Consider the following 144,179-nt stretch of genomic DNA (forward strand, 5'->3'; position numbering starts at 1 on the left):
TTTTTTTCCCTCTGTTCCCTAAACCGTTTGTGTTAGGAGACATTGTATGTGATGATCAGAGACTGAAAAAAGTATAAAAACTGTAACTCATCTTTTAACTCAAACAAGTCCAAGTCTATTGCTTTTTGAAAGCAAAAACAATAAATTTTTGATTCTGCAACCTGTACAATCAGAAAAATGAGAAGTTATACCCCATTTGATTCAAATGTGTGAATTGTCAAGATTATTGTACTGTCATGTTTAATAAAAAAAGATTATTAAAATCATTTGGGGCTTATTTTTCACAACAAGCTTTGAACAGCGTCTGTTCAAATGATATTTTTCATATTTTATTAAATTATCTTATTACTAAACTCTTCATATATTCTGGATTCAATTCCTTTGCCATATATATGATTAAAAATATTTTCTCTCATTTTTTGGCTTGCTTTTTCATTCCTTAAGAATAATTTTCAAAGAATAGAAATTTGTTTTACTTTATGATGTCTAAATTATTGAGTGTTTTTCTTCTTCATGGTAGTGATAATTGCATTCTGCATATTTTTTTTTTACTTTTTAAAATCTTTAAGATTTTCCTAGATAACAAATATTCACAATAATCTTCAAGTTTTATAGGTTTACATTTATTTTCATATCTAGCATCTATTGAGTTAATTTTTGCATATATATGAGTAAAATTGAGGACTAGATTTATTTATTTCCATAAAAGTATCCAGTTGTTTTAGCAATATTTTTTTAAAAAATGATCTTTACCCCATTAATTTACCTTGATACCTTTCCCAAAATTTGATTGACCATATGAGTTATATTTATGGACTATTTTTCTCTATTGATCTGTCTATATTTAATGTAAAATAGTATATACCATTATGAGTGACATTTATCCTAGGAATACCACATTGGCTTAAATCTAGAAAAATAATTTATCTTATATATAATTTTAATGGAGGACAAAAAGCACATGATCTTTTCAATAGATACAGAAAAATTATTTGACAAAGCACTTCACTGTTTCATGATAAAAGCCACTCATTAAACTAGGAATAGAAGAAAATTTCTCAACATCATATGAGAAGCCACAAAAAAGCCATGGCTGCTTCATATTTAATGTTAGAAAATAATGTTGTTTTTTGGTCTGACATCAGGAACAAAACAAGGATGTTGACATCTCTATTTCTATCCACCCCATATTAGAGTTTCTAATCAGGAAAGGAAGGCAAGGAAATGAAATAAAAAGTACCCAGAATTGAAATGGAGAATTAAAATCATCTCTTTGCTTATATTATATATTAAAAAGTTCCAAAGGTCTTAAACAAAATTATTAGGACCAATTTGAATTGTCAGCAAGTTTATAGAGTATAAGACTGATATGCAAAAAATCAACTGAATTTCTTTTTAAGTGTTCCATTTATGATAGCATCAAAAATAATAAAATACTTATGAGTAAATTTAACAAGTTTGTATCTTATACCATGAAAAGTACAAAAAAATTGTTGAATGAAAATTAAGATTGACATATATGAAAAGATGCCTTCTGTTCATGGATTATAAGTCTTAATGTAGTTAGGAGGCAATACTTTCCAATATTCCCAATACATCAGCTAGACTTTCCTTCTTCAATGGAGGAAAGAGAACAAATCTTTATAAATTTGAGTTAGGCACTCTTATTAGATATTATGTCAAAATAAAAAATGATAGGGGCTGGGGCTGGGGCTCAATGGCAGAGCACTTGCCAGCACATATGACGCACTAGGTTCAATCCTTAGCACCACATACAAAAATAAGCAAATAAAATAAAGACATGCAGTCCATCTACAACTACAAAACTTTAAAAAGAATAGGCAATTTACATAGACAATAAGTAGATTATATGTTTCCTAGGCTTTGGAAACAGGGAGTGAGGAAGAAATGAATAGTAACTACTAATGGGTATAAAGTTTGATTTTAGTTAACAAAAATGGTCTCAAATTAGTTGTAGTTATGATTGAAGATGTGAGTACATACTAAAACTCATTGAATTGTACAATTCAAATGTGTTCATTGAATGTGTTTGAACGGTATTTCCATAAAATTAATATGAAAATAAAATAAATTTAACATCTGCACAAGAAAATTATATGTTAATGGAAAAGAAAAATGATTTGATATTGTACTTTAAGTGGAGAGTTTATTGAGCATATTGGTTATAATGTCATTAAGATATAAATTATACTATAGACAAGTACAGAAGCTTAATTGTAAGTATAAAACAATGTAAATTCTATAACACTTGAAATTATAAAATTACAGATATACAAGAATATAAAGTGGAAGGGGCAGAGATAAAAAGGGAAGGAGGAGCAAAGGAACAAGATGTGTATTTTCCCATTAATGGAATAATAAATAATAATCTAAGAAGAATATTTAAGGGTATCATTGAGGTTTATTTTAGAGAGGAGATAAAATATGGATATAATGATGCTTGAAGGTTTGAAAAGGGAAGACAGAAGGAAGAAGAGGTGAGAAATACAGTATCACTGCAAAAGGAGTCATATCACCACTTTAGAGCATAAGTTCAAGATAACAAGTAGCATTAAAACCATATGTTTCAGAGACATGCATAGCAACAATAGAAAAGTCAAGAAGAGAAACAGCTAAAATTTAGTTAATGTTTGGTAAAAGATGGAGAATATATAATAAAATGGTAAAATAGGTTGTTTATTAAATTATATTTTTTTTTCTTGGAGCAGGAATTGAAACCTGGGGACTTAACTACTGAACCACATCCCCAGCCTTTTATTTTGAAACAGGGTCTCACTAAGTTGTTTAGGGTTTGCTAAGTTGCTGAGGCTAGCTTTGAAGTTGTGGTTCTCCTGCCACAACCTCCTGAACTCCTGGGATTACAGGTGTGCACCACCTTCCTTGCCCAGCACCAAGCTTTTAATACAGTTTTTAAAATTTTGCAACAAAAGGAACATAGTGGTACAAATTTGTAAAGACATTACAAAAATTTTCTGCAGTCCATCACTTGCTATTTCGTTCAAAATAGCACTAAAGGAACTAAGGAAGTTGCTTTATTGAATTCAAAAGGGGAAGGAGAGGAAATAAATATATTTTCTACATATTTAATTCCAAATGTGTATATCTTCCTGTTCATAAAGAATGAATAAATTCTTTATATGGAATGTAATTGGAATTATGTAGAATGTAATTATATGGGAAGTCTTACAATTGTACCACCCAACTACTTTTCTTATAAAAGGGAAAATGTACATTTACCATAAGATTACTGGTTAATAAAAATTAAACAAAAATTACCAAAATGTCCTTCAAAAAGAAAAGAGCTAAACAATTCATTTTATATCTATGCCTTTAAATATTAAAAAAATCTCTAATAATGCTATTTCCAGTTTTTTTTTTTTTAGTAAGGGTACTGGGACCAAACCCAGAGATGCACATATGCTAGGCAAGCTGTCTACTATTTTGACTTGTATTTCTTTTCTTTTCATTTTATATGAAATTTTATTTTATTTTATTTTTTAAATATACATGACAATAGAATGTATTTTGACTTTTAATTCATACCTGGAGTATAACTTTCCATTCATATGGTTGTATATGAAATGGAACTACACTGGTCATGTATTCATATATGAATACAGGAAAGTTATGTCTGATTCATTCTGCTGTCTTTCTTGTCCCCAACTGCCCTTAACCCCCAATCCCCCCTGTCCAATAAGGTGAACCTCCCCCATCTATCTATTGTGAGTTATTATTTGCATATCAGAGAGCATTTAGCCTTTGATTTTGGGGATTGACTTTATTTCACTTAGCATGATAGTCTCCAGTTCCATCCATTTACCTGCAAATACCATAATTTCATTCTTCTTTATTGCTGAGTAATATTCTATTGTGTATATCTACCACATTTTCTTATCCATTCATCTATTGAAGGGCACCTAGGTTTGTTCCATAGCTTAGCTATTGTGAATTGAGCTGCTATGAACAGTAATGTGGCTATATCACTATAGTATGATGATTATATTCTTTGTTTATAAGGAGAGAAGAGTGAGATAGCTGGGTCAAATGGTGATTCCATTCCAAGTTTTCTGAGGAATCTTCATAATACTTTCCAGAGTGGTTCCACCAATTTGCAGTCCCACCAGTAACACAGGTGTGTACCTTTTCCCCCACACACTCTCACCACCATTTTTTGTTACTTGTATTTTTTAAATTGCCATTCCAACTGGAGTGAGATGAAATCTCAGTGTAGTTTTAATTTGCATTTCTCTAGCCCCTAGAGATGTTTAGCATTTGTTTATATATTTGTTGATCACTCATATTTCTTCTTATGGGAAGTATCTATTCAGTTTCCTTGCTTATTTCCTGATTGGGCTACTTGGTTTTGTGGTGTTAAGTTTTTTGTGTTCTTTATATATCCTGCAGATTAACGCACTCTCTGAAAGACATTTAAGATAGATTCGCTGAAACTGGAAGGTTTAGACAATTTAGAAAAACATAAGCTTCTAGCTGGTGTGAACAGACAACAGTCAGAAAGCTGCCCCTAACCTCAACTCTGAAATTAGATATTCCTAATACCATCACAATCATCACCACCAACAAAAAAATATTTACAAACAGAGCCATTATCCTATAGGAAGAGATGTGAAATCTCTGAAAGAAATGATGATATGATGTTTCTGACAATAAAGAAAATTGAAATTAAAGTGAGAGTTATAAGAAAATGCTTAATTTGTTGTACCTGATTTTAAGGAATAAGATGTATATTTGGTAACTAAGATAAACAGATATCATAGCCATCTTTAGTAACCTGCCAAGGATTCTCGAACCTCTTAGAAATTGCTCTGCATTTACATATCTACCCCCAAATTAAGGAATAACTGAAGTACTGAATTATAGCTGAGCACAATATGTCATATTATTTGACACAGTCCTGTAAGGATAAACAACATGGCTCCAGTATTAACTGAGATAAACTTTGAAACAAAATATTAAATAACATGACAGATGTAAATAATAACCACAAGCATTTTGAACATTGTCGACAATTTAACCATTCAGGCATCACAATTTATAGGACCATTCTATTCACTTTTCACTGGATTACCCCAACTATAGTGAATGCTTACTCTTTGCAAGTTAAAGCACTATCATTATTGATAGTGTTCACTTTCTCTACTCATTGAGGCTTATTCAAAAACCTTTTCCTTAATGAATTCCAGACTGTTGTTGATCTTCACTTCTCTTGAGGTCAATCTCACTATTCATATAACATCACTTTCTTCACTTTGGGCATCCAATGAACCCTTTCACATATACACTATGAGGACTTCATATTTTTCTTCACTAGAAGATTAAACATTCTAAAGCATTATTCTTCTTGGTTAGGGCTGCCCTACTGCCACATAAAAATTCAGATTTTTAAAAATTATTTTATTATCCTGTGGGTTTATTGTTTACAAAATTTAGCAACATTGGAGCTCTTTTTCCTGAATGCAGAACAATGATGAACACAGAGTAAACTTCTAAAATTCATTTCATATTTTTGCTAGCTCTGTCTGTGGTAATACTTTATAACTTTTCTATGTGTAAGATTCACTTTATTATTTGTATCCAGATTTTGAGCAATTAGGGCAAAGTATAAAAGTAACTCTCATAATTTTGGTTGTTCTTAAAAGTCAGATTCTGGAATACTTTTCTTGAGCATTAAGAAACTTGCTGACAAATCTGCCTGGTTAGGTGTTCTATTCCCATTATCTATGAGAGAGTTGTTTACTCCACTAATGAGCTCAGAGAGCCAGCAGATGTCTAGAACCAATTTGGCAACTTCTAAGCTTTATATCTATATTCCAAGAATCCATTATCTGAAAATAATTTTAAAAAACTTAAATTTAAGAATTCGGCCAATGTTTCATCCATAGGAAACCTAAAATTGGAAGATTATATTAGTATATAGCATTTCTTCCTAAAAACTAGCTGAAAGGTTTGGCCAAGCACTCTCTGAAATATTTACATAGCATCTTCAACATCTTTGTCAAAAATCTACATTTTTCCAACATTATTAGACTTAGAATTTGAAGTATATCACCTGTGCCTCAGCTGTCTCTGCCCAGAGGTGGGAGAGGCTTAGAAAGGCTTTCAGCTCATGGTTCCATAGACTTTATCATAATCAGGCTTTCCACAGAAGGCATGGCTTAACAAGCTATGGCCAGTTGATGACACTGAACCTTAATTTTCTACTACTGACACAAACATATCTTAATCCAGTATTTGTTTCAGTTCTTGGGAAGGTTTTAAGCTAGTTTCTAGTGGAAATTCTCTTTCACAACTCCTTTTGATACAACCTGATAAAGAAAGACTTCACATGAGAAAAAAAATACATGTTAAACCCAAGTTCCAATTATATTATCCAATATCCCTTAATCACAAGAATCATGTTTATTTCTCCTAAAAGTCAATGAAGAAAAGTATTTCCATAGGGAAATTTTATGCTTTCTTGTATTGTATGGCATGTAAGATGTTACTGCTACCACTTTAATATCTACTTTCAAATCACAGGTAATAGTCAACAATGTAAAAAATGGTATTTTAATAAAAAATATTATTAAAATACTGGGTCTACTGAAACTGGCACTTGTCATAAACTCACATGAAACAATCATCAATGGAAAACTGCCCTTTAAGAGACATTTTTCTTCCTTGTATTGTGCCAGAATCTTTATACATGTACTAATTTAGGGCAACATAAAACTGCTGACTTGACTATATTATCCGAATTAAACAGACATACCTTTTCTAAATCGTAACTTAATTATATGATTTTGTTACCATTCATGCGATGACATGAAAATATTTATTTGAAGATTGATTCTATAGTCCTTAATTCTATAAAAATGTATTGAAGGCTTATATAATGCCCCCATACACTCTGCAGAGCCTAATATTAAAAAAAAAAAGAAAAGTCACTTTCCCCTAAGAAATTTTAATTAGACAAATGGACATATAGATTTAAAAATATATAAATGTACAATAAATGCTCAAGTTGGATTTTCATGCATTGTGGTATGATCCTGGTGCTATGAGAATACAGAGAAGCCTTACTTTAAATATTGTAACCAAATAGAGTTCCAATTATATTATCCAATATCCCTTAATCACAAGAATCATGTTTATTTCTCCTAAAAGACAATGAAGAAAAGTATTTCCATAGGGAAATTTTATGCTTTCTTGTATTGTATTATGAGAACTAGTTAGCCTAAAGTAATTTGCCTTCTTGTTCTGACTTTAATTCATTTCCTTATGTAACTCATACTATGAACCTGATATGCTTTTATATCCTCTCCAAATTAACTTCTGATGTTTACCTTGTAATTGCCTTGTTTTATACATGTTTTTGAATTGTATAATTTTAAACCATCAGGGGATAGAAAAATAATCTGTTTTAATCACCCAATGTTAGGGGGAAAGTAATTTAGGACTCAAGATTGTAAGTGACCTGACCAAAATTACATATACAGTTACTTGAAGAATTTAGATTAGAAACCAATGCACCTGAATTCCAGTAATTTGCTTTATTTCTATCATCTTTGAAAAAGACGTCAAATTAGGAAAAGAGGAATGGAGGAATGAAAAGAAGACAAACAAAGGAAGAATTTAAAAAGAAGAAATAAAGGAAATTAGAAAAGGTTTTTAAGATTCCCTTTTTCAAAAATTTAGGGTACATAATATTTTATATTTATTTTAAGTTGTAGTTGGATACAATGTATTTATTTATTTATTTATTTATTTATTTATTTATTTATTCTTATGTGGTGTTAAGGATAGAATTCAGGGCCTCACACATGCTGAGCCAGAAACCCAGCCCTAGGGTACATAATTTTAAACAATGAAACTGTAGAGACCTCACCTTAAAGTGACAATACTATTCTCTTGGAATTATTTTCTGTGGTTCATAAACATATCCTCAAATGGGGTGAAAATATTCAAAATGTAGTAGAATGTATATATTTCTTCAGGGTCATTGATCATAGGTGTGTTTTAAGTTGTAAGGATCAACAAGTCTATTTGTCCAGACATTTGAAAATCATTCTTCCTATGTTTCATAAAATAGATTAGTATTTTAAGAGGTAGGTACTAACATAATAGCTAGTGATCTGCTAATATCTAGTTCAATATGAGTTCTTAATTTATGACAAGAAATAATTTATAATAAATGTAATTTTTTTTCTTCTTAAAATATTCATAAAGTTAAAGACATATGTTTGTGTGTTTGTGCCTGTGATGTCTAAAGTTAGGAAAGCAGCAGGATCTGTTTACAGCTGACTAGTTTTAAACCTTCTATGTATGTTATATTTGACCAAAAAGACTATTTCATATTTTTATCAGTTTGTTAGCATTTTGAAGAAGAAAGTCGCATGTTTTATATACCAAACAATAGTCATTAAGAATTTTTCCAGAGCTGGGGCTGTAGCGCAGTGGCAGAGCACCTGCCTAGCATGTGTGAGGCACTGGGTTCAATCCTTAGCACCACATAAAAATAAATAAATAAAGTAAAGAAGGCATTCTGTCCATCTACAATCTCCAAAAACTATTAAAGGGGGGAGGAAGAATTGTTCTAAGCCCGGAGTGGTGGTGCGTGCCTGTAATCCCAGTAACTCAGAGGGGCTGAGGCAGGAACATCACAAATTCAAGGCCAACCTCAGCAATTTAACCAGGCCCTAAGCAACTTAAGGATAGCCTGTTTTGAAATAAAAATAAATAAATAAATAAAAAGGGCTGGGGACATAGCTCAGTGGTAAAGTCCCCTGGGTTCAATCTCTGGTATCAGGAAGGAAGGAAGGAAGGAAGGAAAGAAGGAAGGAAGGAAGGAAGGAAGGAAGGAAGGAAGGAAGGAAGGAAGGAAGGAAGGAAAAAGGGAGGGAGGAAGGGAGGAAGGAAGGAAGGAAAGAATTGTTCCAGTTTTTCTATTTCTATCACCAAAAAAAAGGCAAAAAACAAATGTGTTCCACTTTGTTAAAAACAAGAGTTTATTATTACTTGTTTCCACTGAGTTGACTGGGCTCTAGGAGGCAATTTGCTCTCAGGGATTCTCATGTGGCTAGGAACTGAATCATCTCACATCATCTGACTGAACAAATACCATTGGTCACTCATGTAGCTAACAGTGCTGTTAGTTTTGAGCTCAGCTGGAGCTGTTGACCAATGCAAGTACAATAACCTTTCGATATGGCTTGGCCCCCTTCCTTCCTTCCTTCCTTCCTTCCTTTCTTTTAATTGTATATGGGCTCAATGCCTTTATTTGTTTTTATGTGGTGTTAGGATCAAATCCGGTGCCTCACACTTGTGAGGCAACTGCTCCACCACTGAGCCACAATTCCAGCCCTGGCTTGGCTTTCTTGATGACCATGTTTTAAGAGGCAGAATCCTAACATTCTAGTAGAAACTGAAAAGCTACTTTGATTGATGTACCCAGATTATCACTTTCACTACCTTCTATTAGTTCAAAAAAGTACCAAGGTCAGCTGATTTTTAGCAATCTTTGGATACTATGTACCAGAAGATGTCATATACATAGATGAAAATTCATTCCACAATAACATGGATATGGGCTCCAAGGGATACATCAAACCAAAATATTCTTCAATAAGTAATATAGGTCTATTCAAGTGTGTAAATAAAATTACAATTATGGTGCATCTCTATTCAAAAGTTTCTCTCTATGGAACCCAGAAAATATGAGTTTACACTTAATATTGAGAAGATTAAATTGTTATGTGTTTTTTACTTTGAAGAATTTCAATTTTGCTTTTTTTTTTGTACAGTGGAAATGAAACAGTTTTCTTTGTTAGTACATTTTTCTTAACTACCTTGTCATTTTCATTCTTGATCAGTTATTTCCCAATAAAACAAGATTGTCAAGGTAATTATTAGTGGACATAAAATCTTTATTGGAGATATGTAAATCACGCTAACAACTCTTTTGCATATATGAGAGTTAGAGTCTGTAAACAAGTCAGGATGGCGCCTGGCATTTTGCCAGAGGGAGTTGTTTGTGAAGTAACGCCAGCGAGCCATTAAGTGTGGAGATTCCTTTTTGGTTGACTGCTGTATCTAGTTTATGTTAATTAAGATAAGCTGTGTGGAATGTATATATACCCCTCCTGTTCTACAATAAATGGCTCCTACTCCGGCTATATCAATGTACACAAGTTGTTCGTCACCCCCCGGTTATTTTGCTGCAGTCAGACTGCGGCATATGACTATTTTTTTTTTACCATATTAACTTTATTTGAATTCCTTCTCTACTATAGAGCTAAAAAAAAAACATGATGAAAAATTGGGTTATTGTAGCCCAGAGAATTTTTCTTCCATTACTCTTTTAAGAACAACTCCATTATAAGGCACATTATAATTACATTCCCAGCAAGCAGTAATACCCTCAGTTGTTTCTACATTTTATCTATATTTTCTTTGCCTAGTTATCTTGAAGATCTGATGTCCATATTAATGATTTTATCTTCAACCATTGGTGAATAAAATCAAAATATCTTGTGGTAGAAATTATTTTGGTCCAAGAGTCTTATCAGTTATTAAGAAAAGCAAAAGTCTCTCTATAGGAAAATGTTTTTTCATAAGCAATCTATTAAAGCTATCCTGCAGGAATATTTTCAGTGTGTATAGTGTGTCACACTTCTACAGGTATTCTTATTTGTGAATGCTAATAACTTCCCCTCCTGCCAATTATCAACAATTTATCTACCCTTAACATGCAAATTAATACTGCAATTACAATTTGTTTATGGAAATATTCAGATAATATTTTATTTTATTAGTATAATATTAATACATATTTTGTTGTTTACTGTTGAATTTAAAGCATTATCAGAAATGTCAAATGACTCACTTCAGCAGTCAGGAAATTTCATTTTGTAAACCACTTGAGTGAATCCCCAGAAGGTGATAACTTTTTGATTGGTTTGGATAGCCTTCTAATGCTTCTGTTACTGTCAGGTTACCACCTGAGGAATATTGGCCTAGTTTTTCAACAGGGCAATGGCAAATTCTGATTCTGTCAAACCTATGATTCTGAACAGTAGTACCTAAGTCAAATAGCCTCAATTGTTATTTCATAGACTAATCAAAGCCCTTTCAGTATTTCCTAAATGAATCTTGAATGCATATAAACCAGTTACCATCTTGAATAAGTTACTGTTGTCCTACAAGGAATTATTTAACTTAGAAAGATACGGAGAGTGTTTTGTTGTCAGCTTTTTAACATAAAACTTGACAAGAACAATTTTAGAGGAGGAAAAGTTTATTTGGCACTCTTGGCTTCAGAGGTCTCAGTTGTAGATGGCCAATTCCATTGCTGTGGGCTGGAGGTGAGGAAGAACATGGTGGAAGGATGTAGAAGAGGAAAGCAGCTCAGAACACTGCACTAGAAAGCAAAGGTGGGTGGGGGAGCACACACCTGCCCAGCACTCTGTTCAACAAAGACAAAACATATACCCCAGAGGCATGACCCTAGGGATCTACCTGTGCCAGTTACACCTTACCTGCCTTTGGTTACCACTATCAGAGGATTAACACATTAGTTAGGTTAAGACTCTTATAAACTGTAACATTTAACTAAACTTTCTTGCATTGTCTCAGACATGAGCTTTTGAGGGACACCTCATATCTAAACTATAATAGAGAGGTAAGGATTTCAACAGCAAACCAGAAGGAATGATAATAGAAATTTCATTTTTGAAGAAGAAAATTTAACAACTTGGAACAAAAATATTTTGACAAATACGGTGTTCAATAGTTAATACCAGTCCTAACTCTGGGTATTCCTTTGTCTGGAATTTAAGTTCAACCCAGGATGCAAGATTTATTTCCCTCCTATTAAAAAAAAGGAACAAAAGTGTGTAATTTAACAGTAGTACAAGAGTCAGGCCACTAGCTCCACAGAAATGTGGATGGTTTTCTGGAAGACTGATATATAGAGCAAAGCAAAGTAAGCCACATATGATTAGATTGGAAAACTCATGATACCTGGGATGTTATCCAAACAAGAAGTCTATTTTTATTTCCTCATGTCCTTTTTTATTTAAGTGATATAGGGAATCTCCCTCAACATTGGGTATAAATTTTGGCACACCCAAAAACATTCTGTTTCAGACAAGTGATAGTCATCTAAACTAATCACCACAGACTCAATTTTTAAGAAAGATTCATCAAAATACTAATTAAACACTAATTCATTCAAAGTAATGATTTCCTAAAAAAAAATCCTCTCCTCTTTCAATTTTACTTTCTTGTTTAACCCTGAAGGAAGCTACCTGCTTTAATAAGTTAGCTATGTAGTTGATTTCTACTGTCTTCATATTCAAGACTTTGAAATTTAGCAGTGGTTTGGTCTTCCTAAAGAGGGAAGAAATTCAAAAGAGAGGATATTTTTTTTAGTTGTCAATGGACCTTCATTTAATTTATTTATTTGTGTATTTATATGTAGTACTGAGGATTAAACCTAGTGTCTCACACATGCGAGGCAATCACTCTATCACTGAGCTTCAACCCCAGCCCAAGAGAGGAATACTTTTAACTGCACTGGTAGTTTCTCTAATTCTGGTTCTGGCAGAAAATTAATAACAACATTTTTCTTTCTCATAAGCTGCTATTATAAATTTTTGAGATTTTCGTGTCTGGCAATGTTTCTCATATAGTTAGTTCCCTCGAACTGTGAAAATGCCTCTTTATTCCAAACGGACCATTGTAATTAAATTTACATACCTTACTAACTGGTGTGCACTTTCCCATTTTTCACTGCTGTGGTTCCTCTGCTCTGTGAGACTGAACTCAAGATGACCTGATGAAATATTCTCTTTAATATGTCTCACTCATTCCTTGCCCAACAAATTGAGGTTCAGACTTCTCCTACTGCCCATATCCCTATCTTATGTTCATAGACTATATATCTTATTCAGGCATGATAGGTTATATTTTCCAGATGGACACAAAAGGAACTTCCACCTCACTTGGTCTTCTTAATGTATACTATTCTTCTTCTCATTGAGATATAGGGCCTATGTTCCCTCAGGAAACCTGGCCAAGGGTTGAAATTTGATTGACAATTGCACTGAAGTCCAGCCAGCCTCAGCTACCAGACATGTGCCAGAAAAACCTGGAATCATCCACAGTCTTTGAGTTTTGTGAGCTGAGGCTTTGGTCATTGAAAAAGAGACAATACCTGTTTCTTGTTGCACTTGGTATGAATTCTTACCCTACTGAGTCCAAGAGTATAATAAAATGATTGTTTTATGCTGCTACATTATACACAATTTTCAAACCCACAAGAATAAGTAATGATAGCTATTATTATACAGAAAACATTTGTTGTTAGCCAAAAGTGAAATTCAATATAAATAGTATGAGGAAATGCTGAGGTATTTAATACCTTTGTGATTTGTGGAAGTTTATTCTCCAAGTCTCACATTTTCAAGGGTATATCATTGCCATTGCTATCATTCTGTTGTATGCCATTGATGAAATACTGTTGTCTAAAATGGTATGGCTCCTATTGCTTTCATTTCATCATAAAATTAACCTAACTTTTTTTAAAGGCAAAAACAAACACAATTTAATTATTCCATTAATTATATCTGAAAAGAGGTATGCTGTACAAAGGAAATATTTTTAAATGGGGTAAAAGAAATAAATTAGCCTAAATTACTTTGCATTTTTGCCTAGCATTTACAAGTCAGGGAATCATCCTTCATTTCCTTAGAGCTGTACAATGAAACTCTTTAAGAAAAAAGTATTCACTTTTTCCCCATCAGATAATATAAACTTAAAAAAGTAACATTTCAAAATTCTGTATTGATGCTAATTTACATATGTTGATTATATTGAACAGTTTTCTGAAATCTCGAGACCTATCAAAAGCATATTTGACTTATGTTATTTTCCATCATTGTGCTCAGGTAGCAATATCTTTCTTTATGATTTTTATATCCTTTTACTTAATTCAGAACATAGAAAACCTATATACAAGTAAACCAAAAAGTTAAGGACTTTGTAGAGAAGTTGAAATGCCATGTAAGTTTAAATGCATAATATAGTTTCAACCACATCAGAATGCATATTTTTTGGGATGGGGGTAGTTCAGATGTCTGAAGTGTACTCCACTGAAACAAAAACAGTAATCATGTTAAACTAGTACAATAGTTATTTTTCTTTTCGACTTATTACATAATCTTTGGTATTGTTATTATCTTTTAAAATTTAAAGAAATAACTGAAAGACAGACATATGTTCCAAATTTTCAACAAAAAAAATGTGAACCTAGGGGGCTGGGGTTCTGGCTCAGTGGTAGAGTACTTACTTGCCTGGGATGATGCATGAGGCACTGGGTTCGATCCTCAGCACCACATAAAAATAAATAAATAAAATAAAGATATTGTGTCCATCTACATATACAAATATATTAAAAAAATGTGAACCTACTCAAACATCCTTCAGATTTTTGGTGTAAACACATTATTCTCATAATGACAGGAGAGAACAACACTTCTAAGTTCTTCATTCTAGAGTTTTTAGTTTTTAAAAGCCTCTCAGCCACACATAGGACATTTGTGAGAAAATCTTCACATTCCTGCATAGAAGGTCAGCATTTCAATGTAATCCAATTGTTCTCTCTGGCTGAGTGGCTGGGGCAAATTTTCATTGAGGATTTCAGTATCTTGTTTTTGGTACTGCCTTAAGTAGACCAAACATGGATGTCTTAGTTCTTGCCTAGTTGTTTAACACACGACAAACTCATATATGACTTTGGAAATAATCATTCTCTCAGTAAGGGAGTTGATGCTGGATCTAAATAAATACAATAATAAATGGTAAATATGTTTTTATGACTCTCATAACATCACTAATTTGCATAAGGTTCAGCATTATTTTATCTAACTTTATAAAAGTAAAAGTTACATTCTAAACTATATCATGACTTGCCAAATTTATTATGCTTCGATTTCAGAATAAGTAAGAATAAATTGATGCTTTTTAAAGTTAGCGTGCTGAATGGTCTGAGTTGATCTTATGGAAAAAAATTAAGGCTGATTTCTAGAGTTCTGATTTGAAAATAGACAAAATGACTTCCATAGTGATATTGCTTCAAAATCTTCATCAGCATACTTAACTAATGGTTTCAGTAGGCTTCTCAAAAATGTAATTTGTTACATATATAATTAGATAGGTGAGCCATTATTAGCCACTAACAAGTTAGCATGAACCATAATTCAAATCATTAGAAAGTCTTATCTTAACTACCTTCAAAATGCATTGTAAATTCATCTACTTCTTCATTTCTCTCCCCATTCTACATAGAATCATTTTTTAATTATTATTGGACACAATACCTTTATTTTATTTATTTTTATGTGGTACTGAGAATTGAACTTAGTGCCTCACATGTGCTAGGTGAGCACTTTACCACTGAGCCACAACCCCATCCCAGAATTATTATTATTTTACTCCAGAATGAGGGCCCAAACCTCCTTATCTTCTGATTATCCCCTTGCTTACATTACAAGAAGAAGAGAGAACTCTCTAAAATTTAAGAATCATTGCTCCGCCTTTTATTGGCATGTAACCTGTATCTCCGTCTTCATCATTTGTAAAATGGGTATAATAAGAGTACCTACCTCACAGGCCTATGAATATTAAATGAGCTAACCTGTGTAATGGACTTAGAACAGTATGAGTTGTGATTAAGTACTTCATACATGTTAACTCTAAGATGTAAGTTATATGTGAGCAAGCCTTTGTTTGCTTCATTCATCAAGTACTCAATGCTTTAATAAAGGGCTCCAGATGAAACATAAAACATAATAGCTGAGTAGGATTGAGCTAGAACTTTGGGAGAAAACTTCTCCTTAAGAGAATTATTTTATAAAAAAAAAACCGAATATCCTGCAAAAGTCACCTAAGTGTAGACACTGAGAAAGAAAAATGAGTTCATTTGGGAACTTGCTCATAAATGGGAAAGGGATTAATTGAAAGTACTTGATGATATGAGTTTAATTTTATTTAACTAGATAAATTATATAGATAAATATACAGATACATACAAACTATATAAGCACACACTTACAAAAATTTGGGTGAACATTCAGGCACACAGCAATGACAAGCAGAACCTCTGGGATGCAACTGGGTGGGTTAACATCCCTGTCTTACCACCTAATGCCTGGGTAACTTTAGGGCGGTTCTGGGTTTCAATTTTATAGTCTAGAAAATGAGAATAATAGTAACTATTTCAGAGGGGTTTTTTTCTTGGAGCATCAATTGAATTCATATTGGTAATTAGTATTTATAATGAGTATCTGAAATTAATATTTGTACTTGGTACACTGTCTGTCACATAGTAAGTCTATGTAATTGTTTCCTAAGTAATATACAAATTAATACTTTTTAATCATGTTTCAAGATTTTTTTAGGAGATGAAGCCAAATTAGATTTAGTTTTCTTTTTTAATTTGATGTTTATGACAAATGAAGGATACCATCAAATGACAAACTTCAGGACAACATAAATGAAATAGTGGTAAATGGTTTCTCTGGTTTTCGAATCACTTTCATATTTTAAAATATATGTGGATATTTTAAAGTGTTCCTGACAATGTGTGTCATGTTTTTGTTTTTGTTTTTTTGTACTGGGGACTGAACTATTCAACAACTGAGCCACATCCCCAATCCTATTTTGATTTTATTTAGAGACAGGGTTCACTGAGTTGCTTTTTACCTAGATTGCTGAGGCTGGCTTTGAACTCTCAATCCTTCTGTCTCAGCCTTCAGAGCCTCTGGGATTACAGGCATGTACCACTACCCCTGGCTCTGACAATAATTATGATGTAAACCTAAAAGTCAAAAGGGGAAAAAGTAAACCAAAACCAATAACAAAGTGAAACAATAAACAAAGGCAAGGTCTAGCTTCTGAATGGAAAATCTTGCTGCCTCTTTGACAAATCTCAAGGGAGGTCATTAATTTTGGAAAATATAATACCATTATTTTGTTCCTCCCATCTCTGCAATTTGTTGGGACTTGGATCAACATACTAGACATAATTTGAAGTGCAGGGGAATTGTGTCTCATGAACCATTTAAAAATTCTAAAGTAGCCTTCAAAAATAGGCATATTAGTAACTAATGTATTCATAATTGACATAATTCTTAAAGACATTGAGCTTCTTTCAGAGTGACATCTTTTCACGTGTTCTGACCAACTCACAGCAATATGCAAAAAACACATCATTTCAAGCAAGCTTTGAAGACCATGTAAACACACATAGTAACAATTATTATTGGAAGTGAACAAAAGCTTTGTTTTATGATAAATATAACTGTGTGAAACTTGACTGTGCATGACAGAATTTCTACATTGAGAATTAGCTATTTTTAGAGAAAGTCATACCATATCCAATCTTAATCTTGCTTGATTTTCAAATCCCTCTATTATGTTTCCCCATTATCAACATGGAGATATTGAAGAGCAGTGATGTAAAATCCAATGTAGTGGCAAAACGTAGCCATGTAATTTTAAATTTATTAAAAATATCTAAAACCAAATGTTTAGTTTTTTTTTTCTTTCTGATATGTAGTGAGTACTTTTTAAAAAATATATATTTATTTATTTTAATTAGGTATATATGACAGGAGAATGTCTTTTGATTTATTGTATACAATTGCAGCACAATTTTTCATTTCTATGGTTATACATGATATAACGTCACACCATATGTGCAGTCATACCTGTACTTAGGGTAATGATGTCCACCTCATTCCACCATCTTTCCTGACCCCCTATACCCTCCCTATCTTCCCTCCTCTTTGCCCAGTCAAAGTTCCTCCATTTTTCCCCATGCTTCCACCCTCCCGGTTTGGGATCAGCATCCACTTATTAGAACATTCGGCCTTTGGTTTTTTGGAGTTTGGCTTACTTGGCTTAGCATGATATTCTCCAACTCCATTCATTTACCTGCAAATCCCATAATTTTGTTCTCTTTTAATGATGACTAATATTCCATTGTGTCTATACCACAGTTTCTTTATCCATTCATCTATTTATGGGCATCTAGGTTGCTTCCACAGTTTAGCTATTGTGAATTGAGCTGCTAAGAACATTGAGGTGGCTGTATTACTATAGATGTTAAGTCCCAAAAGTTCAGTTTTCAGACACATTAGATCCAGTCAAACACTCAAAAATTCATGAAGCTAGTGGGTACTCTATTCCACATCAGAGATACATATTATCTCTAACATTGCAAAGAGTGCTATTTGGCAGTGTTAACATATTGCATTTGTTTAAGATACATAGTACAGAACTTCAATATTTTGTTTGAAAATTATACATATTCTCAAAGAGCAAGGAATTTTCCCCATTGGACAAAACATTCAAAAATAATCGTGACTATATATCATATTACTTATATAGTTCAAGCCATGATATAAAATAATTCATGATCAAATGAATATAGACATCATTAGATATAAATTAATACCAGTGGAAGTCAGTCTAGTGTTTTTTCCATTGATTTGGAAATCATATTTTCAACTAAAACCATACAACTTAATTACAAATACTATGGACTTCATTATACTGCTAATACTATGGATCATGAATAAAATTTAACAGTGAAATACTACAGAAGTCTCACAGGAACTCACAGTGGACTTCAGTTCCCTGAATAGCCAGAACCATTTTCATAAAAACTCAGCTTAGTCCTAACATGTATATAATATAAATTATTCATATGTAGCAATTTATAAAGTTATATTGACTCAAATGATAGAAATAAAAGTATTTAATGATCTTTCACAAACAAAACTAGGGCAATTAGGTACTCTTGCTATTGAAATATGCAAGTATTAAATTTCCATTATGGAAAAAATAATAGTGATGGTAAATTTGACCAAAAGTTAAACATAAATATGAAATATTTTATTATTTTTGAAATAATTTTTGTGGATGTAGAAGAAACCTTCACTGTTCTTTGAAGACATTTCAAGGTCCTTGGGAAAATTGAATATGTGTATTAAAGTTAGGCAATAAAACGAAGAATTGTATGCTTATTGTCAGATGATTGATATAAGTGAGTCCTATAAAATTTATAGTTATCTAATGACTATAAGATAATATTGACAAATATTTGTATTTGAATGAAAACCCTTTAATAGCAATAGGAAAATAAATACTATGATTAAAATTATATCCGTATTTTGGGCATATTAAAATTTTATTGTGTTATTATAACTCAGTTGAAATAAAGTCTTTTTAATTTTTTTTATGTTTACACAACAAAAATTTCACAAACTCAAAAATGTAAGCATGGTACCTTACTGCAAAGTAAATAAATATAATAAGAAACATTTTTATTAAAGAACTTTATTACCCACCACCAAGTCCAGTATATGAGAGATATTAAGATTCACTTTTCATCCATCTCAGTTTGATTATAGCAAAAGAACATGTTTTGCATTATTGGTATCAAAGTAGCTGAAATCCGTAGTTGATAATTGTTATTCAAATTTAACATTTTAGCATTTGGCATATGCCAGTGTTATTTGTCTAAAATTTGCTTTTCCTTTTTCTTGAAGTAGGTTGTAAAGTATCTTAAAGTATGAACAATACAGGACAGCATATTGGTATATTTTTATTACATTTCTATTTTGAATAGCTGAATATAAATTAATAGTATTATTCCTGTGATATTTATTATGAAGGAAACAATCAGACATTTCATTACACAGATTTTTTTTTAAAGTAGTTTTTCTTCTTTCAGTAGCTGTTATCTATTTGATATTTAGAATATGCTCTTTAATGATATCTATTATTATTCAATTAAAACAAAGTTGTTTTGACATAGCTGATTATTCTGGGGCATGAAAGATAAGCTGAATGTCATGTTACTTATAAAATTGAAATTAATGTAAATATATTATTTTTAAAACTTCTCTGCATAATTTAGATAAATTACTGTTGTGAATATTCTGATAGTCCTGACTATTAAATCAATTTCATTAAAAACACTAGTTGAGTATAGTTGAATTATCTGACCATTGTACATAAGACTTAATATTGTATTTAATGTTGATAAAAGTTCATTGACAAGCTGTCAAGTATGAACTAATCTATAACAAGAGTATGTTTAAATCAAATAAAAGGAGTAACAGTAGGGATCCATGCCTTAGAAGTTGAGGGTATGATTCTCTTCCTTTAAGTAGATATTTGAGACCACACAAAGTGATTTATATAGGCATAATCCATATGTCTGTATTCAGCAATGTAATATAAACTTCTGAGAGATAGGAACCAAATACAAATAATCTTTGTACATTCCCCAAAGTTCTGGGCACAAATAAATGCAAATGAAACTCGTGTTTGGTAAATGGTGAAGTACAAAAGTAGTAGAGACAATGTTTTCAATGAATTACGGACATACACATGTGTAATACATAAATGTGATATGTATATGATTTTGTATTTTTCTTTGACTATAATGTGCCACACAAGATTTGAATACAGTTATTGCAGTAGCAACTGTACAGTTAAGAAATATAAAATTAGGATAAAATAAAAATATAATATGATAGGGGATAGCAAGTAACAATTTGCAGGAACATTTCAAATCGTATTTAATGTAAAGCTCATAGATATTGTTCATCTAAATATAAAATAATCAATAGACTGGACCACATACAATATATTAAAATTTAATTTTGTGATTTTCTACTTTTAAAGGTGGCCCCATCAAATATATTTTTAAAGAGTAAGATAAAGCAAATCAACAAAAAATACCTCACAATTAAATGTTCTATGTTCAAAGACATTAATTTTTTGTATATTTATCTTTCATCTTTAAATGCAGAATAAGTATTAAGCTTTACATACAGAAAAATTATTTCAAGGTTATTTAAGACTGAGGTCTCCAGAGGAGTTAGTCATCTTAATTCTCTTATTATTTTCAGATATCCACAACAATAAATCCTCATAAACATAAGACTCATTCTCATTTCCTATGTTTAATGTAAGATTCTTACTTGTTTCTGAAATTTATATTACTTTACTTCATTTTATCTTTGCTATTTTGTTAGTATTTTGAGTTCAGGCATTTCTCTTAAATTTTATAACACTATCCTTGCAGTGGGGGCAGATCTTATTTTCAGTAATTACACAAAGCCATGTCCAATTTATGGACATGACCAATACATTAAGTGGATATTTATTCTCAATGTCTCCATGTACTAATTCCTAGCTCATTGAGAATAGTACTTTTCATCTGTTTAAATATCAGTTCAAATCCACAGAGCAGAAAAATACATACATGTTATTTAATTATATGACTAGAAAATATACAAGTATGCATTTTACAAATATATGTTCCAAAAATAAATATTTCATGCAGTAATGACTTTTCATAGGCTGACAAGTAAAATGAAATTTTGTTGAAGGAAAATTAGACTGACCTATTCTGGTGTGTTTATTTAAAGGGGGTTAATTATTAAAAACTTGAATTCATGTTGAAGATAAAAGTTTCCAATTTCAGATACCAGTGAGCATATGTTGTAACTGAACTTTGGAGCAAGAATTGGGATGAAAGTATGTGTCATCAACCCATATCCTCAAAGATATATTCATCTGCATTCCCAGGTACTGCAGAGGCCTCTGGCTATTGGCCTGTTTGGTGAACTGTACTTAATGGATATAATTGAAAATCTTTATTCTTATTCCTATTTTATTTTAAAAATTTCATGTGTGGAAGTCATATTTTTTGATCATAGGAGAGATGAGATAATATGGCCTTAGTATCCTTCAATTTTCATTCTTTAGGTTTCACAAGCTTTCTGAACATCTATTTGTTTCTTTTCATTTAAAAAAATTCAGAGAGAAGATAAATGGAAAATATCTGAAAACACATATGTTTTATATCTGATATTTGAATTTTTGTTTACAATAACAGCAATTTGATCAAAACAGAGAAACCCACAAAAATACAGTTACCTCATATAGACAAAGTCACCAATAACATACATTGGAAGAAAGATGGCCTCCTTCAACAATGGTGCTGAGAAAACTGGAAAACCATATGTAGTAGAATGAAATAGGACCCTATCTCTCATCCTGCACAAAACTCAACTTGAAGTGTATCAAGGAAATAGGTATTAGACCAGAAACCCTGCACATACTAGAATAAAAGGTAGGCTCAACACTCCAACATTTTGGCTCAGGAATGGACTTCCTTAATAAGACCACTAAAGTACAAGAATAAAATCAATAATAAATGGAATGGCGTAAAAAAAGCTTCTTCACAGCAAAGGAAACAAAAGCATGAAGAGAGAATCTACAGAATGTGAGAAAAATTCATGCTACCTCACCTCAGAGGGTTAATTTCCAGAATATATAAAGAACTCAAAAAGCTTAACATGAAAAAATAAACAAATAACACAATAAATGGGCAAAGGAATTGAACAGATACTTCACAGAAGAAAAAATACAAATGGTCAACAAATATACAAAATTAACACTCATAAGTCATTTGCATTTCTATACTCCAATGATGAATCAGCTATAAGACAAATTAGGAAAACCATCCCATTCACAATAGCCTCAAAAAAAAAAAATACCAAGCTTGGAAATCAATCTAACAGACCTGTACAATGAAATTTATAGAACACTGAAGAAAGAAATTAAGGAAGACCTTAGAAGATGGAAAGTCCTCCCATGTTTTTAGATAGGCAGAATTAATATTGTCAAAATGGCCATTCTACCAAAGCACTATACAGATTCAAAGCAATTCCCATCAAAATTCCAATGTTTTTCATGGTTTTCATGGAAATAGAATAAAGCACTCATGAAATTCATCTGGAAAAACAAGAGGCCCAGGATAGCCAAAGCAATCCTAAGTGAGAAAACCAAAGCAGGAGGCATCACCATATCAGACCCAAAATTATAAAATAGAAATGTTGTAACAGAAACAGCATGGTACTGGCACCGAAACAGACGAGAATACCATTTATAAACCCTCAACTATCATTCTTATTAGAAAAAACTAGATGGATCATTACATTGCCTTGTGAAAATGTCCCTAATTATACCAACATCCACTCTGACAAAATAACTGTATATGGGAAGCTGCAAAGTCCGAAAAGCATCAACAAATTGTACTTGTTGATCCAAGATGAATGTACATTATGCATAATGGTTGGACATAGCAAATTTGTACTATTAAGGCTATGTTTTAAATGACAATCAGCTTGGGCTGAATAAATTAGGAAATGGACATTACATCCTTAGGGAATATTTGAAATTTAAGTACTAAAAATATTTTTAAACTCTTGAATATTTAAAATTCTTTATTGATATATAAATATCAGTGCAACCAAGAATGTAATTTTATTATACATTTAAAGTTAAAATGTCATTGTATGGTCATTATGATTAGTATCCTAAAAGATTAAACATCATTTTTATGCAGATTCAGCAAGGACCATCTAAATGTTGGTTGTTCTGGGTTTGAAATGAGATTATATCTAAAATAGTTTGCTTGCACAAAAAATTATACAGTGTTCATTAAAGATCTGTGTTTCAAACCAGAAATATCTTAAAAGAATATAATAGAAACTATATATGAGTATTCAGTGAGGAATTTTATGCTTCTATATATTTAATAGTTATATTCATATGATATTATAAAAGTCAACTTAAAGTAATGAGTGAATAACTTCTCAGGAAAAATTTTAATTGCATAAAATTTCTATTGTTTAGTTTGAAGTCTAAAAGCTTTTCCCCTCATTCCTACAACCAGAAAATGGATATTAAGAGTTAGAATTTTATTTTACTCTTGCAGTTTTGGTAATTTTGTGGATATCTGGATCTGAAAAAAGTAAGCATTAAATGTAAATACTTATAACTTATTTATTATGTTAATTTACTTATGATATAGCAGTGGGGTAATTATGTGTTCGTTAGGTGACTATACTATACAGTGATAATTGTGTTTTGTGGTACATGAATACTGCAAAGCGACACAAATTCTTAGTAAGTAGGGCATAGCATCTAGAATAAGGAAAATCATTTGCTTTTTATATTAAAAATACCCATGATTTTTTAAAAAATAGCATATAAAAATTTACCTACTTTGTTTATTATACTTTAAGCAAGAACATAAAGAGAAATATTTTGAACTAGGAAATAAAAAGGTACTGTGTTAATATGCATTCCAAGTAAGAATGATCTTAGAATAACTAAAATGATTGTGTCTACATTTGAGTTGAACTATGTCTTAATGGCACTTTAATTTTTACTTTTAAAGTGAGACTTTTTAAAATAGTGATATGATAATTTAATATTGGTAAAGGTAATTGAAATTAAATGTTTGGCAAATTTAACTATAGCGTTCAATAAATACATTATTTTAAGAATTAATATCTCACATAATTGAAGTAGATTTTTAAATATAATGCAGTGGCTAAGTAGCAATAAACATACTAAAAATCAAAGAAAAATAAAGATAGAAAAAAGCTAAATCAGGACACTATTTTTAAAATGACCCTGGAGATGCATACTGAATAAAATAGTCTGCTCTAGGTCCTTTGATCTCTGCAAGTATAGAAGTGTATGTTGATAACAAACTTTATTAAAACACCATTTTATCCAATATTGAAAATTTTTTGCTTTCACTGTCTCTTTCTTGGGTTAAAGTATACTTAAATAATATTTGTCTTGGGGCTGAGGCTGTGGCTCAGTGGTAGAGCGCTTGCCTGGCATGTGTGAGGCACTGAGTTCAATTCTCAAAACTGCATATAAATAAATAAAATAAAAGTCTATCAATAGCTAAAAAATATTTTAAAAAATATTGTGAATGCATGTGAAAATATTCAGTAGATTCTATAAAGTGTGATGACAAATAACTGAGCCAACTGTTATAGTCCATTGCACAGTATCATAAGAGAATTGTATTAATTTCTTAAATAAAATGAAAATCTTTGTATTAATCTACTTATTAGTCATTGGTATAGTGCCTTAACAAAAACAAAGATTTAAGAATCTAGAATACTTTATTGAGAGAAATTCACTATTATGTTGACCCTTTTATATGCTTACTTTAATGAAGGAACAGTTGGTTAGAGCTTCTAATTTTTATCTAAAATCCAGAAAACCTTGGGAATTATATATGATGGTGTAGCATATTGCTTAACATGACTTGGCTTCAAAACAAGTAAAATCTAACATACTCAGTTTTATGACTATTTTTATAATACTATATGAAACAGGTACATGTAGTATAATACTTTATGGTCTTATAGTTTTGTACTATAATGACTTTAATTTAAAACAGAGAAAATGTGGTTCACACAGTTTATTAAAATAACACTTTGTTAGTATTTTTTAGTAAAAATACTAACATATAATAACCTTTATAATCTTTATGAGTTTATTACAAGGAATCTACTTATGGATGCATTGCCTTTTAGATTTTTCAAGAATCCCATTAACTGGAAATATGGAATTAAATTTTAAGGATTTATTTTAAAATATTAGAATTCCAAAGTTTTAGTAGCATTATTAAGACTAAATTCTTTTTTATGAAATGCTACAAAGTCTTAAATCAAATAAAATTTTTAACATACTTCAGTTATAAGGTTCTCAAATACTTCTTCATTGCAGTATATAAACAACCTTTGAGTTTTTTATTTGTTCATTTTACCTTTTGTTGCTCGGCTATAAATACTTCAGCTTAATCTCTATAATTTCTATACTTTGTTAGAATTTCCAGACTGATTCAACAATAATTATATACTCATTCAATTTTAAAATAAAACGTGTTGGCACTACATTTCTCCACTGTGCTGGACACAAGGAGACTACAGCCCCTAAGTTCTCAGCTTTAAAGGTTGAGCTAATGCAGCTATTTATATTTCAGTGAATAGTTACAACTTTAGTTTATATATTAACATGTATGTATTTTTCTGCTCTGTGGATTTGAACTGATATTTAAACAGATGAAAAGTACTATTCTCAATGAGCTAGGAATTAGTACATGGAGACATTGAGAATAAATATCCACTTAATGTATTGGTCATGTCCATAAATTGGACATGGCTTTGTGTAATTACTGAAAATAAGATCTGCCCCCACTGCAAGGATAGTGTTATAAAATTTAAGAGAAATGCCTGAACTCAAAATACTAACAAAATAGCAAAGATAAAATGAAGTAAAGTAATATAAATTTCAGAAACAAGTAAGAATCTTACATTAAACATAGGAAATGAGAATGAGTCTTATGTTTATGAGGATTTATTGTTGTGGATATCTGAAAATAATAAGAGAATTAAGATGACTAACTCCTCTGGAGACCTCAGTCTTAAATAACCTTGAAATAATTTTTCTGTATGTAAAGCTTAATACTTATTCTGCATTTAAAGATGAAAGATAAATATACAAAAAATTAATGTCTTTGAACATAGAACATTTAATTGTGAGGTATTTTTTGTTGATTTGCTTTATCTTACTCTTTAAAAATATATTTGATGGGGCCACCTTTAAAAGTAGAAAATCACAAAATTAAATTTTAATATATTGTATGTGGTCCAGTCTATTGATTATTTTATATTTAGATGAACAATATCTATGAGCTTTACATTAAATACGATTTGAAATGTTCCTGCAAATTGTTACTTGCTATCCCCTATCATATTATATTTTTATTTTATCCTAATTTTATATTTCTTAACTGTATGAAATTTTGTTTTTACCAGTGTTTCAGAACTTTTAAATTACTGGCTTTATTTAATATTTGTCTTTATAAATTATTTAAATTACTCTTTGATAGGTTGGCTATGTTATATTTCAGAAATGTGCCTTTAATAGCACATGGAAGTAGAAATTGCTGCCAAAACTTGGTATTTTTAAACAGAAAAACTAATAGCAGATTACCCATGATTAGCTGTTGACATTTAGATTTGTACATTTAGAATGTCAAAAAGTAGTGAGAACTATCAATCTTGTTTCAAAATTATAATATTATTCCTCTTTTCAAATCCAACCTTTTATGACCTTTCCCATTTCTCCTAAAAACAAGGATAAGTTTTTCTGAAACAACTGAAATAATCATACATTTTTTGATAAACCTGATATAACTTAAATAGTTACCTGAAAAAAATTATAGATCTGCTGATACAACTAATGGATTACTGATCACTCTGCCTGAATGTGTTTGCAGGCAGGCTGATTGGGCTTATTCTGGTCCACCTGGGTATAAATATTAGGTTCATTTTTATTACAACACCTTAGTATAGGCATTATTTCTAAATTATGGAACTAAATAGTTATATTATAAAATTGGATTGATATTTTTTTCCTTTAATCATTACCTAATTCCTGGAATATGGTTATTTATTGCTCTGTCATAAAATTATTATTTCATTTCTCCAGTGTAGCATAAATCACAAATGTTTAAAGTATTTTATCATAGTACATTATTTACTTAGCCTGTCAGAATCTGACTTATAACTAGATTTTACTGAATTGAAGATATTTTCAGAGTTTTTTAATTTTAAAATTTTTTTGTAGTTGAAGATGAACAGCATGCCTTTATTTATTTTTATGTGGTGCTAAGGATTGAACCCAGTGCCTCACATATGATAGGCAAGAACTCTGATACTGAGCTACAGCCCCAGCCCCTATTTTCAGAGTTTTGATACTTTAAATCCTTATTATTTTTATATATGCCCTATCCCATTCCCCAAAAGAACTGCCAGCTTAGTTAGAAGGTCTCTTGACGTGATACTGGAATCCAGGGGACCTAAATGGTACCTCTAAAACTAAGGAAAACAAACCCCCACTTTCCCCTTAAAACATTTTTCAGTCTTGTATTTATTGTCCTAGTCTGAGATTACCCTATTTTTACAGCTGCTCTCAGCTTCTGATCGAAAACATGAACGTGTTCGAGTCCAGTGCAAACGTAGAAAATATTTGATATGATTTGCTCTTTTTATATTTGTTGGTTCATAAATTTTAATGATTATTTTTCTTTTATTGTGTTAAATTATTTATATACTAGTTACAAATTTCACATTCATTCCAAACAGTCTTTCAATTATTTTATTATTGCTTGGATCTCAAGTTTCTTTACTCAGCGTTTTTTTCTCATGTGATACTTGCCCCCGAAGTCTCATGCACACATTGATCAATAGGTAACTGGCAGGCAAAACTCCCATTTACAATCACTGTAAAAGTAGTTTGTGTACTAATAATAAGCTCCTTGGCAAGAGGGCAGTTGCAGAATTACAACTAATGTAACTTGTACTTTTATTATTTATTTATTTATTTTGGTACAGGTGATTGAATCTAGGGTGGTCTCACCTCTGAGCTACAACACTATTTATTTATTTATTTTTATTTTGAAACACAGTCACATTAAGTTTTTGAGGGCCTTGCTAAATTCCTGAACCTGGCGTCAAACTTGTGAATCCTCTTGCCTCAGCTTCCCAGGTTGCTGGAATTATAAGTGTGTGTCATTACACTGGCTTGGAAGTTATTCTTAAGTGGGGTTTCTTACCTTCCAATTTATGTCTAAAGCAACACAAATCCACTTACCTAATATTCAGATGAACAACAATGGCTGACTCCTCCTTTGTGGAGAGTGGTGATTTGAATCATGGTCTTTCTGACTCTCATGGCTGTGTTTGCTCAGGGAATTACCTGTGCAAAAAAATGCAGATCAAGATGGCCCTCTTGCTATGGTGATGCTGACCTAAGGAAATTCTGTGCAAAGGGTCAGAGTAATTAGTTGGTTCCTTGAGTTCAGGCACCAACTCCCAGGGATAGAGGACTCTGAGCATAACAAGATGACCCTAATGTCTTACCAATCCTGCATCCTTCAGATTGCCCACTTTGCTAAAACTTTCCCACAAATAACCTTTTGATAACAAAATCTATACAATAAACATTCTGAGGTACCTTGTGGTCAGTCAAACTCCATCAGTTTGGCTACCCACCTGGCCAAACTCTATGTATGTATGTTTGTCTTTTCTTCACCCTCATCGCCCTTCATCCAGTATCTCCTTAATTAACTGCCATGGCTGAGAAATGAACAGGCCAGTGGCATTGACTAGTCATAGGTGAGAGAGAGCAGAGGGAATGGCAGGCCAAGGAGTATTTGCCACACCAAATGAGGCTAGCACAGAACCAGGTGCATGTGCCTTTACTACAGGAGAGTACTGATTTTCAACACCTGCAGTCTTGCCTTTTATACTCTTCTAATGTTCTCCATCTTTGAGTGGAAATATCTAGAACATAGTTGAAACAGGTTTGAGAATTTGGGAAAAAAATTCAGAACGAAGAGGTATCTTCCCATCTCAAGTACACACAGAAGTAACGTCTTCTCCCTGTCATCTTGTTCTTTGCAACATTCTGATTTAAAGACTGAAATCCTTTTTAACTGTTAAACAGTACCATACATAGGAAAAGGGAACATATTTGAAGTAAATTTTGTGTTTGGAGTTATGGAATGTTTTAAAAAATGTAAACAATGTTTTAAAATAGATTACATATTGTTAGACTCCACTAGTACTGTATGTCTGCATATATGGACACAGACATACACACACACACAATCCCAAACACTGTGTAAAGTTAAATTCTTTTCTCACTGGAATGCAGTGCTTCACATAATCCTAAGTATCTCATTTTATTGCTACCATGAAAAGAACTATAAAGAATGTGCACAATTTTGCTTTTTAAAATGTAATTGGGGTCATATTACATTAAAGTTTGGCAAATATAAATTGCTTGATGCTATAAATATTAGGGAATAATCAGTTCTAATTTAAGTACAAAATAAATGGATGTCATGGTCTATGGGTTTATGGAAGGTGTATCTCTGAAAAACATGAACATGTTTTATAGTCATTAGCCTCTCCCAATAAATGGACATTTAAAAATGTACCTCCTGATAATGGAGGATTTGACATACTAGAAAAAATAAAAGACAAAATCTTTTGAATTGTGTATTTAAATTTAATTCTAGAACTTTTTTTTTAATTCACCCAAGTTAGCTAAGTACAATAAGTGACTGTACTTACTTTACTAATGGAATTTATATGGATGTTAAGTTACTTGGTAAAGCTAATTGGACAAATTAGTGATCACAAAATAAAAAAGAAAGGTATTTTTAAGAAAGTTAGATCTGTGCACTTTCTAAATAGAGCAAAGAATTTCAAACAACTTCTAGGATTTTAAAATGCAATGATACTAAATTTAAGTACTATTATTCTTATTATGTGTTTAAAATATTTAAAAACATAGAACTTACATTCCACTTAAACAATGGTAATCTGTTTAAAAGAAATAAAAACATGTCAAAAATATTTATAAAGAATTTCATTTCTTGGATTATGTATTCATTGAACATTTTTTTAAATCAGAAATTAATAGTTATCGCTTTAAGTAATATTTACCCTTTAAATCTCATTTTTATATTTATATATACTTTTTGTGGTTATAAGGCCATTTATTATGTGTCTTTTCTTCTCTGCTTATTGTCTGCTTGTTAAAATTTGTCCCATAATATTAAATCTAGTAGGCATTTTATATGTTGTCTTGATTAATGAACAATAATAAAACATACATACTTAATGAGAAGCCACACAATTTGAATTAGTCCCTGGCCCCAGTCTATATGACCCTTTTGATTTTCCTTTTGGTTTTTGTTTCCTTTTGATTTTCCCCCAATTTGAATATAACTTAACAACCAACAAGTCTTATGTTATGGTTTCCATGTGAGGTGTTCCCCAAAAGCTCATGTGTGAGAAAATGCAGGAAGGTTTAGAGGGAATATTGTTAGCTTGTGAGCACCTTAAACTAATTAGTGAATTGATCCCAGATGGGATTAACTGAGTGTTAACTGGAGACAGGTGGGTTGTGGCTGGAGCAGGTAGGGTGTGACTCTGGGGTATATATTTGTATCTGGTGCCTGTCATCTTTCTCTGTGCTTTCTGCTCCTCTTGCTTCTCTCTGCCACCCTCTTACTGCATGATGTTCTGCCTCACCTTGAGCCCTGAGGAATGGAGCCAGCCTTCTCTAGATGGAGACTTCTGAAACTGTGAGCCCCTGGATAAACTTTTTCTCCTCTAAAATTGTTCTAGTTGGGTTCTTTCAGTCACAACAGCAAAAAAAAGCTGACTAAAACAACTTAGTTTCTATAAAGATTGCTGTAAAACTGCAATCTTCAGTTAGATAGTAAACTTCAGTTAGATAGTCTTGAGGCCCATTCCAAAGGATTGGATATAAATGTGTCTGAGATAGTATTTAGGATTCTTCATTTTTAACAGGTATCCTACATGATTTAGATGCGGATGGTTTGAGAAAGTCTGGCTTGAATATCCCATTTCTGACCATTCAGTGTTTTTGTTTTTATGTGTTTTTTTTGTTGTTGTTGTTTAACAAGCAATGTGCCATGAAGCTAGCTAACATAAGAAAACAATTACTTATATGATACTGGATAATCCTCAGAACTGAAGTGAATCCTAGAGAACCAGCTCTGGAAAGGGTAGTCAACACCTTGGATTGAGGAATCAGGAATTAGTCACCCATATCATTGGCTGAATTATATTTAGCCAATTTCTTCTTGTTCTTGTATTTCTCATCTCAAAATCTTAGTCCTGAAAGAGAAAACCTAATTTTCCTTGATAGGGTCATGCCCCGAGCATCATGGAAAGAGTAGGAATCCTTGACTAACAATCTTATCATGATTGGTCACTATGTTGAATGAGGAATTCCTTAAAAATGCTGTCACCAGTAGAATATGACAAATGGAATGAATAATGGATGGTCAAAACCCAGCATCTATCTTATCAATTATCATGTAATATGATCATTAAAATAATTTCTTTTGGAATTTTAAAACTTCTTTTAAAAATTCAAGAAGTAGACCATATGACTTTGTCTACCTAAGAACCTATAGAATTTCTTGGTTCAGCCATGAGAGTTAGGCATAATTTTGCTTTTATACTCAATAGAATATTAGCAATATAGGTTGTATATAATAATAGAATCATGAAGCCAATTTCCCAAAATGAAAAATGAATTTGCATTTCCCCATGTGCAATGTGAGGAACTTTTATCAAGTTAAAACTCTTCCTTTGTAGTATAGAAGATAGAGGGCCACATAGGTGATCTGGACTTCTAATCATTTATACAAAATATTACTTTTAGCAAAAGACTTAAGGGAGTCAAAAATTTCAGTACATTCAAAATATGGTTCAATAATCTGGTTACTGGTATTTGCCTGGTTAATAAGAGGAAATTTGTGCCACAGAATATTCTGCCCAGTATTGATTCAGGTTCCATACACAATTATTATGCTTTTAAAAATAAATTGATTCCTAACTATATAGCAGAATCAATATGCTTCTAAATCTTATATTTTTAAAATCTCCAGTAACTGACATTTTAAGAAACTTGGGTTTTAATATTGCCAATGTTTTATCTAAAAATAAAAACAATGTAAAGAGAAGATTACTTCTCTATGGGCCACTTTCCCAGAAATAGCTGCCTACATTAAGAAGTGTAAACAGTATGTTTCTGAGTGCTTACTCACTGCTGGGCACCATTCTAAGTACTTCAGTCTAAGTCCTTATGTAACCCTTACAACAACATTTAAAGTAGGTTTTTTTTTATTATCATATGCATGTTATAGGTGAGGATATCAGGATGCAAAATAAATAACCTGAACCAAGGTTAACGTTTACTAATCATAGTCTTATGGGTTCAATGTGTACCTCCAAAATCAGTATGTTGGAAGTCATAACTCTTAAGAGTTCAAAATATGATCCTATTTAGAATAGGAGTATTGCAGTGTAATTAGGAAAAAAAGTCTTACTGAAGTATAGTAGACACCTAATAAAAAAAAGAGAAATTTGGATAAGATATGCACTCCAAGAGGATGTCATGTAAAGATGAAGGTATGTATTGGGATTAAGCAGCTCCAAGCCAAGGACACCACAGATGGCCAGTTACCTACCTGAAGAAGGAAAGAGACACAAAGCAGGTTCAGAGTCTTCAGAACGAACCAAATCCATCAACACCTGATCTCAACCTTCAAGCCTATAGTACTTTGAAATGATAGATTTTTGTCATTCTAGACCACTCAGTTTGTGGTATGTCTCAAGGCAACCATAGGAATATAAAACACAGAGGAAGGATTGGATAAGATATTATGACTCCAAAGCTTGCATTCTTATTGAATAACTTTTCTGTCTAAATGTAAGAGAATTGGGTAAACACATGATCTCCTAGGATGAATAAGAGATTTAGTTTAAGAAAGATGATGTGAGAGGAAAGTGGGGTAGGAAGAGAGAGATAATGGGAGGGGAGGGGAGGGGAGAGGGGATTGGAAAGGCAGCAGAATAAAATAGACACTAGTATGGCAGTATGTATAAATGTGGCTGTATAACCAATGTGATCCTGCAATCTGTACACATGGGTAAAATAAGAATTCATACCCCATTTGAATCAAATGTATGATATAAGATATGTCAAGATCATTGTAATGTTTTGAGCAACCAATAAAAAAAAGAAAAAAAAAGCTAAACCAGACTGAGATTCTCCCCCTGCCCCCAGCGTTTGTGAAATGGCTTTTTATAAGGGTATTATATGAGTAATGGGCCTCGACTATAGGTTGAGTATCCTTATCTGAAATGCTTGGGACCAAAGTATTCTAAATTCTGTGTGTTTTTATGGATTTTGGAATATTTGCTTATGCATAATGAGATATTTTGGGAATAGGATTCAAGTCTAAAGCTAAAAAACTCCATTTGTTTCATATTTATCTTATGCACATAGCCAAAAGGTAATTTGTAAAGTACTTTTAGAATGCCTGCACTTTTTTTTTAATTCTGACCCATTGCGTAAAGGTCATGTGTGGCATTTTCCACTTGTGACATCATGTCAATGTTCAGAAAGTTTCACATTTTGAATTTTCAGATTAGGAATGCTTGACCTATTTTATTCTAAGATTCAGGAACTGACTTACAACAAAAACAAACTATGACTAAATATGGTTAGAAAAAATAATGATCTGAGAATTTATCAGTTATAAATTTGTATAACTTAATATGAGTTTATTTGAACATCAGAAAATAGCTATTTCCCTTACATCTCTGGAGGAAGAGAGAATATCCTGAGGAAGGTCTCTGTTCATTTTTGGTAGATGGCCATTTGCATATCCTTAAGTTTGCAGAGGACATAAATTTTGCATCATTCTAGACTTTGAATACTAAAGCATTAAATAGGAAAAAATGTGCAAGTGAAGCAGTGTTTTCCTTACACAGAGACCATACTGGAGAAGCATTTTGCAAGGCCTTCTGCCCATAGCTCTTTTTTAGATAAAACAGATTGTTGTGGAATAAAGAGGAAGTCATGGATAACCTAAGTATTTTTGTTCAAGAATAAATGAAAGCCAAAGTGAGAAAGGGGAATTAGAAGAAAGAATTACTTAACAATTGTAGTGACACCTCAACTATGCATATTGGAAATGCTAATGAAGAGCTGGAGATCTCTGAAATGCCAATGATGGCTAAAAATCTTGATTTCTAGATTTAAAATGATTTTTTTTCTTTCTAGCTCTATAAGTGACTAAAAATGAGTTAATGATATTTCCCTTCAGATTCAAAAAAAGTAGTAGAGATTTATACAATAGCTTACTGTTAAAAGTTTGGTCAGAAAAATACTTAATTTGTATTTCCCTTCTTTTTTTTCTTTAAACCCTTGTTCAGAGCTGCATAATCAAACAAGCCTAGGACTGAATCCCATTTCTGTGTCTCATGAAGAATGCGGTTCTTGGAAATTGGCTTTATATTTTGGCCTTGCCATAATTATCTATAAGATAGCAAAAAGAAAAAGAAAAGAAAAGAAAAGAAAAACACTATTTACTTTTGTTTTGGGGGTTTATAGATGGAATATGTGTACACGTATCTGACTACAGAATAACAAGCAAAGTCATATAATATCCAACCTTAATCAAATTATTAGTTTTAAACAATTAGTGCATTATTTCATTTAGTCTTCACAACTGAACTCAGAAATAGGTCATATTTATTTCCTTTCTACAGCTGAAAAATCTAAGACATAGACAGTTTGAGTAATTTGCTCAAGTTCACAATCTGGTAAGTTACTCATATATTTGGAATAAATGATAGATCCTACCTTTGAAATTTCCAAACTCCACCAACACTTTAAGTATGTTATCTTTGGTCTATATTAGGAATGCATATGTGAGTAAACTTAATTGTAGCCCTCCATGAATTCCTATTACTATCTAACAGGAGACAAATTGAGTTGGTAGAGACAAGTGTTATAAGCATGGTGATAAAGTATGCACAAGTTACCAGAAGGTTCAAAGGAAGGGGTAGCCATATTTACTAATAGGCATCATGAGAATCTATGGGAAGTGATGCTTGAGATGAGACTTGAAACTTGAGTAGCTATATATTAGGTGACTAGAGGGTACTAATCTAGAGGGAGTATCAACAGATGGGCTTGGGGAAAACATACATGACAGTAATTGTGGAGGGTGACTGGTAAGTAATTGAGAATACTGAGAGGCTCACAGGTGAAGCAGAAGATGCTGAAAGAACCTTAGACAGGTCAAGACATAAAGAACCTTGTGTGCTATGCTACCTGTTCTATCCTGAGAAGCCAGGGGTTCTCAATACTGACTGTGCTTCAAGATAATTTAGGCATGTTTGAAAATTTACCTATATTGGGGTCTAACCCAGGTCTACCTTTCTAAATATGATTTGTAATGGATTTTGAACACCATTATTCTTATTATTAATATATAGCTATAAGCATGTAGTAGCCCCTTGGTTGATCTTAGTAATTTACTTTTGTTGTTAGTCACTTCAGAACTATTCCTAGTTATTTCAGTCAGTGATGTGAAGGGAAAGTTTTGAAATATAGTTTTACTAGGTTACAGAAGAATTCCAAAAATATCAAAGTGGTATACTGATTTATTTATTGATGATTTAATGATAAATAGTTACCATATGCAATGTTTGTTGAGCAGCATTTTTATGTACTCCTCTCCCACCCCACCATGTTGGCCTTAATGTAAGGTGCTCTGATTGCATTTTTCTTTTTGGTGAACTTGAAGCTGAAAATCTAGCTAATTTTCATTTCTCAACTTCTAATATAAGATGACCACATTACCTGTTTTTGTTTTTTGGTGATGCTTGATGTAGTCTTAAGTCTTTTATTAGCGCTTCACAGGCAGAAAAGAATGAAATTAATCTAAAAATATTATCTGAAACTAAGTAACCAGACTTCAAAGTATTTTATTTTGAGGTTAATCAAAGAAAAAAAAATAGTTCGCGAAGACAAACTGGAAATCAGAGTTTATTGATACATGGCATAACCCGATGTTGCCCTTATTAAGACCTAATGGCAAACTACTCTTTCAATTATTACAGCATTATCTCTTTGCAGAAATATACTTATATATTATTTCTAAGATTTGTTCTATTTCCTATAGTAAAAAATTATAAATATTACCAGAAATATACTTATATATTATTTCTAAGATGTGTTCTATTTCCTATAGTAAAAAATTATGTCAAATGAGAAATGTTTATATTTGTACTAGAAAAGTAATCAAAATGTTTTGTTCAATTTTAAAATGTTAAATATAATTTTATCTAATGTAATTAAATATTATGTGGATTTTTAAAGTTGACTTTTTTGAATTCTACTGTCATGGAAAGATGAAAATGACTGATTTTGACTTATTTTTTTAAGTAAAGAATTGCTTTCCTTGGATTGTTATTGACTGATGGATTGCTTTGGGCAATTTTGTCTATAAAACGGAATTTAAATGTAGATGAGTAGCCAGAGGTCATTAGCAGAACACTTTGACATTCCATTGAATCAAATAAGACCAAAAAATATTAAGTGACTTGTAAATAGTCACTTAGCTTTTCTTGGCATAATGAATACTAGAATCTCTACAAGAATACTGAATTTCATGAATTCATGTACATGAATTATCAGGTATCACATAAGATAGAAAATAAAATTTCAGTGAAATTAATTCATTTTGCCAAAAACTACTAAGTGGCTTTGGGTAGCTTACTTATTGGCTTTTAATTTGAGTTCCCTAAGAAATGTGATGGGATAAAGCTTGTGATGTCATTTCTGATTGAAGATACCAAATGATTTTGAGAAGGAAAATTATACAAAAAATATTGCCAGAAATTCTATTAATTTCCACAAAGGAGAAATAAGTTCTAGTGATTGTATCTCATGGTATTTGTATAAAATCATCTCATGTTTTTTATGATAAAGGTTAATTATGTAGAAACAAACTCTAAAGTGTAACCTAAAGACTATATTAACATAAAACTTTGTTAGTGTTTGAGTTATGCATGACTTGACAAACAACTTTCATCTCTGATTTTTTTTTTTCATATACAGGATTATCAAGTATTCCCTTCTCTCATTCCCTCAATTGACCAAAAGTTTGTTTTCTCAGACATGGTACTGGTGCATAGATAAATATCCAGCAAAATCATAGCTCATTAATATTCAACCTAAATTTTGTTAATTCATTGAAATCAAGGAAAACATATGAAGAGGCTTTAAGAAGCAATAACCTTTATCCCAGGCAGGCACTGGACAGGCTAATTAGGCTGGTCTTTTTGTGGCCTTGGGCAAATATCTTAATTTCTTCCAACCATAGTTACCACCTTTGTGAAGGACTAATAATCCTTGGAGGTTCTGTTTTACAGAGTTGCAGCAATGGAAAGTTGTTTGTCAAAATGTTTTGAAAATTATGAAGTACTACACAATTGTTGTATTTCATTTAGTTTCACAGCAGTGCTAGAACATCTTCACACATTGCCGATCAAGTCATTTAATCATTCACTCCACATTTACTGAACAAACATTAATTGAATTCCAGAAACTGTGACTCATGTTAGCATTAAACAAGAGCTATCCTGCCTCCCTCTTGAGTAAAAAAAGGAGAAAATACAATTGGGAGGCAGAAGGGCAGGCAGGCCAACTGAGTGCAGTGGTCACTGAGGTTGTACTTGACCAGGCGCACTTTAGTTCTGCTTCTAACAATGTGCCTCATTCTGTGCTGCCCATAGTCTGGACCTTACCACCACGTTTAAACTTGGCACAAAGGGAAATGGTAGCCTGCAGTTTTGCATAGATTCCTGCCCTCCTTTTTACCTAAGGGGTAGATACCATTATGATGTTCCTTTGTATAAATTAGGAAAAGGCAGAGGCACAGAGCGATTAAGAAACTTATGCCAGAGGCTGGGGATGTGGCTCAAGCAGTATCACGCTCGCCTGTCATGCGTGCGGCCTGGGTTCGAGCCTCAGCACCACATACAAACAAAGATGTTGTATCCGCCGAAAACTAAAAAATAAATATTGAAAGATTCTCTCTCTCTCTCTCTCTCTCTCTCTCTCTTAAAAAAAAAAAAAACAAAACTTATGCCAGACAACCTAGGACAAAAGCATAAAAAGAAGGCACTGTGTGAGGGCCTCTAACCTGGACAATAAGATGGGGAGTCCAAGAATTGATTGATTCTAAGGTTAGGAGATAGAAGTGACTTTTCATAGCTGCTGTCATACAACTGAAAGAAGTGTGCCCTGCATACTCAAGTTATGTCCTAACAGATGGAAATGGCTTCTCTAAGAGAAAAACTTAAATTCAAAGAGCATAGAATAGAGAAATATATACACTAGTTATTATAATTCAGTATGGTAATGACTCTGTAGTAAGAATAAGCACAGGATTTCCTGGAGGAAGAGGAAGTGTGGTGTGACTTTTTCTGCCTGGAGGAGTCCATGGAGGCTTTTTCACAGGAGCTGATGCTGCACAGGGTCTTGAATAACATTGTTTCTGATGAAGGAGAGTCAGCAGGGAAAGGCTTTCCCAAAGGATGGAAAAACTGCTCAAAGAAAAGAGAGAAGGAGCTTGGCATGTTACTGAGAATGGACAGTGTCACTGGGCTGGTGGTGCCCAATTGGAACAGACTGATGGAGTGCTCATTTTGTCTCCACTGAAATTGGTTTGCATCCCTATGGCTTCCCATTTAAAGGGAAAAGGTTTTGAGTAAATTTGTGTGTGTGTGTGGGGGGGTGTTGATTTAAAGACTGTAAATTGGAAATTTAAAATATTTGATTTGTTCACTTAATATTTAATATCCCCCAGAGACCCAGGGGTTTTAGAAGAATTTTAGCTGAGAACTATTGTTAAACTGTTAGATTTTGCTGGGTGCAGTGGCATACACCTGTAATTCCAGCATTTCAGGAGGCTAAGGCCTAAAGATTGCAGCAATGTCAGTCTCAGTAACTTGGTAACACCCTCAGCAAAAGTGCTGGTGATGTAGCCCAGTGGTAAAGTGACCTTAAGTTCTATCCCCGATAACCCTCTAAACCCCTAAAATGATCAGATTTTAAGAAATAAAGTATAAAGTGAAATGAGTATCTTAGAATGCTTTCTCTGAAAAATAGAATTGTGCTTTGGAGAATAGATTCGGAGGTTAAAAAATATCAGTTAAAAAATAATTGTGATAGACGAAGAATGAGGAAACAAAGATTTCTGAAATACCAGTAGTACACTCCTCTAGTCATGATTCCTAGCTGCTCTGGAGGCTGAGGTGGGGGGAGGATTGCTTGAACCCCAGCAGAGTAGGAACTCACCACCTCCTGTCAAAAAAAAAAAAAAAAGAAAAAGAAAAAAATTACAAAGATTTCTAATAAATCTTGTCAGCATAATTAAAAATTGGTTGTTCAGCTCTTGGCTTTAATTGTTGGGTGGCTTTTTGGAAGCACTTCCTATGCATTTGTTAGCAAAGCAGAAAATATATTGACAGATTTTAGAGGGGAGGATGTGAATGAAATATTCCAGGTTTTTTTTCCAAGTGATTATTCTGGCCCCAGAATGAACAGTGATTGCAGGTGGTGACAGGAATTGATAATGGAAGACCATTTGGGACACTGTTGCCATTTTTCATGGAAGAAATTGCAGTGAATATAAAAGTGACAAGTGAGTATTGAAAGAATGAACTCAAGACATTTTTTCACCAACTCTTAAAAAGTGTTCAATTCAGAGTAATAATTGGGAAGTAGCTCAGAGCTCATGGGCTAGGGTTAATCTCATGTCTGGGTCCAACCACCTAGCTAAAACTAAAGTTGTACTATCTGTGTATTTTGTGAGGAGCAAGAATAATTTCCTTTATTTGCCTTTCCAGAAAATCGGATTATTTGCCTTTGTGAGAGTAATACACACTCATCTGTTGGAGGTGAATGGGGATATCTTTTCTATCTCCGATTTGTTTGTTTAGAATTCTTTGCCCTTAACTCTTAATTTCTGTGAGGTCAGAGGAGCATCCACAGAGTTGCTATTGTTTTCATCTTTATTAGCTCAGCAAGTGTATCAGTGATCCAGACCACTCACTGTCATAGGGTGTTTAAAACACCTTTGCTATTGTGAACCTTGGACCCATCTTGGTAAGCAAGAGGGACAGCAACAAAGTTTTAAAGATCTGAGTGAAAATGAGAATAGAACAGAGTAGGAGCATGAATTGTTGGCTACCTGTATGTAGGAAGGCAGTGTGAATTCTCTAACTTACATGTGGCTTATGGGTGAAGGTAAAATACTAAAGGAGGCAGGAAAAGTACAAATTTAAAGCAAAGATGAAGCTCAACTTTGGTTAGGGGGAAAGAGTTATAAGGTAGAACAGAAATTTGAATGTGATAAAGTGGAGTCATTAGAGTGAATATTTAGGGGAGATAGATGGAGAAGAACTTCTCTTGGCCTCACTTCGGCAATCAAAATTCATCTATGTTTCAAAGTTTCAAGGAAACTGAGAGCTTTAAAAGTAAAAGCAAAAATTGTGGCAGTGATTAATAACATTTATTCAGTGTTTTTAGCCTCTTGATTTTCAAACACATGGAAGGATTGAATTTCCTAGCTGCTTTTGTGGTTGGATAATGCCATGTGACTTGCCTGGCCAATGAGTTTAGATCAGAAGCAATGTGTATGTTGCATTGAATGCCATTGTAACACTCTAGAGCCTCAGTTTCTGTCTTCCTTGGTAACCAGCAGTGATCAAATTGGTGGGTTCTTATTCAGCTATGGTTTCTGAGTAAATACCTCTCAGCCACAGAAGAGAGTCATTTGAGGGAAAATCAACATATATAGTTTTAAGCTCATTGGACTGGTTTTCTTTTTTTCTACAACATACCTTGCCTGTTTGTTATACCAAAAGTACATATTTGCACACCGTTTTGGTCTTTCTAATAATTCTAAGGAACAGATAGTATCATGGTGTACTAATCTACATTTCTTTATGAGAGCCGTTTAGTACCAGATGCTGTCAGCACTGCTTCTGTTCTTACCACCACTGCTGAAATTAATTCTGTCTGTGCTTCTTATCATCACTCACTCCAGATTAAAATTCCTGGACTGGAACATTCTAGTGAATACTCTTATATCATGTGCCTGTATTAACAACTATGAAGAAGGGAGCAGAGGAAGTATCTGGCCTCCTTAAGATTCTCTGATGAGGGTCACCCTCCCCACTATCCTGCAATTTCTTCCTCAAAGGAAGATAAGATTCTGGCAGGGACACTACTGCAAGCCTGAGGTCTTGGGCATGAAAAATTTCATCTCTAAAAAATCTCTTTTTAGTTGAAAAATTTACATATTATAAGGTACAATATGATGTTTCAATACATTTATACATTGTGAAATGATCAATCTAGGATTATTAGCATATTTATTACCTCAGATATTTATCATTTCCTTGTCTGGGGAGCATTTTAAATCCTCTGAGCTATTTTAAAATATATAGTGCATTATGTTTTACAAGAGTCATCATTCTAATAGAACACCAGAATTATTCTTCCTATCTAAGCATGAATTTGAACCTGTTGATCAATGTCTCTCCTTTTGCCATCAGCCTCACCCCTAATCCCAGCTTCTGTATCACATTTCTACTCTTAATTCTACAAGTTTGACTTTTTTAGATCCCACATATATGGGAGATCAGGCAGGATTTGTCATTCTCTGCCTGGCTTATTTCACATAATATCCTCTAGTTCATCGATATTGCTACAAAAGACAGAACTTCCTGTTTCTGTAAGGCTGAATAATATTACATTGTGTACTTATATCACATTTTCCAAATCCATTCATTCATTGATGAACACTTAGGTGCTTTCCCTGTTTTGGCCTTTTTGAATAATGCTGTAAAGGACATGGGAGTGCAGACATCCCTCCAACAAACCGATTTAATTTCCTGTGTGTGTATACCCAGTAGTGGTATCATAGGAAATCTGAATCAAAAGATCTTAATCAAAGCATGACAGAAGCAGGAGTGCTATTGGTCCCATGCAGAAAAATGGGGAACTTTACCCCAGACCTCAGGATAAATTAATAGGACTACACTTTTGAGAACCAAGATTGTGTCTGCTAAAACAAAATTAGGTGCTAGCTGTCCTTTTGTAATCAGTGTGGGAGGACAAGGGTTGGAGCTGTCTTTTATGTAATGACAAAAAATAGAAATAAAAAGTGATGCTGCTTTCCAGATGATTGTCTGACAATTTAGATTCCCACAAAGTGTGGCTTCCCTCCCTAACCTCTAATTGTTTCGTTAGCACTACATTTTAAATTCTGCTCTTATAAATAGGTTAAGATTATATTTAGATTAAAATGCACCCTAAATTTAAACTTTTTGCTAACACTCTCCAAATACTTAATTATATACAGTGATATGTATTATGACCTTTTAGAATTTATTATACCAGAACTGATTTTAACTTTTCCCTCTTGAAAGTCTTTATTATTTAAGACTTGAAAGACTTTATTCCACTTTCAATATAAAGAGAAAGAATTCCAAAGAAAATAATACCAGAAACTTTGCTCTGTTCAGGTTTGGAATATTACAGTTCAGACATCTTTATTTAATATCTTGGTTTTGAAGGTGTTTTGTTTTGCATAAGTTGGGTGTTTACTCTTGGTGTATATTTTAAAATATCTGTATCAGCTTTCCTTTGAGCTGCAGTTTTCAACATACTGTCTTTACAATTTATTGCCAGCAGGAAATTTAAAGAAATATTCCATTATATCACCAATGTAAAAACAAAAGCACTAGGATCAGAGTGGATTTCATTTTAAGCTTCTCTTGAGCGTCTAGTTGAGAATTTCCTTTGTACAAATTGACACATGTCATCCATTGTTTTTAGCTTGTCACAGCAAATCTCTGAGATCACCTGGGGTATTAGTGAAACCAAGCCCTGGTCAGGAGAGGGAGCCCTGGTGGGCTATGCCTGAGGCTTGGTGGGCATGAGGCATGGTAAGCCCACTGCAGAGGCAAATCAGGGCACCAATCTGTCACACTGTGATGACCAGTCCTGGTCAGGTGTATATGCCTGCTCCACCCCTTCTCTCTGCAGTATGCACCCTCCATACACTGTCGCCCATGTCCTGCATGGATGACAGAATCAGGGTCAGTCTGTGTGAATTGGGCTGGCAATGAAAAGACCACACAAACACAAAATACCTTTTTCCAGGGTCAGGGATGGCACTGAGATCTTAGGGATCAGCTCCAAGCTGGGCAGCACTGGAAAGAGCAACAGTGAGCACACCCCAAACACCCCTATTTATTGGGGAGAAGACATTTGATAGAATATTCCACCCAAATAAGGCAAGGGGTAGGATTTCAAAGGGTGGAGTCTTGCTTGATGATGTTTTGTGGATATCTTGGCAAGACACACCCATCTCAGGTGCTGTGTGGGGTCACAGGCAGAGGGAGAGGAAAGGCACTTTTGCATCACATAACCCAGTTGGCTTGCAACACCAGACCAGTCCCCTCATATGCTCAAATGCGCACAGCTCACACAGAGCCCATGGATGGCTCACAACAACAGACTTTAACCTCTTGTTTCTCTACCAAGAGCAAGAAAATGAAAGGGGAACAGATCTGAATGGAAGTTCAGACTCAAGAGCTAACCAATAGCATTCGTATTTTTTTCAAACCCTGATTAGCATAAATTTGGATCAATAGTGTTGACCCAAGTGCTGTATAATCTCCTAGACTAGCACACACTAAGGCAACCCCTATTGGGTCCCCTCTTGCCTCTGCAAGAGTTCTGTTTCTATTCTTTACACTCAAATAAATCCTCCTCCTCTCACTGTTGCCCTCCATTGTGTGCTTAATTTGATTCTTCTGATTTGTGAAACAGGAACCTGTAAAGAATGAGGGTGTGAACAGATGGAGGACATTGCAACACAGGAGGGTACAGCCCACTACAGAGCTCCAAGACTACACTCAGTAGTCCTGGAGAAGTTAGGATTTGTTGGCTTCAGCCTTAAGAGCTGACCCTGCTGTGATAACACTAAAGGGCTTTCTGAGCTGCAGAGGCCTGAAGCTTGCCCAGGTCCCACACACAAGCAAAAGCTGAGAATGGAGTTTTTCTCAAATTTGGGTTTTATTACTTCTCTTTTATACTTGCTAATGGAATTTTAATATAGAGAAGTTTATTGAATGGAATATTCTTTTTAAAAAATATATATATTTTTTAGTTGTAGGTAGACACAATATATTTATTTCATTTTTATGTGGTGCTGAGAATCGAACCCAGTGCCTCACACATGCTAGGCAAGCACGCTACCACTGAACCTTAACCCTAGCCAAGGATGGAATATTCTTGATAAAGCTGTATCCATTATTTTACCTATTAACCAGTGGGTCTTATTTTGACTTCGCAAGAATAAGGACTTGATGTCTGGTTTTCAGTTAGAAATGAACAAAATTGAAAGTATTTGGGGACTTGATAGTAGAGAAAGTATGTGAAGACTTAAGAATATCTACCTGATATTTGTTATTTGGAGCATGTTTATTTTAATGACACTCTTAAATTATAAATGAGAAATATATAAGGGACTCTTTACAAAAGTCAGATATACTTGGGAAGAAAAGGGTATCTGTCTATTTTGTAAGGTAATTCTGCCAGTAAGGGAATGTTAGGGGGAAAAAAAGTATGGCAGTAATTCAGTGAGACAGTAGCTTGCAGAACCCATGAACTCCTTTTCATAGCACGGAAACCCAGCCCTAAGTGTTCAGCATAAAGAGACTGTTGGAATCTAATGATTGGTACAATCTCTGCAACCAATAGGCAGCCCAAAATGGGAAGATTCAAAGGCTCACTAATTAGAATTATGAATATACACTGGATTAGCCTTCATGTATCGGACACTTTGCAAAAAAAATTATTTTTAAGATGATAATACTTAATAGTAATAATAAATTTTTAAAAATTACATTTCTCTTACCTGAACTTTCCACTGTATTCTAAAGAAACCCATACTGCTTAAAAATATGCTTTTTTTGAATACACTTATATGTACATAAAATATGCAAAGTGTGTTGAAACCATACCATTCTTTCTTACTGCCCCATGTACAGAGATAGTTCTCCTGCTGTCTGGAGAGCAGGAGTAGCCCTAACTTGATAGAAAAGTGTCAGGGGGTCAACTTTAAAACTACCACAAAAGGCAGCAACTCACCAGTAGTTCTGCTATTAGTTTCATCTGGTATAGTCATTCTAATCTCTAGGCTCTCTGATTTTTTCCCCTCCTAATACCCAGTACTGGTGATTTCTTTAAACTGTGTGCCTCAGTCCTCAACTTCTATCCATAAACATGATCTCCAGTCACTGACCCCATTCAAGTTATTGTCCACTTCAATTTCCAGGTGTTGTAGACTGCTTGATACACTTTTACTTAAACTTACTCTGTCTGACACCATAACTAGATGCAAAAATGTGGGTTAGGCAGTATTCTTTTGCCCTTCCAACTTATTTGAAGGGCAAATGAGACTAGCCTCTGGATATATGCTAATCATTCTCTGACATTCATTGTGTTTACCTCTCAAAGACAAAGGTCTTACTTCACCTGTTGTATTTTATAGAGATATCAAATATGATGGAGCATTTAAGAATTTATATAAATAGAGCTTACCTAGGTATAATCAAAATGCATCTAGAAGATAACTAGATTATTTGGAAAATAATTTTCACCTAATGAAAAAAATATTTTGATTCTTTATCTACTGATTCTGAATAATCCTAAAGGATCTTCATATAAATCCTGTATTATTTCTGTGCTAAAAACTAATTTTCTATTACTAGCTTATTTACTTTTTTAAGATTAAGTGCTTGGACTATTCAACTTAGGATTAGTGAGTTCAGAGTCATGGCATGATTTTTATCAGAAAGTGGTAAAATTCTGATAAACTGTAAGAGTGCCAGATCATTTGGTGAGGATTAAATAAAAGCAGTTTCTGTAATCGGTTGTGGCATACACATAATGATAACTCCAACAGAATTTGATACATGAAAGAGCAATAGACAAATAATATAGGATGGTACTTGCAAAGAAGAAAAAGAAAGCCCAAGAGATCAAGATAAGTAATGAGAGAGAAAATACCAGCTGAAATAAGTCACCTAAGTTGATCCTAACAGGCAATTATAGTCCAAGAAAAACTGGTCCCCAATCTAGCCATAGGAGACTAAATGATTAAATTAAATATATATAATAGATTAATGAAGACCAAGTTTGAAAATGTGTAGATAAAAGAAAATATACTGTACATTCTGTGATATGTGTTTGTATGTGTGTGTGTGTGTGTATATATATATTTGTCACTTCATTACTGTCTTTCCAGCATAAAAATTAGCACGAAGACAAGACAAATATTTTTAAATTAATGAGTGAATTTTTTTAATGAGGAAAAATTGACTTTAAGAAAGTAGCTTTTAGGATAAAACAGGAAAATTAATTTTCAGATTTTAATGAATTACCTCTCGTTAGATAATGTAATTAAGTGGCAGCATATGAAAAATGTAAGTTGCATTTCTCCAAATATAATCAGTCTTTAAGAATTCAAGGTGGGGGCTTAAGGGAGACTTATTAATTTGGTTAGCAGTTGTGTTCGGGTAGGTCGCATGCTGTGCCCAATTAACTTCCATATAGTGTGGCTTATGTGCTATAATACAAAGACTCTCCAGCTAGAATGCAATAAAGTGCCGCAGTCTCTGGCTGGGCACAAATCACGAGTCTCCACACAGCTTGTAGATTCAAACAGCAATTCTTTATTCCCGAACTCACACCGGCCGTCTACAAACACGCTCTGGGGGAATCCACGTTCTCTGCCCAAATCCACTCTCTCCCCAAATCCACTCTCTGCCCAAATCCACTCTCTGCCCAAATCCACTCTCTGCCCAAATCCACTCCGCATGGGCTTCTGTCTCCCAAAATATACTGTCTGACCCTAAGAACTCAAGAGGAACTCAGCAGCAGGATACGCCCTATTCTAAAGGGGGAACACCCTAATCTCCTATTATGCTAAACTGCCCTATTCTAAAGGGGGAACACCCTAATCTCCTATTATGCTAAACCGCCCTGGTCCTTGAGCAAGGTCACCTTTCAGAAGTCCTTCCACTGGACAGCATGGGAGTAAGCTGGCAAGGAGATTGTCATACCTACTTGGCTGATGGCTCCCAGCAATAAAGTCCTTACATCTGTAGCTTTGTTAGTGCCTCTCCACTAATGTTGGTCCAAATATCTTGTTGATTGCTCTCAATAGTTTATTAAAAGTATTTTTGCTTTATTTTGATTTTTTAAGCACCTAATATATGTTTGTTTTCACATCATCAAAATTATTTCACCTCTATCCAAGAAATGCTATCACATAAATTAGTGAAAATTTTGGAAGCTAGAGAGGAAAAAGGAAAAGAAAAGTGGGGGAATCTCAATAACATCAATGGGAAATCAGTAGAAGAGAGGAAAGGGACCAAAGGGAGGGAGGACAAGAAGGAAAGGGGAAGTACTTTGAAATGATATTGGCCAAATCATATTGTTGTCTTGTGTGCATGTATGAATATATAACCACAAATCTCGCCATTGTGTATCATTATGTAATTATGTGCATTACACAATTACAATGCACCAATAAAATATGCAAAAAAAGAATTGTAATGCATTATACTGCTGTCATGTATTTTAAAAAAAGTCAATAAAAGATTTTTTTAAAAGTATTTTTGGTATGTTTGTTCTGCTTTCTTTAACTTCCTGACAGCCATTAGTGAATTCTAATGATGAATTTTTAATCTTTACCTGAAGTGAGAGCTAACATATTAATTATGTCAACACTTGGTCAGGTTTTCTTTGATTTGAGTTCCTAGAAGAGAAGAAGCTAGCAGATTTCTCTGTCTTTAAAAGCTCAGAGATTAAGAAATATATCCTGCAAACACTGCATTCTGTAGTGTCTGTTGCCCTGATTCAGGAGGCTCTCTGTTGCTCTGATTCTAAGATGTATCATGAAATCCAGGAGTGGTTAGCTAACTCATCATAAGTAGTGGTGATGTATTAGAAGTTTATGGATGTAATACCAAGAAAGACTGTATAAGTAGCTGGTCACCCAAAAGCTCATCCAACATCTTTGATTGCAAGGCAGTTATTTTTACCTTACCATACCTGTAACTGAAAATGGAAAAAAATAATCTTAATGACCATTCTTACACTATATCTAGATTACTCCTGGATCTCCTGTTTGGTTGTTTGGCTTGTGGTTATGGGGTGTCAGGGGAAGTATATTGGGTTTTATGTCTCATCTGTATTGTAAGAGTCTTTATTCCTTTTTCTGGTGCAGCTCTTATAGAGTGGATAACATTTCTGGTGCCTGCTCATTAGAGAATAGTAACTGGGATTTCTCAAAAGCCTGGTTTCTCCTCCATTTTTGTTTCAAATCTCAACCAGTAGAAGGAAGGCCTAATTATTTTTGCCTCAGCTATTAATTTTGTATAAGAAAATGGTATTTAATGTTTTATAAGTTAAAAAATATCCCAAACAGGTCTATTAATGAATAAAAAAACATATCTTGTTTGTGGTAAAATGTTTTGCAAAAATGCTCAGAAATCAAACCCCAAATAGTCAGTAATTTGTCATATTTACTGATATTCTTGTCCTTGCAGCAGAAGGGAGGAAATTATAAAATAATTTTGAACATTTATCAAAATATTGATTGCCACATTCATTTTTTCCTTCCATGAAAATTAAATGATATAAAGGAAACTCTAAGAAATCCCCACAAACATGGCACATTTTAAATTTATTTTCATTATTGTTAATACAAAACAGAGTAATACTACTCAGAAGAAGAAAGAAACACTTGTAGGTCTGATTGAACATTCTGTACTTAAATATCAGTATGAATTTATAATCAGTGAGGTTAGGAAATATTTTCAATAAAAGATTTTTGGAATTCTAGGATTACAATCTTTAAGAAAAGCATTATTAGTAAGCTATTTTTGCTAAATATATTAGGGGATAAATTATATGAAAAAAAAATTATTTCTGTATTTTTGGATATTAGGGAATAGTATGAGCGTACTGAAGCCAAACTTTTAATTTTTTCCTAAAAGATATGTAATAGTTATTGCAAATCATTTACAAATTGATTTGATTAGTTAAGGGCTAAGTAGATAAAATAGTTACTGCTCATTCATTTGTTACATATTATGGATTTATTGATTGCTTATTTAGATTGTCATTTACTAAAAGCTAATGTTAACAAGATGGAAAGTTTGGGAGAGTTGTTTTATGTGCTGACAGTGTATGTTTTAGTCAGATTTTTTGCTGCTGTGACCAAAAGACCTCTAAAGATCAATTTTAGGAGAAAAAAATTTATTCTGGGGCCTTATGGTTTCAGAGGTCAGTCCGCATATAGCTTGCTTTATTTCCTGGGGCTCGAGGTGAAGCAGAACTTCATGGCAGCAGAGTGTGGTAGAGTAAAGTGGTTCAGGACTTGACCAGGAAGCAGAGAGCAGGCTCTGATCAAGAAGGACAAATTATACACCCCAAAGGCATTCCATAGGGACCCATCTCCTATAGCCACATCCTATTTACCTACAGTTATCACCAAATTAATCCCTATCAGGGGATTAATGAACTTATTAATTTAAAGCTCTCATGACACAATCATTTCACCTCTGAACTTTCTAACACTGTTTCATGCATGAGCTTTTGAGGGACATCTCAATCTAACCCATATCAGTTGACATAGAAAATAATATTCATTAGGAGTACTGTTAACTGTAAGAAATGTATTTATTCATCCCACATGGGCTTAAAATGAAAATGAATACCTTTCATGCCATATTTTCATGTTACATTTGCTTATACATGGATACAAATTAAATATATATGTATTTAATTAAATTTGTGTTACAGGTCAGGCTTTATTTAGTTTTTAATATGCTTCATCCCCATAATAAAATTATACTGATGTGTACTAAAATTCTAAACAAGTGATTGTAATCATAGAGTAAGTTATTTTTATTATTTTTTTAGAAATTTGTTTAAATCCAAATTTTCTGAGCAAACTCAAGAAAATTAAAGATCTGATAAAAATTTCTGAAAACAATAGTGAGTACATCAGTTGTTATAAAAACACTTAAGCCTCCATATTTTAAATTTGAAAATTTGATTGATACACTTTGCCAGGCAATGTAATACTAAATGATTTTTTTAAAAAAAATGTTCAAGAGTTCCCTGATGTAGGGCAAATTGGCCATGAAGTTCTAAAAAATATGTATTTCATGCCAGTCTGGATTGTATTCACTCCCCTTATTCTTAAATTTCCTGAATTACTTTGTTTTTATTTCTTATAAAAAATTTTAAGGGTAGTAATCTAGCTTAACCACATGAAAATACTGAGATTCAGATATTTTAAGTGAAACAAATTTAATTTTGCCTTTTGGTCTACACAACACACAGTAACTGCTTTTTCCAGAACAATTTGGGGGAAAAATGGAAATTTCCTAGGGGAAAATATGGGCTTATCAAAAGTTAGAGCTGTCTTTTTCAGCAGCCTTCAAAGCCAAAGTAAATAAGACAAGAAGTTTAGCTTCCCAGCAGGCTTTAATTCAGAAGTTGCTGACCGAATACAAATGTCCATAGCCCTATGTCATAAGATTTGTTCATTACCTTGGTCCAGTTGAGAATATTAGGTGTGAAATATTATAAAATTCAAAGGTAATAGTTTAAAAAAGTGCCAGCTTAAATATTTTATTGTTCATAGGAAATGTGAATGACTCTGGCTCGATATTTATTCATTCTACACTGTGGGAGATTAGGCAGTATAATGGAACTCCTTATAAAATCAACTTAATTTAAAATCAAGTTTTATGATGTTTTATTTCTAAAATTATAAATAATATTAAGGTAATTATTTTGTTGGTTTTATGTCAGGAGAAGATCCATATAAAATCATGTAAACTTTCAAGTCTTGCTGTGTTAATTTTTTATAGCTTCTTATTAGAATCCTTCAGGCAGGAAACCAAGAGAGTGCAGGAATCCCTTTGAAGTCTCCTGTCTGAGAAATCACTTTCTCCTTTCATTCGTCTTGAACTGTAGACTGTTCTATTTCCTTTACTATTACACTTTTCTATTCTCTTGTTATTCATAAGCTCAGAGAGGCATCAAGCATAGTTTTTAGGTTCTTGAGCTTTAAAGTTACTGTTAGATTCAGAGGCTTCTGCCTTTTCTTAGCTGTGTTTCCAGAGTTTCTTCACCTCCTCGGAACTTCAGTTTCTTTGTGTGTGTGTGTGTGTGTGTGTGTGTGTGTGTGTATGCATGTATGTATGTTTTGTATTCACTCATGGTGGGTATCATACCCAGGGACTTTTTGGCACTAAGTTATGTCCTCCAACCTTTTAATCTTTTTGTTTTGAGACAGGGTCTTGCTAAGTGGATCAGGCTATCCTGGAATTTGTGATTCTCTTGCCACATCTATCTGGGCAGCTTTACAGGAGTCTGCCGCCAAGTCTGGCAAGATTTTGTTTTCTTAACTAGTAAAATGAAGGTAGTAATAGGACTTCTTAGTTTTAATAAGGTTGAAATAAATAGCAAATGAGTTAATATGCACAAAATATGTTTAGCAATGTGATTGACATGCGGAGATCATTCAAATTGTCAGCTAAAATTGTTTTATTACTAGTTTTAAAAATGAGACTTGAGTTTAGCTAAAATTCCTAGGCCAGGAATGTAGAGATGATGATACCTGCAAATCTCAACATACTAGTGGTACTTACTAGACTGTTTCCTGTGTGGCTTGTAGTTAAAGTTTTCTTAAAAACCTATTTGTCCAGCATTAGAGATGTCCAGTGTCAGAATTTCAGTTTTGTTGGGGCGGGGTGTTGTTTTAGATTAGGGAACAGAAAGGAGGAGACTTAAAGGGTAATCATAGTTCACTGCATTTTGGGTAGCATAAGGATTATGATGGAGTCTATGATATAAGTATCATGGGATGGAACAGCAGAGGCAGAAGCAGGCTTGTTGTGCCTGGGAGTCAGATACACATTGCATGCCATAGATATGGAACAGTAAGAATGGAACTGTCCTGGATCTCTTTAGAAGGAATACTGCCTTAAAACCTCACTTGGCTTCCTAGTCTTATGATGTGATCTAGGAGCTGAGGAAGAACTTGAACTGGAAGAAGCAGTATTTCTTTCAGGATCAAATTTTTTTTACAGCAGGAAAATTTCCTTAAAATGGTCACTGAGGAGAGACTCCCCTTTGACTATCTTCCAGTCTTAGCAGAAAACCCAGATCAAGACCCAACCAGTCTTACAAAACCACACCCCTTGACTACTTATTCCATTGGCTTAATTTTGGTGAGTTGAAAATCATAGCCAGCTAGTGAGAGATTATGAGGAGAATCTAAACACATACTCCTTCAACACTGCAGGTTCCCATACCTTTGGCAAAAATCAGATTGATTGAGGAGAAAACTAATAGCAGAATTGTATGAGTTTTGAATTTTAGTCATTTTCTTGAACTTAAAATGTCCTATTTCTAAAATTTATAATATTATGAGCAAAAAGGCATGGCGAATAAATGCTACTGCCTTAAGATTACATTGGGTTGCAGGGTAAAACTGACTTACAGATATTTCTTGAAGGAATAGTAGCAGATAAATAAAATCAAATAAAATATACCTAAAAAGATGAACATACAAAATATAAGTAAAATAATATTGAAGTATAGCTCTTCCAATAAAAAGAATCACCACTTAATATAATCCAATATTCTTCGAAATCTATATGACACAGTTGTAGGAGATAAATGTCTTGCTGTCCTGCCCTGTATAAGCCCAAATATGTTGAAAAACATGGAATGTTCTGGAAGCTAGGAATATAGAATTTTTACAGCACAGTGGTAAAAGCACTATACCTAGGAATTTTAATCTGCTACTAAAATTACCTATAGTAATTTTAGTAAGACTATAGTAAGACTCTTGATATAGTAAGACTCTTGATATATCAGGGTTTCTTAATCCTTATTAGTATGATGTTATCTTCTGTTTTTTTCAAAAAGTGATAGTATGAATCAGAATTGGTATATAATGACGAATAAACATAGCATGTGAATTCTCATGGTGAACAAGAAACAGAAATTGACAGATATGTTAAATGTTGATAGGAAGGAGAGTTTACTGTGACCTTTCATCAGTTGGGGGAATTTTTATGCCAAGGTTATCATCATTTCTTATTTGGATTTTTATAATAACCTTTTCATAGAGCTTTGCACAAGAACCTAGAAAAATGTTGATGAGCAAGATGACTAAAGTTCCTAAAATTCTTAGTCTCACCATTGAGGTAAATGATCAAGTCGTTAACCTTGTTCACGCATTTTTGTCAGGAAATGTGTCTTGGCCTAAGGAGACCCTTTAAATGTGCTACTTCTGCACCATTAGACATAGGATATCAGGAGAATCATGTAAACTGAGACTGAGGATGAGTAAGTTAGTCATAAAGAGAAGAGTATGTTGGCTTGAAGGAAGGCCCAAAGAGTTTAATATTTTTGAGAAATAGAAGTTTTGAAAAATATGTTCAATAAGTTCTGGAGTGCTTCAAGGAATTTATTAATGGTAAGGGAAAATAAAAGACTTGGGAGTTGAATGTCAAAATATTGTAGGAACAAAGCATAATATTGGTCACTTGAGACTTGCTCCTAATATATGTTGAAATTTAAGCAATACTGAAGAAAAATACTATATTCAAGAATGTTATAAGAAAACCTCAAAGAATAAATGTGTATTTGTAAGCTGTATCTTTAATTGATCAGATGTTTTAATTAATGATCGACCCTGCATATAGTGTATGATATTTTAAAATTGGTCTGGAGCACCTGATCTATTAAATTTCTAGATAAGAAAAACTGTTAAGAAAAAATTTTGGTTTAACATGAGTTCAGTACTATATAAGAAGGGTATACATTGAAGTTTAATTTTCTGGACAAGATGAATTTGAAATTGTCTCCTTAAATTACTGTTTCACAAGTTTAAGTCAGTTTACTAAATGTTCTCAGTTGCATTTCCATGATTTTGATAGCTCCCTTGATTACTTAATTTTTGAAATATCTTGCTCACTCCCCCAAAATAACTTGCTAATGCAAAGTGTTTTGCTTTCTATCAATTTGTTGCCCTTTATTCAAAATTTATTTGAGTTCCCTGGGCAGTAAATCTTGGGTTTACAGAGTATTTGCTGAACAGATAATTGACCATGGTGTTAATGATAAGGCAGATATCATTGTTGTTGTTTCTCACATTGGAGTTTCTTGCCTAGGATTGGGGAATTAAAATTATTTAGTATTTGGGTTTCTTAGTTATTTTATGAGTTCCTTCAAGTTAGCATAAACTTTTTAAAGGTAATAGTACCCAGTTCTTTGTAAATAAGTTGACTGGATAGAGAATATAGTGGATAATAGCTGGTAACCCTACAGTCAGAGTATGCTACATCTTGCTGATTATTGTGATTTGTACTCCCTTTCTCAGAAAGGATTCCCAAGAAATAATGTAAAATCTTGGCTCCCTAGAGCCTCCTGTGCTTCTCCATGTTCTCAGCTTCTTCCAGGCAACAGAGGTTATGTCATCAAAGTTGGTAACTGCATCTTACAGCAATAAGAAGTGTGGAGATTTATTAAAATTTATTTTCTGATGTTTCAGTATACCTAGTGTCTAATAAATTACCTTTACCAAAAGTTTGAATTTATATGAAAACTATATTGGAACTCTGTTAAAGATATCATTCTGCCCACTTCCAGATGAAAGTGTCAATTCGGTAGGATCCCTATATTTAACTTCAAAGAAGTTGTAGCCACTTCTATAGCTCTTTTTAAATGACTTTAGATGTCATTTCATGTCTCTTTTCTTAGACAGTGTGTTATGGCCACTAAAGTTGGAAAAAAGCTATTTTTTTATGTCGGGTGCATCACAAGACTTAGTTTATTATGGATAGATGGTTCCCACTGTTCTTAGCTTTTTTTTTCCTGAAGTACACTTGAGTGTATACTTTCATGTTTGCATTTACATATAAACTAATATAGTATATATTCCTTTGTTCCCACTGATTTATTTTGATCAAATTATTTACATGTCTGGATCATGTTTTCTTTTCGATAGTTTTTTTTTTTTCCTTTCCCATATGATCAGGACTTCAAGATTACTATTGTGACTTTGTCAGTGCTCTAAATTTTTATTGGCACAATCTGACATAAAAGTACAAAGTATTTTTATTATTTATTGCTTGTGAACCAATAAATTTATAATTATAGTCTTAGCTACTCCTTCTCCAATGTACTCTTTTCAATACTCTTTTTCAGCTACTGAAAGTATACCATGTTTTCACTTACTCCAAGTTAGCCATTTTTAATCACATTTGAGCTATTTATTAACTGCAGATTTTTTATATGTAGTTATTTATAATTTATCAAACATTTATTTTCCTTTTATAATTTCATTCAAGTATTTGTATTTTTAAAAAAGCCTTTCATTTTTTTCTGAAAATGTTTATTTCACTTTTAAGATAATTTTTTCCTACATACGGAATCCAAGTTTGACTTGAATTTCAACTTTCTGTTTTCCCTAGCACTTCAAAGGTATTCCATTATTTCCTCCCCTTCATTGTTTCTGATGAGAAATCAGAAGTAATTTGTATCATTGTTTCCCTTATATTTATGTATGTATGTATGTATGTATTTATTTTTAAGATTTTTTTTATTTCTTACATGACAATAGTGGAATGCATTACGATCATAATTATCGATTCACAGCACAATTTTTTACAAAGCCTTTCATTTTTAAGAGCAGTTTTAGGTTCACAGAAAATTGAGAGGCTGTTATTTCATTTTTAAACCCTCAACAATGGGGAAATATATAGAAGTGAAAATTGAGTTCTGGCCTTCAAGGAATTCAGTCTATAGGAGAATATTTACACTAAGAAATGCATATATCATGGCAAAGTAAGAACATTCTCTTAGTCAAGTACTATATACAGGTTTCAGTGGATCATAGAAAGGAGGACATCTTCATCTTTTGGGGGTAAATTAGGGAAGGTTCTATATGAAGTCACATTTAAGCTAAGCCATAAATAGTGACTAGGATTCTATTTGTGGAATCAGTAAAGCAAGAGTATTCCAAACATAAAGGAATAGAATGAATGGAATGGTGGAACTGGAACGTGAGAAGGCAAGGTATGTTTGAGGATTAACAGCCTATAAAAGTAATATATAATGGGAATGATGTACTATAAAAAGAAGAATTGAAACAGGTAGATGGGACCAAGACAAGAATAGTCTTGAGTGCCATGCCAAGAAATTCCTATATCAATAAGAATCCATATCCATGGATTCATATACTAACAAATTTAAAATATTTGGGGAAAAAAGCTATTGTTTTTAATGGACACATGCAGACTTTTAATCAGTTTCCCCCTAACAATACAGTAATATAACAACTACTTTCAGAGCATCTACATTTCATTAGGTATTATAAGAAAAATCTAGAAATGATTTAAAATGTAGGAAGCATGTGTATAGGTTATATGCACATTCTACACCATTTTATGTAAGGGACTTGAATATCTTCAGATTTTAGTATCCATGGGGGGTCCTGAAACCAGTCTCCCGTAGATACCAAAGGTTGCATATCTTAAGGCAAAAGTTTCTTATGCATGTTCTCTTGAATATTTTAGTATGAAATGTTAATATATATTTAGTGCTAAAGAGATTTTAGTGTCAAAAAGGTGAGGGGAATACTGAGTTAAAAATAATTAAGCCGAAAATTAGGCAATAAAAGATAGGCTACGACACTCTAACATGTCTTATAAATGGTGTTTGAAATGCCAGAGTTACAGCAGTTGGTAGCAAGATATATTTGAAAAACAATTTAAGTGAAAATAAAACAAAACAAAATCTTCTTGATGTTGCTTTATTACTATTTAAAGTTGAGAGTTTTAACATGGGTAGATAAAATTCTTTATTCCATAAAAGAGATCAAGAGGAATTTTCAAAATAAAACAGGGTCATTCCTTTATAGTAATTTAGTATTCTCCAAGAAATCTCTGATCTATAATTTGGTCTCCTGAATGGACTTACCTGCAGGGAAGAAGATTCCCTGGGGAGATAAATCATCAGTGAATAAATTATCTTTCTCATTTATGTTAGTCTCCTGCATGCTTAATTAGCAAGGATCAGTCTCCAAAGGTATGATCACACCTTTATGGGGAGATAAAAATTGAAATCTTTTACCATGAGAGTCTAGGACAGATATAGATCCTGGTGACTTCACCAAAAGTGTTTTTCAACATTATATATTTCTTCCCATAATCCATTGTCCTATGTAATCAGTAAATTAAGAAAACTAATCAACGTCTTCTGAATGTAGGCATCTGCTTTCTTATGCTTAATTATACTTGAGAAACCCATGTTGAATAAAATATTCTCCATTTTCTAAATGTTAAAATTCCATTATCATTTCTATTGCATTTATTTTATTGCACAGGATCCTGGTAATAAACAATTTGACAATAGTATTTACTGACTTGCCTTCCCTACAGGGTAATGATGATAATAATGTGGGTTTTTTAATTTTATTTTTTATTCCAACAATAAAGCTTCCATCTGTCATTCTTTTCTGTATACTAAAGTAATACAGCTCCTGGCATGGGTCACATTTGTAAATGTTTCATTTATGAACCATTCCTCCTCCTGACTCCTCTGCAGTACAGAAACATGCCAATAAAGAAGCGCTGTCTTATAGTTCATGTGTCTCTCAATTTGGAATTACATTTGCTCTGACATTTCCTCAATAGTTTTCAGTAGGAAGTTGTCCTACATAATTCTTATGACTTTATTTATCAAATAATTGTGCTAAAAGCTTTTTAATGTGTAAATGATATGACAGCTGATTGTCTTAATATTTTATTTAAGTGTTCACATTTTTCCTGCCCATTTCTCTTGTTATAGACCATTCTGTTGTACCAACAATATTACTTACCAAACAATTCAATTTAGTGTTCCAGAAGATAATACTCATCCTTTAGGTAGTCAAGGATATTGAAATTATGGTAAAAGGGTTGGAAAATTATGTTTTTCTTCAAATTATTCTTTGATAGCATCTCCTCAGAAAGTATATTATTTTATGAATAAATTATCAAGTTTCATGGCCTGATAAACACATCTTGAAGCAGTTGGCTGAGAAATTTGAGCATTCAGAAACAGTTTAGTTAGTTCATTTAGAGAAGCATCTTCAATATTGGCAGCTTAACTCCACTTTTTTTTTTAATTGTCTAGTGGATTTTGTGGATAGTAATTCTAAAATCAACTGAAAAGCCCAGAATTAGAAAATTTAAGATAAAACAGGATTATGCTCAGATCTCTGTTGAAGACTCCTGGAATGGATCAATTAAAAGAGACAGGGAGAAGACAGTCATGATACATGATAAAAACTTAATTGTCACTCTTACTTTTATATACTATTATTTGACCCTAGTAGGTTTCTAACAAGATCACAGTATTAATAGCCAGGATATAGTGGGTGCTAAGACTTGGGGAATTACATCTTTTAGAGCAGAACAATTCTTTAGTGAATAAGAATTATGACTTGGCAGGGTTGGGGTTGTGGCTCAGTGGTAGAGTGCTTACCTAATAACATGAGGCCCTAGGTTCCAACCTCAGCACTACTTAAAAAATAAGTAAGATAGTTGTTGTGTCAACCTAAAACTAAAATATTAAACACAAAAAATTATGACTTGGACAAGATTACACAAGCACATACTAATGAAGCCATGTATGCAACCCAGGATATACATAGAAGATATAATGCAGCATGTAATTTCTTGGGACATGATCGAAGTTGAAATTTTAAGAATTATCTTTGTGCATATTTTTATGAAACTGCTTAGATGGTGTGATTTTAGGAATGCCATGAAGAGTCCCAAGTCACTATTACCCAAAAGATGCTATAAGCAATTCATATTAAGTTGGATAATTAAATAACTAATGCACAAAGAATCAGGAGAAATGAATATTAGTAAGTATCTTCATGTGCTACTTTAGTTATTCTCTTCTTCATATGAGAGATGCTTTTAGTGGGACAGCTCATAAGAGAAGGAAAAATTTAAATACTGTGCACCGTGGGAAATGGGGATAGATGCACAGGGTTTGGATTGAAAGTGAGCAGCCTGAGAGCACTTCATGCTAAAATACTTGTATCATTTGAAGCACAGAAGAGGATTCCACACATTATGGAATATGTGGATCTTCTCACAGCCCTTCAATGCTTAGACGAATGTCTATTTTCACTTTATTTTTTCTAGAGACTGCTTTACCCATTAACAATATCTCAAATAGTTGGTATATAAATAGCCCTTGATCATCTCCAACACAAACTAAGCACAATGGCCATTTAAATTTCAAGTACTTGACTTTGTTTGTCCTTCACATTTTCATTAGTTAAAATTTATTTATTTTTTTATTCAAGATGAGGTTCTTGCCCAGACTCTCTTCTCTTAGCTGCATTCATTAATTCAAGCATTTTATTACTCTTTATCTCTCACATACTCATACTTTGTTGGCAGAATTAAACTAATATAATTGTGGTATCTTAATTTGATCATAATTTCAATGAACAAAATTTTGTCCTTTAGAAGTTGCTTAATAAGTATTTATTTCAAAAATATGACAATACAGTTTAAGATTTTTACCTGGTAATTTATCATTTTTGTTGACTAAAGTTTGGATTATTACATTATTTACTTGTGTTAATGTTTAATTTTTAAAACTCATTCTGAGCTGGACGTGGTGGAGCATACCTATAATCCCAGCAGTTCTGGAGATTGAGACAGGAAGATTGCAAGTTCAAGGCCAATGTCAGCAATTTACTGAGGCCTATCTCAAAAAACAAAAACAGAACTAGGATTGTAGTTCAGTGGTATAGTGCCCCTGGGTTCAACCCCCAGTCCAAAAAAAAAATCCCATTTTATGTCAAGTACTCTCTCCAGGCAAATTTAATAGATACTTCTTGTACTTGGGATTGTTTTGGAGAGTATTTTACTGCTAGAGAATTATTATTTCTCATCTTGTTGACTCCTACGATGAATTTCTACAATCTTTTCAACCTTGTCACTTCCATAAAAACTGGGATAAGTGTTTCAATTACTGACAGTTTGATGGTGATGTTGATGTGATATTGGATGTCTGCCCTTTTACAATATCAATTTAATTCTACACAGTATACTAAATAGACTTTCCTTGTCTGTACTTCTAAATAAGGCCATTTTAATTGTTTTTGCTATTTATGTGTTTGAATCAAGTATGCTATAGGCTGTAACACAAAATTCCAATAGTAGAAGTGATATACGTTCAGCTAATACTCCTGAAGGTAAATATTATATTTTATAAACTATATCCTACCTTGACTAATAGAGTTGTAAATACTACAGACTCAATAAATATTGGTGGGAATAATATAAAAACACAATAGATAAAATCAAGTAACATTTCTGTGTCCCTATATACTCTACTGAACAAAGTTAAAATTTTTTTTTAAAGAGAGAGTGAGAGAGGAGAGAGAGAGAGAGAGAGAGAGAGGAGAGAATTTTTTTAAAAAATATTTATTTCTTTTAGTTCTCGGTGGACACAACATCTTTGTTGGTATGTGGTGCTGAGAATCGAACCCGGGCCGCACGCATGCCAGGCGAGCGCGCTACCACTTGAGCCACATCCCCAGCCCAGTTAAAATTTATTTTCATGAATTTCACATATATGTAATGAAGTGTAAAACAAGGCAGGGAGAATATTCCTTCCATTTTCAGTGAGAGAAAAAAATCTTGTGTAATTCTTAAGTTACATTTTTCCCTTTTCAATATGAAACCACTATTTCCTTTTGAGATAAAAGTTTCAGTAGCTTTTTTAGACCTTTCTTTTTTTCTATAGAAAAGGTTTTGCATTGAGATGGCCATTATGTTATAGCTAGAACTTTGAATTAAGCAGTTATAATATCTTTTGCCAGAGGTATAAAAACAATTTTTCAAACCTTAAGTTTCATAATATTCTTCAAAAAAATGGCAACTGTCCAAAGCCCATGAAAGACAAGTGGGAAATGTAAGAAAGGATAGAACTAGAAAGGCAAAAAAGCATCTTTGATGCTGTGGAAGCGATGGGGAGCAGGTTCAATGGTCTGGGCTAACTGAAACACTTCTGGAAAATCTAAGAGTAAAGATAGTAGTCTTTTCTACCAATTTAAACTCTGTAATAATTTAAACAAATGCAAATAACTTAGGTTCTAAAGTAAAGAATTAATTTACTTATAGGCTAAAGTGCTGAAGATGTCAGAAGGAAGAACTATATACTGGTATTAATTAGGAACATGGCAAATTTCCTATCCTGTCATTTTCTAACCATAGAGACAACTGAATTGTCTGATGGAGAGCACAGCTTCTGACGTGTTGCTCGGGCACCCAGGAGTGAACCTGTAGCTGAGTGGTCTTGTGCTAGATCATATCCCACTTCTTTGGCCTCTATGGTAAGTGCTGGTAATGACAGGTTTTAGGAATGATAATGATTATAAAGAGGAAGCTAATAAAACTTCTGTTAAGTAGGATGATGATCTACAGGTGCCTTGACAGAGTGAAATAGGAAGGTGTCAAAATGAGAGTGAACTTCACTAGTTATTTGGATTAGGTTTTCAGTGGCACTTCTGATACAGTGTTCCTTGTCTTATAAATAATAGAAAACTGGTTCACTTTATTTTCAAAGTAAGTTCTATAAGTACAGCATTATAGAGGTGGGTTTTTTTTTGCCTTTTCTATTTAATTTTATAGTTAAAACTTTTTTCATCAGAACTAAAAAGGAATGTTTATTTTATAGAAGGCACACAGACCTGCTTTCTGTTAAAGATATCCTTTTCTAGTGGGGTAGAAAGATGAGGATATGAGTTTAGAGTTGAGCTAGACTTGGTATTTTCTCCTCTGATTTCAAAGAGTTATTTAACCTTCCCATGTATTTACTCATTACCTTCCAAGTAGGATTTTCAAATGCTCAAAACTTAGAGTAGATAAAATTGTTGACATCACCCATATTAAAAATAAGACAAGCAACAGCGGAATTAACAACAACAACAATAAGACAAAGTGATCTTGGTACAACTAATAATCAAATATTGATTTCAGGTTGTAGATAAAATTAATTATTTTCAAAAAGAGGTTATACCTTTTGGGATATGTTGTCCTAAAATAATGTCAGTACACACAGGGACCTACCAGGGGCTAAACACAGTTAACCAACATGTATTTAAAACAATAGGCATTAGATTTTTGTGGAATTAAATACTGGTTCCAAATAGATATGAGGGTATATAGCATAGTATATAGAACTGGAATATAAAAACATTGGTTTTTCACCAAGAACAAATATGTAGTTTTGTCAAAGCTGGGTGTGTCGGTTTAATCTATTAGGTTCCACATTTTCAGTTCTGGGACTAAAATTGACCCCAATCCATTAAAATGTGTTGGAAATGATAATGTAGATTTTATTATGATTTATTGTCATTAATGAATTAATAATATCAATGAAAATTACCAGTAATCATTCACCTATTTTCTCAAAAGGATAGAACTCTAGAAACATAAGCATTTATTTCAGAGTTTCCATATGCAGTATATTCCTTGCTCAATTTAAATATCTTGGTGTTCCATAAATGGGACATAATGAGTTAAAGCATCCAAACTTTATAATATTCAAATAGACTACTTCTAAATATATAAAGGTACATTTCTGTTTATAAATCTGTAACCTGAAGTATTCTTTGATTATATCTGGTCCTCATATCAGGAATATTTCTCTTGTTGATTTGCTGTGATTTTAGAGTTAAGGGAGATGGTAGATTGTGTTACACAGAGTAGGTCTTAGACCCTTCCTAAACCTTTACTGCTGGGTTGTTACTGTGTGACTTTATAAACGTAACTTTCCCTTTCTGCATTGATTGGTTCTACCAAAAAAAAAAAATCTTGTTTTTTTTTGTTTTGTTTTGTATGGAATATGTTAAAATTCTCCTAACATGTATTTATGATCATCTAAACTTTTAAGAATTATGACAGATTTCAGTATTGACAAAATTCACTTACTGTTATGTGAATTTGTTGAATTTTCACTATAAAATTATTCTAAAAAAATAATTTCTTAGTGGTTAATTTACGTCCTATTTAATTTTTCAAAATGGTATATAAATAAAATTATCCTTTTTATTATTTTGTTTGAATAAAGCTGATCTATTATGTACTATAAATCAATACACTATTTTAAAACTAATATTCCTCACTACAATGGATAGACTTGATAAATTGTTTAAAAGCTAAAATTTAGTATTGAGTTTTTGAATCTTAATTATTTCAGATTTACTCTAGTACTTCCAAAGTTATATCTATTTTTTAAAATTTTCTTTTAGAATATAGTGAAATTTTCTTATAATAATGAGTGAAGGAAATGCTAATAAGGTATAAGATATTTTTAGAGAAATGGAATTTGCTGAAATGTTTTGTTCTTAAAGTTAATAGGAGAATTGGTATAGTTTTGCAAATATATGCATTATTTTGCTTATTAAGAAAATACATACTTTCAAAATAGTATGTTAATATCCTCAGCCTAATATTTACTTTTTGGCTTATCTAATTTCTCATTCATTACAATATAAATAAATAATTATAATTTCAATTGTACCCTTTAATAGATAATGTGTTGGTACTTCTGTTTAAAACATTACCATTAAATTTAAAATGAAAAAGTATTTAGTTTTTTAACTGATGTTAATGTCAGTATAATTTCTTTTTTCTTTGCTAGGTTTACAGTAATTTTGTACTCTGGTAGGGACTAGATAACTTTTGTTTAAAGCCAGTAGGAGGAGCTCTCACCTTGCTGGGTTCATTGTAATTAGTGTGGCTGGAAATTCTAGATTTGTGGGGGTTTTGTATATGAAAGAAATGATAAAATTAAGACATTCACCACATATAATGAAAAGAAAATTTTGAATCTTTAGGTTCATTTAATATCAATGCATTGTCCTTGATTTGTCTGCAACACAAATTTTAATTTTTTTTATACTCTGGAATTTTTAAAATACATGATTGCAAGGTAATGATATAAAGCAATTAGATCAATTTCCTGGAAGCTACTAAGGAACAAAACATACTAGCTAAGCAGCTACATTTTTTATAGCTGTACATATGTATTTTCCTTTGTTTTAAATGAATATACTCTGGAGTATACAATTACAGATATAAAAATCAAAGCAGTTTAAATGTTTTAGAAAGAATAATTATTATGTTGACTAAAAAACTTATTGGCCATAATATCTATGTATAATATAAAAGAAAATCTCTTTATTGAAAATAAATTTCAATATATTGCAGGGATTTTTGAACAGTTTCTCCAGTAAGCCGTATATTTGAATGTCTTCATTTGTGGGTAGTCTGTGAATTTTCTGTACAAAGCTTTGAGAAATCTAGGATCAAATATAGGAAGAGGTATGATCTGCAGGAGAAATAGTGTTGCTTCCTTGTATATACAGAAATGAAAAGAAAAACCTATTAATGGAGTTTTGTATTTCAACTTAATATGGTAAGAAAAAAAATACTGTGAAAAATATTTAGAATCAGTCTTCTTGACTAGAATCCTCTATCACTTTGTGTTATTTTAAGAAAAATTATATATCCTTCATGAGCTTTAGTCTTCTCATGTAAGTTGAGTATTTAAAGAAAAAAAAGCATTTGGTTAATATCCAAACTACATAAGGAACTCCTATAATTGAGAAACAAAAAATATCTATTAATCCAGTTAAAAAATGGGCAAAATGCTTGATTGGGCATTTCTGGAGAGAAGACATGCAAATAGCCAACAGGTATCTGAAAAAGGTGCTCAGTATCACTAATTATCAGGGATATGCAAGTCAAAACCACTGAGATTGGCATACACCTGAGAAGGGCTTTTATCAAAAGACCAAATTATAATAAGTACTAGTGAGGATGTGAATAAGAAATTACCTTTATTCATTGTTGGTGGGACTGTAAATTGATAAACCATTATGGCAAATAGTATGGAGAGTCCTCAAAAAATTAAAAATAGAGCCATCACAGTATATGTCACTCCATGTCTGTGTACATATTTAGAAGAATCAAATTCAGAACTTAGAAGAGTTATATGTATGCTATATTCATTGCAGCATTATTCACCATAGTAAGACCTGAAAACAACTTTAGTCTCTTACCTGTGGATAATGGGTAAAATAAAAAATGGTGTATGCATACAATAAATAGAATAATATTGTAGAAAAGAAGGCAGTTGTGCTACATTGGACAACATGGATGGGCATGGAGGACATTATGTTAAATGAAATAAGCCATTCATCAAAGGACAAATACTATATAAGTTCATTTAGATGAATATCTTGAATAGATTCATTGAAACAGTAGAAGGTTGGCAAGGCCCGAGAGGAGGAGGAAATGGAAAGATGCTGTCCAATGACTATAAAGAGTGTTATGCAAATGAGCTCTAGGTATCTCGTCTAGCATAGTACCTATAATGCTGTCTGTATACTTAACGTGATATCTCCCCTATTAAATTTTTTAAGTATTTTTTAAACAATCTCTCTCTCACACACACACACACACGCAAACAACAACAACAACAACAACAACAACAACAAACCCAAAACACCAAACAACCCAAAATGAAACCAGAGAAACAAACACAAATTGACCAGAGGAAATATTTGGAAGTGGTGAGGTGGTGAATGTTTGTCCTATACCTCAATAAAGCTATTTCAAAACAAAGAATAAGGATCATAAACTAAAAATATTGGAAGTACTCTATAGACAGCAATCATTTAAATAGAAATTTAGATCTTTGTCAAGATAGGGAAAATTATTATTCTTTATATACTTTACATTATCAAAAATAATTTACATCATCAAGGGTAATTTACATCATCAATGATTATTAAACTTTTGTAAAAATGTTTATAAAATTTTTAGCTAAACATAATAACACCCAAAATATTCTTATTAAGGGACTACTATGAAATTATTAGAGGATAGATGAATGAGGATCGTGGAGACATGAGGTTAAGAGATTAGTTATATGGAATGAGGCCACTCTGCTGACTCCCCACATGTTTTCTTTTCCAAAAAGCCATCTTCCTGCAGCCCTGCCTGGCCTGAGTGGACAGGGCATGTCGCAACTTTCAACAAACTGAGGCAGGGAGCGAGGGTCTGGCAGTCAGTGTAGGTAATGAATAAGGAGGTTGAGAAGATGAGGGTTGGTTATCAAAGCAAAGACAATGCGTTGCTAACAGCTAACACCACTGGGATGGCACTTTACAGCATAAGGAGTTGCTGCTCCTTCCTACCCTTAGGCACATATATGGAGAAGAATGAGAAAGTAGTTCATTCTGGGGTCTATAAAAGAGCAAGATGTACCCACTCCAGCTCTGGGTCCCCTTCTCTTCAGAGAAGAATCCTGCCTCTGTGTCTTTTAAAGTAAACATGCTTTCTACACTTGCCTTGGTGTTTCTCGGGTATTTAATCTTCAACACCAGTGGGACAAGGACCAATCCTGATCTACAAGACTGGTATCAAAATGTTTTAATGCATGTATATATTATGTAATGTTTAAATCAGGTTAAACCCATCAGTCCCCTTAAACATATATATTTATTCTGAAAACTTTCAAAATCCTGTCTTCTAGCTTTTTAAATGCATAGTAAGTTATTAAATCATCTGCAGTTTCTGTCCTGTGGAATAGCATACCAGAAACTCTTGCTTCCAAGTGTAACCTAAGTACCTGTTTTCTTGACCAGCTTTTTCTTGTTCTCCTTCCCCTGCCCCCAAACACTGTCTCTGGCCTGTGGTAACTACCAATTCATGCTTAACTTCTGTAAGGTCAACTTTTAGATTCCACACACGGTTGAGAAAATGTGGTATTTGTTTCTGTTCCCAGCTTAATTTACTTTACACAATAATTTCCAGTTCTATCCATGTTGTTGAAAATGACAGGACTTCATTTTTTACAGCTAAATAGTACTCCACTGTGTCTGTGCCACATTTTCTTTATTTATTCACAGTTGATCAGTTGTTTTCGTATCTTGACTATTGTGAATACTGCTGCAATGTACATAGGAATGCAGCTATCTTTTTTTTCCAAACTATTTTTAGTTGTAGATGGGCACAATACCTTTATTTTGTTTATTTATTTATATATTTTTTAATGTAGTGCTTTGGATTGAACTAAGTGCCTCAGACATGCTAGGCAAGTGCTCTACCTCTGAGCCACAACCCCAGCCCCAGCTGTTTCTTAGTGTACTGATTTCATAAAGATCTGTTTAAATGGGAATAAAAAAAAAACTTTTAGAACACTTTGGAGATTACTTGAAGGATACGCTATGTCCTTATTTGGTGACTGTGTATTGTCATTTTTCCCACCTGTTAGGGAAATAATGAGCTATTTCAAAAGTATGAAATAAGATGAAACTTCTCAGTACTTTGAAGTAAACATGGATATTACATCTCTATTCTTTTGAATAGTGGATTATTTAGGATTCTTTAGAGGAACAGAACCAACAGAATATATATGTGTGTGATTACAAAAATGGGATGTATTTCATTGGCTTACAGGATCAGAAGCTTAATAGTCCCACAATGGCCTTCTGCAAGCTGGAGACCCAGAGAAACCTGTAGCTCCTCAGTCCAGGCAGCTGGAGCTTCAGAAGAGGCATCAAAGATGCAGCTTCAGTTCCGTACCAAAGGCCTGAAACTTCCTAGGGAGTCTGCTTGGGAAAGTGAAGGAGCAGGAGTCTGAGTTTCTCTGGGAATCACACTAGCAATTGGAACATCTGCTCAAGAATAATAGCCTTTGCATCTGTTTGGCTTCCTCCTCCTCTTTTTTTTTTCCATCCAGTCCCCAACCTATTAGAAGTTGCTGCCCACCTTAGGCTGAGTCTCCCCTTCAGCTTGACTCTGTCATGCCCATAATTCCCGGAAACAAACTCATGTACACGCCAAGAAACTAATTTTAGGCATCTCTTAATCCAATCAAGTTGACAATCTGGATTATCCACCAGAGTACATACCAAAAACAAAAAGAACGTTCATTCAGTAACAAGATAATCGCATTGCTATTACTGTTTATTATAGTGCTGTGGTTATCCTTTTGTCTAATATGTGAGATTATTTTTCTTGCATTGAATGAATCCATATTCGTTCACAGATGTGTCATTGTGTTGTGTGTGTGTGTGTGTGTGTGCATGTGTGTGTGTTTCATCCTTACTGTGCTTTCCATTCTGTTACTTCCAGGTTTATTAGAATTGTGTGGTAATATGGAGTAAATTAAACTACAAAAAAAAGACTTTTTCAAAGCTCTAACTCTTTATGTCTCCTTTTATTTCTTTCTGTGATGTTAGCAGCCATGGAAAACCATTACCTAAATATATTTATTAATTATTACTAGCAAATGGTGTTGCCTAATTCAGTCATTCCTTCTTAATTTATTAACTGGAATATTTCAATAAGAGAAATGTCCTTCATTAACTGTTTTGTTGTGTAGAAGTAGTTCATGGAGAAAAGGATAATAACATATTTTACTCTTTTCAGTTTACTTAACCAGTTTTAAAAATGTTTTTCTGACATCCAGCAAAAGTTAACACTAGGTATATAGTCAATTTGAATGCATGGATTTAAGCATATGTGAAGTGTTTCAGTCTCTTATGGTCATTAACCTTGTATATGCTCAAATTATTTATTTTTCATCAGTGGAAGCGTATGAAAGTTGATTGCTAAATCATTTTGTTTTATTTTCATGTTGATATTTTCCCTATTTTCTGGGATGTGGGCTCTGAAATACCACCAGTGAAGTTGGCAGACCAAAAAAGAAAAAAATAAGTGAATCTGATCAAGTCACTAGATATAGATATATCTACCAATCTAAAGAAAATGGAGGAAATGAGAGAGTTGTTCAGTGGTATTTCATGATCAATTAATAAAACCTGGAATGTGGGACAAAACAACCTTTTTTCCCCTAGGAATTTGATTTAAAGTAGTGAAAAAAATAATTATTTAGTCATTAAGGGAAATACATAATAAAACAACAAAGATACTTTATAGCACCTCTGTCAGAACATCTTTAAAAGGAATTGGCTAATACCAGGGCCTGATAGGTGAAGAAAATGTAAAACCATACATTCTGCTATGGGGTATGTAAAATTTTGTGGCCATTTTGGATCCAATTTGACAGTTGTTGTTTTTTTTTTTGATAAGTATTCTCTGTATAACTCAGTAATATATCTCCTAGTTACTTCCCATGTAATAATGAAATAGGTATTTTAAAACTTTATACATGAAAATTCATAGTGGCTTCATATACAATTTTCCCAATTAGAAACAGTCCATATGTTCATCAAAGGGGAATTACATACACTGCAATCATTGTCAGAGTAAAAAGGAATTAATACATGAAGCCACATATATGGATCTCAAAAGCAGAGTGCAAGAAACAGGCTCAAAAGGCAACATGCTATATGATTTGAAATTCTGGAAAAGAAAAAATTATAGGGACAGCAATCAGACTAGTAATTTCCAGAGGATAGTATGGGAAAGAGATTCACTATAAAGAAAGGGTCACAAGAAGTTTGGGAAATATTTTATAATATATATAATAATTGAAATATTTTATAGCCTGATTGTAGCCATGGTTAAATGAATGTGGGGGCTTGCACAATTCATAGAAATGTGCATTTTAGAAAGGGTGTATTTTATAACAAGTAAAACCAATAAGTAACTGGAAAATATAATGGGAGATTTAATAGAGGAATGCCAGCTCATTGTAATATATAGCATTTATTTGGAGTTTGATTTCCTGTTGTTTTGAGACAACAAAGCATATTAAACATTGACTTAATATTTGACATTAAGGAATTATTGTCTATTAATTAAGATATAGTTAATATAAAAGTATTTTAGAAAATAAATCTGAAATTTTTACAGATGCAATGATATAATTACTAGAATTAGTTTCAGAGAAATCTTTCAGTGGAAGACAAGGTAAACACACATAGATAAAACAAGATTGACCATACAATTGGTAAATAATAAAGTCAGGTGAATATTATATGAGAGATCATTGAGCTATTATCTCTTTTGAAATAAGTTTGGAAAATTCTACAATAAAAATTAAAAAATTATAACTTAGTTTTACAAAAGAAAATGTTTAGTACCGGTATTCTGCAATGAATAAATGTTATCACAGAAACTTAATGATAGTTTCATATTCTAAAGTTTATTAGTAAAATGTACCATATAATGCTACTCAAGTGAAGCTATGGAATCCTTACAAAGACACTAAAGAGTAGATGCCAAACGTCATAATCACATTGGCATTGTAATTTTTTTTTGAGCTCAATAAAACCCACCTTCTTTGAAAGATTAACTGAAATTAATGATGAGATATGAAAGCATTGTTTCTCAGTGTAACCCATGGCCTACATACTTCTGTGGGGCCTGGGAATTAATAGATGAAAATATAGGTCTGATTATATCTATATTTCTCTCTATATATATATTCTTTCTTTCTGGAAATACTGGAAACATCACAAAATCTCTAATCAGGCAGTCTCCAGCCCCTTCCAACATTGTTTCCAATCTCCTACTTCAAAATAATTTCCATTATTAGTCTCCAGAAAATGAACAACTCTTTTTAGTCATGTCTCAGTTACTTTATAGATGGTTTTCTAAAATAAAAAAAAAAAAATTTCACTACATGTGATTGAAGACCTTTGTCTGGCCTAGCTCAAGCTTTATGTCCTTTGTGAAGCCTTCCTGAGCTGCTTTCTCAACCTTAGTTCAACTTAATTGCAAGAGTGCTATTTTAGAATTTTAACAGAATATGCGCTTACTATTTGTTTACATGTCTGCCTTGTTTTAAACCAGATGGAGTTACTTTTTGTTACAAAAAAGGCACATAATTTTTGTTTTTGCATCCTTTATTAATTATTATATATCTAGTTATAATGATATAGTCTACTTTAAAGATAGCAGTTCATACTTTGCTGATAACACTTAAGGATATTTAATAACATAAAAACAGAAGTTTGTTGGCATTAATATAATTTTTTTAAAAGTATAAATAGACAATAAAGTGGAGATACACAGAGGTGGTTTTATCATTCAATATCTGCTTTAAAAGGCTTCTAAATAGTTTTTAATTACATTTAGGTTTTACAATGCTGAAATAAGTATGTATATTATTTTAAAATTATCACTATTTCATTTATCAAATCATTGATATTATTATATGCTAATATTTAATATGTAAAAACAAGTAATAAAATTATTTGGGCTAATGTGATAAATAATAAGGGTAGGTGATATTGATTTAAATAATTTAACATTTTTACAGAAGTTGAGAAATTCATCCAAGTTTTATTTATTTAATTCCAGTTGTGTTGCTAGATACGACAACTGTGCTGGGAGAACTAGGATGGAAGACATATCCATTAAATGGGGTAAGTTTAAATGTCTTTTAAAAATTATCATCCTTGTTAAGGTCTCTTGTAAGAGTTGAAGGAACAGTAGACTTTTGGTTCTATTTAATATGAATTTTGGCTTATCACTTAAATCCTATAGAAAAGATTAAAATATCATTAAACTGGTGATTGAAGGGGGTGATTCTAAATTAATGATTTAGAAGCCTTGCTCCTAAATTACATCTTATCCCTTAATGCTGTGTTTTATACATTGTAACACTAGAATTCTCCCATGTTTTCTTCAGAAATAAATTTCCATGTGTAGTTTCAGACACTTTTCTGTATGTTACATTTGTTAATCTTGTGTTTGTGCATAAACAAGCTCCAGAGTATCACAAATTTGGTTTTGAATAGAAAATATGTCTACTAATAAAGTATATGTTTGAACTTGACAAGATGATGTACTGTGTTCTTAGCTGGAAATAGTTGATTTTGAAGGTTTATTGGGATGTTTGATTTACAAAATACAGTTTTTCATGTACTGACATTTTTGCTATGGTTGTAGTTGACTTTTCATTTTGGCCGGTTTTGCATTTTCAAATTGCAGTGAATTTCTACATCTTTTGTTGATATTAGGCTAATATAAAAGAGTGGTTTGTGAAGTTTTTACTTGATATTTTTCTATTTAATTAAACTATTCAATAATAGGAACAAATGTTTCAACTATGCTTGAGTTAATCTTTTTTCATAGAAACTGTATTTTCGCATTCATGATATTCTTTGTTCATAAGTTTTTCATTGCTTCTACCACTAAATCTGAAATTTAAATTTGAAAGGAAAAGTTGATATTTTTGGGAGGGATGTTTACATATTGCTGTTGAAATTTGACATTTTATTTCATTAAAACATATATTTTCAACTCATAAAGCTTAGCATTAACACTTTATCATCCTATTTCTTATAGATTTATGTTCTGTATTTTTTCAATTTTCATTTTATTTCAATAAAATGCTCATCAGTCCATTTCTGAGAAATATATCTGTAGAAGTAAAATTATGCTTTTATCATCATACTCTTCCATGAAAATTAATAAACTTCAGTTTTGGGTTAAATAAACTTTGAGTTAATAACATCAGTTAATTAGGTATTAAGTGGACCATGTTTATCATTAAGTAATGAAAAAAATGAATGAACATTTCTTTTAGAATATCATTCCAAGGTGTGTGTATGCTTATATACATATAATCATAAGAGATATACATCTATCTATCATATAGATATTCACAATGTATAAATATATACATAGATGTAATTTCTACAGTATACAAAACGACTTATAAACACTTCCAAACATTAAGTAGTGTAAAGCCCTTTTTTCCATTTTCTGAAACAAATGAGAAAAGGCAATTAGAGACTTTATTCTTGGCCTCATGTAGTCAAAGCCAGGTATCACATGAGGAACAGACTATATGAATTTGTTCTAGTGTCTATGTACAGCTTGATCATGCTTCATTTTTGAGGAAACTGGTAATGCAGAGACTTAGAGAATCACAAATGAAGTTGCTGCTGTCGGTCTTGTGATGAATTTTCTCTGGATATTATGAAGTAGATTTGGGAGTTATGGAAGAGAGAGGGCAGGATTGTCAGGAAAGGAGCCACTTAGCTCATGGTTTTCTATTTTCCAGATACTGCCCTCAGCGTATTTTGTTTTCACAATGGCCTTTTGATGTGTGTCCTATATTTATTTTCTTGTCAGAGAATTCTAGTTTTAAAAAAGAGTGAGGAATAGAAAACACTAACAAATTTTGTAATACTAATAGACAAATGGTGAATGGTGGAATATAAAACTAAGATATTTCTGACTCTAAACTTGTGTCTTTCTGGTGAGTCTGCTAAGAAAGAGGCATGAAATCTTCATGAAAGACCTTTAACAAATGTGCAGTCTTTACCTAATTGATTCATATTTCTTTTCTTTGATACACTTACACAGACACAAACACACACACACACAATATTTACAGTTGGGACACTACTTAACTATTACCAAGAGGAAAGAGAGAAAGAATAGGGGGATGAGAAGAGTAAAATCGAAAATGAATAGATAGAAAAGATAAATAGAATGAAGTAGGAAAGTATTTGATGGTTATGTTTTATTGGACATTTGCCACATGCTAGACTTCACCTCAAAACACTTTACTCAGATCAGTCCTGTACATCAAATATAATTCATTCTCATTGGTACATGTGGAAATTGAGGACTCAGGTGCATTAAATAACATTCACAAGGTCACAAGGCTAGGAGGTAGTTCAGCAAAAGTCCTAAACCAAATATATCCTAATATTGACACTTATGGATGGTCATTTCACAGCTAGTTACTTTTTATTTCTTCTAAGATTCTAACAGGTAAAGATAAAGGTCCATGACCAATATATTTAGACTGTGGAGGGAAAAATAACATGTGGATTCAAACTTTAAAAAGTAAATAACTAAACCACGTTAAAATGTTATTATTAGTATGGGCTATAATACTTTTAGGTTATCTCCCAAATAATAACCTATATTTACTAATTGAGAGCAGTAGGACTATTTGAATATAAAAGCTCCTGGATATATTTCACAATATATGTGGATGAAACTATATAAATTTTAAGGTAAGATCAAGGGAATTCAAGGGAAAAAGTAAAATGGATAGAAAACAGTGTTAAAGAAAATGTACAATTTAAATTATCTTCTAATAAGGAGGATAGATTACTGGTAAGTATCAAACTTAATGTTATTTATAGGCTAAAATAAATCAAATATATGAAATATGTCAAGAGCTATGTAATGTTTTGAACAACTAATAATAAATAAAAAAAAATAAAACTGCTGGTCCAAAAAGATGGACCCAGGCACAAATAACTCAAAAAAAAAAAAAAAAAAAAAAAAGAACTAATAAGTAAGAAGGAAGAACTTTGAAAAAAGACTATTAAAAATGCCAAGAATGAAAATAATCTAGACATCAATGTAGCTTAAATGACTTATAAGATCTGTGGGAACCATTTATTACTATAAAACATTTAAACAATGACATCAGAGTAGTGACCAGTAGGAACAGAGCTGCCTATGAGACCAGAGGCTTGGTGAGCAACAAAAGATTATCCTTAGGTTTCAAAACCTGATCTGTGCTGAGTTTTGAATCTTCTTTGTACAGGCAGATCATTATCTCCCATTATATTTCTTTTAAAATGGGAATATTTATGCTATGCCTATTCCACAATTGTATTTTGAGGGCAGATAACTTGTTTTCTGATTTCAGAGGCTCACAGGCGGATAGGAATTAAGTATAACCAGTCTTTTATCCATACCTAATTCAAATTATTTAGGTGATATGGTTTGTGAATTTTTGAGTTGATCATATCCAAGCATGGAAATATTTCTTAATATATTAGGTTTTTTGAATTATTTCATCAGAGTTTTGTAGGTATTCTAATGTAAATCTTGATTTTTGTGTTTAATGAATGGTATTTGGTTGGCAATGGACTTTTGTATATTAACTTTGAATCCATCAACCTTGTACTAATTGCTTATAAGTTCCATAAGCCAGCTGTTTTGAGAATTGTTTCAGATCACCATTTTACTTTTGTCTTCCCAATCTGTATATCTTTTTTTGAAGGAATACATATTTTATTAAGAAAGTATGGGTAAATTAAAATTTTCATATTTTTAGTGGAAAATATTTGCTGAAAATAAAAGTGAGGTCATTTGAGCCAATGTAATTTCACAATTGCTAAATAGCACCATCCTGCTAAGATAAAATGATGGAGGTCTAGTGAACCATTGATTGGGAAAATGACTTTAATTTCCTATTGTTGAGTTAGTTAGGATTTATAGTATCATGTTAAAAAGGGCAATGACAGGGAATATCCTGGCTTTTTCCGTGATCTTAGTAGCAATGCTAACCCTAACTCTTTTACCCTAATCCATTATTAAATTATCTGTAGGTTTGTTTTAGATTTGCTTTAATCTGGGATATTTCCACTGTAGTCTTAGTATGCAGAGATTTTTTTAAAAGTCATAAATGGGTATTAACATCTTGTGAAGTGCATTTTTTCATGTGAGTCTTCTTTTTTAAATCTTTTGGTATGATAGATTATATTAAAATTGACTTTTTTAATGTTGAACTAGTTTCACATAACTGGCAATAATCCTACTTGGTCATGATGAGTAATTTCTTTTATGCAATGTTAGATTTTATTTTTGAGGATATTTGTATCTATGTTCATGAGAAGTGTTGGCCTATAGTTTTGTCTTCTCATTATGTCTTTGTCCAGCTTTGGGATTAGATTAATGCCGGTCTCATAGAATGAATTAGAAGGTATTACACCTGATTCTGTGTCTGTAAGAGATTGTAGAATCTTTAACTGTTTTGTAGAAATCATGCATGTACCCATTTGACTTGGTGCTTTCTGTTTTGCAATGCTACTATTTTTAGTCATTGAATCAATTTCTTTAATGTATATAAACTTACTCAGTTTTCCTATTTCTTTTTGTGTGATGTTTGGTGGATTGTGTCTTCAGGGAAGTGTTCCATTTTATTTATGTTGTCTAAAATGTGTTCATAGAGCTATTCATGATGCCCCTATTTATCCTTTTAATGTCCAGTGGATCAATAGTGATGTTCCTTCAATACTTGCTGAGATTAATAATTTGTACTCTTTCTTTTTTTCCTTATTTAGCTTTGCTAACAGTTATTGATTTTATTGAACTTTTCAAAAGACCAGCCAAAAGTTTCTTATTTATTTCTTCTATTCATTACTTCCTTTGTTATTTTATTTTCTTGTATTTGAAGATTATTTCTTCTACTTACTTGAATTATATTTCTAGTTTTCTAAGCTAGAAACTCAGATTATTGACTTTAGGTATTTTTACTTGTCTAATATTTGCATCCAACGCTATATATGCATTCAGCACTATAAGCACTGCTTTTGCTGCATCTTTCTTATTTTGATAATTCTATTTTAATTCTCATTTAGTTCCATACACTTTCAAATTTATTTTGAGATTTCTTCTTTGAATCATATGTTATTTGAAAGGCAGGAGGATTGAAAGCCAGCCTCAGCAAAAGTGTGGCATTAAGCAACTCAGTGAGATAGTAGGGGTTAGTAGGGGTTAGGAAAGGTGGCAGAATACAACAGTCATTAATATGGTATTATGTAAAAATGTGGATGTGTAACCGATGTGATTCTGCAACTTGTATTTGGGGTAAAAATGGGAGTTCATAACCCACTTGAATCAAATGTATGAAGGATGATGTGTCATGAGCTTTGTAATGTTGTGAACAACCAATGGAAAAAAATAAAAATAAAATTCAGATGTAAAAATAAAAATATATATATATATATATGAAATAGGGCTGGGGATGTGGCTTGGTGGTTGAGTGCCCCTGAGTTCAATTCCTGGTACCAAAACAAAAAAAATTTCCAAATATTTTGAGATTTCCCAGCTATCCTTCTGTTATTGATTTCTAGATAAATCCATTGTGGTTCGACAGTAGAAATGTATGATTTCTATTCTTTTTAAATTTTTAAAAAAATATTTTTTAGTTATACATTGACACAATATCTTTATTTTGTTTATTTATTTTTATGTGGTGCTGAGGATCAAACCCAGTGCCTCACACATGTGAGGCAATCACTCTGCCACTGAGCCACAACCCCAGCCCTCTTTCTTAAGTTTTTAAAGTATGTTTTATATCCAAGAATGTGGTATAGTTTGGTAAATTTTACATGTTAGCTTGAGAAGAATTCTGCTGTTGTCAGAAATGGTATATAGATGTCAATCCTATCCATTTGATTAATGGTATTGATGAGATCAATCATGTCTTACTGATTATCTTCCTGTTAGGTCTACCTATTTCTGACATAGAGATGCTGCAAACTCCAAATACAGTAGTGAAGTTTATCTATTTCTCCTTGTATCTGTATCAGTTTTTATGTCACCCTGACACTATGATATTAGGCATATATACAGTTAGAATTAATATGGCTCTTGAGTATAGACTACCTTATCATTATGTAATACCAATATTTACCCTTGATAGCTCTCTGTGTTCTGAAGTCTGGTCTATCATAAAAATATGGCCATTCCTGCTTTCTTAGGTTAGTGTTATCATAGTATAATTTTTTCACTCATTGACTTTTTTTATTTATATATGACAGCAGAATGCATTACAATTCTTATTACACATACCGAGCACAATTTTTCGTATCTCTGGTTGTATACAAAGTATATTTATACCAATTTTTGTCTTCATACATGTATTTGGATAACAATGATCATCACATTCCACCATCATTTATAATCCCATGCCCCCTCCCTTCCCCTCCAACTCCTCTGACCTATGTAAATGTGTTTATATTTCAGGTGGTTTCTGGTAGGCGGCATATAGTTTATCCTATTTTTTTGACACACTTAGATAATTTATATTTAATTCATGCATTTAGACCATTGACATTGAATTGTTAATTGATATAGTTGGATTAATATATAGCTTATTTATTATTATTTTCTATTTGGTGCCCTTGTTCTTCTTTCCTATATTTGTCTTCCACTCTTTTTCTGCCTTTTGGGTTTAGTTGAGCATTTGATATGTCTCCATTTTCTTGTTTTATTTTTTATTATCATATCAGTTATACTTCCTTTTATACTTTTTAAAGTAGTTGTCCTAGAGTTTTCAATATACATTTACAACTAATCTACATCTACTTTCAAATAACACTATACCACTTTATGGATAGGGTGGATCCCTTATAATGAAAAAATAATCCTAATTTTTCCCTTTTGCCTCTTGATTTATTGCTGTCATTCATGTTATTAATATATCAGCATAATATGATATATATGGCTATGTATATATATGTACATATATATACCTATTTGAGGACTTCACAACTATTATTGTTTTGAAAAGCTATTATCAGATCAATTAAAAATTTAAAAAATGTTTATCTTCACTTATTCCCTATTCAATACTTTTTAATGTGAATCAAAATTTCTAACCTATATAATTTTGCTTCTCTCTGAAGAACTCTTTTAACGTTTTTTGTAAGATAACCTTACTGGAAATAAATTCTCTCAATTTTGGTTTAATTGAGAAAATATTTCCTCTTCACTTTTAAAGGATAATTTTATAGCAGGGTCAAGATGGCAAAGTAAGTCTGTATTTCGCAGTTTCTCCGTGGTTCAATACTAAATCAGCTAAAATACCACTACTCAGCAAGGTGGGAGACTGAGGGAACTCACTGTTCATTAATTCAATATTGCTCAGTCTAAGTTAGAAAGCCCCAGAAATTTTGTTTCTTCAAACAGAGGAAAAGAAATAGTAGATTGGCACCAAACTATGACAGTACCAGGAACTAAAGAGGGGCGGGATAATTTTTTAAAAAAATAATAAATAAATAAGACAGAGAAACACAGCAGAAAAAATAGGCACAGAAACAGCCATAGAAGAGAAAGGCAGTTTGAACCTGGCTGGTTTAACTGATTCAGAGTGAGCTGGTGTTCCAATTGTGAGTGGAGGTTTAAGGCAGGGAATTATCTTATGGATGTCACATCTGAGCTTCCTGCTGCATGAAACCTGGAAATCAGAGCAAATGTAGCCTTACTGTTCTAGTTGACATTCACAGTGTGGTACAGGGTGGCCCTGGAAAAACATCATTGAAACAAGTTCAGAGAAATTGTATTTGGGAGGATTTGGATCGAAGATATGGAGGGAAGTACAATGGACTTTCTCATTGAGTTTGGTGTTGTGCATGACGAGCTGAAGAGAGTTGGCAAACCAAAGAGGCTAACATGATTAAGATGCAGGCATTGGGCCATAGAAGGTCACAACTTGAAGAACAGAACCTGCCATGCTCTCTCTCTCCTAGGGGATAGTGGTTAATTATATGAGTAGAATTCTTGAAAGGTGCCTCAGATCCAATGGTGTGCTAGTGTTTAACATGGACTAGGTCCTGGGGGTATGTTGATATAGTCTCTCTGAAACTCCACCTAAGTTCCAATCAGAGCTAGATGCTTAGCTGCCAAATCTTCCCATATAGAACTCTGCATCAGCCCCACCCTGGGAGTGCATCCATCTAAACTATCCAGAGTAAATTCCAATATTTCCCATTCCATGCTACCTTGTACTGGTGAGCAGGGACATTGAGGGTCACTTCAACCAGCTTTGATCTCAGGACACTCCAGAGGGCAACTTTGGAAACAATGAAAAAAACAAAGAAAATGTTAAAAACACCCAGACCTTGTACTCTCTAATGACTGCATCAGCCCAAGAAGAAATGAAAAGAAGTATAGACTAGCAGAAGTAGCAAATATCTATTCTTGTCCATAGATTCAACCACCCAGATAGAAACAACTCTCATTTTTCATTAAGAATTTGTTGTTGCTGTATTTGCTGATGGGTTTAACGCGCGGGCGCGCGCGCGCGCGTGTGTGTTTAGCACAATGAGATACTCAAAGTACTGAGATAAAAAAATTGTCAACTAAGAATTCTGAAACTAGCAAAATACTCTTCAAAGGTGAAAAAAATTAAAACACTCCCAGATATATCAAAACTCAGTTTTTTGCTCTACAGACCTAGAAGAAATGCTCAGAGAGTCTTTCTGACCGAAGTGAAAGGACACTAGAATCTAAAATAAGAAATTAACAACCCCAGTAAATGTAATTGTACAGATATACATAAAAATGATTATGAATAAACTTCAGGTTTGTCATTTCCTTTTTTCCTATATGATTTAAAAAAACAGTTGCATTAAACAATAAGATAACTGTGTTGTTGGGCACACAATGAATAACAACATAATTTGTGACAATAGCCGCAAAAGGACTACATATGATCAAAGTTCCAATATATTATTGAAGTTATGCTATCTTAATTTGAACTAGATTCATGTAAATTATGATAGTATTATTAAGAAAATGACTAGAAACATATAGTAAAAGAAGAAGGAAATCAAAATGACACACCAGAAATTTCCTACTTTATACAAAAGAAGCCAATAGTAAAGGAACTGAGGAGCACAAAAAAGACAAGACATACAGAAACAAAAAGTAGCAAACTGATGGAAGTCAATCACTCTTTATCAGCAATTATATTAAATATAGATAGATTAAATTCTCCTAGAAAAAAATTAGTAATTGGAGGAATGAATCTTTTATGATTCTGCAATCTTTGTAATGTTTTGAATAACCAATAAAAAATAAATAAAAAAATAAAATGACCAAAAAAAAATAAAAATAAAATGATCCCTTTGTATGTGATCTATAAGACACAGATAGGTTGATGTGAAAGGATGGAAAGAGACGTTTTATATAAATAGTAACAAAAAGAGAGCTGGAGTGGACATATTGATATCAAACCAAATAAAACTTAAGACAAAAACAGATGAAAGAGGTAGTACAGGATATTATAAAATAATAAAAGGATGACACTATCAATAAGAAGACACAAATATAAATGATGTGTACCTTACAACTGAATCCTAATAGCTCTTTTTATTATTGGTCTATTTATTTTTGACAAGTGTTCCAGGGGAAATTTTTTGGAAAAAAATAAATGTCTTTGCAGAAAATGACACTGGAAAATTAAATGCAAAAGAACAAAACTAAACTTTTGCCTCATGTCACCTACAAAAGTTCACTACAATTTGCTCAAACGCATGAATGTTTTAGAGCTGAAACTGAAAATCTTAGAAGAAGCCCAGTAAATCATTTGATTTTGAATTGGACAATATTCTTGACTATGACTCTAAAAGCTCAAAGAAGAGAAGAAAAATTTGGTTTCAACAAAAATTAAACTGTATGTTGTTAAAAATAACAAAGTGAAAAGACAGTTACAGTGTCAAGAATGGTAAATATTTGCAAATCATATATATATATATATATATATATATATATATATATATATATATATATAATTAGACTTATATTTAGAATATAAAAGTAATTTTACAAATCAATAGTAAATAAAAGGTAACCACAGTTTTTTTAAATGTTCAAAGTCTCTTGGAATAGATATTTTTCCAAGAAACATGCAACTCAGTGGCCAATAAATAGATAAAAAGTTGTTCAACATTGTAATTGCCAGGAAAATTCCATTCAAAACCACAGTAAAATTTTCTTTCATATGTGGTTGATAGGCTATAATTTTAAAACATCAGATAATAACAAGTGTTGATAAAGATATGAGAGATTAAAGCACTCATATGCTGCTGATGAAATTGCAAAAATGGAGCAGCCATTTTGGAAAACATTTTGGCAATTTCTCAAATGTTAAATATAGAGTTAACATATGAACCAATAGTTTTTCTATTAGCTATATACCCAAAAGAAATGTAAAGAAAATGTAAATGAATATTTACTATGATAACTTTATTCATAGTAGCAAAAAAGCAGAAGCAATCAAAATGTCCATCACTGATAAATGGATAAACAAATAAGAAATGGAACACAATTACCTATGAAAAGAAATGAAGTAATGATATATGGTGTTTACAGATTGACCTCCAAAACATACTAAGTGTAATAAAGCAGTTCTCAAAAACCACATATTGTATTATTCCATTTAATAGAAAATATGATTTGTATAATGTCTTAGCCTATTTTATGTTCTATAACAAAATACCTGAGGATGGGTAATTCATAAAAAAAGAGAAGTTCATTTAGCTTACATTTTAGAGACTGGAAGTCCAAGATCAAGCATCCACATTTGGCAAGGACCTCGTGCTGTGTTAATACATGATGAATAGCATTGCATGAGTACAACATGTATAAAAGAGAAATAAAGACAGTACTCTGAGAGAGCAAAACATATTTCATAATGACTAGTTCTCACAGTAACCAATTCAGTTCTGCCAAAGCAGAAAAGCATTAATCCATTCTTGACCCAGTTACCTTCTAATTGCCCATACATTCTAAAGGTCCAACCTCCCAACACTGACACATTCAAGACCATTTCTCCCAAGACCTTTTTTTTTTGGAAAACAATCATATTTAAATTATACAATATAATTTATTGAAATTACATGAATTGTATAATTTATATTAAATGGTAGTCAAATCTACAGAGATGAAAAGTAGATTAGCCAATCCTAAAAAAACAAATGCCAAATGTTTTCTCTGATATAAAGGTGCTGATTCATACTGGGGTTTGGAGGGGGATCATCGTGGAAGGATTAGATGAACTCTAGATAAAGCAAAGAGGTGGGATGGGAAGAGAAGAGGCATGGGGTAAAAAAATGGTGGCGATAGATATCATTACCCTAAGTACAGGTATGAAGATACAAATGGTGTGAATATACTCCGTGTACAACCAAAGCTATGAAAAATTGTGCTCTATATGTGTAATATGAATTGCAATGCATTCTGATGTCATATGTAACAAATTAGAATAATAAAAAAAGATTTTAAAAGTAGATTAGATTAGTGATTGCCTGGAAATGGGAATTTAGAGGAAAATGAAAACTGAATGATAAGGGATGTAAATTTTCTTGTGGCAATGAAAATGCTTTCAATTTGATTTTTTTTCATGGTTGTGTGACTGTGAGTATACTAAAAAACACTGAAATATATAACTTTAAAAATACGTGAATTGTATAGTATGTGAATTACATGTAAATAAAGTAGTTATTTTTTTAAAAAGTATATTGTGCGCATGGTGCTGTCTTTCTATGGAGAACCATGGAATAGCATTAAGTTCAAAGATGGGGCTAACCTTGTTTTTCTTTGATATATTTAGTTTAAGATGCTTTTGAGATACCCAGGAAGAAACCTCAGGTAGACAGTTGGAAACAATGATTTGTAATTCATGACTGGATATTAAAATTTGGAAATCAAAATTGTATATGGTTAGGTCAAACAAAATGTTCATATAAAAAAGTAAAAAATCACTAGGACTGAATCAGGAAAAAAAAATCCAACATTTAGTGAACTGAAGTGCATGAGGGTGAGAGATAAATGAGAAGAAATAATTAGATAGATCAACAGATGATAGTGTCTTAGGAGATGAGAGACAAACATTGCTGAATATTTGAGAGATGATGAACAATGCTGCATTGCAAAGAAGTCAACTAAGAAGTTTGACAAGTGTCCCATTAGGTTTAGTGGCATGGGGGCCATTAACGTTTGTAGAATTGTGTGCATATAAGGATAAGGAAAGCAGTTCACCCACAAATAGGCTGTATACTGAGTAATGGAAAAACTCTCAATGGGAGGCTTTCTAAAGAAGATTGGTTGTAATACAGACAAAGCTTAGTGCATAATACATGCTCCAGATTAAAAAGCATCTGAAATAAATCAGTGAACTATCCGTTTTCTTTCTTGTTGTACTGGTGAATGAACTCAGGGGTGCTTTACCACTAGGCCACATTCTAGGCCTTTTTATTTATTTATTTTTTGAGACAGGGTTTCACTAAGTTATTTAGGGCCTCATTAAGTTGCTGAGGCTGGCCAAGAACTTGCAATCCTCCTGCCTCAGCTTCCTGAGTAGTTGGAACAACAGGTGTGCACCACCATACCTGGCCTTCTATTCATTTTCTAATTACAAAACCCAATAATCCATCTTTTGCAAAAACACCACAAACTCTAGAAATTATAGTAAAGAAGAAATAAACTTTCCAAAAAGGCACAAATACATTTCCTCAGCCAAAAGTGGTAGATTCTGGTTTATCAGACAATTTGGCCTTCCCTGGATTTTCTCTTCCCTCCAAAGCAGTAAAACAGGCAAAATGTCAGGCTTCCCTTATTTAAGCCTTAGACAGATGGCCTATGATGATTCCAAACCATGATTTATTACATACACATATTAATTTACCTCTTCATCTGTCATTCATCTATTGAAAATAAAGAAGCATACACTATACTCTGAAGCATCAAAGTTACCTGGTTTGAATATGAGATATCTCCTGAAAGCTCATAGGTGAGAATTCGGGAATGGTCAGAGATGAAATGATTAGATTATGCTGCTGTGACCAAATCAGTGGATTAAGACATTTGATGGATTAAGGATTTGAAAGAACTACTTACTGGGTGGTAACTATAGTAGATATGGTGTGGTTGGAGGAAATAGGTCATTGGAGGGGTATGCCTTTAGGATTTGTATTTTGTCCCTGACAGCTCCCCCTGCACCCTTCTCTCTCCTCTCTCTCTCTCTGATTCCTGGCTGCCATGATTAAACAGCAAAATTCTCCACCACACACATCCACCATGATGTTCTACCTCAACTTAGGCCCACAGCCATGGAGTCGGCTGACCATGGACTGAACCTCTCATACTGTGAGCTCAAAATAAATTTTTGCTCCTCTAATCAGTTCTTTTCAGGTATTTTGGTCATAGAAATGAAAAGCTAACTAACACTAATCCTTAAATAAAAAATTTTATTCTCCTGTCTTCTCTTCTCACCACCAGAAATCGTTCTTTCACGTTTTGTGATGGAATGGCTAATACTTTTTAAACTTTTCCTCACTTCCAAGAAGTTCTATAAAAAAATATAAGATCTCAACTTTAATAATATTCCAGCTCCAAGAGGAACTTTTCATCTTAAAAATAAATCAGTGATATAAATTTTAAAAGATGAGACATTAAAAGTGAAATTTTAGTCATTATTTCAATGGTCTATATTCACTTATTCATCCAACAAATATAAATTACCTATTGTACTTTAAAACTAGTTGATACTGATTTTAAAAAATGAATTAGCTATACAAACCCTGACCTCGTGCTACTTATATATGTCAATGTGGGTGTGCCTGAGTGCCTAAAGGTACAATCTTGAATTGCATAAGAATGAATATTTCCACTTGCCAAGTAATTTTGGAACCCATTAAAATTTAGGAAATAAAAAAAATTATTTAAAATTTTGCTAATGTTTTTACCATTTTAAAACACACATTTAGATCATAGTAAATATTTGTGATAAGGAAGTCACTGAGAGAAAAATCTGATTTGTGGAAGGTAGAAAATTAATCAGAAGGACATTGCTGAGAACGGCAAAGAGAACAGAAGAAATGTGGCTTGAAAGTGGGAGACCAGTGGTCAAGGAGCCACAATTTTGGAAATGAACACAACCAGGTGCTAGTTAATACTCTTCATTTACTTGCAGAATATCAGAATGAATCCTTGGATATCATTATACCTTTTGTAATATTTGTTTTAATTTGCAAACATTTTCTTGGGGAATCAGCATAGTGTATGAAATTCTAACACCACTTTTGTATTACTTTGAAAATCAAGAGTGGTAGATTTGAGCTCCTAAACTTAAAAACCTTCAAGGAATTGGTATTAGACTACAAAAACTCTAAGGTTTGTGGTTCTGGAGAGAATGCATTCCACCTAAACCATTCAGTCATAAAACATCACTACAGGATATCCATGACTAATCGAGAGCCTCCTGTCTTCTGAGGAACTGTGATCAGGACTAATATACTGGTCTTCTCTTAGTCCTCTTTCAGAGCCTGCATACTATTCCTGGCTCATCCTACAAGTACCCAAAAGTTTGCTCCTCATTGGTAATGTGCTCCTAAGCGGCAATGCCTTTGCTCTCTTCTCTAGTAAACCCTCAGACCTTTAATACAATGATGTAATCCAGCTATTAATGCTAAAACCCATGAAATTAGGAATTACCTAAGACTCATGATTTTTCCAGAAGCTTTTACATTAAAATGTAACATCTCTGACTCTCGGAGGAATTTCCTTAATAAAACAGTTCTACTGAAGGCCCATAAGTATCTGCTACCTTGCCTTTGGTAAGTTTGGCCAGGCTAATTATTACAAAACTGAATGTCTTTACAGTACACATTTTATGAACAGAATTATGCATAAAACTCCATAGAACCAGAGAATTTATTATAATAATTTGAACTTAAGCAAAAATGCCTGAGGACAAACTTATGAATGCTGGTCTGCTGGATATTTCATCACTGAACTAAAGTGCTTTGGCCGTCACATATAGGAAGAGCTAAATCAAGAACTGCAACAGTGTTAATTGTCCTAGAGACACAACAATTTTCTCTAGCCTTCGAAGACATCCTTCACTACATGGGGTTACACAAGGAGTTCAAATAAGTCCAAACATGTCATCTTTACCTGGTAAGTTATTCATGGAAAAGTGAGCAAATACAGAATGACAGGAGATATTTGGATCACTGGGTGCCATTGAAATAAATATCTGTCAGTCATTGGCAATGGCTTTTAAAAACAAGCTGCATTTTACATCATTCAGTATAATAAAGATCACATCACAGCCAACATATTATCAAAGCTCAAAAACAAATAAATGTACAGCACACTTGCCAAAGGCCTTTTCTCAGGTTTTATTATTGCTGACAATAGAGCCAGTGTTGTGAGAAGCATGTTAGTTGGCCAATTCACACATGGCACGCTTTGTTCTCTGCCTGAACCTGCTCCTGCATGAATTCAGAACTAATGCTGTTTATTTTTGTTGTTATTATTAAACACAATTTGGCACAAATGAACAAATTCTGAACTCACTTACTTTCTGAAATGCTTATGAAATTACTCCAAGATAGTAAGAAAAAAAATTTCAAAATTTCTGTGCAAAGATTAAAACACCTAAGTGACGTGCCACTGACCTTGACAGTTTTTATTGTAGAGAAAGATGCTGCATTCTCAAGAGACACAGGTCTTGCCTAGACACAGGTACACAAGGAGTATGAGACACTGAAGGTCAAGAAGTGCTTGTGATAGATCCAAATCCTCAGCAAATATTGTTCAAGCAACCATTGTGGCCAGTACTCTGTGCTCAGCTCTCCAAGTACATACACATATATACAAGTGGGCTACATCAAAGATAGATGAGACAAATTTAAACATTGTGGAAATGGAGGACAAATGGAGTTGGATCCGTTTTTCTTAGGGACTTATTCAACCTGTGACACCAGTTTGTCATTTTGGATATGTCTCTTTGCTTTGTGCCTCTATTCCTCATATTTAGTATCCTTTTAACCAAGTTTGGCAGTATCCTCTAAATTAAATTGAACAACGTATTGAGTATCCCCTGTGAAAGAGGATTCACTCAACCATGTACAGAGATCCATTACTAGTTTTCCAACCAATCCAGTTTTCTTTTCTTCTTCTACTAATGTTCAATATTTATAAGGAGCATCCAAGTGTTTAATGGTGATTCAGGTTATGGTGATTTTACCCAAGCACATGCCATATAGTGGATAGCTTTATGAATATATCAAAAATTTAAATCCTCTTTTTTAATATATCCAGATTTTAAAACCTCTCCAAGTTAATGAGATAAATGATCTATCTCTCTGTTGCTACATATCTCATAGCTTCATGCCTCATAGCTAATTCTTCACTGGAAAAGTACTATGATTATTCCATTTAAAGTTGAGGAACTACTGCTATCAAGTGACAATCAAGGTTTGGCTAAAACACACAGTAAACTGCACAAGAAATGGCAAGAGGGTCTGAATTTGTAAAGGCACATTTCCAACCCTTCTGCTGCACTCCAGGCTTGGTCCATGTAGTACAGGGAGCCACAACATGATCAAGATATATGATCCAGTTTTATATTTTAGCTGCTCCCAACTTCTTAGGAAGGTAGCTTGAAAGACTCATTGTAAATATGCATTTCTAATACTTCTGACTGAAACTGAGGGCCAGTAATGCACGATATGCCAGAATCTAGAAGAAATTTCCAATAAGGAAAAGATAGATGGTGCAAAAGGGTCTCTCTGTGATAAACCAGGAGAATCTGGCTGACAGAAAGCAGGCTGTCAGCTCTTTGGCTCAGAAAATGTAAGAGAGGCACTGAGATCATCACTATGCTGTGGGTTGGAAATCTGGGGTTGAGAGAAGGAGTGAAGCCTCTAAAGTACTGAAATTCCTTCACTTCCACCAGTATTTCTCCTTCTCAATGTAGTCAAGACTACAACTTAAAACAAGCAACTGAGGGCAGAGGAAGCGGGTTTGTGGTGGTGACACATTGCATTTGGGGAGGGATAGTCTCTAATAGTAAAATACTGCAAAGATAAAGACAGAAAGAGCCCTAAAAACAGTGTGTTCTACTTTGGACTTTACTGAAAAAGTTTTCCTGCCTCTTGTCCACATTTCAGTTGGCTTAGATTTGAAAGGGAATTCCTATGGCAAGGGATTACAGGATGGGGTTAGTAATACAAAAAGCAAGGCAGGAGCGAGGATGGTAGAACAAAAGTGATTGGCTTTGTTATTTTGCCATGAACCAACCAACTGCATTTGCCATTATAGATCACTTAATCTTCTATTTATCTGCCCTCGTTTGTCTTTGTCTCATTCCCCTTCATTCAAACATACACAGTAAATACAATATGGTTTTGTTCTCTAAATTCTGAAATCAATTTTTTTTAAGTTGGTGGCCTAAGCAAGAATCTTCATGCAAATGTCATATGGAACATGTATACCTCTAAAGGTCCTTTTCAGATTCAGGTAAGGTTTCACTCAAAAAGTAGGTATGATGAACCAGCCCTGTTCACACATTTGTATATTTGTTTTCCTCCTCAGTTGAAAGAAATGTCACTAAAATTTTATTTTTTTTTTCAACGTGAGTGAGATGAGATTGTTTCAAATCATCAGGCAATGTTTAAAATATGATTTTAAGACAAATAAAATATTTAAACCATAAGGCTGGAATGTAAAACAATACCACCAAGATAAAAGAAAATGCTTGTTTATACAGAAAACAAACTTGATATTTTCAAAGAGAAAAAGACAACAGCTTTCAAAAGGATTTTAATATCCTTCCAAAGGCCATGTTAAAAAAAAAAAAGTGTGTGTTTTACCCTTTCTTATACTCCATATCCAAGCACTAGACTCCTGGAGGTCATATGCAATCTGATTGAGTGGAATCAAAGAAACGGAAAGGGTCACCTACAGAGTCAACAGAAAGTTTCTGTGATAAGTGGGCCACTGACCAGAGAAGTTTTAGAAGTGCTGCCCAGTTTTTGATCTTTTCTAGGTGGTTAATTTGAAATTTAAAGTCTATGAGCCTCATTAAAATCCACATGTTTCAAGGGTCTCTGTAGCAGGATTCACTGACACAAAATCTGCCCAAGATCAAGGACTCATCCCCTTTAATTGAGTAGTAATGAGGCTGCTTTGGGCATGGGTATTCCATGTTCAGAAAACACAATGGTGAGTTAGTTGAGCTCACAGCAAGTTTAAGTATTTTGGTAATCATGTAAAGGTATACCAGAGGTAAGAGATGGAAAAGATGACAGGAATTCTCAAATTTTAATTTTTCAAATATTATAGAGAATGGCATGCATGCATTTATTCACTACAATAAATAATTTACTGAGCATCAACTCTGCTAAGACTAAGTTGGCATATGAGTAAAATTCCTGTCCTTTGCACATTTATGTACTTATATACAAACAGTAACAAGTAAGTTACTATGAAACAAAGAGAAATAGCAGGTCTCCCTGCTTGCTCTGATGCCAAAACAGAACTTGAAGTATATTTTGCAATACTCGATACTAAACTAAAGCATGAATGTCAGATCACAACTTTGCAGGAGGAAAAACACTCAAAAGTCATTCCTAACGGTGAAGGAGTGGTGTCATGAGCATAGAGAGTGGGGAATGTGTTCTTAATACTTACTCTAACTATTTACATGTATTTCTCCTAAATATATAGACTTTACAGCAGACCCAGCAACAATAATGAGCTTCAGGAAGCAAGTGAGTTTGCAAATGGTGCAGGACCTTTTGCATGTCTCACCACATGGAGGGCATTTTCTTTACAATTCACACTGGCTTAAGCTTAAAAGTCTACTGTGTTTTTAAAATGTTCAAGACAGTCAGTGAAGGTGTTGGACTGAATTCCAAGTCTAATATTCCCCTGCTTTGTGAGCTTCTAACGTTCCACGACTTTTGTGATCTTTATTCCTGGTTTCCATTCTCCAAGTAGGCAAGACGGGTTTTTATTTGCATTCATCTGGACAATGTGTGTGCTTTAAAATTTCCATACCTCTACGACTGCTTGTGAACTGTGAAGCGAAGCGTCTGGAAGCTCTAGCAGTACCTGAACTTACAGAAGAGTCGTGCTTCTCGTTGGAAATGAAGAAAAGCTTCCAATAAAGATCAGAGGGTAAATGGGATGATTTTGAAACTTAACAGGTCTTCTTATTACAAATTCCTTGGGAAAGAGAAGGGCCTGGGGAAGTGGAGAAATGGGGGGAAGGGCAGAAATATGCCAAGGAGGAGGAGGGAAAAAAATCGAACCTATTCAAATTCTACAAAATCAGAATATAAAGATCAAAACTAGCCATCACTGGCCTTGCTCAAATTCCATTCTGAGACTTACTCATCAATATTCAGCATTTTTTTGCGATTATTTTACAGACATGATGTCATTGTTTCAGTGTTTTACTAATCACCAATGACACAATTGCCAGAGAGTAAAGTTATAATGTCGTGATGTCATGAGAGGAAAATGTTGACTGTCAAATTGTGGTGTTGGCGGGAAGGGATGAGGTTCAGATTAAGGTCAAGGCATTTGGCTTGAATTGTTTTGGTGAAACAAATCTAGACTTTTTTTGGGGGGGAGTTCTATACCCTAGAACCATATTTAAGAGGTCGTCATTTTATTATTTTAAAAACACATAAAGTTTAAGCTTCTGACATGGGAATCTTAGGGAAAGTGAATAAAACTCCAGACATTCCAACAAAAACCACCTTCTTCTTTTTGACCACTCCAGGCTCAGACATTCCTTGAGTTTCTTACCACAAAGCAGACCAGGCTGGCAAATGAGCCAGCGGGCTCTCCATCCTCCTGTGCAGTGTCCTACAACAGCTGCTCCCACAGGCACACTTCCCCAGGGGTGATGGATGTGCCCTCTGCCCAGGGAAGACCCAGGCAGATGCAGATGTTTCTCCATGAAGAGGTGATATGCATTTGTGATCTGAGGCTCAAAGTGCAGCTGCCAGTGGCAGTGTGATAAATGGAGGCCAAGCCTGTGAACATTCTTGGCCTTGCCATAGAAGACCTGGGGTGTGTAAGCCCCAAGCTCTTGATATGGACCCTTGCTTAATTGTTCTTTTTCTCTTCTCTTCCTTCATCCAAAACCCCAGTTCTCCTTTCAACTTATCATCTACTCACCTTATTTCATCTTCTGCCATAGCTGATCTAATTATGAGCCTGATCAAGGACAGATGTTTACTCCCCCCATAGGGAGGCAATTCAGTCTCTACTCTTCTGTAGCTTTCCAAATGGGACTTCTTTAAATTAATTTATATTTGGAAAGGTAGGGGAACTAACACAAAATCATAGACCCAGAAGAAAAATAGATACCCTGAACTCTTGCATGAAAAGAAATAACACCGACTCATTGAGAAGTCTTTCTTCCAGTGTTTCTTAATCCCAGCACTGCAGACCATAAGCGGATTTCATTAAATTGTACATTCTGTGAATTCATCAGCAGAAAAGGTCAGAATAATTAAGAATATTACAGATTGAAGGAGGTAAGTGACTGGGAACTCGGTTGTTCTGAATGCTGAATATCTCCTTTACTCAAAGAAATTCTCTGAAATCAGGCAAACTCCAAATCTAAAGAGACTTATGCCTCAGGAAATCCCTCCCCTGAGATGTGTGTAATTTTAACAGCAGGTACATGGTGCTATGTCTGGTGGGACGTATACCTGAAAACAGAATTGTTTAAAACTCCCTCATACCACCAACTAGATCCACTGTGAAGAGTTATAAAAGTACACAGTGAAAAGTCTCTGATAATTAACTAAAAAGAATAGATTGGAACAATACTATACATTCCTCAAACTTCACACAGCTAACAGGAACATGCTTTAGATAATCATGGCATTTTTAAGCAAATTAGTTTAAAAGAGGTCAAGATATGACTTTATTTGTTTAAAAATATAATTTAATTTGCTTAAAAATTAAAAATAGGATTCTGAATATAATGAGGCAAAAGGAAAATTTTAATTAAAGGAACAATCTAGATATAATAAAGTCATTTTTACAAAAACATAAATTTCACATTCCAAAAGAATGGGAAAATAATTTGAATTATTAGTGTTAGTTTAGGGCAAAACTTATTTTATTATTTAGAAGCACTGAAGTAGAATGCTTATAGAATTTGTAAAAAAAAAAAAAAAAAGAAAAAAGAAAGAAAGAAAGAAAAAGAAAAAAATAGGATATATGAGTACAAAGTTAACCATTTGACTGAAGTGGGGGCTGTGGGCTTCATTTTGCCTCTCTTTTTTCTATGACCCAAGGTGGTTCTTATAGAATCGAGATTTTTGTGTCTCTAGTACTTTCTTACAGATGAATTCTAAATTTACTTTCTGTGTAGAGATTTTCTTAGTTGTTTTAGTCTATAACATGCATGTTTCTACAGAGATGTGTCATAATCTTTAACAGGAATGTCCTATTGTAAGGCAAGGGGGACATAATTTCTAATACAAAATATAAATGGTATCAATAGTCTCATTAATCAGAATAAATAATATGGGATATTTAAAAAGTCAAACTTAATGTAAAAATGTATGATTTTTAAAAATGTACCAAATTTAAAGAAAAGCAGGATCCTCTGGGCCTATCCTGAGAAATGAACATTATTGTATCAGGCACCTGGATGGCGCTATTGCACAAGATAGTGAATATAAATAATGATAATATAATTTATATTTCAAAAAGTTGCAGGAAAGGAAAGTGCAGGTTTTCATCATAAGAAATAGTAAACATTTGAGGAGGTAGGTATGCTTACCCTGATTTGAACATTGCACAATCTGTACATGTATCAAAACATCACTTGGAATCCCACAAATAGGTATGATCTTTATGCTTTTATGCTCAAAGATAAAACTTTGAGAAGGACTCATCTAATGCAGAATAACTTGCTTAATTTATCTGTGTTTGTGCTTGTGCTTGTGTGTGTCTTAGCACTCTCCACTTCTAGATTAGGTACTCTAATGATATCATATGTTTTAGAAAGGGATGGCTGGAGAAAGTTATCGTAATATTGACAGATGCCTTTGTATTTACGATCATATGCTGTCACTTTTATAATAGTATCTCAGGAGACATTTTTGCTCATTAGATATTCAAAGTTTACATGTAGATAGTGACATGACTTGTTTCCTTGAAATGAAATAATTGTTCTTATGAGAGAAAGAGGGAGACAGAGAGAACCCACACCTCAGCCTCTTGCATTCATTGACCACTTGTTAATTCAGAATATTCTTGCTTAATTGTCAGTAGGCTAGGACATTATCAAACTATTATCATGAAGCATAATGCAATGCTTTTGCATTCTACACAAATGATTATGATCTAAGAAATTAGAAGGAGTGAAGAAGGGAAGGAAGGAAGAATTTTTTAAAAAGCATTAAAATACATTTTAAAAGAAGAAAAAATTCGCAAACTTCTCTTTATTTATTAGGTAGTCCTGGGGATTGAATCCAGGGGATGCTATACCAGTAAGATACACTCCTAGTCTTTTTTATTTTTTATTTTGAGATAGGATCTTGAACTTGGTATCTTCCTGCCTCAGCCTCCCAAGTCGCTCTTTCAGGTATCTTGGATTATAGGTATGTGCCAGCATGCTGGGCTATAAATTTTATTGACATTATTTCCTAATGTCCTTTTAATACCCAATAAGAAAGGTTTACATAAAAAACAACCCAATAAAAATAACTTATCCAAGACATGTGAGTTTCCAATCAATCTATATCCTGAGATAATATAGGGCTTGTACCAAATAAGAATTGCAGTTAAGGAAAATTTGGCTCTGTTTTTACTGCTTCATTAATAACTCTAGTTATTAAATAGTCTTGACCTTCATGGAACCCGAGTGTCATTCATATTGCTCTAAGAGAAATGAACTTGGAAATAAATTTCTTTCATCAAAATTTCCATTTCAAGTTCAGGTCATCTAGAAAATATTAATGCAAAGAGTTCACAAGCTCAGCAATGGTTTTGAAAATTCTCACTTTATGATAATGTTACAAAAATCAAAGGCTTTGACTAACCAATAGCTAACTTTCAAATATTTTAATTTCACAAATGTTTAAAGCTCAGAAACACAAAGTTATAAGCAAGGCAGATTGTTCCAGTAACTGAAGGATACAAAGAAATGGCCCAAGTGGGGTAAACCAAAAGCAAAGTCATTCGAAAACACACATTAGTTGGTTTGCTTATATCAGACACCCAAGATCCTCTGCTCTTTCCTTCTGCCTCCCAGGCCTATGTTATATCCCTAGCTTTGTGAGCAGCCTGTGGAATGAGCTCTGAAAACTTTGTTCAGACAAAGAATCATTTTTCAATTACCATGTACATTTGAAACACGTGCAGCAAATGCCAGCTTGTTAAGCAGAGATGGGGAGGAGAGGGCATGGCTGCACTTAGAGACCGGGGAAGGGATTGAAGAAGAACGGAATCTCATACATGGGCTTCTTGTCCAAGAATCACATTAGGTTGAGATGGTAGATGGAAAATGTCTTTGCTGGTAAGTCCAACATGCCTCTTAACAGGTGAAAGTTAATGCCACCTGTGGCTATATGTTTTTCTCTGATGCATAACTCTGGGTGATTTTATGAAGACACAGACATTGAAATGGGTGTGCATACAAATTCCAGTGATTGTTATGAAAGGTCACCATCCAAACCAGAGTCTCTTTCATCAGCAGTTCTGTATGATGATGGAGACAACCTAAGATGGAGTGGGGAATTTTGAAATTATAGTCATAGAATTCTAATTATACTATTTATTAAATGTCTATTTTTGGACACGTTTTTTTTTCAGCTCCATGAATATTTTCTCCCTCATTAAAAGAAAATAATTCTTGTAAGATTTTGCCTAAGCCTAAAACTGGGTTGATAATGTAAAATTACATAGCTCATGTCTTTCTTCGCTGTGAGGTGCCCTCACTGGTTTGAATGATTTAAAGTTCCTTAGAAAAGACTGGGTCTTCAATTTGTTTCATCTGCAGAGTGAAAATAGAATCATTACTAGAGGAATGGGAGCACTGGAATGACGTCTTTAAGAAAACAAGAGACAGCTAACAAGTAAGGACAGGGTTTCTACTGCTACTCAACATGTTTTACTTCAGGATATGCAAAGATACTAAATTCAAAAGAAACCTGGTTTTTTCACTTGTAGTATTAGGGATTTTATTTTAAACATGTTATCATTGCTGACAGGTCTGTGATGAAATAAGAATATTACTTATGTACCACATTTATTGATACATGTCACAGATTTCTGAAAATAGATACCCAGAAACTTAAAATTTCTTTCCTATTTTTCACTGTATATAAGACTATAATCTGCAACCAAGAATATGAATTTATAACATATAATATTCACATGAAAACATTCTATCAAAGAACTTTATGTAAAAAGAGGAAACTGGAAATCTATTCTGTCTTTAGTGTTGACAAAATAAATTTATCTTGTATGAAATAATATTGTGCATGAATTACAAACTATAAAATTTTCTGTGCCAATAATATCTGATCTTTGTACAAAAAAGTTCAATAGGCAATATAAGCACAGTAATTTTAAATATGTAAAACAAGCCTGTGAAGAAATGCACCAAATTATTCAAATTATTCTCCTTGAGTGGTTAAACTATGCAGAACATTTATGTTTCTCATGATTATAAAAATTATAAGTGGAGAAACTTAAATTTTAGAAGAAAAATAAGAAACACAGTGATTGTTTTGGGGTGTAGCTCAGTGGTAGAGCACTTAACGGGCATGTTCAAGGTCCTAGGTTCCATTATTCTCAGCACTCCCCACTACCAAAATAAAACAGTCTGTAGAAATTTCAAGTTTCAAAAACTATATCCAATTATAACAAAAATAAAATCATTTCATATAAGACTAGTGAAAGCCAGAAAAATTAAAATATTGTCCTTATTTTATATTTCTTATTAACAAACAGGTTATCAAGGCATGTGGTGTTATCTGACCACCAATTTCATCTGAGTTTTGATTCATGTTAAATTATGAAAATATGACAGTAGTACTATCAAGGAACACAATTTGACAAAAAAAACATTGCTTTTAAAAATCTGTCTTTTACTACAGATCCACGAATCAAGAAACATCACAGTTGTGAAACAGACAGGAGATTTGAGGAGCTGAACAGAGTGGGTGTTTTGTAGGCAAAAAAATTCTGAGAAAAGTAGACATGTGGAACAAAGAGCACACTGGTTGTTTCAAAGTTGCTTTCCTAATAGGGAAAAAACAGCAGGCTTCTTTATGCGGGCTTAGTCAGATTGCACGCCTTCTGATTGATTGATGTGAATCTCCTGGGTTTTTGTTTGTTTGTTTTTTATTTACTCTTCATTGTCCCATTTTACAGTTCCATTTGATTATGTGGCATCTTCCACTAGTGACTCCATTCTCTGTTAGTCTAGTCCATTGGGCCTAGTGTAGGAGCTGTCTAAAACTATGGCCTCCCATAAAATTCGTATAACCACAGTACCTAAGTCACTCTAATGAAAGCAAACTCCTAATGGAGCATTAGCAGCTATTCAGACTTATCCCCATAATAAGTTCCAGCTGAGTCTGGAGAGTCCCAGTCCTCTATATATCCATTATAAACTTTGTTTGGAATTGATGCTATCTGTATCATTTAGACCAAAAAAAAAAAAAAAACTGACTTTGGAAAAAGAATCATGTCATCTTCTCTGGATTTGAATCCCAGAGAGGATAAGATGGGTACCAGGAGTACAGCCATCAGGAACTAAGAGGATCAGGAACTAAGAGGATACTCGTAACTGCCTATGGAATCTCTACCTCAAGGAGAAAGAAGTCTAGCTACCTGAAATCTCCAACCTTAGTTCTCTTATATTCTCTCTCAGTCTATCTCTCTTCCTTATAGACTCCTTTAATCCTCCTCTTAGGGATCTCACTACATCATATTTTATAGATCAAGAATGGCTTTAAAGTAGGCACACAGCATTCTTCCAACTTACTTTGCATTAAGTCCCTGACATTTGGCATTTTTTACGACAGATATCCTAAGTTTATGTTACACATATAGAGTTAGTTTAAAGATCTGGAATGGATTTGCTAACATCCAAATTTATGTGTTGATACTTATTTTTAGTAGCTGTTAAATCTACCCTATAGTTTTAATTTAATTTACCTCTCTATGCCTTTTTCTTCATAAAGATACATCAGGTTCTGGGAGACAAGGTCCTAAGGGCAGGAGCTAGGTTTTACACTTTTCTTGTTCCCCTATGTTTAACTTGATCTCAGCAAGTTAGAAGCAGTCATTCGGTCTTACATCAAACCCCTATTGCACACCTCCTAGGTGATGTTCCAAGTGCTCTGGACCATGAGGAACAAGACAGAATTTGAGATTTTCCAGAACTTGAATTTTTATGAGAGGAGACTGATTTTTAAAAGACAAAGAGGCAGGGAATATACTCAATATTTCTTGGCGCTATACTGAGATGTGAGTAGGGCGATGTAAGAGTGAGTATGACTGTGTGGCTGGCCACCCAAGATTAGAAAGAACTCTTGGAAGAGTTTAGGTAAATATGACGAAATAGCGATGGATAGCAGGGTCCTCCCACATATGGATCATTGTGAAGCCCATGTCAGGCAGATGGGAGAGTTAGTGCAAAGTCCCAAAGATGAGAAAGGGCTCAGAGTAGTTGAAAAGCAGAAGTAAAAAACCATTGTGCCTAGAGCTTATTGGGGGAAAAGTAAACTGCTATGAGATGAGACCAGAGACATAGGCACAATAGAGCCCAAGCAGTGTTTTGTAAAGATGTATTTTGAGTCTCTTAAAATTCCTTTTTTCTAATATTAACTAACTTTTGAACTTTGGAAAATAGAGATACTATCCACAAGATTTGATTTCCCCATCTTGAAATTAGTAATATCTATCTCACAAAATCTGCAGGTTAAATAACACAAAATATATGTGTGAATGTCACAAAGTTCCTTACACTTGCTAGAAGTTCACTTGTTCAATTGGAATTTTGTACGATAATGAGGTATTTCTCAACACCTGTAAAGTAAGTAGAATAGCATGACCTTAATATAAAAAAAGAAAAAAAATGCATTCAAAGATGAACTACATAGCTTTGAAAGATGGAGCGTAATGATAAAAATAGAGTAAGAGGTAGACCTATTGGACTTGGGAACGTTAGAAAATGGGTGAGCAAATTGCTTTCCTCTGTTTAAGAGCTACAAACAACAAAAAATAAAATAAACCAAAAGAATATTTGTATACAGAAGGTAGAAAAGAAAAGGTATTAATTTCTTTTTAATTGTCCCCTCAACAGAATGGCCCAGAAAGTACAAGTCTTTGTAATCATGAAATATTTGTTAATATAGTCATCTGTGAAAACTCTGATTTGGAGGAACAAAGGAGTTCTCACACAAATTATGAACACAAGTATAAATTAGTTACTTTCAAATTTTAGTTCTTCTCTTTTATACTAGAGAGGAAATATTCTTAAGGCAAGCATCAGTGACTGGTTGGATTTCCACCAACATTTTTCTGGCTTACCATGATTGCCTTTGTTAGTAAAGAAAATTCCGCAGCAAGACAGAGATCAATGAACATCCAGGACCAGCCCATCCTAGTAAACCCCTCAAAGCTATGGATCCCAGGCTGCTGCAAACCTCAGATTCTTAACATCATGTTAAGATGTTGCATCATCTTACTGTGAATCTTTTGACTTGAACATAAAAGGTTTTTATGGTACTGCATTGGTAGAGACAGGTGTGTAGTAACCCCCAAAGCCCCAGCAACTTGAGTATTAGAAGACACAGAAGGGCAGTCTCTTTAGCCTCCTATAGAGTTAGTAAAGAACCTCACTATGTGAAATAATGTCCAGGAAAATTCCAGCAAAGAAGATGAGAAAACTATCCCAATGAAATATTATATTTATTATATTATATTATATAGAAATCAGAGCATCCTCAGCCTTAGTGATTATTTCTTGTCTGTAGACCTCATCTTCTCATTTGGAAAATGAAGAGAGAGGCTGTATCTTCACTGAGATTTCTTCCACCCTGTACCCTCTGTTTTTACAAAATGAGGCAGACACACATAAAGAGGTTCTTTTGATATTTGTGACCTATAATGCTTTTTGTTTTCGCTTGTTTCAAACTTCAGAGAAACAAAAGGACATCCACAATATGTTTTAAGGCTTCTGAATAAGGTTATGCTACAAACATTATCATTGTTATGGTCAAAAGGAAGATTTTACTGAGAAAATTTGATTTGATTCTACTGATCCCAAAACTTTGTCTTTAAACTTTTTTTTTTTTAGTACTAGGAATTGAACCCAGAGCTATTCAACCACTGAGCTACATCCCAAGCCCATTTTATTTATTTGTTTATTTATTTTTAAGATGATCTCACTAAGTTGCTTAGGGCCTCACTAAGTTGCAGAGGCTGACATTGAATTTGTGATCTCCTCCTATGCCTCAACCTCCTGAGTCAGTGGGATTACAGGTGTGCCTCACTGCACCTGGTACCTTAGCTAACTAATGTCTGAAATTGTGGCAGGATAAAATTTTTGTTTATTTTGGTAGCTGTTGACTTAATGTTTAATGCATTTACAATGCATTCGATTTTTCAAGTTGCTCTTCTATTAAAAATATTAAGATTCTTTTGTAATTCTAATTATAAAAAGCTATGTTATAAAATTCATAATTTAATATCATATAAGTACTTTATTTTACACATTTGAAGTGAACTTATTGGATATATGAGAAACATAAGAAATATTTCAAGACACCACATATTTTACATATATTTAGACAGTAAGAGAAAATGAAGCATATTTCATTCAACTCATCCAGTGGAGGTTATCAGAATGAGAAGCCTGGTGGATATTAATTTACACTTCTTCTGTTTTTATGCATACAAAAATGCATAAAAATGTAGAACATATTCTACAAATATGTTCATGTTGTCATATAACTTTTTTTGTACTTAAACATTTGTCATGAAAAGATTGCCTTTATCCATGGCCCTTTTAAATAGCCACAGAGTAATACATCATATGGATATACAACAATGATTGAATTTATTCAATGGATTAGTTAAATTTTTCCAATTGTTCTGATGAACAAGATTGACTGGACACCTGTGGATATACCATTGCATACATGAGTTAGTACTTCTGTATAATTATCGTCAAGAACTGAAATTTCTGAATAAGAAGATTGGTCAATTTTTATTTTATTTAACTTATTTAAATAACTCTTCAAAGGAGTCACACTAATTACAGTGCTACCCACACAGTGTTTTTCCCTGTTTCTCCATACACTTAACAAGCTGGAGCATTACAGTCATTCTATTGACTTGTTTGTTTTGAAAATGTGATTAAAAACTAAAATTCCATTGTTTTAATTGACTATTGTCTAATTAAAATGGACACCTTTATATACCTTATTCATTTTGTATTTATCTTTTATAAATTTCTATTAGTTGCTTCTACATATTGTACCTCCCTTTTTCTATTGAGTTGTCTTTCTCATTGGTAGTTGCTATTTTGTATTAGGAATATGAATCATGTCTATTTCTGTGTTGTCAATATTGTTTCCAGAGTGTCCTTATGTTTTAACATTATTTGGGGTATTTTATCCTAACCATATGTTCTTATATTTGATGTAGATAAATCTGTCTTCTCCTTGAAATCTCTCCTTCTGAAGACTATCCATAGGCCAGGCTCATAAACATATTTTCCTGTGTTTTCTTCTGTCATATTCCCAATTCCATCTGCAGAACATTTAAATCCAAGATGCAGAAAACTTAGCAGTTTAACTTCTGGATTCTATTTTAACAACAATGCCTCTGTATACACCTTCAGTATCCTCAAACTGACACCTGCAAAGTCCTGGAAGCTTGAAGTGTTTCCCAGCCACCTGGTTCCCTTTTTGGAGCCCAAGCATATCTTTCAGGATCTGCTCAGAGCATTCAGGCCTCCTTTCCCAGGGTGCTATTGACCCATCTTCATGTTGTCTGAGGACAGACCAAGGGAATTGGCTGGAGAACCTGGCAGTAAGGATTGATAAATGCTGGCATACAATTCTCAAACCAATATAATGTAATGTGGATCTTTTTCCACCTCCCAATGTGGAATCTCTTTCCACATCCAAAGATTGTTACCACTCTGTCATTAATAACAGTCTCCCTCTCTCTGCTTAATAATACATAAAAGAGGAGAGGTGATTTCAGAGATAAATTATACAGTAAAGATGGAATAAGTGACCTCATGTAGATGGGGCAGGAGTATCATTATTCAGAAGTGTTTACAAAGAGAAAGCGTAGTTCCATTCTCAATGTATCTATAGTTGCATCTACCTTCAGAAGTAATAGAACCACAATTGTGATTTTTAACTGGATAGGAGTTGACTTGTTCAACAGCATGTGTTTTCTGGTGAATTTTCTCTCTAATGAGTCGTAGATGCCACAAAATGATATGAATAACATGCTGTATTATTTTTCTCTCATTTATATATTTCTTGTCCCCTTGGTAATTTTTCAGCACCATACACTATTGTTAGCAAGCTCTTCGAGTTTCAGTGTCTCAATTCAGGTTTTAGATCATTTAAAGTTCCACTAGATCTGCTGCAGCTGTCAAAGGAAATGCCCTAGTTGCTATTCTGGGGCAATCTTTGGTGTTTCTCTTCAATCCTTATTATCTGTAAAATCTCTAAATAAGTTCTATAAATGTAACTTTCAGCTGCTTTTACCAAGAATGACTTGGATTAGAAGGTTTTAAGGTAATCAATTTTTATTTAAAACTAACTCATATTACAACTCATGGGATGCAACCATAATTTCATCTGTTTTAAAAAAGGAAGCTCAACATTTTGCTAAATGTTATAATATATCATAAAGTTCAGCAGGTAGAATGCTTAGGTTTCTTCTTTCATATATGCATTGCATACATATGCACTTGTACACACATATATAGGTAAAAGATATATTATATACCTTTTTGCATTTATACTCCCAAATCTGATAGACTCACATATATTTCTATTAAATAGATTCTAACTTAGAGTAGTCAAAAAGACTATTACATTCCTTTTACTTCTCACTTCTCTAGTTCCTATTAGAACATTATGTTTTCAACCTTTTAACTTGGAAGAAATACAGGGGTTGTCAAAAAAAGACATTTTATTTTAGTTGATTATAATAAATAATGTTTTGAAAGAGTAACAATAATTTTAATAATGTTTAATATGTGTCAGGCATTGAACTAATCATTAGTCCATTCATTTTTATTTCATAATAACTCTGTGTTCTAGACACTATTTACCCTATGCTGCAATGAGGAAACAAGCAGGATTCTAAGACTTCAAGGAAGAGCAAGACAGGGAAGAGTTCTATGATATGTACAGAGACCCTAATCACAGCTACCTACACAAAAGAGGCATAAGATTCTCAGTAACCGAAAATAGTTATATGTTTAGGGAAATATAGAAAGTAGATGGCTAGAGAAATATGACAATGAGCTAGAAACAGAAATCTAGGCAGGCTAATAACAGCACATCTCTATGTGGAACCCAGCAGGCACTCCGAGGACAGCAACAGATAACACGTGATATATGAAATCTAGGGCTAGCATCAGCTTGTAGTGTTGAAGTTCATGGCCATGGGCCCAATTCTTGTTTGGAGACATGGAAAACACTGTGGTGTGCTAGGTAAATAATAAGAAAAGGGACTCAGCTGGTGGGAGCAGGTGGGTGCAGAAGAGGTTGATATAAGGAAGATAAGCTAGGGACCCAGTTCCCACAGTAATAATAACAACACAAGGGTTTACTTGCGCAAGCATTCATAAAACATTTTTGGCATGAATGTTGTACTTGGTCTTTGTATCATCCATATGAAGTGAGGTTTATGACTTTCTTTCTACAAATGGAAAAACTGAATCTCAAAAAGTTTAACACATAGCTAGTAAATGGTGAAATTTTCTATGAAAAACCAAGGTTTCAAAATCATCTGTCTTAAATTAACTTTGTGTTAATTCTTTCATCTCACCTATTAGAAACTATTTTAAGGTCAAATCTTGTCATATTCATCTAGAATAATATCTAACTCAGGATGAGTGGTACTTAATAAAATATACCCTTTCCTTCTATCTATGTTGGGGGAACTGAGTGAACCAGATAAATGCAGATTAAAAATATCACCTTCCCTGCTGCCACAGTATGGATTAAGGAACATATTGTTCCTCTAGTTGAATTTTCCCACCTATTCAGGCCCAAATAATCACAGACTTTCCCCAAAAGATAAATAGAATATTTAAATGAGGAGGAAAAATTGGAGTTAGGCCATTTGCTAAGTCATTTCAAGTAAATAGGAGAACAAGAAAGGTCACAAATTACCAAGATGGAAGTTTCTCCTGTGGGAACCAAGAAAATGGAAAGCAGATCATCTCTCCCCCAAAGTTCCTGGCTTTCAATTAGCACTTGCTGTTTGTTGTCCACATAATGAATAGATGGCTGCTGATGCCCACCTACTTTTTAGGATCATTTTGCAATTCACTATATCAATCTCAAATTTCTTGATTTTTATCATATTTTTGATGCTTTCCCTCAAAACCCTACCTATTTACTGCCTGTTCTTGAGGATACATTAAAATTTTATTATTTTGTAGTCCTGTTCAGATGATCAGTAATAAAAAGAATGTACATTGGTGGGCCATTGATAATAGGTCTCACTGGGTATTATATGGGATAAATGAAATTATCAACGATTTAAGGCTAGGTAATTATGAAAGAATAACTACTTTTTGTTTTACTGCTTACCAAGGAAGTTTTATTTTCAATATCTAATTTAACTTCCGCAGTAATTTTGAATATTTGATATTGTAACATCATCTTTATATAAAGAGAGTATCTGGAGAAGATTATGCTAAGTGAAGTTAGCCAATCCCCCCAAAAACAAATGCTGAATGTTTTCTTTGATATAAGGAGGCTGATTCATAATGGGGTATGGAGGGGGAGCATGGGAGGAATAGACAAAGTCTAGATAGGGCAGGGGATTAGCAAGGATGGTGGAATGTGATGATCATTATTATCTAAAGTAGATGTATATAGACATGAATTGGTGTGAATATATTTTGGATACAACCATAGATATGAAAAATTGTGCTCTATATGTTTAATAAGAATTGTAATTCATTCTGCTGTCATATGTAAATAAAAAATTTAAAAAAATAATTTTATTTTTCTATTTAGTTTTTTGTTTGTTTATTTGTTTGTTTTCTTTCTTCCTTTCCTGCCTCAGGAGAATTAATTTGGGTGCTAAAGTATAAGCAAATTAAAAAAAAAAAGCTAATAATGTGATTCAAGCTTTAAAAAGACTGTTTGCTTTCATCCCACAGAGTATTTGAAGATAACATGAGTAAAGACTTGGAATTACAGTTGGTCTGAGTTTCTTTAGTGTTCCAACACTGTTCCAGGTCTGGGTGGCATGGGGCACTGCTCTAGAAGAACTCCCCTACTTCTTGCCCCACTCTCCTGCATTACATTCATTACATTGAATTCCTAGGTCAAAAGTCGTACTGGCCAATAAATCTTATTTTGTACTGTCATTCTCACATACACCATTATCTATTTTCTTCAATTATCAGCTCATGTTATGTGTTCCTTTATTTTTTTTTTCCGCATGCTCAGCTGAATATATACAGGAATAGCCTTTAGTTCTGTTCTTCTGGCAAAAGCTAACTCTTCCTGTGATATCAGGAACATTTTTTCCTCTAATAGCTCCACAGAGATGTCTCCAACTCTGATTAGTGCTCAGACAAGGTGGGTTGGACAGAAACCACATGATGCCCACCTCACTGCCATTTTTTATATATATAATTCATATAAAAGACTTTGATTTTTCAAATTCATTGCCTTTTCTCTATTTTTTCTAGAACATTTCTTCAAGTATTCAATTGTATAGCAAAAAGTAGAAATAATTCCATTTGCAATTTCCTTGACTCCAATTCATGTGTGCTAATAAAGTTGTGGTGACAGCTTTCATAAACTCACGGATAAACATTTTATACTTTTTAAATACTTCAAAGAAATGTCAACATGTTTATTCAGCATGTGTAGTTTAATAAAATATTGCCTCACACAGTTTATTTTGTTAAGTTTCTAGCAAGTTATATTAAAAATACTGGGAAATTTAAACAAAGGATTCTACTTCTATCCAAACACACATGGAAATTTATTATAATTAACCAAGCTGATTTGAACTTATGTGATGAAGAAGAGAGTATGTTTAATGTGTAACCATAGCCATTATCTCCAAGCAAATTTACTACAAAATTTACTTCTTATCCTCATAAGCAGAGGCTTGGAGAAAAAAGAAATTTCTGAAGTTCCAACCTCCTACCTGGAAAGAAATGCTTTCTACATGCTTTAGAGAAGTAGATTACATTCTTTTGAGAACAATTTGAAATTGGAAATGTGCATCTCACATTAAGTCAGTTTAATTTTTTGTAACTTCTGACAAATGTTCACAGTTTGCCTTCCAAGACAAACCAAGTCCATCATGTCTTCAATATAATGGAACTTTAGATACTTAAAGGGCAGTGATAATGTCTACTGTGAGACTTCTTTTGTCTTAGCCCAACAGCCCTGCTATATTTAGTGTTCCCCACGTGTTGACTGTGATTTCTACATCCTGCATAGTCATTATAAATAGTTCTTTGAGAGAGTGCTGCCCAAAATTGAACATTGTACCCTAGATCTGGCCAGGGCTGAAAACAGTGCTTTGAGATTTTCTTGTTCTAGAACTCACAGTGGATTAGCATAGTCATAGATTTTTATTTGAAATTGGAAGTAAAATCTCTGGTTTAAAGAGATGACATCACAGTGATTATTTTAAAGTCTATGAGTAACTGAAAACCCTAGGGATGCTTTGCCATCCTCCTTCCCCAACACATACACACACACACACACACACACACACACACACACACACACACGAACTGCTGGACAACATTTTTTCCCATTTTATACATAAATAACAAATTTTGAAGCTAAATTCAAGACTTAAATTCTGCTTACTAATTCTGTCCAGTGTTCTGCTCCTTGGTATACATTCAGTATTCTATGTCTGCTAGTTCCACATCCTCGTATCAATCAACCTTGGATCAAAAATATTGTTAAAATTTTTTATCAAAAATTTTGTTAAAAAATTGCAATATCTGCTCTGAGCATGCACAGACTTTTTTCTTGCCATTATCACCTAAACAATACAGTATAAGAACCATTTATGTGGCTTTTAATTTTGTATTGTATACTATGAGTAATATAGAAATGATTGGAAGTATATGTGAGAATGTGCATAGGGCCTAAACAAATATTACACCATTTTACCTAAGTCTCTTGTGCAATCTCAGGTTTTAGTATCTAACAGAGTCCTGGGACCAATTCCTTCCGCATACTGGACAGCTATACTCAATTCTAGTCCCTCTGGTACTAGTTATTATCCAACTTGCATAAAGTAAAGTAACAAATATTTTATAGCCTAAACAAACAGTTCACCAAGCACTCTCCATTCACTGAGATCATAGATTAATATGGATCTCACTAAAATTTAAGATACTATAAAGAATCCCATCTGACAAAGGTATTCTATGGGTGTGGTTTAAATAGTTTCAGTTTGCTGTGGTTTGGATCTTGAGTGTCTTCCAAAGATGCTGAAGTTAAAGTCTTTTCCCCATAGGGTATGTTATTGGAAGGTGATGAAACCTTTTTAAGATTTGAGAGGTTCCTTTTTAAGGGAGAGCTCTTTAGGTCATTGAGATGCCCTTGATGGCTACTGGGGAACTCCGGTCTCTGCTTCTTTCTCTTTTGATCCATGATATAACTGAGGACTTTTGTTCTGCCACATGTTTGCATTCTGATATGCTGCCTCTCTACAGGCTCAAAGGAATGGCACCAACCAATTATGGACTGGAACCTCCAAAACTGTGAGTCAAAATAAATCTTTTGTTATAGTGACAGAGAGATGACTAACATGTACCTCTGTATGGAGACCATGTCGATGTTTTTCCTAAGATTTGAAAAATATATATCAACATATGTAGAACTTCAGGTCAATTAGACAAGTAAATTTTTAGCTTAGACTCAGAATTCCATTAAGTTAATTTCTATTTCAATATTGCTACAGATGACACACATATATCTCCATATGTGTTGGGGTATGATCCTTTGTTTTAAGTTTCCCTATGTTTTGATATGATAATCTAAAAACAGGTGACAGTAATTCCCATTTTTCCATATTTCCTTTTTGGATGTATATTGTTCCCTTTTCTTTGAAGCCTATACAAAAGTTCACCAAGCACTCTCCATCTTCCACCTGACCTCAAAACCAATACCACCCATTTTATTTTTTTATTTGTTCTTAGTAGTTATACATGACAGTATATTATATAGAGATATTATATAGAGAGTATAATTTCCCATTCTTCTTGGTTGTACATGATGTGAAATTAATTCCCTTGGTTGTGTATTCATATATACACGTAGGAAAGTAATGTCCGATTCATTCTACTATCTTTAATACCATCCATTTTGGATTTCATTATGAAAAACAACAGCTTTAGGGTACTAGTTTCTATTTCTATTGTTCTTATTTAATGTAATATATCATACTACCCCAAACTTAATAGTTTAAAACTGCCACCATTTCACTATGTCTCACAACTATATGGTTTGGCTGGGGCTAAAATAATGGGCCTTTCCACTGGTCTTTCTTCAGGCCTCTTGCATGATTACATTTAATAAATGGAAGTTGGACTATCAAAGATGGGTATCTCACTGCCTCAGAGTGCCTCGATATGCCTTCTCTCCACATAGCTTCTTTCTCAAGCAGAACAGTGTCATCTGAACTTCTTATATGGTAGTCCAGAACTCTGAGATGGCATTGGAGGATATTGCCAGGTCTGTTCAGGAATCAGGCCTGAAAATGACACAGCTCAGCATCCCTTCAACCACACTCTGCAGGTGACAGCAAATCACAGAGCTGGTCCAGATTTATGGGAGGTAATTATACAAAAGGTATGGGAACCTGTAAGCATAAAATTTTGGCAACAAAGGTGGAGGGCAGAGAGAGAACAAATGCCTACTAATTATTTTTAAAGTGCTAGGTTTTGATGTCTCAGAAAGATTATGATGGAATGATGATGGACACGTAGTTTTCATTAGCACTTAGAGGGTTTAACCTGGAAGCAGCAACATTATCAATGACAACACCACAAGTAGAAGATAAAACCCACTGACAAAGACTCCCCTTGGCTTCAGAATTCATATTTATTTTTATTACAACTATACTCAAAAATTACAATTTATCATATGCAGCTGCATTTATATATTTTATAAAACAAGACTTGTCATTTACACCAAAGAGTTAGCAAACTGGCTAATGTAAATTTTTGTGAATATGCAAAAAGTGAACTGATAGGTCTTCATGTATTGACTCCATTAACAGAAGAATCTTACAGCTTCATGGTGTAAGTGTCATCTAGTGATTAAAATACAGTCACTAGGATATATTTCAACAATAATTTCAACTCTTCCTCCAATTCATGGAATTTAAGTAGTTTTGAATAATTCTGTCAAATATGAAAACTGATGGGTTTTTTAAGCATTATTGTAAATTCAATTTATAAATTCAATATTAGCCAGGTGCAGTGGGGCACATCTTATAATCCCAGCAGATCAGGAGGCTGAGGCAGGAGGATTTCAAGTTCAAAGCCACCCTCAGTAATTTAGAGAGGCTGTAAGCAACTCAGTGAGACCTTGTCTCTAAATAAATTTTTTAAAAGGGCTAGGATGTGACTCAGTGGTGAAGTATCCCTGGGTTCAAACCCAAGTGCCAAAAAAAAAATCAACATTAAGAATAAATTGTATAATTGGCAGGGAGTGTTAAAAAGCTGAGAACTCTGGGAAAGTGAGACAGTGTGAAGACCTCACTTTAAACCCCAATCCTTGCTATCAAGTCAGACTTCAGACATGTCACACAGAGTTACAGGAATGAGTTTTTTCAAGAGATAGGAACAGGGAAATGGGAAACTCTCAAGTGAGAGAGTGGTTCTCTCAGAGAGTAAGACAGTGTGCCTCTCTTGCACTCCAGTTTTATTAGGAATCCCAGAGAATTTTCCAGAGAGTCCCACCTATGTGGGACTTGCTGATTGACAGCAAGATTTCATCAGGCTTTTAAATCCCTATTGCCATGACACCTTTGCCCATGCTGACCAGTTCTAAATTCTTGTCAATTTTATGGTTAGGAGGAATAATCCTTATCTCCCTGAGTTTCAGAATCTGTCTATGAAAGAAGTCACAAAAGTCTTCCCCTTCCCCTTTTTAAACTGAGTTTACAGGGTAACTTGGGTTCCTTTTATCAACATTATTTTGGGCCTGCATTTCTCCTGCACATAACAGGTAGCTTGCTGAGGAAAGTGACATAACCTGTCCACTTAAGTCAGGAAGAGCCACAGGTAAATTGCTTTTGGAAGAGAAAGGATGTGGGGGTCAGCACAGTGGGCCCGTTTTATAGAATTATTCCCTTAACCTCATGTTTATCCACTCTTCCCTTAATCCTGTGTTCTCACCACTCTCCTCCTGTTGGAAGATATACAAATGTTGGTGGTACATTTTAGTTACACCAATGTTCTTACTAAAATAAGAAAACTATAATTCATAAATACTCTTGGAATTGGTTGTTGCAACATAAATTATTGGAACTATCTGAAAATGTAATACAGAAAACTAAAAATAAATCACCTATAGATCAGTTTTCTAATATCATAATGAGTCTAAAATTCTAAAAATGTCTGTGATAAAACATTTGTTTCCCTGAAAAATATTTTTTAAGTTCTAAATAACTTCTTTGATTACTGTTGAACTTTAATAAGTTATAGTCATGCTTCATGTAATGACATGGATATGTTCTGAGAAAGGCAATTTTGTCACAGTGTGGATATCGCAAAGCACACTTACACAAACCTATGTGTTTCAGTCTACCACACACGTAGGCTATGTGGTATACATATGTACACAGAGCATTGCCTATTTCTCCTAGTTCCATGATAAACAAAACAACATGAGCTTCAGTCACAAAAGAAAATGATGCAATCTACAGGTGTAATAATCATAAGATGTATGAGGCTACTACAATGGGCACAGAGCAGACTTTTTTGTTTGTTTGTTTGTTTTGTGTATAGCAGAGAGAGAGCGAGAGTAAGAGTAAGAGAGATAGATTCTGGGTATTGAACCCTGGGTTTGTGTATATGAAGCATGTGTTGTACCATTGGGTCACACCCCTAACTCCAGTACACTGTTTATAGTGAACTTTTATAAAAAGTAGAAGAAATACACTCAAAATTAATATTAAACAGTATAGCAAATACACAAAACTATAACATAGTTATTTATAATTATTATCAAGTATTATATACTGTACATAATTCTATATGGTATACTTTTATACAACTGGAAGTGCAAAAATAATTTTTACACCAGCATCACCATACACACTGTGTTACAACATCACCAGGCAAAAGGAAATTTCCAGTTCTGTTTAAATTTTATGGGATCACTGTCATAAATGTGGTTCCTCATTGATTTAAATGTTTTATGACTATGTATGCTTCAAATTAGCATGTTCTAGTGCGTTATATTGCAAGACATTCTCTATGGAAGTCAAAGTAGAGAATTCCTAGTAATACAGTCCAGTGCACATAGACTCAGCTACCTAATGAAAAATATATCATCACACTGTTATTTTTTTGCCTCTCTTCATTAACTGGATTTAAGAAATAGTTAAACATTAATATGTTTATTATTTTATTTACCAAAACGTTCTAGGATATTATTTTTTTTAATATTATTTAAATTCTAATTACACTTTTATCAAAATTATTTGAAATGGATTATCTAAAATTTCAATATGCAAAACTTTTACATGTATTAATTATAGAGAAGAAAATTAGTAAATAAGAGAAATCAAAATGTATTTCACAAAAACAGGAAAAGAAACAGGTGAACTAAGTGATTAGAAGTCAAAGAGTGTAAACTTTCTAAATTTGAAGGTGTGAAATTTTGCTTGGGAATTTTTTGACTTGTGGAAAGAATTTTTAAATAGAGCCTGTATTTTTGATGAGATAAATTTTGAGTTCCATATTTGAAAAATAATAATATTTGAGGTCAATAATATTGAACATCTAGATTTGCCACAGAACAAAGACATGAAGAAAGCAATTTATTTAATACTTTTTTTCATAAAAATATTTGTTGAGCAGAGGTGTTTTGAATTGAAACAAACTACAGGACCTACAAAAAAAGTGGACAAAATATTAAAATGGCAAATTAAAAAAAATAAAATTTGTTTCAAAGTGTTTACACTGATGTTTACCAAATATTTCTGTATCTGCATGGGAGATGATTCTCTCAATTAAGAACATGCTTTACAGAGAAATATCAGTTGAATGTTTCAACAATTTGAAAGTTTGTATCCATAAAATGCGTCGTATAAAGAGAGATTTATTTTATCATAAAAATGAATGCATTCATCAGAAATGCACCAATGATAAGGTGTGGCAGTCTTCACTGCAAAGATAATAGCTATGTGAGGCAACACAAAGGTTAATTGGGTAGATTTAGCTATTCCACTTGTACATAAACTTCAAAGCATCATATTGTACACAATAAATGTATACGGTTACATGTCAATTAAAAAATAAATAGGTATGTTTGAAAAGTTAAAAAAAAATTAAAAGGACAGTTTTAAACCATAAAAAGTATGAATATGTATGAAGAAAATTATTTCTCTTGCATTGTCCTCCATGTTTTAGATCATTAAAATTAGTATTTAAGTTGATATTTAGTCAATATTTGATCTTGTATTAAAAAGAAATGTGTGTATGGTTGTGTTTTGTTTTACTTTTTTTTAGGAAGGGCATTTAATGTTAAACATAATTTTAATGGAAATATTTCAATCCAATGTAATCTATCCATTTTATTAGAAAATCAGTATATATTTAAATTATATATACATTATATAGGCATATTATATGTTTCTATTATACATATTTTATATTTATGTGTATATACATATTTTATATGTGTGTGACCTCTTCCATTGCCAAAACTATATCAGTTTGAATGATAAAATTCTGTTAGTCTCATAATAGAAAATACACCAGTCTAGGAATAAATAATCCAATAGAAGTAGATTTCTTATTTTGTTGTCTTATTTCTTTGCATTTTCAAACTACCTTTGCAAAGTGTCTCACTAGTAGGTTTAGGTAAGTTCAGGGTCATGTCCTATATTTCTCGGAGACCCTTCAGCTTTGTATTTGCATTCTAATTCTGTGTGGTAGTACCTCTTTGGCCCTGCCTCCAACCCTTCATTCTTGCCATTCCCTTTGCACAGTGCACCTGGCCAATGCCATGGCTGGCTCCTTCTTGATATCCAGATTACAGTTCTCCTAAGAGTGGCCCTTCTTGAGCATTCATTCTAAATTAGCTTCACCATACAAAATATGTGTGAGCCCATATCATGTTTTATTTCCTCATGACACATACTACCCTTTAATATTTTTCCATATTTCTAATTTATTGCCTGCCTCTCCAATATGATACCAAAACACGAGTGGAGGAAACTCATTTGTCAGACTATTGCTATCTCCAGGGCATAAAAATGTGACTGAAATGAAATAAGCAGTCAAAAAATCTATTTGCTTAAAAATAAACTTTATACTATCATGCATAATTTTCAGCCATTAATACATTTATCAAAATTAGAGAAAAAACTACTACAGTAATAACAATAAAAAATGGCAAATGTAACAACTATAAACAATAGCAGGTGTTTTGTGGCATTCAGATACAGTAACCTCATCCACCCATCACATTCTATTATAAACATTCTATTATAATGACCCAAGGCATTCTGTACTTTTATACAAATAACATCAACAACAATACCAGTGCTTATGGTTTACACTTCTCATTTTCTAGGTCATAAAAACACATTCTTACTATAACTTCACCCGCCCTCCTTATTGAATGAATATATTGATTACTTTGATTGCCCTTTCCCAGTGCAATTCTAATGCACTCACTTAATGTTTGTGACTGAACTTTATAATAAGCCCACTTTGCATCTATTCAAGACTTAGTATTTCTGCAAGTGTCCATGGTGACTGGAAGCTGCAATTTAACTGAAACCATTCAGAATGGTCAGAGATTGTTTGTCCTGCAAACATTCAGATGGTCCTTACAAAGAGTGCTTTGATGACATTTCTCTTGCTTTCTTTTTCTATCAGCGGAGCATGATGCCAGTCACAAAATGAAAAAAAAAATAGTCTTCTAGAGAAAGCTTCTTTGCTTTGCTTAGATGTTGGGTTTCAGAAGAAGCTTGAAGAAATTCTATTCCACGTGGTGCTTGAAACTTTCATTCTTTTGTCAAATAGCCTGAAAGAAGAACTTCCCACCCTCCTCATCAGCATTTCATGCCCAGGCTCTTTTGTTGAGAGAGCAAAATAGGTAGATACAGAAATTCTAACACATAATTTTTTGCTAAAATAATTGAACTGGACATGTAGCCACATAATAACTGCATGTTTCAGCAGATTACTTAGTAATTTTTTTTAAATTATCAAGTTACTTTAAACATAATTACCACATTACCTGATATTCTTCCATCTCCTTAAAGCTCCCCAGGGGAAAAAATGTAATCTTTCTGTCATTACAATTCATTTGTTATTGTGTAGATATCTGGCAAAGGGTGAGAGTGTACTGGGTTGCCAACTGTGTTATCTACAGCGCTATCAGGAAATAGTATGCATTTACACTATAATTAATGATTACATTCCTGTGTAGTAACTAAGTTTTGAGAATGCAGAACATGCTCATCACTAGAAAATCTCATGAAACCTTCACAGTCTTTACCCCTGCTGAGTAGAATTTCACTGAAAAATACCACTTTCCCATACATTCTGTTGTGCTTGGTACCTGTCTGTCAAAACTCTCCTGCATTCAAAAGATCCGACAAGAATATTATATGATGAGGAAGATTTCCAAGTTGAAAACTGGTTTGTAAAAATCACCTTGTTTTTCTACATGTAATTATAAAGCAGAATTTAACATAAAAGACTTAAATGTGTGTGTTCTACTCAAATTACTAGTGTCAGCAAAAACAGCTCTAATCTAATTTCACCTATATTGTAGTACCATAACAAGTCTCCTACAATAGCATTATTTTAAGACTCAAAGTGCTTTTTTCTTCTATAGAAGTCTATATGAAATTTGACAGCTCAAATTGTTTTATTTCAATTTGTATTAAAGAATATCCATTGTTCCTTCTTCAGAAAATGTATTCTCACAATGGAGAGTTTCTAGATGTTTGGCTCAGACAGGTTATTTTCCTGTTTCCTGACTCAGTCAGTGGGAGGCTGGGATTAATGAGACCAGTCCCTTGTATACAGTCATATCTGATATGTCAGATCCTTGTTGCTTCATGGTCACAAAGGACTCTGGCTGTGGTTTATGCCCATGGCCATTAGGAAAGGGGAAAGTGAAACAAATCAATACATACTTATCACTTGCACTTGAGAAAAAAATCCACCCTGATTATTTATATCAGGACATGGATATTACCTATCCATACAAACAGCATTATAAACACTGACTAATGTGAAGATGATGTACACTTTCAGGGAGAAGTCAATATTTCACCATTCTGCTTCTCATCATCAATGACTCTTCCAGACTTTATACAGTTGTTGCATCTATAGATAAACAATAGAATTGCAATAAATAATGATTGCGGTGATGTACATATAAATTAAAAATTTCTCTCAGGAAATCACTGTCAGAATTATTATTATATCAGTGATTTTTGCACCAAAGGCTAGACAAAGACTTCTCCTGAGATAAAAGTGACCCCAGTAGTAACAGAGGTATTTGTAGAAACTCCTAAAAGCAGGAAGGTGAGTGGACCTCATTGCCTTCTGTATGATCATTTTTTGTGAAAATTTTCCATGAATAAGGTGCCATTTTCAGCTGGGTGTGGTGGCACATCCCTGTAACCCTGTAACCATAGCAGCTCAGGAGGCTGAAGCAGGAGGATCGAAAGTTCAAAGCCAGCCTCAGCAACAGTGAGGCACTAAGCAACTCAGTGAGACTCTGTGTCTAAATCAAATCCAAAATATGGCTGGAGATGTGGCTCAGTGGTCAAGTGCCCCTGAGTTCAATCCCCAGTATCCCCAAAATAAATAAATAAAAAATAAAAGAAGGTGCCATTTTCTAGGGCCAGCAAAACTGTGAAGTAGACGGGTTTGAATATTATGTTCTTTAAGGTCATAATCTTCATTTTATCTTATAAAAATCTCTGTAAAGCTCAGAATCTCAGGCTACTTCTTCATGTACTACTTACTGTATTAGATTGGAGGAATATTTTACTATTTAGATAGTGCTAGAATAAACACTCTTCTCAAATTTTTCTTTCTGAATATTGTGTGTGTGTGTGTGTGTGTGTGTGTGTGTGTGTGTGTGTGTGTGTGTGTGTTTGGGCTTATAAATAATAGAAATTCATTTTTAACAGTAGGAAGTCCAAGATCCCCAACAGATTTACCTCCTCTTAAAAGATGGCACTTTGCTTAGCTCTGTTCTAGCATGGGTGAAGGGGAGAATTATCCCTTGCTAATATTATTTTGATGAGCTAAAGAGTTGTTTACATTATATTTTAATAAGCAGTGCCAAGTTGTCTTATTAAGAAGGTTATGTCATATTGTCATCAAAAGTGCATGAAATTCCATTTGGTCTTGCAATGCTAAATATATGAACTGATTTTTTTAAATTTGTGGATTAAAAAACACATCTTTTAAGATGTACCTTTCCTTTAATAGTGATTTAAGCATATCTAGTCTATTATTTGCATTTTCTTTATACTGATTCTTGTATCTTTTATTTTTAGATTTAATTTTCTAAGTGGTTTTTCTTTCCCTTTCCAGGTAACATTATAATGTAGTCTATAATGTCTTAACTCAGTATAGATTCTGCAATCAGAATTATTTGGAACTGGAACTGGGATTATAGCTCAATGGTAGAGTATGTGCTTAGCAAACTTGAAGCCCTGGATTCATAGTTCAGTGGTAGAGTATGTGCTTAGCAGACCTGAGGCCCTGGGTTCAGTACCCGGGAGGTGGGGGGAGGGAAGAAAATAAAGTAAAAGAAAGAAGAATTCCCCATCTGAATCTTAACTCTTTCTCTTGCTTAATCTAAGCTTCCAATTGCTTTTCTGAAAGTTGGGGATAAAAGTAATACAAAATTCATAGGCTTATAAGTAAGAATTAAATAAAATTAACTACAAAAAACAAAGATATAAAATAAACATTGAAGAAATGTTAGCTAGAATTTCATTAACAATTTAATACTATTTTATCAAACTTTATTTTTAATGAATAAGCAACCAAGCCAGGTATGATGGTGTATACCTGTAATCCCAGCAGCTCAGGAGGCTGAGGCAGGAGGATCACAGGTTCAAAGTTAGCCTCTACAACTAAATGAGACTATAAGCAACCTAATTGTATCAAAATAAAAAATAAAAAGAGTTGGTGATGTTGCTCAGTGGTTAAGTTTTCTTGGGTTCAATCCCTGGTACAAAAAAAGAGAAAGAAAGTAACTATATCTCTTATATATTTTTTCAAATATCTCTCCCCATTTCTTAATTGCATTCATGATGTCTCTTATATAAGGGATATTTGAATGTAGCTATTAATAATAATTAGTAATAATATTATTCTATCAAGATCCTTTTAAAATTTTTGTTTTGTTTATTTATTTATTTTTATTTTTTAATTAATTTTTAAAAAATAAATGACAGCAGGATACATTACAATTCTTATTACACATATACAGCACAATTTTTCATATCTCTGGTTGTATATAAAATATGTTCACACCAATTCATGTCTTCATAAATGTACTTCGGATAATGATCATCACATTCCACCATCCTTCTTAACTCCCTGCCCTCTCCCTTCCCCTCCAACCCCTCTGGCCTATCTAGAGTTTATCTATTTCTCCCATGTTCCCCTTCCATACCCCACTATGAATCAGCCTCCTATATAAGAGAAAACATTTGGCATTTGTTTTTTTTTGGTATTGGCTAACTTCACTTAGCACTATTTTCTCTAACTCCATCCATTTACCTGCAAAGCCGATGATTATATTGTCTTGTCTTGCTGAGTAATATCCCATTGTGTATAAATGCCACATTTCTATTTTATCCATTTACCTACTGAAGGGCATCTAGTTAGTTCCACAGTTTAGCTATTGTGAATTGTGCTGCTATAAATGTTGATGTGGCTGTGTCCCTGTAGTAAGTTGTTTTTAAGTACTTTGAGTATAGATCAACGAGAGGGATAGCTGGTCAAATGGTGGTTCCATTCCCAGTTTTCCAAGTAATCTCTATACTGCTTTCCATATTGGCTACACCAATTTGCAGCCCCACAATTATAGATTCTTAATAATAGTTGATGATTTCAGGGATACAGGGTTTTATTGCAAACTATAGAAATTCATTCTTTTAAATATTTTTAGAAGTTTTCAATGTTTAATTTTATTATAAAATACCTTGAATTATAAAATATCTGAAATAAATATTAAATACCTATATTATTAAATACATTATTGAATATATGTATTAAATAATAGACTGTGTATAACTGTATAATATGTACATAATATTATGTATTTAATACACCTATTAGATACTTCATATTACATTATATTATGTACTTAATATATTTATTAATTAATTAACATATTTTGTATTAAATACATACATATATATATATATATATATATACATACATACATACATACACACACACACACACACACACACATACATATGGAGAAAGAAAGGGAAGGTGGAGGGACAAAGAGAGAGGAGAGAGAGCTTAATCTAATCAATCGTGTGCACCAAACAGAGAAAATAAAACCTTTTTATGAGAGTCCATCATGTCTTCTCAAAATTAACCATGAACCTGGATTTTTCCAATTGTTGCACAGTATTTTAATATACTTTTATTGACTCAAACTTGTTAATTAAATAACACAAATATTCTTTTTGTTCTATAACCTTCATAATTTTTGTTTGTTATAGTAATTTATCAATTACTTTGCCAGACCAATGATGCACTCTACATACAAAAAATAGTTCTATTAATTTTGCTTTATTTGCTTTCAGTGATATAATGAGATGAATACTAATTTAGAAAATTAAAATTTCCTAATTATTGAAAACTTTTATAATATACAATGACTCTCCTTATCTTTCATCATATGTTTTTGCATTGAGATACATTTATCTGATGGTTATTAATATGGCTATATAAAAGTTTCATATTTTCTGGTATGTAGTTTTTATCCTTTTGGTTTTTATTTTATTTTTTAAATTGCCATACAGTAAAATTTCCAAAATTTTCTTTTGGCATGTTTTCCTATCAATATTGCCAACACAACATATTTTTAATTCCTGCTTTTGAAATGGGACTCTTGAGGACAGTGTATAGGTGCATTTTCATAAATCTGACTATGCTTGGTTATCTTGTTTGGGAGTTGGGTTTCCAATCATTTATTGAGATTTCTCTTTCAGAAGTGATCATTTCTTCATTTTTATACTCTTTAGCTTGCCTGGGATTTCTAGCTTCATTTTCCTCCTTTTCTGCCTTCTCTCAGATTAATTGCACATGTACATTAGTATGATTATTACTTAGAGGACAGTTTTACATTTTAATTCTTGCAATTTTATTTAGGCCTTACTTTTCTAAAGTGCATTCTGAATTTCCTCAGTCTAAAGACAACATTTCAATTATTCTTTCAAACAAAATAAATTTTTGAAAATATTTTGCCTCTCCTCAACACTATCCCATCTGCATATTTTAAATCTATTATTCTATTTTCATCATTTTTATTACTTCTATCCATCAGCTAACACTATTATTCATTTATTGTTTTATTGATTTTTATTTGTTTGAATATTTATGTTTATTTAAATTTGCTTGCTTAAATTGACATACTCCTGGTTAGTTTCAAATTTACGTACATATTGTATTCTTTCTGTATCTCAAGTCAGCCACATGAGTTCAGTTTTCTTTTGCCTATCCAGCCTCTGATTGCTTCTAAAATAAGTAAAGAGAATAAAGAGAAAAATCTGTAATTTACTTTCTTTTATAGTCACAGTCACTCTGCTCTTTATTTTGTTTTCTCATATGGAATTGAATTAATGTCTGTGATCACTTGCTTTCATCCTTAAGAATTTTCTTAAGCATTCTACTCTTTAAAAAAAGAATCTACTTAAGCATTGATAAGATGGATGTGCTTTGTTACAGGTAAAAAAAATCTGAAAAAATTAGAGAAGTAAATTTTTATTTTCAGCTCATCATTTCAGATGTTCTGTCCATGACCAGTCAATGCCATACCTCTGGGCCTGAGGTAAAGCAGAACATCATGGCAGGTGGGTGTAGCAAAGAATAGCTCAGGACAACCAAGAATCAGCAAGAGAGGATTCAAATGTAATTTGAATGTAATTCTCAAAGGCACACCCCCCCGACCTATTTCCTCTAGCCATGCCCCCCCCGACTACAGTTACCTCCCAGATACCCATTCAAATTATTAATCCACCAAATGGATTAATCCAGTGATTATGTTATAGCTCTCATAATCTAATAATTTCACCTCTGAACATTGCTGCATTGTATAACACTTGAGCTTTTCAGGGGACAACTCTTATCCAAAGCATAACATTATTCTCCTGTCTACTTCATAAGGCAAAATTCATTTGGTCAATCTCCAAGAGACCCCACAGTCAGCAATGCCCCAAATCCCATGTCCAAAGTATCATCTTTGCTGTGAACCCCTGTAAAGATCAAAAGCAAGTTACATATATATAGTGTAAAATGGCTGGAGTAAACATTTCCAATACAAAAGGAAGAAATGGGGACACGGGACCAAGGAATGGGATCAAAATAACTTTGATTAAAACCTGACTGGGCAAATAAGTCCAGTAAATCCACATCCCACAGAGAGGGCACATGAAAGTAAAATGAGAGCCCCACCCCACTGGCCTTGCCTGTTGCAGCCCACAGGGCTCAAATTGCTCAGTTTGATTCTGAATTTCTAAATGGTCAGTATGTTAAATATTTTTAAAATGTTCAGACATCTGCATTCTATCATTTTAGTTTTGCACTGATAATTTAATTGTTTTACCCATTTGCTCTTGTCTTTTAATGAGTGTGTTAGGTACAATAGTTATCGGTGTACCAAAGGTAAATGTTAAAAATTACTTGTGTTAGATATAATAGTTCTTGATTTACCAAAAGTAAATGTTAACAATTACTTTTACTATCTTTCCAAATAATGCAAGAACATTATACTATCTTTAAATATCTTTTTTTCAAGTCAAATTAAATTCTGTTTTCATGGTACAATTTATTTAAATGGTTAATGTTCCTTTGAACTTAAACAAAGATTTTATTATTGTCATTGACCATCCCTCTTTTTTGTATCTGACATTTATTTAATAAGGAATTACATTTTTTTCTGCCTAAAGAATATTCCTTAACCTTTTCTGCAGTATGAATATGCTGGTAGCAAACTCTCTTAGTTTTCACTTATTAAAGATACCTTTACAGTCACATACTACATAATGAGATTTTTGCTCAACAATGGTTTACATATATGATGAGAGTCCCACAAGATTATATTGCTGAATGACTTCATAGACAGTTTAGATTGTGTTAGTATATTCTATGATGTTCCCACAATGAATGGGATTGCTCAATAATACACATCTCAAAACACACCCTGCATTAAGAAACACATGACTACATTTTCTTTTTATTGTTGAAGATAGTTTTGTTTGTTATGCAATTCTAAGTTGACATATATTCTTTAAGTATATTGAAAAATACAGTTATATGTATAAACACTTTTGACTAGCCAATTGTCAAGACAAATTTTCTTCAAGTGTCATATACCTTTTTTTTTTTCACCTGGCTGCTTATATGACATTCATTTTGACTTTGGCACTGTGCAGGTTCACACTTATATCTATATAAGTCTGGATTTCCTTAGATGTGCTCCTTTGAGCTTTCCAAATTTGTAGGTTAGCAAATTTAAACATTTCTTTCTTACTTTCTTTCTTTCTTTTTTTGGCCATTATTGCTTCAAACATTTTCTAGAATTTTTTCTTGTTTTCTTTTTTTTACTTTGATTAATTATGCTAAATCTGCTAAAAATGACCTTTATATTTCTAACACTGTTCTCTGTATTTTTTATCCTCTTCTTTCTCCATGTTTCATTCTGAATAATTTCTCTTCAACTCCAGTTTAACGATAATATTCAACAATTGACTTTTCTTTGTTTCTTTTTCTTTTTTTGTTCTTTTTTTTGTACTGGAGATTGAATCTAGAGGTACTTTACCACTGAATTATACTCTCAGAAAATTTTGTTTTTATTTTGAGACAGGGTTTCACTAGATTGCCAAGGTTGGTCTTTAATCTGTGATCCTCCTGCCTCAGTCTTTCAAGTTGATCTATAGGCTTACATCATTGTGCACAGTTAACTGACTTTTTTATTTTATATGTTGTATGTTAAATTCTAGAATGTGAATTTGATTTCTATATAATTTCAATTCTAAATTGAAATACTCATATATCTGACATTTTGTTCAATTTTTCTTTTATGCTATTTAATACATTTATAAAGTGCTTTTATGCTGAATAATATTTGCATCATTTGCCTCTATATGTTATTTTTATCCTTGATTGTCAATCATTGTGCCTGCCTCAGTGCATGTCTGCTTCTAATGTCTATGTGTTCTCTTGGTCTTTAGGCACATGTTCTTGGCCCTTTGCATGTGTCAATTTGCCTTATATCTTGGCTGCTGTATACAAAATAACTATAGAGAACTAAAAATTATGTTCTTTTTCACTAGAGAGGGTTCATTCTTTCTTCTGTTTACAAGCTAGAGTGAAGTTGGATCTAGGTTGAGTTTCAGCTTTAGTTAGAGTCTTTCCATTATTTTTTCCAAAGCTGTAAGACTATCTCAAGTTCAGCACTGTGTTAGCATTCTGTTGCTGAGATAAACACCTGAAAAAATCAACTTAAAAGGATAAAAGCTTCATTTTGACTCACAATTTTAGAGGTTTCAGTCCATAATCAGTTGGTGCTTTTGCCTTGGGCCTATAGCAACACAGTACATCATGTCAGGAGTATAAAGTAGAGGAGGCATGTTTATCTCATGGCAGCAGGCAAGCAAAGAAAGAGGTCAGTGTCCCAACATCCTGACATCAAGGATATGCTGCCAGTGATCCTACCTCCTCCCATTACTCCCTATTTCCAAAATGTTCCACTACCTCCCAATAGTGCTATTGCCTTTAAACACATGGCCTTTGGGGAACACTCCAGATCGAAACTATTTGGATCCATTTGTAACTGGTTCTCCTGAACTCTGTTTTTTTTTTCTTTTTTTTTGAGTTTATTAGTTATAACTTCTTTTGGGGACATCAGAATTTAATTGTTGAGCATATCATCCCACTAATTTTCAATATGACAACTATCTTAATAGTGAAACTTACCCTTGCTTATTCACAGATTCCTTACTATAGTGTAACTTTGTCTCCAAAGCACTGGATGTCTTCAGTCCTGAAGGTTTTCTTCCTCAGGCTCTATCATCCTACTCTATCTGCAAACCTAACAAATGTCCCTAAATGTCACATGTTTGGAGCTTGGCAACATTTAATCTGTCAATGACACAATATGTATCTCCACTACTTTCCTTTTGCCCTAATAGAGTCCCTCCTCCTTTCTATGGCAAGCCTAATAATCTTCAGTTCATGCACAGAATCAACAAATATCCCTAGAAGAAAAAGGGGCAGCCATCTCAGCTCTTAGCCACAGAACTCTGTCTTCTCTGAAATTTTGTCTAGATTGTCTTCTTTGTTTACACATCTTTCCAATGTGCCTATAATTATGAGTTTAATGATATTATTTTCCTATATGTTTTGGTGGGAATGAAAGTTTACAAGTATACACTGTGTCCTCCTTGAAACAGAACTTACAAAAGTTGTATATTGATGAGTCAGCAACTCACCTCAAGGAATTACTTGGGCAGGGAATCATTTAGAAATAGGGGGAGACTACCATGTTGCTTTTAAAATCATCCTATATCCTACTTTGGAAGAATTGCTTGTCATAACAGTATCTCGAGATATGCTTTCACACTTTGTCTTAATCTGTTTTCTGCTGTTATATTAGAATACCACAGTCTTGATAATTTATTAAAAAATGTGTGTTTAATTCACAGTTCTGGAGCCTGAGACATCCAAGAGCATGATGCTATCATCTGGTCAGGGCCTTCTTGTTGCATTATAGCATAGAGGAAGAAATTAAATGGCAAGAGGACAATGCTGGACATACAAAGAAGCTCACCCTTATAACAAATAGACTCCTGCAAGAATAACACAATCATAATCTATGCATGGGTTAGAGCTCTTATGACCTGAATACCTCCTGTTTAGGCCCCTATTGCTGTACTGGGAATAAACACATAACCTTTTGGGGGCATATTCAAGTAATAGTGTGCATGAGCGTGCACATACATTCCGCCCCTCTTCCCTCCCATCCACCCTCTTTTTTTCTTTCTTCCTCTCTATAGAAATTATGGTAAAGTTCATGTGGAAGCCCATATTAGGGCCCATTACAATTGGAATAAAATTATTTCCTGCATTCAGTTAAGGTTTTAAGGGTCCACTTTTGCTCAGAACCTGAACTCATGTTTGTTCTCTAAAAATCAATGGATCATTCGTTGTGGTACTCTATAGGCAAAGAATTTGCCAGATCTGGGAATTGTCATCCTGCAAACAGGAATGGCAAAGACAAATGGTATTCAGCTAATATTCACTCAGTGAAGAGCCTGTTTTAAATGGTTTTCAAGTAGGGGTCCTTGAGCTACTTGAAGTTTCAAGTGGACCTCAAGCATTGTTCTTTTTGGTAGAGCAAACACTCTTCCTGTTTTCTCATTAATAATTTGTTGAAACACTATGGCCACTAACACTCTATTCATTTAGCAGATGATTTTCAATAGTATATGATTGCAAAGGAATGTGTAACCATGGGAAAACAGTGGAGTATAGGACATTTTATAGAGGAGTATGAAATAGAAGTTTAGAGAATTTTTACTCTTATTTCATTTACCAAAGGAAACTATTATAAAAAATAATAATAGTTTGGGCTGGGGATGTGGCTCAAGCAGTAATGCGCTCGCCTGGCATGTGCGGGGCTCGAGGTTCAATCCTCAGCACCACATAAAAATAAAATAAAGATGTTGTGTCCACCGAAAACTGAAAAACAAATATTAAAAAATTCTCTCTCTCTCTTCTCTTTCTCTTTTTTTTAAAAAAGAAAAGAAATAAGGTAAATCTCACTTAAACTGATCATTTTTATTAAACATTGGCATTCATATTTCTTAGTACTCCTCTTAAAAATAGAGTACTTAACCTAAAAAAAGAAATGTTATAGGATAGTTTCTTAAACTACATTAAAACTACATTGCCAAACGTACAAATCCTGCTCAAGTCTATTCTCCCATTCTTAGTAGGATCCTTAAATTTCGATATGATCTTTAGATTCTACTGACTCTACCAGTGGACTGAAAGCAAGCAAACATTTTTCTGACATGCACAGACACTTCTACCAAGCAAAAGCTAAGAAATGAAAGACAAATGAAACAGAAAATCCTTAATTTGTTCAAGCTATCAAAGATTTAACCTTATTCTCTTTAAGTCTGACCAAACACTCTCCTTTTAAAACTGCTCATTAAATTTACATTTGCTGGCTCACATTTCAAAAGTCTATGTCATGATACTATTTCCCATTATTTTAAATTTTCCTTCCAGTTATTTCTTCCAAACTTCAGCCTTCTTAATTAATTCTGCTATCTTGACTCCAGTATCAGAATTTATATTAACCACCAAGTTTTTACAATTTAAACACAATGTACCATAGTTTCTATTATAAAGGAATTGTAATCTCACCAACAAAGATACAATAAAATAGCAATGTAGAGTAATGTAAAATCTTTATAAAATGGGAGGAATTGTATATATACATAAATATCTTTAAACATTTAGAAGTGTAAATAAGAGTCAGAAGGAAGACACTAGTTTTAACTTCCAGTTGGACCATAGCATCTTTTGCTCCAAGACCTCTGTGGAAGCTGCCAATTAAGCAGTAACATGATATACCTTCACCGAAGGCAAGCAGAGGTCCCACTGGTGGGTCTTAGGCTCCTAGTCATCCAATGAGAAGGCCCAAAGCCATCAAAACTAAAAGACCACAGCAGCTGCATTAATTATCCACTGAGGAGCTATTAATTTCATACCAGTCTCCTCCTTAACCCAGTCTGCCTGATGGCTTCAGGGAGTACATGTCACAAAAACACCTTTCCTAAGGAGTCCTGGTTTTGTTATTAAGAAATTCAGGGGAAAAAAAGAAATTCAGACTTGCATTTAACCTTTTCTAAATGTTTTGAAATGAACTATGCTTCCCACATAGATATAGCTCCAGTCTAGGGAGCCAAACATTGGCATCCAATACAGGATTTCCAAAGATATACTCGTCACCACAAAATAGCTCAGAAATTAAGTAGTTAAAAATAAAAATGCAGCAATTCTCATATGATGCAATTTGGACAACTTATTACCTTCTGGATTTTGCAACTTTTGTTAAAAGTATGAATGGAATGTTGGAGAACCTTATTAGAACATTTTCTTTAACTAAATGAAGTAGCCACTTTCTGGATAATCTAAGAGAGTGTCCATAGAATTCAAAGGAGAAGGGAAGAAATTCCATTGTTTAAAAAAATCTGGCAATTGAGTATTGCCCTGTGCCAATGCACAGGCTGCTTCTTTGAAGTTAATTTATTAGTAATCCAACTGGGCTTTTATTTATGCACCTTATGCCATTCTCAATTTAGGAATGCATAGACATAGCTGCAATGTAACTTATGGGTCAAGCAAAATTCTGTGTCTCATTTTGTAAGATAACCTTTTATGAGTTCATGAGCAATCTTAGAAGAGAAGAGATATAAGACTAGGGGTCTTGTATTAAATAGAACCATACACACTCGTTCATGTGTCCCAATTTTTTCATTCCTTTTGAGATACAAATCTACAGTTTCTTCCCAGAGTTGACCAATTCTTCTAAATATTTCAAAGCATTATAAAAAATTACTATTTTTTGTAACTCTATAACAACATACCCAATATCACAATGTTTTCCCATGGTAATAGTTTATGTTTTTATTCACACAACATCCAGTGCAGGTGTTTCCATTTGAGTCTTGTTTTTGGAGAGCTGTCACCATAAAATGGCTCAGGCTTTCGAGCTACTTCCATCTGTGGTTCTGCTATCCTTAGAACCTAGAAGTCCTGTAGGGATCTGGCATCCCCCACTAGAACATTAGTATCTGATTATCCAATGGACAAAGATAAAGAATATGGAAGATTCTAGAAAACGCAAGTTCTGCAAATGGATCCATTGTGATAATTCAGACACATGGCCTCACTTAATTATAAGGAGACTGGAAATTTAGTTTATTTATGTTTCCCAGAAAGAAAAGGAAACAATTTGGTGAGCTCACAGCATAGATTTTAGCATTGACTTATTATTATTCAATTATCAAAATACAGTTTATAATTTTTATCAATGCTACTTTTCTAAATAGGTGGTCTTTTCATCAATTTTCTTTATATAATTTAATTAAGTAAAAAGCAAATTAGAAAGCTCTTTAAGGTTATGCCTATAAGCTTGAAAAGAAAGGGAAACTACCTTGGCATGGAAAGATGAGTTATAAAATATTATCTATTAGCCAAAAATATGTGTGTGTGAATATATGTACACACACACACACACACACACACACACACACACACATATATATGCTTATTTATATGTAAATATACTTGTTTATATAGACTTACATATATACAAGCATATATATATGATTTCTCTATATATACATAAGTGTGTATGTATACGTATATTACATATATAAATACATATACATATATTTATATATGTTATATATATATATATATATATATATATATATATATAGAGAGAGAGAGAGAGAGAGAGAGAGAGAGAGAGAGAGTTTTATTTGAAAAATCCTTTGTGGGAAGACGAGCTCCATGATCAGATATTAGTATGTTCCTAATTTTAACTACTTTCTGTTCACTTTGGTTTGATTACATTTCTTCTATTTTAAATATGTTTGTTGATTAATAAAGATAATAAAATATAAAATAAATATAATTTGATTATTTTAAAGTCTTTAGAGTAAATATTTCTATAATAAACTGGTGACTCTGATTAAATGTAATTTTAGCTGCTTGCTGTCTCTGTGTAGATCTAGATTTAAGAAAGATACCCTTTTCCTGATGACTGTCATCTAGACAAAAATGTCTCTTTGCATTTGAATTACACTTTCATTTTACATTGTTTCTCCCTCTTTTATTATTTTTTCTCTAGAATGCCTAAATGGTGTAACTTATAGAAGAATAATTAAAAATGTAACTGTTATTTTTAAAATAATTCATATCCGAGAACTGTGGAATTCATGGAAATAAACCAGCAACTATAGCAAAGCATTATTTCCTTTGTCATCTTATAAAAATCCTTATTACATCAGAAGTAGATCAAATTTTTCAAATATTTTATTAAGAGAAGTACAACATCATAGATAAAATCAAACATACCAGGCTGGGGTTGTGGCTCAGAGGTACAGCACTCGACTAGCATGCATGAGGCACTGGGTTCCATCCTCACCACCACAAAAAAATAAAATAAAGATATTGTGTCCACCTAAAACTAAAAAATAAATATTTTTTAAAAAAACAAACATACCTCTATGTAGTTGGGATCTGTGTCCACAATAAATGACCATAGACTCATGAGATAGTAAAACAATTGTATTTAATCTCAGAATATATTTGATAACTTTCTTTTTGTGAATGAAAAGAGACTATTAGGAAACTCAATAAATCACCATTGCCTGGAAGTAAAATTAATGACACCTGGAAAATACTAAATTTATCTATACTTTACTGAGTTAGCAATATGAAATTAATGAGGTAAAAATTAAGCTGACTTTGATCAAAATGTATAATGCAATGTTAAATTAAATTTGTATGATTCATTATTAAAATTGAAAAAATACTTCTGCAGAAGTCTAAAGTTATCTTCAGAGTTTATTAATAAAATTAACAATAGGGCAGTTAGGAAAAAAATTCAAGACCAACTCTCATTGATATGTGATATGCCTTTAATGGGTTTCTGGTATAGACAATACTATAAAAATGATGGTAACTTTGGTTCCTTCATGGGATTATATGGAAGTTATATTTGCTGACTTTTTTTTCAAATGACCATCCCTATGTTAGGGAACTTCACAAAGTTTCATGTGATTTCAGGTTCCACATAAAATCTTTACACATTCTGAAAAAACTATCATGTCCTCAAATCAAAGTGATTCATACAAGACATGTCTACAAGAAGCTGACGTCAGGTCATTAATTTCATGGGAAACAATGACTTTCTTAATTGCTTAATAAAATCCTTCCCTGTGTAAAATAGTGCTGCCAGCACAGCCTTTCCCCTTAAGGAGGAATTCATATCTGATTCCAATGAAAAGGTCTAAATATATGTTATATAATATATAACACTTTACTCACCATACCAGATATAAAATAGAAAAAACAAATTCATAGAAGAAAAATAAGGCAAAGCACTAAGTGATCGCTCTATGCAGTGGTAAATGTGGCTTCGGAGTTAGAACAGTGAGCTGCATGGAACCTTTAAAAATGGGCAAACCTGGAGTCATGTGAAGGACTGCAGACAATGCAAACTTCTGCTCTTTTGTTACTGTCATGAAATAGGCCTGCCAATGTGTGGTATTCATAATTATTATTTCTTAAATGTGAATATCAAAAAGTTGCTTTTTCAATATTCAACTGTCCCTCCTAACATTACCAAGAGATATTAGAAACTTTTCTTTACAAAATGCTTCATGCAGTATCTATTTTGGTAGTTGCCTTACGTAATTACAACCACTTATGGTCACACACAAAATACTTGCTTCCAAAGAAAAATGCAAAAAACATTGCTTCCTGGTATTTGAAATTCTCTGATGTCCAGTAAATCTTGGTCAAAAAAGCAAAGATCATAAAAGGAACAATCATATTTAAAAAAAGACTTGAAGAGGTTTTAGACTATATAGTTTATGTGTTGTCAGCCACTGACTATTAAATAATTATGGGGGGAAATACTCTTATTTACAGCATAGGCGATCTTGGAAAAATATACAGACTAACACTCAGAGGAAAGAAAATAAAATGAAGAGTAAATTTCACTTAATGCTTCTGTTTTCTTGTTTTTGTGGTACTAGTGATTGAACCCTGGGCTCTATGAATGTTAAGCACTCACTCTACCACTAAGCCACTTTCCCAGCTCCTAAACACTCCTATTTTATTTTATTTGGCACCTATAGGATGATTTACATAGGGAAAATACTGTTTTTATAATATCAGAATGATTTCCACCCAGGGAAAATCACTCCTACCTGCCTGACATGCTATCTTCACCACCTCAAAATAAATAAAACAAAAGAAACAAAATGTGTTAGGAATAAAACAAAGAGTCTGTTTTTCCTCTGCTCTCACACCACATCAACAGAAAACAACTTGTGTGACCTCCAAAGGTGTGGGGGTTTCTCCCCACCAAGAGCAAGCAAGCAAACAATCTGCAGCAGACACTGACAGGCTGTCCTCTAATTCAATTCAATTTGAGACTATCTACCTGAGATAGCAAAGGAACCCATGAATTGAGGGCTCAATCCTCAAGAACCCTCCCATACTTTAGATAACAACCCCAAGTTGTTTTGCATGAGATTCTTATCGACTGGATGGAAATCAGGATTCCCACAACCTTCTCTTTGGGTTCAGTTAAGTCACTAACATTGTTCACTCAGAGAATTAAAAGAAACACTTATGTTTCCAGGTTTATTACCAAGGATATTACAAAGGATGAGGCATGTAGAAAATGTGTGGAGAGTCCATGTCTTCTCCAGGCACACCACTGTCCAGGAACTGCCACATGTGCAAATGGCCAAAGCTTTCCGAGTCCTATCTTTTTGGGTTTTTATGGAGACTTCATTGCGTATCCATGATTAAAGGAGGAACCACCATGTCAAATATGATTGGACAGTAAGGAATGCTTAGTTGGTGGAATGCTAACAGATTGGGTTAGAGAAAAATAGTAAGGCCTGACTGTTCAGATTCTCCTTGGCTTCTCTGTGTAGCACTCCTCCTCCAGGGAATGGTGCAGAACCCTCTGAAATTAGAAGTATCTTAAGAACAATCATAAACAAGGGTCGCTAGAGAATTTTCTGTATGGCCAGCTCAAAGCAGGGGGAAATCAGAGTTTCTATGATCTGCCTTGAAAAAGAGAAAGTCTAGTTTCAGTCGTTTGTCTCAGGGAGGGAGTTAGGAGCCAGGAACCACATAGATGAAAGATAAAATAGAGATAGAGATACAGCTAGAGATAGAGATATAGCTAGAGATAGATTATATCTCATATCATGGAACAAACAAAAAAGCAGAGTAAAAACACCATACCCCACACTCTGCACTCCAACTTCCTTAAAGACACTAACAGGTTTATGCATGTAGCAATACAACTTTGAGAATCAGTTCATGGAAGAACTCAAGTTAGTATAAGTATGAGAATTAAGAACTTCTTTTTCTCTCTAATTTAATGTCCCCTGCACTATTAAAACCTACATTATCAGCCAAATTACATATTTTTTAGTCAGATCTTCTACCTCCCATCAGTATGTTTCTGCTTGGTATATTGATTCTACTTTTTTCCCTCTTGTTCTTTGGTATTGATTTAATGCTTTTCTCATTATTTCATATAAAGATATGCAGATTTCATCTGAATAACTAGGTGAATGCTCTCTGCTATTCAAAACTTTACACTAACCTAATGCTGACATGAAAAGTTATATTTAGAATAAAGCAGTATTTGTGAAAAAACCTGATTCCAGTGAAAAGGCCTAAGTGTATTTGAAGAAAAAAAAGTTAATTCAAAACATCAGGTGTCAAATTAAAAAATAAATTAATACAGAAAATAAGACTAACTGCTAAGTGATTCAAAGAAATCTCTGTGTGGAGCATAAGCATCCTATTTTCATTTGATATGATAGACATGAGTCATGTAAGGCACATTTCTACTTTATAGAAGCTTCCTTGACATTATTGTGAGGGAACATGAGAATTAACATGGAATATAATACTTTGGGGAAAAAATTGAACTGAAATTATTAAGAGCTTATTCTTTTGGCTTTAGATGAATTTGAGATAAACTTGGATTTTAGCATCACCTTGTTTTGTACTGTTTTTATTGCAAGACCTCAACAGTGATTTTCCTATGTACTAAATACAAGAAGGGATATAGCCCTTTATGTGTAATTAGATCATATATAGATAATAAATTTCTATTCTTTTATCAATAAGGTTTATTCTACATTGCGGATTTTCTTCTTTAACCAGTAATCACTTGACAAGATAATTTGTTTCATCTAGACACTTGCAATTTTAATCACACACACATACTGATAAATGAAAAACTTATCACATTTAAAATTTAAAGAGTATCTGATCATTCAGCAATTCATGAATCAAGGTACCATCAGATTTTAAGGAGCTAGCACTCTTTAAGGAGGGGAAATTTTTTTTTTTTATAATAAAGTATTTGCAGAAGCTAGACAAAGAAAGAAATATTGATTGGTTAACGGTTGGTGGTTTCTAATTGGTACAATTTCTAGTTTCAATTTACAGTTTATATTGGATTTGTTTTGTTCTCCCAGGAATTTAAAGTACCAGAGCCAACCCGTCTAATGGCCTCCCAATCAGTATTTGTTTGTAATGACACATATATGCACATCACATATAATAAGGTTATAAATAAGGTTAAAGTTGTTGAGAGGCCAAGCTGCAAAGACATGAAACTCTAGACCAGTTTTCAAACTTTCTAAGCAAATATGAGTGAACAAGTCTTATTAATCCACAAGGAAGATTTTTGAAAGAATTTCTTTGGGAAGAGATGTCTTCCCCTGCAATTCTGGCAGAAAGATTTCATCTGAATGCAATCCCCACCCCTCCACGTCTAAGAGACAGGATTAACTCATTCCTGCCTCTGCTTTGGAGCTCTAGAGACAAGAAATGGGCCAGACTAGGAGGCAGGGCAGTGGCTGCAATAGGTCTGGTCAGAGTGAGGAATGTGTTCCATGGGCACAGTCTCAGGTGCTCTCAGAAAGAACTGGTGGAGGAAAGATGCTGTCTCCACAGAAGGTGGATATGGATATCAGGACACCCAGGATCTGCATATGAACAAGTCCAATCATATGAGGAAGCAATCTATGGGATCAGATCTCAAACCAGAAATCAGATGTACTCAGGGAACACACAAGGGAGACCAGAAAGACTCCCATCAAATTCTTCCAGCCTTAAAACACACCCTGTTAAGTGCCTTCACGGCCCACTAAGAAAAGAATTACCAAAATCTTATATCAACTTTTTAATCATTTCCACTTTCCAAATAAATGGTTCAATATTTTTATTAAGAGTTTATTAAAAATATTTAAAGTAGTGATTTTCCATATTAGCTGCAATGGTTCTATCCCTAAGATTCTGATTATCAAGACGAGGTAAGGGCCAGGCAGTGAAATTGCTTATATTATGCAGTCAGAGTTGAGCATCATTAATAAGAAAAAGAATTTTAAGTATAATTTCACCTCTGCATCAGGCAAATTGAATGTATTGGGTACTAAAACCAAACTCTGTCTTCTCTAGAATTTTTTAAGTTCTCTACTCCATTTTTACCTGAGTTACATGGAGTGCATTTTATTTTATTTTTTTCCAAAACTAATCATTCAATCATGCTTAATAAGATTTTAAATATCTGAATATTTAAAATTGTAAAGCCATATCTACTTTTACTTCATTCACTTTAGCTTTTTGATACTTAGGATTCCTGGAATCAGATCGCAAGACCTGATAATTTAGTAAACCTTGTTTTCCTATGTCCTACTCTAGAAATAAAAATATTCTTAATTGAATTGTTCTTTAAACTTGTTCTAGCCGGGTGTGGTGGCACACACCTATAACCCCAGTAACTGGGGAGAATGAGGCAGGAGAATCACAAATTTAAGGCCAGTCTCACCAACTTAGTGAGGCCCTAAGCAACTTAGTGAGACTCTGTCTTAATGTCTTCAAATAAAAATGGCCAGGAATGTGGCTCAGTGGTGAAGGATCCCTGGGTTCAATCCCTGGTACAGAAAACAAAACAAAACAAAACAAAAAACAACTTGTTTTTTTCTATTTACATACAAATTATCACTTTCATTTTTTCAACAGCTTCTATCTTTGGGTTGAGCTCTTGCTGCATAGATTTTTCCAGAGACAGGGGAGACCTAAGTTGCATCGCCAGCATTATCAGCAGATTAAAGAATAAACTATATTCAGGTAATTTTAAAGTATTAGTTTCCAGAAAGAAATACTTACAAGATTTGTTATTTTCCAAGAGCTTTAAAAAATCGCAATGAAGATCAACTCTCCCTACTCATATCCTGTAGCTTAGAGATCTTTCTAGTCATTTCTGCACTGGTTCTATGTTGCAGAGTTTCTAAGACATTCTCAAATCAGAGGTCCAATAGATACATGCTACATCAGTGGCTAACATTTTCATGTGCTTTATTGCCTACCCAATGGCTTCCCAAATCACCTCTTTAAACAGGAAGAAGAAAAAGAGTTGAATGATATCCCTGAATGCTCTCTTCTCCTGCAGGCTCTTGACTATTGAGGACATCTGTTGATCCAGCTTCAACTGATGCTCTCCCTTACCTTCCTAACTATACTTGTAGGCCAGATACTTTAGAAGAAAATAATAATTATGAAGTTTAATTCCTAGGTACAGAGGATGCAAAAAAAAATCAATAGCTATCAATTCCATAGAATGAAATCTATATAGGTGGAGAAATGGAAAGATGGTCGAAGGGAACAAATTTCAGGTAGAGGATGAATAGGTTCTGTGTATCTAATACATAGTATTTTGACTATAGTTAAAGATTCGATGTTGTAAACTTGAAATTTGCTAAGAGAGTAGATCTTACGTTAACCACCCCCACTCTGTCTGTCTCTCTCAAACACACAGTGATGGATGTGTTAACAAACTTAATTGTGGCAATTATCCCAAAACACATTCATATATTAAATCATCATGTGGTATATACAATTTTATTTGGTGATTATAACTCAAAAAAACTGTGCTATAGTTTGGATCTTGAGTGTCTCCAAAGGCCTATATGTTAATGTTAAAGGCTTGGTTCAAGGTGGCACCATTGAGAAGTAATGGGATCTTTAGGAGGTGGGGCCTAGTGGGAGGTCTTCAGGTCATTTGGGGCATTTCCTCAAAGGGAATTGTGGGACCCTGCCTATTCCTCTTCTGTTTTCTTTTATCTTTTCTTTTTTTCTTGGCTTCCTGGCCATGAGTTGAGCAACTGTGCTCTGCCACATGATCTCAGTGCAGCTTCATAACAAGACTCAAAACATTAGAGCCAACCCCTCAAGGACTGAAACCTCCAAAACTGTGAGCCAAAATAAACCTTTTTTTTATAAGATGGTTGTGTCTAGTATTTTTTTATGATGATGGAAAACTAACAAAGCTAGAAACCACAGCAAAGTTGCTTTATTTAAAAAAAAAATGAAAAAGAAAGAAATCTGTATCTTCCTTTCCCTAAAAGGAAATTTACTTTCAGTAGACTGAGAAAACAGTTTTCAAACTTTTAATAAAATTTTTATATTTTTATTTTGTATTATAACCCTAGGAATGACCTCCTGAAACATCACATATGTAAGTAGAAAAACATTTTACAATACAATATTAATCTTTGCATTTTAGTTTGGCTGTAACAACACTGCATAACAAAAAATCCTTAATCTTAATAGCTTACAATAAGAATAATTTCTTCATCCAACATGGTTTTGTGTGTCAGTGTGACTACTGGGATTGAACAGGATCTGCTAGGTTGAGCTAAGACTGAAAGTTGGAATCAGGTTTGCTTCACAAGCCTCTGATGAGAACTGGGTACTACCTAACTTCTGCCCACAGGCTATTTGTTACAGAAAATGGTATGGCCATGCTCAAAGTCAAAGACCAAGTTATTGCAAGAGTAGAAATGAAGTAGTGTTTCCAGAAGAATAGTGTTCTCCAACACAACTTCCTACTTGTGATACATATTGTTCTCTATTCTGACATTCTTTCATTAAAAATAATTGATATTTGCAATTCTCTCAAACTGATTTACAGCTTCTATTTGGGTCATGGTCCATTCTTTATAATACCCTGGAGTAGAGCATTTCAAAACCTGACACCAACTCAAAGCCAAATAATGAACATGCATGATTAGTAAAATTTCTGTCTAGAAAGTTCCAGGTCTGGACATGCCACTAATAGTGAAGCTATAAATAAATTATTTTATATTTAAAAATCTTCAGATTTATTCAAGATAAAGTATGTCTATATTGCTCAAATTATGTATTTTAATTATTATGTATTTAAATAAATGTTTATAATTCATATCATTCATACAGACTAAATGCACAGAAACTTGTATCAAGGTAAATATGGCCATATTTATTGCAAAAATCAAGTCTCCTCTAAAGTCAGAATAAATTGGAACTCACAAGTTAATTGTGTTGTAAATGACTTTACCAATTTTTCATAAGATGAGAAGAGTGGGAGACCCAACAGAATGAGACTCAATAAAGAGAAACTAATGTTACTTCAAATAGTTACATCACCTAAAGCTCATGGTGAATGCACAGCCTTTTGACAATCCATCTCTTTGTTAAATACTTTCAAAAGTACAAAGTTCCTTCCAATTTTCTAAATTTAGTATGAAACTACTATTGTGCCAGGAATATTAATACATTTATTTCAATTTTGCTAAATGGTTAAAAAGATAGGAACAAAAATTAGAAACTGTAATAGCCAAAAGTTGTCCCGTGGTAGGTGTACAAATTAATTATTCTTATTAATTCTATACCACTTTACCATCACAACAATCCAATTTTTAAACTCTAACATCATCACAAAAAAATGACCTCCTCCCTCTTTGCAGTCAATTCCAATTTCTACCCACCCCGCCAGTCTCAGGCAACGTTAGATATGCTCTCCATCTATGTAGATTTGTTTTCCTAAAATTCCCTTTGAATTTAATCATACATTAGGTTGTTTTTGTCTCTGGCTCCTTTTACTTAGCATAATAGTTTTGAGAATTGTCTGTATTGTTGTACATATCAATAGTTCGTTTCTCTTTATTTTTGAGCACTATTCCATTACATAGCAACATCCCAGTTTGTTTCCATGTATAAATTGATGGACATTTGGCTCATTGTAGGTCTTTGGTTCTCATGAAAAATGCTGTTGTAAACTTATGCATGCAAGTCATTGTGTAGACATATGTTTTCATTTCTCTTGAATATACCCTTCAAATGAAATTTCTGGATCATATGATAAATAACACATAACTGTTTTAAAGACTGTCAAACTGCTTTCCAAAGTAACTATATCATTTTACTTTCCCAGCAGCCATGTAGGAAGATGCCATTCTCTTCACATCATTGCCATCTCCTGTTATTGTCAGTTTTTTGGATTGCAGATATGCTAGCACATAAGTGATGGTATAGAATTTTGGTTTTAATTTGCATTTTGCTAATGATTAACATCTTCTCAAATTTTGATCAGATATTCATATGGAATTCTTATAAGTTTTCATATATCTCCTTTGTGATATGCTGTTCTTTTAATTGATCTGCTTGTTTTTTCTTTTTAGTGGGTTGCAGGGTTATATATATATATATAACTGTACAAAGGCACCCTAAACACAGATTGGAGAAAACATAGCCTCTTCAACAAATGGTACTGGGAAAACTGGAAATCTGTATGTAGTAGAATGAAATTGAACCCCTATCTCTCACCATGCACAAAAATAAACTCAAAGTGAGTCAAGGACCTAGGCATTAGACCAGAGATACTCTACCTCCTAGAAGAAAATGTAGGCCCAACCCTCCATCATGTCGACTTAGGAACCAACTTCCTCAACAAGGCTACAAAAGCTCAAGAGGTAAAATCAAAAATCAATAAATGAGATGGTATCAAGCTAAAAACTTCTTTGGAGCAAAGGAAACAATGATGAGTTTGAAGAGAGAGTCAATAAATAGAATGGCAGAACATCTTTGCCACCTGAAACTCAGAGCATTAATCTCCAGGATATATATAAAACTCAAAAAACTTAACACCAGAAAACTCAAATAAATGGGCAAAGGAACAGAACAGACACTTCACAGAAGACAAAATACAAATGGCCAACAAAATAGGAAAAAATTTCTCAACATCTCTAGCAATTAGAGAAATGTAAGTTAAAACTACACTGAGATTCTATCTTACTCCAGTCAGAATGGCAATTATCAAGAATACAAACAATGACATATTTCGGCAAGGAGGTGGGAAAAATGGTATGCTCGTACTGACAAACCCAGCCTAATTCCCTCTTAAGATCAGGAGCCATCTTGTCACAAGTTATAAAGGATTAATTTCTTTTTTCTGTAAAATATTAGGATTTTGGTATAGCCTAGCCGTAATTTGATGTTGTAAGCCTGCTTGGAATGCCTGCCCATGCCTTGAACTCACCCATACCCAGCATTCCCTGACCAGATAACAACCCTCTCCGAAATTTTAGTGGCACCTCAAAAAGGGGGGCTGTCTTCTGTCCCCAGGGTTTTTAGGAGAGAAAGCCCCGCCAGTCAAAATTATAAGCTTGCTTTAATTTGATTTCAAGTGGAGTTGGTGGTCTTTTCTTTGAGTCATGATCCAACAATACACTGCTGCTGGAATTGCAAATTGGTGTCACCACTATGGAAAGAAGTATGGAAATTCCTCAGAAAACTTGGAATGGAACCACCATTTGACCCAGTTATCCCACTCCTCAGTTTATAAACAAAGAACTTAAAATCTGCATACTACAGTGATGCAGCCACATCAAAGTTTATAGCAACTCGATTCACAATAGCTAATCCATGGAACCAACCTAGTTGCCCTCCAACAGACAAATGTTTAAATAAAATGTAGCATATATGCACAATGGATATTACTCAGCCATAAAAAGGATGAATTTTGTTGGTAAATAGATAGATGTGAATATTATCATGCAAAGTAAAATAAGCCAACCCCAAAAAAACCAAGGCCCAAATATTGTCTCTGATATGCATATGCTAAAACACAATAAGGAGAGAAGGAAAGAAAAGAAGTTCAGTGGATTAGAAAAAGTGAAATGAAGGGAAGGGATAGGGGAAGACAGTAGAATGAATTGGACATAACTTTCCTATGTTCATATGTGAATACATCACCAGTGAAACTCCACATCAGGAACAACCACAAGAAAGGGATCCTCGTTAGAATAATTATACTCCATGATCAATGAATAATATGTCAAAATACATTCTATTGTCATGTATATCTAAAAGGAATAAAAAATGAGTTTTTGGTTTGATAAATCTAATTTCATAATTATACATAAGAAAATCATTTTTTCAGAAGAATTAATTAAAAATGATATATTTTTTCTATTAAATTTGTCTTATCAACTTTGAAGACCATATTTATCATAAATTAAGAATTTTTTCTATACACTGCATAAATACATGTCATATGTGTATATATTTACAATCAATGATCTACAGTCTTCATTATTTTATTATAGCAATATATTATGTTCAGAAATAGTATAAGTTACTCAACTTTGTTCATTTCCAACATCGTTGTGACTCTTCTATGACCTTAACATTTCCATATAGATTTTAGAATCAGCTTTCAAATTTCTACAAAAGTCCTCATGAGATTTTGCGTAGAAACTACAGTTCACTTTGGGGAGAAATGTCACTGAAAGAACATTGACTCTTCCAATATGTGAACTTGTTCTGTCTCCTCTTATATACATCTTCTATAATTACTCTCAGTAATGTTTTGCAATTTTTAGTACTCAGTGCTATGTTGTCATTTGTTTAAAAGTATTCCTAAATAAAGCTACCATGAATTTCATCCTTACTTTTATTTCCTTTTTGTTACTAACATATGGAGATAACATAGACTTTTCCATGCTACTGTTATTGTGCTAAAGATTGTCCTCAGCTATTGGGAAGTGCTGGCCACACTAGGATATGGGACCTAGTTGGAGAAAATAGGTCACTTACAGCCTGCCCTTGAAGGTTATATCTTGTCCATGGCCCCTATCTCTCTTCCCCCACCTTCTGTTCCTTGGCTTACATTGAAGTGAGCAGGTTTCCTCCAACTTGTGCTTCTGCCATAATGTTCTACCTCACCTCATGCCCAACACAATGGAGCCAGTCAACCATGGAGTGAAACCATGAGCCAAAATAAAACTTTTCTCCTATAAGTTGTTTTCTCAAGTATTTTGTCAGCAATAAAAAGCCAACTAACACACCTATAAAATTTCTGTACTTATTGATTAGTTCTAAGGGTTTTTCTATAAAATCCTTGGGATTTTCTCCACAAAAAAAATCATCTAATCTACAAATTAAAATAATTATATAATATATAATCAATGTCTTCATTACACAAATTTATGTTTTTTGCCTGGTTGCATGAATAGACCCACTATTACAATGTTATACAAAATGATGAGCACAAATATACTCAATATTCTCTTAATCTTAGGCATTTAGTCTTTAAATTTTAAACACGATGTTAGCTAGCAATTTTTTGTAGATGCACTTATTGGGTTAATAACATACCTTCCATTCCAGAATTATTGGGAATTGTTATCATTAATGAATGTCTAATATTATCAATTTTTAATATGTCAATTGAGTTCATCATGTTCTTCCTTTGACCTTTATTCCATCATCATGGTGCATTATGTTAAATGAGTTACACATGTTAAACCAATCTTGCATTCTAGTGATTAATATAACTGGGTTATGATATGTAAAATTTTTAAAATTGTATTTACAGACACTATTTACTAAAAATAGGGGTAAAGATCTTTTTGCTTAATTCATAAATGATTTATATCTGGGATATTTTTTCTGTGTAACTTTGATGGTTTTTGGTATTGGTGTTATTATTGCTATATGAGGACATAGATTAAAGACTATAGATTAAATTTCTCCTCCTCAATTACCTGAAAATATATGTAGTACTTCATTGTTGTTTCTTAAAAATTTGATATTTTTCCTCACTGAAGCCTCTGGGGCCAGACTTTTATATGTGGAACATTCTTAATTAATTTAATTCTTTATTGGGTAGAAGTCTATTGACTTTTATCATTTTCTTTTGCATCAGTTTGGATAACTTAGGATGTTCTATGATTTTTTTCCCATTTCCACTATGTTGTCCAATTTATTGATAGGAGTCACTCATAATGTTTGCTTGTAAAGTTTTTAATTCATTTATTATTAGTCACATATCCTAACTCATTCCTAACTTTAGTAATAGACGATTTCTCAAATTTTTCTTAGTCATTCTATATAATGAGGTATCCTTTTTTCAAAGAATTATTTTTTGTCATTTTGCTTCATTTCATATTTAACATTATGTGTAACATAAATTCAATCTTCCCTGGTTAATGAACCCTCAAGAGAGGGGGATTAAAAGCAACTGTGTTCCTTCTAGAGAAGCTCTTGAGAATGAAACTTCACAGAGTTCCTACCCTGTACTTGGACTAAGAAACACAAGATCTTGTTTCTTTATACTCCAGATATTTTGTTATAACAATGGAAAAGACCTTTGTTTTTAGGTGTTGAGTTGGTTGTGCTTTATCTCTGAAGGTCTCAGATGTTGAAGATCTGGTCCTTAGTAAGGTAATGTTCAGGTGGTAAAAACTTTGAGGTGCGGCCTAATGGAAGGTGGTCAGATCACTGGGGACAAAGCTCTCAGAAGATTTTAACAAGAGTCTTGTAGGACCATGGTTAATTCCCAAGAAAATTGTTTACAAAGAGCAAGACTGATACCTAAATATTTATTTGGCTCCCTGTGTATTCATATACTCTCTCCATTTCACATACTTTTTCAATGGTGCCACCTGCCATGATGTGTTTGTTGCGATGAAAGCGGCCCCCTCTAGAGCCAGCGCCATCCTGTTTGTTATTTTAAAACAGTGAGAGAAATTAAATCATTTTGTTTATATATCATCCATCTATTTTGGCATAGTAACGGGAGATGAACTGATGCAAGAGTTTGGTCCTAAGGCCTTTCAAATTCTTTATTTCATGGTGTTTAGCATACCGAAGTGATAAAATTTGAAATGTCATTTTCTGAGCCTAAATGGGTTTATGGTCCACTTTTTGATAATTTTTGCATATTGTGTAAAGTATTAATTTTGTTTTGTTTTGTTTTCATATAGCTATCATTTTTTTCTAGCCCAACTGAATAGATACACTAGGTTTTTTCATTGCAGTGTGTGTTCCATTTGTCGGCATCAGTTGCACATACACCTGTGAGCCTACTTCCGGTCCCACAATCTTGCCCAACCAATTTACTGATACAAATACTGTCATGGTTACTGTAGTAATATAATAAATGTGAAATCAGGCATTGTTAACCTTCAGCTTCATTATTTTCATAGTTTCATATTTCCACATAATTTTTAGAAATTCTTTGTAAATTTCTAAAAATGAAGTTCTTTTGATATTTCAATTGACACTCTATTGAATCATTGTATCCATACAGGATGACTAACAACTCGATGATGGTTCCATGTTTTTGTTTTGTTTTGTTTTGTTTTTTTGTTTTTTATACCAGGGATTGAATCAGGAACACTTGACCACTGAGCCACATCCCAGCCCTATTTTGTATTTTATTTAGAGACAGCATCTCACTGAGTTGCTTAGTGTTTTGCTTTTGCTGAGGCTGGGTTTGAACTTGCAATCCTCCTGCCTCAGCCTCCAAAGCCACTGGAATTACAGGCATGGACCACCACACAGATATACTTCCATGTTTTGATGCTATTGAAATTGTATTGCTGTTTTACTTTTGATTTTGATTGATTCATTGCTAGTATAAAGAAATGTAATTGTTTTGTATATTGATCTTATAGACTCATACTAAACTCATTTATTTAGATGCTTTTTCATAAATTCCATAGGGATTTCATAAATTCCATCCATAATTATGAATAAAGACATTGTCACCATTCCTTACCAGTCTGGATACTTTTTGTTTCTTGCCTGATTCCACTGGATAAAACTCAATTCTGAGTAAGTAGCAGAACAGGCATTCTTGTCTTTTTCCTGACTGTAAGAGAAAATATTCAGCCTTTTGCTAAAACATATAATGTGAGTGTTACAGGCTTTTCATTGACCCTCTTTATCTAGTTGAGGAAGTCCCCTTCTATCTTAGTCCTTTTTATTCTACTATAACAGAATACTTGAGACTGGGTAATTTATTAAGAAAAAAAAGATTTATTTAACTCCTGATTCTGGAAGCAGCAAATTCAAGATTGAGCTACTACATCTGGTAAGGGCCTCATACTACAACAGAACACAGCAGAAAAAAAAAATGAAATTACAAACAGGCACATGCAGAAGAGAAGTGTATGAGTGTCTCTGTGTGTGTTTGTGTGTGCATGAGAAAGAGAGAGAAACAGAGGAAGTGGGAGGCTTGCTTTTTAACAATTCATTATCACAGTAACCATCCAGTCTCACAAGAGCAAGAACTCACTCCTGAGACAGGCAAAGGCATTAATCTTTCTTAGTGGCCTAACCGTTCTTAAAGACCCCAGCACCTCTCAACATCATTACACTGGAACTGAATTTTAACATGGGTTTTGATGGGGACCACCCATGTTCAAACCACAGCACCTTCTATTCCTAGTTTACTGAAAGTATCAGATATAGACCTTTAATTTCTTAAATTATTTTCCTGAATTAATTGATAGTCCCATGTTCCTTTTTTGTTAATACATGAATTGTATTATTCATTTTTAAAATATTAAATT

Source organism: Callospermophilus lateralis, unplaced genomic scaffold (assembly GCF_048772815.1).
Source record: "Callospermophilus lateralis isolate mCalLat2 unplaced genomic scaffold, mCalLat2.hap1 Scaffold_74, whole genome shotgun sequence".
Lineage (NCBI taxonomy): Eukaryota > Metazoa > Chordata > Mammalia > Rodentia > Sciuridae > Callospermophilus > Callospermophilus lateralis.